The sequence below is a fragment of the Marmota monax genome, unplaced genomic scaffold, assembly GCF_021218885.2.
Source record: "Marmota monax isolate L192 unplaced genomic scaffold, Marmota_monax_Labrador192_F-V1.1 WCK01_AAM20220418_F8-fsc00008, whole genome shotgun sequence".
Classification (NCBI taxonomy): Eukaryota; Metazoa; Chordata; class Mammalia; order Rodentia; family Sciuridae; genus Marmota; species Marmota monax.
Window position 1 is genome coordinate 10,000,007 of NW_026694432.1, and position 103,410 is coordinate 10,103,416.

Below are 103,410 nucleotides of genomic sequence, written 5' to 3' on the forward strand. Positions count from 1 at the left end.
AGATGGGAGGGTCAGGGAAGACCCTCTAAGGAGATGGCATCACCTGAAGCATTGAGGCATCAGCCATACCATGGTAAGGAAAAGAGGGAACAGCAAGTGTGACGGCACTGAGGTGGGAATGACATAGTCAAGGACTAGAGAGGAGGCCCGTGTGGCTCCAGCAGTTTGACTGAGCGGGTACATTTGTAAAAGCCAAAGTCAAAGAAGTAGCTAGTGGACAGATCCTGTAGCGCTTGTTGGATTTTGGATTTTATTCTAATTGCAATGGAAGGAGTTGAAGAATTTTTTGGTTTGTGTGTTTGCCTAGCAGGAGAATATGATTGGATTTGCATGTTAAAAGATGAGTATGGCTTCTATTTGGAAAATGAAAAAAAAAAAAAGAACTGTAATAAGGAGGTCTGGGGGTGTAGCTCAGTGGTAGGACACTTGCAGAGCATGCACAAGGCCTCAGCACTGCAAAACAAATATGCAAATTAAAAAATTTAAAAAGGTGTAATAAGGATGTGGATGGAACTTGGAAGCAAGAAAAAGCTTAACAGGATGTTCTGGCTGGAATCAGAGCCTGGAGCTTAGACGTTTTGGAGGGATGAATGTTGTTTCTCTACCTTAGGGTGCCCTCTCCCCAGTTTTGCTTATTATTTTCATGCATTTACATAGAAATGAAGGATCTTCCTGTGGAAAAAGGGATCAGAATTAGTGTAACCCTCCTTAGAGGAATCAACTGCCCCAGACCCCCAGGTCCTAGCATCTTAAAGTAGCAGAGGACCAACAGACTTCTCCCAGTTGCAAACTGCAACTCAGCCTTAACTGGGCACACTTGAATACAGAAATATAACAACCATGTTTGGGCATACACCAAATGAACATTTGTCGGATGAATGGGTGCCTTGCAGAACAGAGAAGAGTGATCTGCAAGGAAGGAGAAACAAAGCAGATGTAGGAGTGAAGGCCAGACAAAGAAAGAGAACTAGATAAAGAGCTTCCTGTTGACCGTCCAGTTCCTCATTTCTGACACTCCTGAGGCCTAGTGTGCTTCCTTGGCCTTCTGAGATACCTCTGTTTCCTTAAAAAAAAAAAAAAAAATTTGCCTAAGTGGATTTCTTTTATGGGCAACCTCAGGACCCTTATTCTAGGTATACACACATGATGAGAAAGTCAGGGGTGCATGTACAACTCCTGTCCTCCACTGTCATGTTGCTGTCCCCTGGGGCTGGTGTTGCCCTCACGTTCCACAGCCTGGCCTACTTGGGCTGGTTATTTTTTTATTTCTAGTTTTATGGGTCTATAAGGGTATCTTTAAGATAATTAAATTTGCACTTATTTCATTTACTGGTCTGACCATCATTTTCCTGGGACAACCTTACACTCACATTGTTTGCATTTTGAGCCCTGAGTAGAATCCAGTTTCACACATATGCTGAATTATTTGGATAATAAACATGTATCTGTTTTTTTATTTTTGTTTTTGACATGTGCAATTGACACATTTCCCACATTCTCATTCCTTTTTAATATTTTACAGATGACATGTTAATTCACTCATCAAATATCCCATGAGTTTCTACTGTGTGTCAGCCCTTGAAATATAATGATGAGAAAGTCAGGGGTGCCCCTTACCTTACTTTGCCTACCCTGTCAAAATCAGTTTCTCTGGTCACCTCTCCTTGTAGGCCACAGGCCCTTCCTGAATGATCTCATCTCCTCTCAGGCCTTAGCTTCCACCTATTCTGCATGATGAGCAGGCTTCCCCCCACCCCCAACCCTGCCACCCTTCTTTTTTAAAAAAAATGATGTGTAGCTTTTACCCCATGCACTTTGTATTCTGTGTTTGGATGCTCAGTTTGACCCATGAGAGATGCTGCTGAGGCATCTGTTGTGTCAGAAACACCTTGGTGCTGTCCACAGTATGGCTTGAGTTAAATTGGCTTGTACGCTAACAGGTGTTTTACAGGGACCAGTGGGCCAGGGTGGCTCTTCAGGAGCAATTGAGAGAGCTGTATGGGCTGCCCTGTCGGCCCTGGCAGGCGTAAGGCTGCTGGTGAAACACAAGGTTCCTCCTTGGAAGGGTCAGTTTGACTTCTACTATATGGAATTGGTTTTCTACCCACGGCTAAAGAAGGAAATGTGTGAGGAGGGGGCTGGTACTGGGGCTTAAGTGCTCTACTACTGCATTTAGGAGAGACTTTGGGCCCCACAAAGGCCACCTATGTCCCTGGCCATAAAGGCATCTCAACAGTTTTCATACTGGAGCCTGTGTACTCCTGTGGCATCTGGGCTCCATCCTGGGTTCCCAACTCTTCTCTTGGATGTTCCATGGACATTTCAAACTTGGTAAGTCCAAGAATGAACACACCATCCTCCTATTTTCCCCAAACTTCCCCTTCGTCACTATTCCCAGTCCTGATGATAATGGTCTCACTCTGGCCCCATCACCCAAGCCAAAATCCTGGCCATCATCCTCCATTCTTTTTGTGATCCCTTCCTTTCCTTATTTTATAACTACATGGTCATAAAATTTTAACCATCTATATTAGTTTTTTTTTTTAAATTTTGGTTGTAGATGAACACAATGCCTTTTATTTATTTATTTTCATGTGGTGCTGAGGATTGAACCCAGTGCCTCACATGAACCACAGCCCCAGTCCCCTGTATTAGTTTCTCTCTCTTTTAATATTCATTTTTTAGTTGTAGTTGAACACAATATTTATTTATTTTTATGTGGAGCTGAGGATCGAACCCAAGGCCTTGCACGTGCTAGGCGAGTGCTCTACTGCTGAGCCACAACCTCAGCCCTGTATTAGTTTCCTATTGCTGATGTAACAACAATTTTGTGGCTTAGGACAACATGAATTTATTTATTATTTTACAGTTGTGATGGCTAGAAACCTGAAATGAATTTTATGGGGCTCAAATCAAGGTGTCAGGAGGGCTGGTTCCTTCTGGAGGTCCAGAGCAAAATCTACAGCTTGTCCCTTCCAACGGCTGGAGGCTGCCTGCGCTCCCTGCTTGAAGCGACATCTCTTTACTTCTCTACAGCTTCGCTTCTGTTGTCCCCTTCCTTCTCCTACTTGGTCTGATTTCTTGCCTCTCTATTGAGGACCCTTGGGATTACATTGGGCCCACTCAGAAAATCTAAATAATCTCCTCATCTCAGGATTCTTAGTCACATTTGCAAGGTTCCTTTTATCATGTAAAGTGGCATGCACAGGTTCTGGAGATTACAATGTGGACATCTTTGAGGACATCTTTCATAACATCCTACCCACATAACCTTCCTGGAACCCATCTGTTCCAACTGCCATTATGTTTCAGGCCCGGTCACTTCTCATCTAGGCTGTTTCAACAGCCTCCTGATGATTGGTTTCTGCCTCTGACCCTGCCTCTCCCATCCCTAATCTTCTTAATTGCATCTTCTGTCTATTAAGAGTTTTTCCTAATTCTCTTCTGCTATCAGGAGCCTGCCTGTCCTCTCTAGATGTCATACACACCTCTGAGGTGTTTCTCCTGCTCTCTTCTTCAGCAGAATCTCCCACCAGCCATACAAAGCTACTCTCGGGGCCTCAAGACGGGCTGCATGGGATTTATGTCTGTCTGTCTCTCTGTGTGTGTGTGTGTGTGTGTGTGTGTGTGTGTGTGTGTGTGTATATATATATATATATATATATATATATATACATATATTTAAATTTAGTTGTAAATGGACAGCATGTCTTTATTTCATTTGTTTTATTTTTATGTGGTGCTAAGGGTTGAACCCAATACCTCACACATGCGAGGCAAGTGCTCTGCCCCTGAGCTACAGCCCCAATCCTATATGTATGTATTTAGAAGTACTGGGGTTGAACCCAGGGACACTCTGTCACTAAGCTACATCCCCAGCCCTTTATTTTATTTTGAGATAGGATCTCACTAAATTGCCCAGGCTGGCCTCAAACTTGCTGTTCTTCTTCCTCAGTCTCCTGAGTCTCTGGGGTTGTAAGTGTGCACCATCATGCCTGGCCTCTATACCTCATTTTCATTGTGTTAAAAATGTGGCTGTCAAAGTGGTTTTTATGATTAAATTAATATTTTAAAAGTACTTATTAACGCCGTTCTTGGTACATAATTAACCTCCTATTTTGATCCATGTTCTTTCAGCCATGGACGCTGCTTTGAATGCTCTCCCTACATCCATGTTTCTCTGGAAAGTTTTGCCTATCCTTTCCATACCCAGCTTATATGTCACCTCCTCTGCAAGGTCTCCCTGTTGTCCCTGCCTCTAAGTTGATGGTTTTCCTCTCTGTAGCTCTTGAACTCTGAGAATTCTGTGTCCAACCCAACTAGAAGCCCTAGCATTTTGTATTTATAATCATTTGATTATGGGTAGGAAGAAAACAGCTTGAAAAACTAATACTTGTGCCTTTTATTTTAAACACTTCCTTGTATGTCATCTACTCCCTAGTCAGCCAGACTGACTAGTGTGTTCATGAGGTGGGGGACATAGCTCAGTGGCAGAGCACTTGCCTACCCCAGCATGTGTGCGCACATACACAAACACACACACAAAGGATAAAAGAAAAATTTAAAAGTGACGTTTTTATAGCAAGAATACAAAACCAACAACAAAAAGTCATGTTTAGTTTTTCAGCTTGAAAGCCAAGTATAAATACGGCTTTATGGAGAGAAGGGATTTGGAGGACCCAAAGAGGAGTCCCTGAGAAAGCAGAGTGTCAGGTTTGTGACTTAGCGTACTAGAAAGGCCATGGCCAATCGGCTCACAGGGAGACTAGTCCCTGGTGACTCAGGCTGGGAACAGGGACAAGAGTTGGTTTTGGAAGAGATCAGTAGTCTGAGATGGAAGCAAAGATGTGGAGAGGAGCAAAGTCAGCAGCGAGAGGCTGCCCAGAAGCAGGGCATGTTAGGCCCTGCCGTCGCCAGCTGGGTCCTCCGAGCAGCACTGTCGTCACCTCTGCTGAGGAGTCAGTTACTGCCGTGCTTCTCACCTGCTGGTTCTACCCTTTCATCAGCTGCCCGTCCTGGCCCTCAAATCTCCCAGCAGAAGTGAAACCCACCAGTTTCTGCACCATTGAAGCCATTTCTTGTGGGCCCTCACCTTTTCTAATAGTTGAGGAATCTTGGGATCCTCATCACAGGAGGGTGGGATCTTGACATTGTCAATCTGGGAAAGTCCCCAGCACCTGCACTTGGGAGGAACCAGGTGGTGAGATTGATCCATTTCACATGATGATCTGCCAAGCCAGACTGAGCCTCTGGGAGGGCAACAAGCCTGGAGTTGGTCATCTCCACTTCCTATGCAAGCCTGGTGCTCTAGATATAATGACTACATCAAAAGGATGAATGAAAATCACAGTTTGGTGATGAATAGGTACCACATAAATAGTTATAATACCACCGCTTAAGTGCTGCAATAAAGAACTGTAGAAATCAGTGCATGAACAGAAGCAGAAAAGGAATTTCTCATGGCAACACTAGGACTAGTTAGTGTGCAAGTCTCTTGACTCCTGCTTCAGAGCACCATTGGAGCTGGGTGCAGTGGCACATGCCTGTATTTCCAGTGACTTGGGAGGTTGAGGCAAGAGAATGGCAAGTTTGAGGCCAGCCTCTGCAACTTAGAGGGCCCTGTCTCAAAAATAAGAAGAACTAGGATATCCCTCAGTGGTAGAGCACCCCTGGGTTCAATCCCCAGTACCAACCCTTTCCCAAAAAGCCAGAGCACCATTGGGATAGATGCCCTTGGAGAGCTTGCCTGACCCATACTGTTCCTCTGATGTCCCAGTCATAGTTGATGGGCTCTTGGTGCAATGCCCAAATTAGTCAATAGGTTCTTTCTTCTGTGATTTTGCTGCTAAGATTCAGAGATACCAGTCTGTATTAGTCTGTTTTATATTGCTGTAACAAATACTTGAGGCTAGGAAAATTCTAAAGAAAAGAGGTTAATTTAGCTCACAGTTCTGGAGGTCCAAGAGCATGGCACTGGCTTCTGTTTGGCTCTGGTGAAAGCCAGATCACATGGTGAGACAGAAAGCCAGAGAGCCAGGAAAGGCCAGAATCATTCTTTTTTTTTTGGGGGGGGGTGGGGGGAGGGGTACCAGGGATTGAACTCAGGGGCACTCAACCACTGAGCCACATTCCCAGCCCTATTTTGTACTTTATTTAGAGACAGGGTCTCACTGAATTGCTAAGCACCTCACTTTCGCTGAAGCTCGCTTTGAACTCTCCATCCTCCTGCCTCAGCCTCCCTAGCTGGGATTACAGGTGTGCGCCATCACCCCCAGCCAGAGTTATTCTTTTATAACACTCCTCCCAGAAAAACTAACCAGGGTCCCATGAGAGCTACACTAATTACTTACAAGGCCAGTGGTTCCAATGACCTAATTACTTGGCTCGAGGTACCATCATCATCCCGATACTGCCTCTCTGGACCAAGCTCTTAGTGTACAAACCTTGATGGACACAGATCATAGCACAATCCACTCTGCTGGTCACCTGTCCTTAGCACGGAAAGCTGGCCATGTTTCAACAAGTTTTCCCAGAAGTGATGAAAGTCAATCTGCTGAGAGAATAAAGCAGAAGTGCATAGAGAAGGAGAATAGGTGATGGCAAGTCCCAGAGAGGGAGAGAAGCTTCCTGGCTGCTCAATGGCTTTTTAAAATTATTTATTTATTTATTTATGGTACCAGGGATTAAACCCAGGGGTGCTTAACCACTGAGCCACGTCCCCAGCCCCTTTTTATTTTTTATTATTTTGAGATGAGGTCTTGCTAAGTTGCTAAGGCTGGCTTTGAACTTGTGATCCTCCTGCCTCAGCCTCCCAAGCTGCTGGGATTACAGGCGAGTACAGCTCAATGGCTTTTAAGATCCTGGTTCTCGTTCCTCTTTGAGGCCTATTTTTTCACTATTCTTGGGTTCCATGTGACATCTCTGGAGACTTGTTATTCAATTCTCTTTTGCGCTTGGCTGAGTGAGTTTCTTTCTGTGTAACCTCGAGTCTTGGTTAGCATTCTTCTCGCTGATGTCACTATTACTGTCTCAATGAACCACAGCTCTCAACATGTCCTATGACTTTGTTGAGAGCTCCTTAAATCCGAATGATAGTCCTGAGATAGGTACAAATATCATCCCTAGCCAAGTGTGGTGGTGCACGCCTATAATCCTAGCGGCTCAGGAAGCTGAGGTGGGAGGACCTTAAGTTCAAAGTCAGCCTCAGCAATTTAGTGAGGCCCTAAGCAATGCAGTGAGCCACTGTCTTAAAAAATAACAATAAAAAGGACTGGAAATGTGGCTCGGTGGCTAAGTGCCCCTTGGTCCAATCCCCAGTACCAATAAAATAAAAATAAAAATCATCACTTTTTTCCAAACAAAGAAACAACACAGAGGTTAAATGACTTGTGCATGTCCTACTGCTAGTAAGTAGTAGAGCTGGAACTCAAATCTAGACAGAATCCACATCCAATATTGCTGCTTGATTTTTATCACATTTCTTTTTGAGTTAAGAATTTGTAATTTTTAATCTATTGTCCTGGAAGAATGCAGTTTTAGATGCTAAATACCAGGAGGAATCCCTAGTGCGTCCCTTCTGCCTAGGCTCCTGGCCGGCCAGAGTCATGGGCTGGGTAGGCTGGGAGCCTGGCCTACTCTGCCTGCCCCACAGGTCCTGCCTCTCACTTTGCCGGGCCTGGCAGAGGAAGCGCGGGAAGGAGCTGCTGAGCCAGGTACAGGGCTTGGCGGCAAAGCTACTTTTGGGGCGGGAGGACAGAGCCGCACCCTGGCACCTGGCAGGCAGCCCAGCTCCACGGTTGAGAAAATACCTGGTACAAAGAAGTCCTCCCGCCATGCTGGCCGCCTCTTCTTGTCCCTGCATCTCCTCAGCTGAGGACTCTGACCTCCAGGCCAGGCCAGGTCAGGTCCTTACATGGCCTCAGAAGGCTGGGGAGAGGCCTTGAGGCCGTGCCCAGACTGGAACACCTTCCTGGCTGCTCTGGGTGGGCATCTCAGAGGGAGGCCTGCCGTCATCCTACGATGCATGGATTCTAGGCTGGTTGTCACCTGGGAACTCTGTGGAGCTGAGCTTCCGACCACTGCCACTCTCCCCTAGGGTGTCAGGGGCTGTGCTTCACAGCTCTGGGGCTGAGAGTCCCCCTGGCAGGGTGTCTGCCTTGTAACAATGGTGTGTCTGAGGTGCAGACGACAGATGTGGGTCTGTGGTGAATAAGAAAAGGCCCTGCAGAGGAAGTCAGACTTAATTAATGGTGGCATTCGGGACAGTAAAGCTGGACTGGGGACCTGGGAGAATAAAAAGTGGGACGAGCTTCTGGGGTGTTGGGGTGCTCTTGGTGGACGTATCTAGAACCAGAAGCTCCGCAGAGGAATGGTCCAGCCTCCTGAGGGGGAGCCTCTCTCCAACCCCTTCCCTCCATCTGAGCCAGACCCCAGGGTGCAGATCTGGACAAGACACCAACTCACTGCAACTCTTAAATTCAAAGAAGGCTGCCCGGGGGCTCCAGGCCAGCATCCAGGCTTACCCCTACCCTATGCTTTAGGGACTGGTGCCACTGGGGCTACTGCTGGCCTATACGGTACCCACAGTGACTCTGAAGGAGCCTCTGTGTCCCACAGCCCCACAGGGCAGGGTGTGGAGCTGGATGTCAACCCCACTTGCACCTCATCTGTTTATGCAAACCCACCCTGCACTGTTATTCAGGGGCAGTGCCTATTAGGGTAATCCTAAAACATGACTTTGGACCCATGATCCCTAGTTCAAACCCCACCATTGGACCTGGATATTACCAGAGCCAGACAAAAGGTCAGTCCTGACTTGTCCCCTCTTCACTGGCCCAAACTAATCTTAGACAGCAGGGCAAAGACCTGGGAGGGATGCCCTAGAAGCAGCTCCCCGCACTATATTGGTGGGAACCTTCTTCCCAGCAGAGCCCTCAGGACCTGCAGTTGACCCTGGTTGAGACCCATCCCTGGGAAGTGCCTCAAGGCTTTCCTAAGGATTGGATGCCCTCCAGGGGATGCTCTGGCCTCCAGTGTGTCACTCTGTAATGGAAGGCAGGGACTGGTCAGGCAGGGGTGGCGCAAGCCCTATCAGGCTTGGCCTTCGGTACCCTGGGCTCTCTGCTCAGTGCCCAGATCCAGAGATTCTGTAGGCCCTAGGCCTGGCCAGCCTGTTTCTGCTTGTTCCACTTCCCCTCACTCACCTTGTGACCCAGGGGTGGCTTTCCATACCCACCACAAGCCCACCACTATGAGAGTGCATCCTTCTCATAGGCTCGTTTGATAAATGAGTAAGAGAATGGTCTAGAGTAACGGGGAGGCCCTCCTGAGACAAGGGTGGGCCTGCACCATGGCCCTGGAGGTCCCGTGAATCTCCAGCTCCACCACCCTGTGGGGCTCAGCCTCTCCTCCTTCCTGGGAAACAGTATGGAAGGCACCTGCCTCACAGGGTGACTGGGCAGCTGGCTGTTAATAATAACAGCGCATCTACAATAGAGCTCTCCCTCCTCCAGAACTTCTCTTTGGTGTTTGCATAACTCCACACAAGAGTCCAGGAGAGAGGCACTCTCCCCATCCTGCAGGTGACTTAGTCATAATGAGCCTCGCCCAGGAGATGGCAGCTGATGCTGTGTGCAGGACAATGTGGATCACGTGGAGCCTCGGTGTCTGTGGGGTTCACAGGCTGAGCTCAGAATCCACACCCGCTGCACCCTCAGCGCACTTCCCCCAGTGCCGAGGGGGAAGCTGAGTCCAAAGCTGCTGGTAGGTTGGGGGCCTGGGCTCTGGCCCCACCTCTGCCCTTGGTTAACTTTACCATGTGGGGCAGTTATTGTCCTCCCCCCCCCACCCCGGCCTCAGTTTACCCTAGGGGCAAAGTGAGAGCTAGAAGGTGGGCCCTCTTGATCATTAAAATCACCACAAAGAAAGGCTAAGTTCAGGAAAACATGGGGCCTGCTTGAATTCCTGGCCTCTTTCTGCCCCCTGGTGGACACCAGCAGCCTAGCACCCAAGGGGGATTAAAACTGAACACTGAGTGACAGACTCCCAGGACTTGGGGACTCCCTGTGACCTCTGCCAAATGTCCCATCTCCCAGTTAAATGGAGATGATAATAATCTTCAGTGCTTTGAGGATTAAGTACAATAATAAATGTAAAGAACTTGTCCCGTAAGGGTTACTCATTAGCATTGATAAGCCTCCCTCCCAGCAGTCACTCAGCCCTGCTGGTTCTCGCTCAACTCATATCTCCCACGCCCAGGTCAGGCTTCACCATTTCCCTCTTCAAGTTTCAGCACCTTCTCTTCAACCCCTCTGTCCCTCCCATAAGTCACCTACCTTGCCCATTTCGCTAGACCAGTCCAAGCCCTCAGCCTGGTCCTCAAGGGCCTGCCCACCTCTGCAGCCTCAGTCACCTGTGCCTTTCTGTTCCCTGAATTCTGACTACACTCAGATCCCAGCCTCCCTCCACTCTAGCCCTGGGGCCTGGCCCCACAAGCAAGCTCATCAAAAGGCAACTTCACTGTCTTCCCCAGCTCGGCCTGAGCCCAGAGCCCTGCCTAGGCCTCAGTTTCCTTCTCTGCCAAGTTGGAATGCTGTGAGAATGAAGCAGTAATACCCCAAAGGGCTTAGCCCAGAGTAGCTACGAGATAGAAGGTGCCTACAGGTGGGACGCAGGGTCCAGTTCTGTCATCAGAGCCATGTGGAGTCACAACCTTCTGTTCTGAAGGCAGAAGTAAAGAGTCCCTTTCCTTTGTGTGTGAACTGGACTTTGTGACTTTCTTCTAACAAATATAATAAAGTGAAAATGATTGAGCGACTGGGTCATTAGAGATGTGTGGTTTCCTCCTTGCTCCTTCTCTTAGAGTGAAAAGCAGCCTTCGAGGAGAGGAGATCTATAGGAGAAGCTTCCCAGGCGTGAGTGTGACAACCTGGAAGCCATCCCTTCAGCCCCAGTGGAGCCTTCAGATGACTGCAGCCCTGGCTGACATCCTGGTTGATCCTCACAAGAGACCCTGAACATACCCACTCATTTTTTCTCATGCAATACTTGGTTAGGGATGGATTATGAACACCCAGCTCAGCCATTCCTAGACTCTCTCAGACTCCAAGCAAGATCATAAATGTGCATTGTTTAAGCTGATAAATATTATAGTGATTTGTTACCCAGTGATAGGTATCTAACATAAAGGTGGCAGAGTGCCAACGAGTCAGTGAAGAATTACCAAGTGGGTCAAGATCGTTGCTCAGGGAGGACAGGCTCAGGGAGGTGAGCCTTATATTTGGAGCTACTTTCCCCTGAGGGCAATTCGTGAAAGGGCAGCTGAGAAGCTGAGCAATACTTTCACAAATTTGTGGGGTTAGTGGACAGGGTTTGGAATCAGGGGCTAACAAGGAAGGTCCCCTGGCAACTGTCCTAAACTCTAGGATGAATGAGAAGGAGATAGATCCTCACAAAGAATGCACCTCAGCTTCACACCATCACAATCCCTGAAATTGAAAACATATTAGCAATCAGATAAATGCAAAATAAAACTACACTGAGATTTAATCTCACTCCAGTTAGAATGGCAATTATCAAGTACTGGATTCAATTCTCAGTAACACACACACAATTATAATGGCACAATAAAATGGCATAAAATGGGAATAATAGAATTATAAAGGTCTTGTGTCAGAAAGATTGTACCGGTCAAAATTAACCTTACATAATTTCTAGGTTAACCACTAGTAGAAAAATAAGCTGGTCAGGGTGGTGTGTACCTGTAATCCCAGAGAGACAAAGGGATGGAAAGTACAAAATAGAGAGTAAGGACTATCAAGGAAAAATTCTATCCTCATAAAAAAATGGTAAATAATCTGGGTACAGTAGCACACACCTTTAATCCCAGTGACTTGGAAGACTGAGGCAGGAGGATTGCAAGTTCTAGGCCAGTCTCAGCAATTTAGCAAGGCATTAAGCAACTTAGCAAGATGCTATCTTGAAATAAAATAAAAAGTGGAAAAAGGGCTGGGCATGTAACTCAGTGGATAAGAACCCATGGCTTCAAACCCCAGTTCAAAAAAAAAAAGGCAAATAACAACCCTGTCATGATCCATAAATGTTGAAAGTAGACAACAAGCTCAATGGGTCAGGGCAAAACCGGTTATTACTCACCATGCAACAAACAGCAGGAGCATCAGCACGGCCTCCAGCCTCACAGGGGTGTGGCAGTGGGCCTAGAAGAAGCCAGTGCACAGAAGCAGTTGTGCTACAGCTAAAAGTGAGCCAAGGGCCAAGAACTTTTTATAGCACCCAACAAATCAGTCCCCTGTTCTAGAGAGTGACTAGATGCATTCAGTCACCTGTGGTCTCCATGACCTACTCAGTCACTCACTGGTAAGTTGCAGAAACCACCAAGTGTCAGGTGGTGCATATGCAACTCTCAATGCCCCTGAGTGGATGGCCTTTCCCCATGAAGCATACCTCAGCCCTATAGATTTTTAAGTGAATTCAAAAATTCTTGTGAATTTGCCACCCTATCAGACACTCAGAGTAGACACATTGACTGGGTCTGGGAACATACCCCTCATTTTTTTCTCATGCAATACTTGGTTAGGGATGGATTATGAATAGAATCCCAAGCAGCAGTATGATGTCAACCTGCAGTATTGACCTTGTGTATGTACCCAGGATACTTGACTCAGTCCACTGAATTCTGTTCCAGAGGGGAATAGTAGGGTTGTTTCAGATCACTTCGTAGCTTCTTTTCTTTTTTTTTTAAACCTTTATTTTATTTGTATGTGGTGCTGAGAATCTAACCCAGTGCCTTACATATGCTAGGCAAGCACTCTTCCACTGAGCTACAACCCCAGCCCGTAGCTTCTTTTCTTATGGCATATGATGAACTTTTATGCCTGAACTATGTTATCAATCTAAATATAACAGGTGGTGGTAACCATATAAGTTCCTCACTGTTTATTCAGAATGTAAAATAAAGACAGAGTCTTGTCCATCAGAGCCATGCAGGAGTTGGTACCATCTCATTGGCTGAGGTAGCAAGTATAGAATAGGTTTCTGACTATTGTCTCTAGAGCAAGGTCTCTGTTGATAAGAAGAGGGCTTTACTGATACATGAAACCAGGAGTCAGTGTATGTTCCAGGTAGGACTGCTGTCTTTATTCAGGGACCTAACAGGGGAAACATGATCCAAGGGGTGGTGTAATTGTCAATAATTGCAGAGGACTATAGGTGGGCCAGAAAGCAACCCTCATCCCCCATGGAAAGATATTCCATGGTCCACTTTCCCCCATGCTGTTTATACAGGCAAAGGGTTGCACACCAGCTGAGGAGCTAAGAACCAGCATCTTTTTAGTAAGCAATGAACAAGCCAGACCTCTCTCCTGGGGGATGAGCAGCTGCATAGAAGTCATGCTCTTGGTGCCTAGGTCTACTTGGTTGCCTATGTGACTAGCTACAGGACCTTCTCAGTATCAGGGACTTTTATAGCACCCAACAAAACAGCCTTGAAGTTTAGCACACTCGGCAAGGATATGCAGGGTTGCTCAGGGCCCACGGCAGACTGCCTCGCCCAGCAAAGACAGAAAGTTTGTAAGGAGGTCTAATTCACAAGTACAGCTATGCACAATCAGGACAGAATAACTGAAAACCAGAAACAAAATCTTAAAAGCAATCAGAGAAAAGAACAACTTACCTTCAAAGGAAGATTAATAAGACTGACAGTCAACTTCTCAACAGAAACAATGTGAGGAGACAATGAAAGCCCAAAGTCACTGCTTGTCTAAAATGCTATGCTCAGCAAAAATATCCTTCCAAAATGAAGGTGGCATAAGGCTTTTTCAGCAGACAAAAAATAAAAAAGATAGTAATTTCCAACCGCACTATATTGCAGTTAATAGGATGGGGTATTTTTCAGACAGAGGGAAATAATCCCAGATAGAAGTTCAAGATTGCAGAAGGGACTGGAAGAAAAAAAAAAGAAATTGTAAATATGTGGGTAACATGGAATTAATGTTGACTAATATTGACTGTAAAATAATATCTTGATATGCTTAAAAATATATATAAATTATAAGCTGAGTATGGTGGTGCAAGCCTGTAATCCCAGCTACTTGGGAAGCTGAGGCAGGAAGTTTGCAAGTCCAAAGCCAGCCCTGATTTTAAATATAGAAGAACCTAGAGACTGTGCCATACAAACAAACAACAAACTGTTAGAATTGATAAATGAATTTGGTAAGATTGTAGAGTATAAAACCAACAAACAAAAATCAGTAACTTTGGGCTGGGGTTGTGGCTCAGTGGTAGAGTGCTCGCCTCTCACGTGTGAGGCCTGGATTTGATCCTCAGCAATATATATAAATAAATAAAATTAAAAAAAAATAATTGTGTCAAACTACAACTAAAAAAATAAATATTAAAAAAGTTAATTTCTAAAAAAAAAAATCAGTAACTTCTTTTCATACATGGCCCACTCTCCCCGATGCAGTTTATACAGGCAAAGGGTTGCATACCAGCTGAGGAGCTTTTATGCCTAAACTATATTATCAATCTATGACTATGTTATCAATGATGAAATTGCTGAGAAAGGAACCAAAGAAACAATCTAGTTCATGATAATTAGAAAAATAAATAAATAGAATATCCAGGACTAAATTTAACCAGGGAAGTAAATGATCTCACAATTACCAAGCACTGATGAAAGAAATTGAAGAGAATACAAAAAGAAAGAATGAAAGAAAGAAAAAAGAAGAAAAGAAAAAATGTCCATACTACCCAAAGCAATCCACAAATTCAAGGCAATTCCTATCAAAATACTACTGACATTCTTCACAGAAATAGAAGAACATTAAGTGAAGTAAGTCAGGCACAGACAGATATTACAATTTCTCCATTATACGTGGAAGCTAAAATGTTGATTTCATAGAGGCAGAGAATAGAATAGGGGTTACAAAATCCCAGGAAATGTGTTGGGGTGGGAGGGATGGAGTAAGATAGCCAGGGTGCAGTTGGATAAGAAGCATAACTTTAAAAAAAAATATTTATTTTTATGTGGTGCTGAGGATTGAACCCAGAGCCTCACACACACGAGGCAAGTGTTCTACCAGTGAGCTACAAGCCCAGCCCAGGAAGTATAATCTTTGATGTTCTCTGGCACAGTAGGATGATTATGATCGACAACAATAATTAAATATTTCAAAGTGGCTAGTAGTAGAGAGGATTTTTAATGTTCTCAGCACAAAGAAATGATAAATGCCTGAGGTAATAGATTTGCCAGTTATCCTCATCTAATCATTACAACAATTGTGTATATATATTGAAATGTCACAGTATATCCCATACATCTGTACAATTACTATGTGTCAATTAAGAGTAATTTAAAAACGAGAGAAAAATTAAGGCAGAAATAGAAACTGGATGGTTTAGTGGATTGGCAGTCTTGAGGAGGTGCAGGGAGAGGAGTGTCTTCACTGGTGGAGCAAGAAGCTGGGAGGATATGAGTTTGTGGTCTACAGCCGTCTTGGGCTTCGATAAGACACAGGATGATGGTAAGAACCACATGGGGTTCACTGAAGAGGAGAAGGAGGTCACTGGTGAAGAGGAGATGAAGGGAATCAGGGACATCAGAGCTATGGGCAATGTTCATGGGCCTTTAGGTGCAGATTGAAACTTGCCAGAAGATCCTTGGCAGCATTTGTATGAGGAATGTGGGGAAGAACAGGATTTCATATTGTGTTTACATTAGAATCTTCTTGAGAAACCATTTATTTCAAAGAGTTCCCAAGGAACACTAATGGAGTATTTACAAAAATAGAGGATATAGTTTAAGGTCATAAAAGAATTCTAAAGAATTCTGAACAAATTCTAAAGAATTTAGCACTCTGCTCTGTTTCCCAACCATGATTTAGAAAAGTTACAAATTATAATAGCAAAACAGTGGCTTACATGTTTGAAAACTATCATATTGGTAGGTAATGTTTGGTAGAAAAAATAACATTTGGCAGAAAAAAGAAGTCGTAAATTTGAGAATATTCAGCTCTGTAAAATACTGACAAACCACATATCAAAGTTTATGGGATACAGCTAAAGCAGCACTTAGAGGCGAATTTCTATTTTTAAATATATTTATCAGGAAACAATTTTAAAAAAGCCCCCAAGAAAATGAAAACATACATATACACAAAGACTCAATAGCAAGAATTGAAAATAGTCTAAAAGGGGAAACAACACAAATATTCACAAGTCAGTTGGAGAACAGAGAAGCAAAATGTGGTCTATTCAGCACACAGTGGAATACTACTTGGCAATAGAAGTGTTCCTGATCTTGCCAGCTCAGCCTTGGGTTCTTTTGCTTGTTTCAGAGCAGAAATCATGAAGAGGCAAGTAATACCATCTAAACAAGGCTTTATTGGGGATTATGCTTAAATATAAAGGAGATATCACATAGTCTAGAGTCCTAGGACTGCTTTCTGCATATGTAGAGGCTGTGAGAAAGTCCCTTTGCAAGCTTTGAAGAATGCAGGTGATGTAAGGACACATCTTAAGATGCACATCCTGCAAAAATCTGCTTCTCATTAAAGATGAAAAACATACTGGGAAATCAAGACTTTTGTATTCTATGTCAAAAGAGAACAAAATATTGCTGCATGCTACCACATAGATGAATCTCAAAAAATATATGTCAAGTAAAATAAGCTAGACTCAAAACACTTTGTATGCTATGATTTCATTTTTGTGAAATGTCCAGAAAAGGAAAATATATACAGAAAAAATAGACTAGTCATTGCCTAGAGCTGGGAGTGGGAATGGTGATAAACTGCAGATGGTTATGATGTTCTTTTGGGAGTCATTGAGTTATTCTAAAATATTGTGATGATATTAATGTTATCATTGCATTTTATAGTTAAACATGTGGATTGTAGGGCATATAAATTATACCTCAATAAAGTTGTTAAAAATAAATAAGGGAAGGGCTGGGGATGTAGCTGAGTGGTAGAGTGCTTGCTTAGCATAGGTGAGTCTGGGGGCTCCATCCCCAGTACCACAAAAAATAAATAAGATAAGCATTCAATTTAAGATAGTGGGGAAAAAAGCAATAAAAATCCTCCCAAAATGGGAAAGAAGGAAATAGTAAAGTCAGAAACCAAGAAAGGGAACAACTGAAGAAGGAAAAATACTTTAATCTTGGTTATTTGAAAAGAAAATACATAAGCCTAGTGAGTTTATTTATCCACAAGTGGGTTAATTATCCCAGGGACCATGAGCCCATTTACAGCTTAAGTAAACAACTATGGTTTCCAATAACAAACATGTCTTCTAAACTTGTTGTCATTACATTCTTCTCTGATGACAGGATTTGTCATCCCAATTGTAGGCTCTGCCTTCTGTAGACTGGTGAAGTTGTACCCACACTTGTTCAAGCACAGGGTGTGCTTTGCACCCTCACAACAGCCCAAAGAGGTAGATATTTTTAATTGCTATTTAACAGATGGAAATTAGGGCTCAGAAGGTTAGGAACCATGGCAGAGGTCCCACAGAGTCCCCAAGTCCCTTGGAGTCAATGCTTAGTTGTCATCTCCCTCCAGGTGCTAGGCTGCTGGTGTCCACCAGAGGGCAGAGAAAGAGGCGAGGAATTTAGGCAGGGTGGCGGGGTGCAGCGGGTGTGGATTCTGAGCTCAGCCTGTGAACCCCACAGACACCGAGGCTCCACGTGATCCACATTGTCCTGCACATAGCATCAGCTGCCATCTCCTGGGTGAGGCTCATTATGACTAAGTCACCTGCAGGATGGGGAGAGTGCCTCTCTCCTGGACTCTTGTGTGGAGGAGTTATGCAAACACCAAAGAGAAGTTCTGGAGGAGGGAGAGCTCTGTTGTAGATGGGCTGTTATTATTAACAGCCAGCTGCCCAGTCACCATGTGAGGCAGGTGCCTTCCATACTGTTTCCCAGGAAGGAGGAGAGGCTGAGCCCCACAGAGTGGTGGAGCTGGAGATTCATGGGATCCCCAGGGCTATGGTGCTGGCCCACCCCGTCTCTGGAGGGCCTCCCTGTTACTCTAGACCATTCTCTTCCTCATTCATCAAGCGAGCCTTTGTGCAGGATGCACTCTGAGTCTTGCCCTGAGGTGGGCGCAGGATGGCATGCCCTGGGTCTAGAGGTGAAGGAGTGGCAGCTGAAAGCCCATCACTGCAGCTCTCTGGGAACATACAATTATGACCTCCTGTACACATGAGACAGAGGTTAAGAGAGGTGACTTGACATGTGGCTGATGTGGAGCTTTGAAAAGAACTTCTGTCTGTTGGACTACAGCCAGTGCTGTTGACTTAAGGATTACTTGCCCTTTTAACCATGGTCCTCTACTGCACAATCTGTCTAAAGGTTTAACACATAATTTAGGGGTGAGTCCATGTGCATAGCCATTGGAATGATTATAAGATGCCAGAGGCCTCTATACCTGTCCTGCACTTTGCTTGGTCCATTCTAGAGTGTGACTTGAGTACAAATGTCTAAGCATTATTCTTGGTCAATGTTTTTTACTGTACTATAATGTAAAATTACCAATATAGTCATTTTCAGGTTATAGTTCAGTGGCATTAAATATATTCATGTTGTTGTACAATCATCATCATTTCTAGAACTCTCTCATTTCCCCAAACTGAAACTCCATACCCACTAAACAGTAACTCCCCTCTTCTCTCTCCTCAGTCCTTGGCAATCATTATACTAGTTTCTTCCCCTATAGGTATCTCATATGAGTGGATTCATGTAACATTGTGACTGGCTTCTTTTACTTGGTATGGTGTCTTCAAGGCTTATACACATTGTAGCATGTGTCAGATCTCATTCATTTCCAAGGCTGAATAATATTCCATTGTGTGTATAGGCCACATTTTGTTTATCCTTTCATCTGTCAATGGATGTTTGGGTCATTCCCACCTTTTGGCTACACCACCTGACAGTTGTGCCAGCAGTGCACAGGGTTCCAATTTCTCCATATTCTTACCAATACATGTTATTTTCTGTTTTTTTTTTCTTTTTAAAATAATAGCCATTCTAGTGATGGCTAATGATGGCGGTTTTGATTTGCATTTCTATAATGATCAGTGCTATTGATCATCTTGTGCTCATTGTCCATCTAGATATATTCTTTGGGGGAAATGTTTATTCATGTCTTTGGCCCATTTTTTTTTTAAAGTATCAGAGAAAATTAAAATTTATTCTAACTTTAATTGCAAAAATGTATTTCTACAATTTAATAATTTTTTTTATTTTTAATTTTTTATTGTGGGTTGTTCAAAACATTACAAATTTCTTGACATATCATATTCCACACTTTGATTCAAGTGGGTTATGAACTCCCACCTTCACCCCATACACAGATTGCAGAATCACATCAGTTACACATCCATTGATTTACATATTGCCATACTAGTGTCTGTTGTGCTCCGCTGCCTTTCCCATCCTCCACGCTCCCCCCTCCCCACCTCTCCCCTCCCCTCCCCTCCTCTCTCTCTACCCCCTCCACTGTATAACCCTGAGGGTCTCCTTCCATTACCATGCAATTTCCCTTCTCTCTCCCTTTCCCTCCCACCTCTCATCCCTGTTAAATGTTAATCTTCTTCTCCTGCTCTTTGTCCCTACTCTGATCTTAGTTACTCTCCTTATATCAAAGAAGACATTTGGCATTTGTTTTTTAGGGATTGGCTAGCTTCACTTAGCATAATCTGCTCTAATGTCTTTGGCCCATTTTTAAATTGGGATGTTTGCTTTATTGTTGCTGAATTGTAGTTTTTAAACATCTTGGGTGTTAATCATTTATTAGATACATGATTTGTGAATGTTTTCTTCCAATCTGTGGGTCACTTTTACTCTGTTGATGACATGTGTGATACCTAAAAGTTCTTACTTTTGATGATGTCTAAAAGTCCAATTGAGCTACATTTTTTTAATCTTTTTTTTTTTTTGGTGTTTTTGGGGTCTTCTTGGTCACTTTTATCTGTATTTCTAACTATTCCAATATGGAATTCCCTCTCTCTATATATAAACAACAAACAGTATGCCCCTTTCAAGGGGCCATTCATTAAAATGGATCCCTGAAAACAGTGGAGTTTGTGTGGTTTCTTCCAGCAGCACAAGTTGAAGGACGCCCTGCTGTTTTGGGACTAGTTTGCAGATGCTTTGCAGCCCTTGGTCAATTGTATAAGATGGAGCCATGGCTGGCCAAGTACTGGCTACTGGTGCTTGGGATTTGACTTAGCTGAGGTATATAATATCCTCCTGTTTCAGTACCGTGGAATGGATTCTGATGAGATAACACTGTGGTTCCATAAGTAAGAGTGCCTTCTGCTTTGTGTTCACCATCTAGGGGAGAAAACCTGACAGCCTCCATGTCTACTTGACAGAGAGGTGGCTCTTGCTCTGTGTGTTTATGCAAACTATTGCTGGGATCTGCACGAGTCACAGAGGATTCATCAAAATTGGTCTGGTTCAGATTTGGCAACATGTAAACTTCATTCTGAGAGGTTTCCTCTACTCCAGCCCTTCCCCATTCTCTCATTTGGGTCAGAGGATGAATTTAATTTTAGGTGGGAACTTTCAAAGATGCCCATTTCCAACGACTCCCAAAGAAATGAGAACTTTCTAAACACTTTTGAATCAGACAACACCAATATTTAGTGTAGTTGGAACCTGAGCTTGCCCTGCTGAGGTACATAATGTCCTATTATTTCAGTACTATGGAATGGATTTTGATGAGGTGACATTTATTTATTTATCTATTTATTCATTCATTCATTTATTTATTTTTTGTACCAGGAATTGAACTCATGGGTGCTTTACCAATGAACCACATCACCAGTCTTTTTAATTTTTTTTTTATTTTGAGACAGGGTTTCACTAACTTATATGGGACCTTGCTAAGTTGCTGAGGCTTGCCTTGAACTTGCAATTCTCCTGCCTCTGCCTCCCAAGCTGCTGGGATTACAAAGCATGAGCCACTGTGCCCACCAATTCTGATGAGGTGACATTCTTATCATCTCCTCTGCTAATGTTCATTCTGCTGGTGTCTATTTTACCTGATATGAAGAGAGAACTTTGCTAATCTTCATGCTCTTTTACTTACATGATAAATATTTTTACCACACACTTACTTTCAACTTATCTTTATAGATATTAGAGATATCTTTTTTTTGTTTTGCTGTTTTTTCATCAATACATCTGACAATATTTTTAATTGGAATATTTAATTTATTAATAGGAGGTGCCCTGACCCATTGGCTGGAGACTCCACATGAAGATAGGATTATGGTGTTTTTTTTTTTTTTTGGTGCTGGGAATTGAACCCAGGGCCGTATTATGTCATTATGTTTTTGTTTCTTTATGATGTGTAAGCACAGCCTGGGAACATGATGAACTGGATTTTCCCAGCATCCTGCATGCACCCAGCTGGGAAGATGAGTGGAGGCACTCAGTGGTCATCTGTTACTGGCTACCTGCCCCACGGCAGCTTCTGGGTCTGGCAGAGTCATGGCATAGGAATTCAGCTATGATCTGTGCTAAGATCAAGGACATCACAGAATTCAACCTTAACTCTGCTGGTGATAACCCTGGATAATCTCCATTCCTGTAGACCTTTCTTATGGAAAACTGTTCTCTCTGTTCTTTTAAGTTGCCATTTATTTTCATATTCTAACTATACTAGTCTGGAAGGACTGAATTTAACCCCATGGTTTCAGTAATGAAAACTCATGGGTCTGCATTGTGGCCCGAGGGCCAGTCACAGAGCTAGAGAGCGAACCCTCTCTGGGGTAGCTTTGTGCTTCTGTTCTTCATCCCTGAAGAAGGAAGGAACACTTCTTAATGGAAAGCCTTATGAAGGTTGTGAGATCTAACCCTTGAAAAGGTTGGGTCTACCCCGTTTTCAGAGGAATAGAGGCTATTGGGTTTCACAGATACTTGTTAAACCCCTAAACATGAGGTTGGGACCCAGAGGTAAATTAAAATGACAGTCCCTGCCTCAAGAAGCTCACAGCTCAGTGCAAAAGCACAGGTGAATAAAGAAATGCCCTTCAGGGGCTGGAGATGTGGCTCAAGCATTAGCGTGCTCGCCTGGCATGCGCATGGCGCTGGGTTCGATCCTCAGCACCACATAAAAATAAAATAAAGATGTTGCATCCACCGAAAACTAAAAAATAAATACTAAAAAATTCTCTCTCTAAAAAAAAGAAAGAAAGAAAGAAAGAAAAAGAAATGCCCTTCAGTTGATACAGTGAGTGAGTTGGGTGAACGAGGCAGGGGAGATAGGTCTGCTCACACAGATAGAGAGGGCATCAGGACAAGGAGGTGTTGCTTCAGCTGCATCAGAAAGGTGACACTGGACAGACAGAGGGCCCCTGGCCATTCACAGTCCAGGAACCATAGGTTCAGGTGTACAGGAGTGTCAACAGCGGGATAAAAAGGGAACCACAGTTAGTCCCATGTGACAGTGGAAAGGTGTGCAAGGCTGGTGGCCAGATAAGATTGTGGAGAGTGGCTGGCAGCTGGGACCAGGTGGTGGAGGCCAGGTCACCATGTATTTATGGGCACTTGGTCACATAATGCTTGCCTGGTTCCCAGTCCTTAGAAAATAAAAAAAAAAATCATGGTCAGATGCTTTTGAAAGATGCTGAGTTAAAGCTAAACATGCTTCTTTTACTGCAGGACTCTCAAAGCTGGCCAAGTGCTAGCCACATCAGGGCTCTCCCAAGGGGGACATGAAGAGGACAGTGTTTACCAAACCCCTCTCAGAGGAAACTCTCAGAAACTTCAGTGTGGGAAATTCTACTCTAAGCAATCTACACAAACAGATTTTTATCTAGAAATGCATTCTGGGGGATGAGTGAGGGCAGGTGGGTCATGAGCGTGGCAACAAGGAGACTGGTTGGAAGCTGCTGCAGTCACCAGGGTGGAGGGGATGCTTCCTGAACCACACCACTGTCGGGGGGTGGGCATGGTAAGCTCCAGGGACTTAAGAGGTGTTAGAAGGTAGACTCATGACTGAACTGCCATCAGGAGGTCAGTGCCTCCCTGGGTACCCCGGGTTTTGGCTTTGGCTGTGTCTGCTCAGTCTTTGCATATAACTTCTGGCAGCAGGAGACAGGTCTGTTTTGCAAATGTACTTGAAGTTGGGCATGATTGGGTGATGGCACTGAGTTCTCAGAGGGACAAGCTTGTTACCAGGTGGAAAGTCCAAGAGGGACTGTGGACAGACCTGGGGGGTAGGGAGGAAGTAGAAGCAGGAGAACAGGTGTCCTCAAAGCCAAGAGAGGGGAGTGCTTCAAAAGGCAGAGAGCCATTAGTAAGTTCCCATGTGCAAATTACAACAGCAGAGAGATGCTTTTACCTATGAAATTGTCAGAGATTTATTTATTTATATAATTAACAACAATACCTAGTGTTGTCAAGAATGAAGATAATGGACACCCTCATACTATTTGGGCAACAGACAAAATGTATCAAAAACTTTAAAAGTTCATATGCCTGTTGATTCAAATAGTCCATCTCTAGAAATTTGTCCTGAAAAAAATCAGCATTACACACAATATAAAAATATGAATGTATTATCTAATAGCACAAACTTGATTTAAAGAACTGTGATAGCTATATGGTGAAAAAATACCATGAAGTCAGTAAAAAATATGTGTGAAAAAATTAATGCTATGGTGAAATGTTGCAGTATATCATGAATTGAAAAAATTAAGTGTGATTCTATTTTTATGTGTTTGTTTTAGAGCTGAATGCAGTGGTGCACACCTTCAAAGCCACCCTCAGCAACTTAGCGAGACTCGTTCTCAAAATAAAAAATAAAAAAGAGCTGGGGATGTAGCTCATTGGTAAAGCAACCCTGGGTTCAATCTTTAGTACCAAAAAGAAAAAATAAAAAAGCAACAATAGGGATGTAGCTCAGTGATAGAGCATTGCGTAGCATGTACAAGGTCCTGGGTTGAATCCCCAGTACTGTGCATGTGCGCGCACGCGCACACACACACACACACACACACTCACACTCAAATACATACCTAAATATATTTATACATATTAAATATACTAAAAATTTGTAACAATAACACACACATATTCAGAAGTGTGTAAGATAAAAAAATTGGTATTAAGTGGTTATCTCTGGGACAGACACTTTGGTGACTTTTTAAAAACCTTCTGAGATGATCATTTTTTGTTTACATTTTCAAAAGTTGCCACAATAATGCATGTTATGCATAAGTGAGGCCCTGGTTTCAATTCCCAGTACCCACTCCCAACATTTCTACTATAAATTATCTTTGTAATCAGGAAAAGGTTTTTGGTGCTTTGAATGGTGTGATAATATTTTAATAATAACAATAGCTAATGTTTATTAAGTACTTGCTTTAAGACAGTGATTGTGCCGAGCACTATATATATTCTCACTTAATACCCATCACAATCCTCTGTTCTCAAGTCCCTTTTATGGATGGGAAATGGCCTGAGAGAGTTTAAGTAACTTGCCAAGGTCATAGCCACCAGGAGGCTGAGGAAAGCCCTTGTTTTGATACTACTTTCTCCCGGAAACTCTCTTACCTCAGCTCCCTTCCAGGTCTGCTGTTCTGGGGTTCCACTCACATTGAGGAGCCCCTACTTTCCAATTCCTCCTACTCTGCCCTTCCAGGCACTTTGCTCCTCTGGGAGCACATATTTCATTCTGCCTTGGAAAATGACAAAATTCACCAATGGTCGCTTTTGTCAGAGTAGGAATGGATCAAGAGCAGGGTCTTGTCTGCTACCTCTCTGGTTCACAGCCCAGCACAGGGCAGCCTGCCTTAGGTGTTATTGAATTAAACTGTGGGCCAAGTTATTTTGTGTGGCTAAAACCTAACCTGCTGTTTAGGTTTATAGAAACGTGAAGTTGTTGTTGAGAGTGCACAGCTATTTCCACTCATCCTAAACCGAGACACATAGTTTCTGCCCTAAGAATCAGCTCAACATTGGGCTGCTTGCAGTCTACCCAGGAGCCCAGCATTGCACAAAACTTAATCCAGGAATTACCAGTTAGACTGAAGGCTCTGAATGCTGTGGTGTGGATTCAGGGTGTAGGGGGATGCACAAGGTGCAGAGAGGACAGTGAAGGGGCTATGGGCAGGAGACTCAGCCTCACCAAGCTGACCTGGACAATCCCTTTACCCTGCCCTCTCCCTATGTCCCTAAACTCTGTGGATTCAGCCTCCTAAACAACTGTCTCCTCTGCCTCTCCATCCCATCATCATTAAAGGCTCATTGCCAATCCCTTCTCTCCCCCATTTCTCCAAAATTACATGCCTCCAACTTCAGACCCTGACTCCAGTCTCCCTCCCAGCAATCCTCATTCCTCTCTGCATCCTAGCTCTGGTCTCACATCAGGCAGTTTCCACAGCTAATCTGCATTATCCATACGTTAAAGTTCAGTTTCTTTATGGGTCTTGTAGCTGTGGGTTGGGTAAAAGGCTAGGCATGTGTTTAAGGCACCAGCAAATTATTAAATTAAGAATCTCCTTGTGTTTGAGATTTTGAAGTGATCACATCAAAATGTGGTTTGAGAGGGCCTCATACCCTTATTTGGAGATCTAATCTGTGTCTTTTTGTTTATGTGTGTGTGTGTGTGTGTGTGTTTTACTGGGGATTGTACCCAGAGGTGCTCTACCACTGAGCTATAAGGCCAGATCTTTTTTTTTTTTTTATTTTGAGATAGGGTCTTTAGAAGTTGCTGAGGCTGCTCTCAAACTTTCGATCCTCCTGTCTCAGTCTCCCAAGTGGCAGGGATTGCAGGTGAGCACCACCATGCCTGGGTGGACATTTAATCCTGAATCTACGTGGAAGACACTGTAACTGCCAGGTGCCCAAGGCTCTCATGTAGCCCCCTTCGAGGCCCTTTGTGGTTCATTCCTTGGTAGCCCTTCTGGCTCAGCAGTTTGCTCTCAACTCTTGAATTCTCAGGGATCCACTGAACAACTAACTCACAGATGCCTACCTGATCCAACCCAGCTCCACTGTGGTGTGCCCTGGGAGAAGTTCCTTAACCTTCTCTGTCTGCCTATTTCCTTGCCTGTTATAAAGAGGTTGTTCCCCATAACATGTGAACATTGTATAATTGGTTCGGGACACACATGCCTGGCATGTTCCAAGTGCTGTCACCAGCCACTGCCATCATCATCATCATCACCATCATATTCACCATTGTTGTTATTTTGTGTACTGGGGATTGAATCCAGGAGCGCTTATTACTGAATTATATCCCTGGTCCTTTTTAGTTTTTTTTTTTTTTTTTTGAGACAGGGTATCGCTAAATTGTTGAGGCTGGCCCCGAACTTGATCCTCCAGCATCAGCTTCCAGAGTCGCTGGGATTACAGGCATGTACCACCGCTCCAGGCTGTGAGTTGTCATTATGATGCTCACTCCATCTCCAGGTCTCAACACAGCTATTTCTCTGTTGGAGCACTTTCCTCCCCGAACTTTCCTGTTCTTCGGGGACCAGTTCCGTTCAGCCCTCCTATCTCAGTCTGGGTGCCATTTCCTCCCCTCAATCATCCTCGAATCAAAGCGGCGAGGGAGCCTTTAGGGAAGGTCAAGTGTGCAGAAAGCCGCTGGGTCAATTCGGGCGTTTCCGGAAGGAAAGCCCCTGGGGGCCATGACAATTGAAAGATGCACAAAAGTGGCTCGCGGTGGCTTAGGAGTGTCCCAAAGACGGGGCTGGAGACGGAAACTGGTGCTCAACTGCAGTTCGCAGCTAAGTTCGCAGGGCGCACAGCGCGAACTGGTGGGGGCATCACTATTGCTAGCCAGGGGGAAGGACGGGAAAAGTGGCTGAGCAGGTGTAGGAGCAGGAGACGTCCACAGCAGTGCAAGCAAGTGGACCTCCCGGAAGGCGCCCGGAGGCGGCGAAGAACTGCGGTGGCTGGGACCCTGCGCCCGGCTGCTGCTGGCAGAGGAACGTGCCCCATCCCGCGGAATGGTTGGCACCTGACCGGGCTCTCCAGAGGCCCCTGAGGGCACGAGTCGGTCCTAGTGGCGTTTCTCAGCGTACTAAGGTGGGCCTGCAGATCACACTGCTGGCCAGACCAGGACTCAGCCCCGGCTGAACACTGAAGGATACGCCCCGCGGGCGCACAGGTTCCTGCTTTCCAGGCACTGCGCTGAGACCCTGGGTTTTCCAAGCTGCGCGCCAGCGGCTGGATAGGGTGCCCAGGACAACCCCGATGACACTAAAGCTCAATCTAAGGATCTCTCGCACAGCCAATCCACCACCCATACCCAGTCCCAACCCCAATTCAAGGGCTGCACCTCGGGGATGCCATCGTGGTCTACTCCAGCCACAGCCCAGGCCCCAGGTCTGGCGTCGGTTCCACGCCTTGGCCCCGCCCCCGCCCCTTCATTGGTCAGGACCGGTTATGGGGCGGGGCTCAAGGGCGGTGGCTGCCCAACCAGCGGTGCAGACCGCCAAGACTCGCGGAGACTACTCACAGGTCCACGCCTCCGGATTCGCCACCGAGCTTGTCCTCCGCCCCTGCCTGCGGCGCGGACCTCGGCATCAGCGGGACTGGCTGGCCCGGCGGCGACGGACGGATTAGTAGGCAGTCCTCAGCCTCTACTGTAGCCTCTGCCCCTTAGCTTTGGAGGCCGCGTCCCCACATTCCGGAGCCCGGACAGGTGCCGCGCGGAGGGGATTTGGGGAATTTGGCCTCAGGCGACTCTGGCAGCGTCTCGCGGCGGCAGATCTTAGCTCCCTGCTAGCCGTCGGGGCGTTAGCCTATCGGTCTGCTGAGCGGATGCGCTCCGACTGAGCGCCCCTGACCCGCCTGCCATGGCCACGCATCGGGGACCGCTCTGGCTCCTGGGCCTGGCGCTGTGCGCTCTGGGAGGCAGCCCCTGCCCGCGCCCTCCACACAGCTGTCCTCAGCGTCGGCTGGGCGCTCGTGAGCGCCGAGACATGCAGCGTGAGATCCTGGCGGTGCTGGGGCTTCCTGGGCGGCCCCGGCCCCGCGCGCCACCCGCCGCTGCCCGGCTGCCCGCGTCGGCGCCGCTCTTCATGCTGGACCTCTACCACTCCATGGCTGGCGACGACGACGAGGACGGTGGATCCCCGGAGCGGCACCTGGGCCGCGCCGATCTGGTCATGAGCTTCGTCAATATGGGTGAGTGCGGTCAGCGAAGGATGGCGTCGGGAACCGGGGTGACCTTATGCCCTCCAGGAAGGGAGTGGGTATCGGGCTGTCTGGAAGGTGACAGCCCCCCCCAGGCAGGCCCCTGGGAGAGTGAATGGGTTTGCAGGGGTGTATGCGCATCATTGAGCAGTGCCGCCCAGGGCTGGGATGAAAAGTCAGGGAGCAGTAGACAGGTCCTGCAGGGGAGTAGGGACTACAGTGGTCAGGGAATGAAAAATCTAAGGGATGTCTCGGGTTGTCTGGACAGGAGCAGGCAGGATGTGGACTTTCAGGGGGATGCATTCATCCTGTCTCCAACCACACCCAGGTTTAGGAATCTGGTGATGTTGAGACCACCTGGGTGGCACCAGGAAGACAATTGGGTCCTGAGAAGACTGGTGAGTAAACAGAGCCTGTGATGCTATCAGTATGATAAGGGCAGTACTGAGGAGAGGGACAAAGTTCAGTGTGAAAGCCTGTGGTCATCATCAAAGTGACCAGAGCTGACCCACAAGCCTGAGTCCTCACATAGCAGATTCTTCCCTGTGCAGCACTGAGCCTGTGGGTGGAGTGTGCTGTCAGGGAGGGGCTGGGGAAGGAGTGGACAGACAGCTTCCTGCACCTGGGCTGTGGCCTGGCAGGGAGTGAGTGTCCAGGCCTGTGAATGACCCAAGGGACAGCTTAGATCCTCTTCTCTCTCCCAGATAAAGCTTGGCTCTTTCTGTCTGTAGAAATTTCTCTAAACTGAGTCTGAGTTCTCCCAAAGATTTCAAAGACACTTTCACTACTACTCTTGAATGCAGGCAGAGTCATGAATATTTACTGTTGGTCATATCCTCCATCCACTTTGCCTCCCTTCTGTAGATAGTGACAGGCAGGGGCTTGGGCTGGAACAGGCAGCAGGCTGGGTCTGGGGACCATGTGATGGGGTGACATCAAGGGACAGGACCCTTGCCATGGCTGCCAGCCCCCTCCACACAGAGGGTCACTCCTCCCAGCAGTCCTGTGAACAGCCATGGTCTCCATCCCCACCACCCAGGTGAGGACAGAGGGGCCCAAAGAGGCAAGGGTACCCCTAGGATAGATGGCTTCTGTGTGGCCCAGCCAAGACAGGCCTAGATTGTCAGGTTCTCTATCCAGTGCTCAGGGAGGTGACTTCTGTAGTTACATTAGGTTTTTAGAGTGGAGAGAACTTTCTAAGGGGCTTGGGGAGAGGAACACAGGGAACCTGGCAGCAGCAGGATTTGTGGAGTCCTCAGCCATTTGTTTCCTACATAAAGGCAGAAAGAAGGAATAGCCCAGCCTCTGCTCCCCCCATTCAGAGCTGGTGGTAGGCTGAGGTGGGGAGCAAACAGCAGGAGATAGCTGTAAACCAGCACTGGGAGCCCAGGGCCAGGCATAGGATTCTGGCCTATGGAACAGATGCCACCTTCCTGCTTAGAGGGCGGGGAGGTGGGACAGAGGAGGCCATATGTGGAACTGGGACTGGAGTTCCATCTTCAGGACAGGCTGACTTGGTGCTCAGAACCAAGAAGAGCTGTGGATGGAATTGCCTAAGAACATCCCTAGGGGAGCCGCCCATCAGAATGAGTCTCTGTCCAGCGCATGTCCTGCTTTCCCCAGCATCCCCTGGGTCAAGACTCTCACAGCTCTGATGGGAGCAGTTGCTGTAAATGAAGTGGGGCCCACCCCTCTGTGACTGACCTTGGGAAAGTCTCTTGCCCGCTTTGAGTCTCAGATCCTAGCAGTCTGTCCTCGGGGTAGTTATGTGATTGGTTGACATAGGGGCAGAATCAGCATTGGCCCAGCTCCCCTTGGAGGGTAAACCTGGGCCTAACCATTGCTGACCTTGGTCCCTTCCAGCCATGACCTAGCCTTTGTGTGGATGTGACAGGATCATTTCCATGTGTCTTGAACACAAGGAACCCAGAAATGGATTCTGAAAGGCAACCAAAAGATGTTTATATCTGTGATTAGAAGAAAAATGACCATTTGAACTTTCACAGCCTTCAATTCCTCATTTAGTCCAGACAACAACGTGTGAGACTATTCTGCCAGCCCCATTTTCTGGACTCAGAGAGGTTAAATAGCCAGCCCAGGGCCACACAGAGAGTTCAGGATGCTGTCCATGGCTGTGGATTCCAAATCCCATCTTCTTCCTCCATCTTCTCTGCATGTCTCATTGGGATCTGGGCCTCTGAGGCTGTGGGATTAACAAGCAGGTCTTTGTGCAGCCCTGGCTGTGGGCGGCACCCTCAGAAGGGCCTTCTTTATTCTGATGCACTCACTGCACTCTAGAACTCTCTCAGCCAGAGTAGTTTTAACTGGTAATTACCAAGGGTGTATGTGGGGATTAGACACGAACCAGGATTTCTTCCGTGTTAGAGGCCCAGGCCCAACCCCAAAGATTGGGCCCCAGAACCACTGTGGGGTCTAATAGCAGAGTTGCTGTGGTGCTGACCTAGCTCCCACCTTGTTCCACCTCTCCTGTCAGCTTCATCAGTCCCCAGGAAGTGAGGCCTGTCCCTCCAGGTCCCTGACTGTTGATGGTAGTCTGTGGGACACAGAGCTGAGGTCTTATGAGGGCCTCCTGCCAAAGCTCAGGCCCCTTGGGGAGCAAGTGCCTTGGGAAGCCCTACATGATTTGTAGGACCTGCATTGGGTGTCAGGGCTGTGGTCAGAGCTGGCAGCCCTGGCCCTACTTGTCTGTCCAGCTCAGCCTGTAGACCCTTAGCTCCTCTGGATCAGGATGAAGAAATGGGACTATTACTGTGTGGAGCAGAGGGATCCTGTCCCTGGTCTCCCTATGCTCAGGCAAGGCACAGCCCTGAGGTTCTTGTACCACCACCTGGCCTCCCCTTACTTCCTGCATATCTGCATCCATTATCTGTACCTTTGCATCTCATCCAGTCTGCAGGGGTGATGTTGGATTAATGAGATGCCTCCCATCCCTGATCCTGGGCTCTGTGTCAGAGGAACCTTCTCACAGCTCTGTCCTACTCCTGTGCCCCTCAGGTCTGCCTGGCCTCTCCTGAAGGAGGAGGGAGGGAAGGAGAGAGGAAGGACCAACTCTGCACATTCTTCTTAAATCCTTCCCCACCCTGTGTCAGTGGAGAGGCAGGTGCCTGTGAAACTGAGGAACAAACAGCACTAACAGGCAGCAGTCTAGGCAGGTTCGATGGTGCCATCTGTGCTTTTGCCCTGACCCTTTCCTGAACCAGATTAACTTATTCCTGTGGTCCCAGCAGCCAGGGACGGGGGGGAGGGTGATGAACTGAGGCTGTTGGATTTGGCAGAACCAGGACTAAGTGAAAATTAGGGACCTGGGTGTGTACTGCTCTACTCTTGCGGTCCTGCGACCTTGAAGGATGATGCTTCTCCTCATGGGTTTCAGGTCTCTTCCTTTCATTCTTTATTAGGGAATTCTTTCATTTTCCCATTCATTTGACATAGAGTTATTAGTACCTATGAAATGTCAGGCCTCGTTCTAATTGCTAGGGGTATAACAGTGAACAGAATCCAAACAATGATGCTGACCTTCTAGTAGGAGAGACAATAATTGCATGCACCATGTAGATAATTCTCAAGTGTGCTAGACTGATCCTTCCCACTTCCCAGAGGGGCTGAGCAATGATAGGGTAGACAGCACTGGATGGAGATATTCTGACCTGGGAGTCACACAGAATTTCATCCTGTCTCCGAAACCTACTGTCAATGTGATCTGGGCTTTCCTGTCCACCTGTCCAAGCCTCTGTTTCTTCCTCTGTAAAATGGAGCTACAGATTTCATGGGGCTGTCAGGGCTTGTGTGAGATGCTACCCAGTGATGTGCACATGTCCAGAAACTCCATATCTGTTCCATCATTTGAATTTTACAATTGCTGTCACATCTTGGTTTTAAAAAGAGGAGATTAGGTGATTTTCTGAAGGCCACATACAGGTCATCTCTCTGCTTCCACATCCTGTGTTCGGCCCCTACACAGCAGCTGTCTCTGCACAGCCTTAGGCCTGGCCCATCATTAGATGCAGTGAGTACTGCTCAAACGGACTGTGTTGAATGTGAACATGTGATGTGAACTGAGACTCTTGTTTAAAAATCTCTTTGTTATTTTTTCCCTTTTCTTTCTTTTTTTTTTTTTTTGTTTGTTTGTTTTGGTACTGGGGATTAAACCAGGGTCACTTTGTCACTGAGTTAAGTTCCCCAGCCCTTATTTATTTATTTATTTGTTTTTAGATTTTTTAAATTTTAAGACATGGTCTCCTTCAGTTGCTGAGTCTTGCCTAAGTTTCTGGGGCTGACCTAGAACTTGTGATCCTCCTGCTTCAACCTCCCAAGTTGCTGGGATTGCAGCTATATGCCACCATGTCTGGCTGTTTTTGGATTTATGAATGCATATTTCTTATAGATAACTCAGATCATGAAATTAAGTACAGAATTTCCTCATAGTTCAGGCCACATATTCAGAAGCATATAATGTGGAAGCCCTCATTAATCTCCCCTGTACCTCAGAAATCCAGTGTTTTAATCCTTTGTTGTAACTCCTGCTCCCAGACAGCCCTGATAGTTTTCCAACACAGATACTAATATTTTCATTCATACTTTTTATTATGTGGGACACAAATACCAACTATTTTGCTACTTTATCTTTCACTTACTAATAAATCTCTTATCCTCATAAAAGGTGACTGTTAGAGGGATTGTATGCCCCAAAGTATTTATTTCCATGAGTTGAAGGTGGGTCCCTGTTCCCCTTAACCCTGTTTGGCCTTCAGGATGGTATAGCCTTGTGGATTTTAGTGACCTCTCATGCCATCTCTTCAGCATTTCTCATCTCTGAAAATAAATGACTGATATTGTCCCCAGTAGACAGAGGAGGATGCTGTCTTAAAGACCCTGGCCTCTGGCCTGGTGCCCAGTTCTTCAGGAGCAAAACAACAGAGTAGCAAATTACTCCAGAGTGCCACACACCAGGTTTTCATTCTGGGTCTTCCACTTGAGAGCTGCAAGATGCTGAGCAGGTTAAAGTCTTGGTATCTCAGTTTCCTCACCTTTAAAGTCAGGATAATAATACCTCTATTGTAGTGCAGTGACTAGGCTAGGGTACATGAAAACTTAGCAGGTGCCTGGCACTGCTCAATAACTGGCAGCCAGTACTAAGAGGGAGGAGCCCACTGTGTTTCTTTAGCTTCCCATCTCCAATCAGTTCCTTAGAAGCCCATAGTACAGTGGTAAAAAGCGTTGCTCCAGGATCAGGTGGCCTGGGTCAGATCCCCATTGCATTACTTCTATTTGTAGTGGACATTGTGGTGAGCTGATCTGCTCTTCAGCATTGTGTCATTCATTGCCCCAGCTGCCTGTAGCATGGACTGCTGACAGCTCACAGCTGAGTACTCTAGACATTGATTGGCTCCAAATTAGGCACCCCACATCCAATGACTGATCTGTGGGACTATATATACTCCCTCTCTCTCTCTCTCTCTCTCTCTCTCTCTCTCTCTCCATATATATATGGAGATATATACACTGGAGGGACTGCAGTTACAAGAGCATGCCAAAACCTTCTTCACCTCTATGCCTCCCCTCTTCCTGAACACCTTATCCTCTCACCTCCTTTTGACTAAATTCTGCCTTTCAAGATCCACCAATATATATATATCCACTCAATATATATATAGTGCTTGCATCAAGAAGGGACAACTTTGAAGGGTCTCTGGCCCCAGAACTCCCTGTGCAGTCGAAACTGGCTGAGGCCTTTGTTGTGATTGCATCATTATTTGACTCTGTCCAAACTTGCTCCTCTGTTCCCTACAGAGAGCACTTCCCAGTAACTTCCCAACTCAATCTGTATCCCAGGAAACCCAACCTAATATCCTGTCAAAAAGATTTTTGTCTAGCCAGGAGTGGTGACATATGCCTGTAATCCCAACAACTTGGGAGGCTGAGGCAGGAGGATTACAAGTTTGAGGCCAGTCAGGAACGTAGGCCCTACCTCAAAATAAAAAATTTAAAAATGGGCTGGGGATGTACTTCAGTGATTAAGCAACCCTGGGTTCAATTCCTTTTGCCAAAAAAAATAAAAAATTAAAAAAATTTTTGGTTGTTATTTCATGCTTTGAACCTCAGGTTTCCTATTTGTGAAATAGGAGATCAATCTCACAGAATGCTTAGGAGTATTAAATGAGTTCATCTGTAAAGTGCTGAAAAGAGTGCCTGGTAAATAAATGCTCAATAAATGTCAACTTTGGTAGTACATGTCTAGACCAAGGCTATTTGGTTAGTGATGAGACCAAGTGTAAAATGCAGTCATTTCCTTTAACTTCTGGCTCTGTCCCCTGAGCAGACCAGGTCTTTGTATGCAGGAAGGGTGCTAGAGAAGCTTCAGACTACAAGACCTGGGTATAGAGAAGATTGAATCGTCCAGGGTTTTAAGAACAATCTGGTCATTCCTTTGTAAGTACTGCTAGGAGCATACTGTGTGCCACTCCCCTTCTTGGTTATCTTGGGAGCTAATACAAAGCGCAGCCCAGGTCCCTGGTCTGCTCATTTTACTGGGAAAGACAGGCCCAGATACAACTCAATATAAATTATTACAGAATGGAAGAAATAGCCAATCTATCCATTGGACAAATATGGGTTCAACAATGCAAAAGAGGCCAAAGAAGGAGGAGGAAGCATGGATTCCTGGCTGTGGTACAGAGAAAGCTTGGGAGCAGGTAATATTTGTGGTGGATCTTGAAAGGCAGAATTTAGTCAAAAGGAGGTGAGAGGATAAGGTGTTCAGGAAGAGGGGAGGCATAGAGGTGAAGAAGGTTTTGGCATGCTCTTGTAACTGCAGTCCCTCCAGTGAGAATCCAATCATGGCTTTTTCTACTCAGGATCCTTCTTGAAACTGTGTGCCTTTCTTGAATAGAATTCAAGTTCCCCCATTCTGGCATTCCAAGTTCAGTATTTTAGTCTAACAGAATCACAGTTTCCCTTGACCAATGTGGCAAAGCCCTAATGAAAAGAAAAATACATAGAATACATAGAAGTCCAGATACACCTAGGTTTAAATTATATCTTGGATGCTTCTAGCTGTGGCTTTGTATAAAATATTTAACTTTCCTGATCTTCAGTGTTCTTACCTATAAAATGGGGTGAACAATTCCTCTCATGGCATTGTTGTGGTATCTAGTCTCCATCATGGTTTTTCATGAGTCCTCCCTCCTGGTATGCACACGGTTGTTTAGTCTCCTCCAACATTGTGCCACTGTTGCTCTGTGTGACCAACAGAGATGATATGTTACTGCCAAGATTAGGTTATGAAAAGACTGTGGTTTCCATCTCTCTCAGGTTCTACGGGAGGTCATCTGGTGAGCAGCTCTGTGGAGATACCCACATGATAAGGAACTCAAACTTACTACCAAGAGCCACATGAGTGAATTCAGAAGTGGATTTGTCAGTGCAGTCAAGTCTTCAGAGACTGCAACCCCATGAGAGACCCTAACCTAGACCTACCTAGATAAATGCCTAGATTCTTTTTTTAAAAAATATTTTGAGAGAGAGAGAGAGAGAGAGAGAGAGAGAGAGAGAGAGAGAGAGCTTTTTAATATTTATTTTTCAGTTTTCGGTGGACATAACATCTTTATTTTATTTGTATGTGGTGCTGAGGATTGAACCCAGTGCCCCGGGCATGCCAGGCGAGCGCGCTACCACTTGAGCCACATCCCCAGCCCTAGATTCTTGACCCTAGGAAATGATGTAAAGTTGTTATTTGAACTGCTACATTTTGAATAATTTTTTGAACAACCACAGATAAAACACTTGGGTAAGCATGAACAGAAATGGCATCTCTAACATACCTAGCATGGTGCCTGACACATAATTCAATGCTTAAAAAAGGAAAATCCACACTTATTTCCCACTTCTATGCCCTTTGTATAGATGATACTTCTCCAATTATGCCTGTCAAAATTCTTCTACCACTCTTAAATATGTTTCTAGAAAAGTATTCTCTGACCCCTTCTCCCCAAGGTACCTTAGGTGAATGGAGAGCTCATCCTTCATTACGTACGCATCACTTAGGGTCCTAGTCTCTCTCTGCCCATCTGCACATCTAGCATTTTCTCCTCATCCTTGGGAAACTTGGAACAACCTGAAGACAGTGGCCAAATCTAACTCTCCATGGCACCCCCACCCCACCACGTGCCCCAGCTCCTGTGTGGCAGGTGCTCAGGCAGACTGGCAAAGCTGAAGGAAACAGGGGCACAGCAGGAAGTGGGGAGCACCCAGAGCCAGGGAAGGAGTCTGGGCCAGGATGGGGCACAAGTGGGGCCAGCCCTCCCTGCCTTTGTGGTGCCAACAATGGGTGCAGCGTCTCCCTGAGCCTTCCCCGGGACCCCAAGGTCCACTGGGCCCTGCCTTCAGGAAGGTGCCTTCAGTAGGCATTCTAGGGACCTAGTTGACATGTAAAACCTCCCCCATCCCAGTATTGCCACCTGTCAACTCCAGAGCCATTCACTTCACATTGGCTCCAAGTCTGAAAGTTCACATTATGGAACCCTAACCTCTCCTGTGACCTCCACAAAATCTCGGCCCCTTCTGGGCCTCAGTTTCCCCATCTCTCCAGGGTTGCCCTGCAGGCCTTCCCAGCTCTGACCAAAGAATATGCCTGCCTCCTACCCACTGGTGAGGGTTCCCCCAGGGGTGAGTCACAGGGTGGGGAGGAACACCCAGCCCACCTCCTCATGGAAGCCTCTCCTCCACAGGCAAGAGGGGATGTGTCACTGTGACCATGTCTTTCTGGAAAATTCCCACAGTCCAGGTCTTTCCTGGGTTTCAACTGGAGGAACCGTGCATCCTTCTTGCTCCCATCTCTTGGGAACTATTTTTGACCTTGGCAGGCTTGATGTGGTGGCCTGTGCGGGTGTTCCCTTTTAATTTGGGGTCTGAAGCCATCTGAGGACTGGATCAGTAATTATATGTACAGAGTCATTTATGGAAACAGCTCTTGAAGAAAGTCAGTAATGAGACCTGGCTGAAAATACCTCAGAAAGAACCTGGGCCTCCTCTCCCCAGAGCTGAGGCTTCTGGTGGGAGAAACCCCTTCAGGAGGCAAGATCAATAGGTCATCAATCCCACAGCTCTTCCATGGGCCTCACGGGGCTGTGGAAACCAGGGTCTTTTCTTAGATCTGAAGTGGGGCTCCCGCAGCCTTTGTTACCAGCAGGACTAGCCAGACAGGCCTAGCCTGTCCGCCTCTGGGGCCCTCTGACAGGGACATGCTGAAACCTGGTAGCCACCCCCAGACTGGCATCTGTGCCCCAGCCTAAGGGGCTGTGAGTGCTGGACACTGAGCCACTGTCCTGGGGACAAGAAGTCCTAGGGAAGAACAGACAGATACCCCCTTTCTGGGTCCTTGGAACTCAGGGGCCTCAATGAGCAGGCTGCTGGGAGGCTCCCATGTCCATGTTCAGCCCTTGCCCTCAAAGAGCCCATCCTTCTGCCAGGCAGCTGAGCCAGGGGAAAGAGGGCAGATCAATTATGGGGTCTGTGGGCGGTCAGAGCAGGCTCCTCAGTGAGGGGAAAGTAGCCTTTAGACATGGTAGAAGGGAGAAACTCAGGGGAGGGAGGCCTCCAAGGAACCTCTGGGGGGAAGGTGCCTGCAGGTAGGGGGCATGAGAGGCCATGACAGACAGACCGGCAGACAGTCAGTGGGGCCAGCTCAGGGAGGGCCTGGGGTACACAGCTGAGCCTAGACTCCCCCTGTGGGCCTCCAAGGCTGGGAAGGATTGGAGGGGAGGCTGACAGGCTGGTCAGAAAACTGTCCTCCTGACAGCCTCACTGAGCTGGAGGAGGAGGGTGTCTATTGATCTGACTCTTGGTGAGAAACAAGACAGGTCACCTGGGTGAGTCTAATTTTGTCCAAGAAACAAAAATAACCAATGTTTTGTTGGTGTCAGGCTGATGGACACCAGGTTTGGCATCTGGCGGTCCATCCTGTGAGTGGTGGGCACAGGGCCCTGGAGTGGACAGGCAGAATGTGGACAGTGCTGTGGCCAGGGAGGCCGCCTGCTGTCTTCAGTGGGCCTTTCCCAGAAGCGTGGGATCCGGAGGTGGTTTGATCAGAGGCTGGAGGAGGAGGCTGAGGGTTCCGTTGGCACATGTTGGTGATTCATGATTGTTTATTATTCTGGTAGCCACATTATGGTGGTTCAGAAACTAAATCCATTTGCTGCTTCTCCAAACAGAAGCTGGTTCACTGTTCAAAAAATTTAGGCCACTTTTGTAATTCTCTCAATAAACACTGAGAGGTGACTGTGGAACCAGACATAGCTTTGACATTTCCTGTACCCAGTGAATTGGCTTTTGCATATGAGTTTTCATCGTTTTGCTAATCTGTCTTTGGGATTCTTTCATCAAAGGGTAAATTCATATGAATGAATGCTTTCAGCATCATATGAGAATGCTCGTGCCTGATCTTACTTCTTTCTCAAAGTCCATCTTGAAAACCCTATGAAAAGCACCCAGTCCCCTTGCCTTTTTTTTTGGAAATTGAACCCAGGGGTGCTTAAATCACTAAGCCACATCCCCATCCCCTTTTTCTTTTGAGACAGGGTCTCACTAAGTTGCTTAGGACCTTACTAAATTGCTGTAGCTGTGATCCTTAGGAGCTTGCTAAATTGAACTTGTGATCCTCCTGTCTCAGTCTCCTGAGTTGCTGGGATTACAGGCGTGAGCCACCATACCCAATTCACCCTTTGCTTCCTTCATACCACATACCAAAGAAACAGTATCCCTTATTTTACCTGTTTTTGATTATATTCCATCTCTCCCATTAGATTGTAACTACATGAGATATCTGTCTTGTTCACTGAAGTAGTTCCAGTACCCAGAGCAGTGTCATATGTGAATCAATGAGCAAACAACTACATCTATTTAGAAAAAAAAAATTTTTTTGAAGTCCTATTCTGAGGGAGAAGTAAAACTTCAAAAGACACCCTGATGTGCTATGGGACACAGCATGGTCCATTTCTTCTCCTCCCTGGGGGTGAAACTTCCCAACTGCTCCTACACAAACATGCCTGTCACCTGGCCCCGCCCAGGACAGCTGTGGGCCTGTCTATCTCTGGACCAGGGGCGATATGTGGGGACCACAAGGAGAGGAAGTGCTCTCCACATCCGCCTGGCAGCATAGCCTGGTGCTTTTTAAAACCTGACCTGTGGTCACTGAGCCCAGTAGCCAGAGAGAGTTTTTAAAAAGACTCAGATACATATAATTAAAAATCTCAGTGCTGGGTTTTAGGGAAGGCACTGGGCAACTCCCACCCTGCTTTCCGGAAACACAGATTTTTGGTGTTTGAAAGTGACAGGGAGCTAAAGTGAGACTGCCCTAAATATACCATCCTGGGCAGTTCTGAGTCTCTGGGCAAATGTGGATTTATTCCACAGCCGTGGCCTTTGCCCAGACAGCTGGGCCAGTCCCACCACTGGCCCCACCTCAGCTCCTGCCTGTCACCTCCTGCCTGTCTTCCACCCTTCACCCTTGCCTGCACAGGGCCCTCCAGTCTGCCTCTCAGACCACGCTGCCACCTACTGACATGAGTAGCCCAAGGCTCCATCCCTCCCACAGGTGGGCCCAGCTAGACCCACTGCTGCTTCCAGAGTGTGAGTCTGTGGGAGGTCCCCAGCCCCCCTCACCAGTACACACCACTCCTCTCTGCCTAGAGCACACCCTGCCATCTCACCACCCACTGAGATGTCTTCCCATTCATCACCTCCTTATGGAGGCTGCTTAGATCCCACTTCCCAGAACTTGAATAGGACTCCCTAGGAGTCATCCTACCTTGGTGCTCCTTGTTCCTTTCTCTGTCCCTTTTCTTCCTTCTTAGCCCCACAAAAGGCACTTGTTAGTTTCATCCTTGGTAGTTTCTGGCAGTGGTGTCCCTTCCTGCTCTCAGGTCATTTTACCCTGGGCCTTGCTCTACTGGCTTGTCCTCTACAGTGCCCTCTCCCTGGACACTGAGGCAAATTTGCACTCAAGCCTCACGGTCCAGCTCAGCCGTCATATATATCTGAGCTCTCCCCCTCCTCTGTGACCTTTTCCTGCTTTGGGTTTCATGTCCATCTCCCTTTTAACCTAGGAGCTTCCAGAAGAGAGCCTTCTGCTCTCTCATCTGTGGGTTCCAGGGTCAGGAAAGGGCCTTGTAGGAGACAGGTACAAGTGGGGTTTCTGGCTTGTGGCTTGTAGAGCACATGTGGAAGTCCTTTTTACATGACCTCATGAAGCCCTGTCTACATCTCCCCCAGAAAAGCCTGGAACAAGCCTGTCTGTGGAGGAGAAAACTGGCCTTACCCTACTTCAGAGTCTACACCAACCTAGCTATTAGTGACCACCTGGCTCCCACTTTGTTTTCCAGTGGAACGTGACCGCGCCCTGGGCCACCAGGAGCCCCACTGGAAGGAGTTCCGCTTTGATCTGACCCAGATCCCAGCAGGGGAGGCTGTCACAGCTGCAGAGTTCCGGATTTATAAGCTGCCCAGCACCCACCCCCTCAACACGACGCTCCACATCAGCATGTTCGAGGTGGTCCAGGAGCACTCCAACAGGTGCCTCCCTCGGCCCAGGCACCTCCCATCTCATGGGCTCCTGGTCAAGGCTCTGGCAGTGTGTCCTGCCCCACCTGGGGGGAAGGGGATTTCCCAGAGAAAGAAAGGGGAGCTTCCTGGGAGAAGAGCCTCAGAGATGGGAAAGATGCTGGGCCAGACAGTTCCTGCCCTGCCATCCTGACTGTGGGCCCCTGGACGGGTCACTGAGCCACTGAGTCTCAGTTTCCCCACCTGCACAGTACCATGTTTTGAGTTGATTATCAGTGAAATAAGGCACAGACAGAGCTCAGAGCCAGGGCAGGATAGATGTTCCAGTAGTGGTCCCCAGGTGGCACGAGACCCACAGAGGCAGCTGGACCGGCCCTCAGCCATCAGTTAATTGTTCTTTCGTGTCCACAGGGAGTCTGACTTGTTCTTTTTGGATCTTCAGACGCTTCAAGCTGGGGACGAGGGCTGGCTGGTGCTGGATGTCACAGCAGCCAGTGACCGCTGGTTGCTGAACCGTAACAAGGACCTGGGACTCCGTCTCTATGTGGAAACTGAGGATGGTGAGGCTCAGGGTCTGGGCTGGGTGAGCTCCCCTGGGGCTCCAGGAGGCTGTGCCAGCTGAGGCCTCTAGAATTGTCCAAAGTGGCCTCACTGGTTCCTGGGCGCCTGGTCTTTCTCTGCTGTGCCCATTCTGAAGACTCCAGTGGGTTGAGAGAGTGAGGTCCTGGACACAAGGATGCCCTCAGCCAGAGCTGCTTTTCCTCCCCTTCTTCTGAGGAACATCTGAGGTGCTGAGAGTCCAAGTGTCCTTCCCCAGGAGGGGGGAGTTCCCCCTGCAAGAGGCCCTCCACACTGGCAGTTCCTGTGCTCCAAGGACAGTAGTGGGAAGTGGCTTCATCCTCAGGTTGAGTGAGGGGCTGTGGTTGGAATCCCAGCTGCGTGAGTCAGTGACATCAGCAAGTTACTTACCTTCCCAAGACTCAGTTTCCTCATCCACAAAAGGAGGTTCCCTCTCTCTTTCACATACAGGAATTTGGGGGAGCATGCCTTTATACCAGGCAGTGGATGGAAAGGCCAAGGCCAGCACAAGATTGGTCTGTCTGAGGTCCAGTGAGAGGGCCACATGGAGGAGCAGAGGGCAGGAGGGAGACCTAGGAAGGAGGCTGAGGGTGGGCAAGGGTCACTGTGAGCCCGGGTAAACAGCCGGGCCAGGCGTTTGGGGTTTCTAGGGGTAGTTTAGCAGCAATGGGTGATAACAGGTTCTGACAAAGGTTTTTTGAAAAGGACTCTCTGAGATTCCCCGCTCAAGAAGGGGGAGCTTAACTCGCCACAGGTGTGGGTGCACTCACTGCAGGGTGTCAGCGGAAATAAACCAGTGTGAGCGCCTGGCACCACTGAATGCTGTGACGGGCGCCTATCACCTTCAAACACCATCCCAGTCAGGTCACCCTGAAGTGCTCTAGCTCCTGAGTTTCAGGAAGCTCGGCAGGGTTTGGGTTTCGGTGGGGAGCAGGGATAGTGGTGGCGCCCCCACGCAGAGCGCGCCCCAGGCGGCGTCCGGGATGCGGCGCCCTCCCTGCGGCCAGAGGAACACTCTCCTGGTGCAGCCGACCTGTTCTGACCTCAGAGCCCCACTGACCGTGGCGGGGCTGCGGCTCCATGTCCCTGCCAATCGCTTGGGCCAGCGCTGTCCCAGGGTTGCGCCCGCCGCTCCGCCACCAGCCCTTGGTCCGGCGCCTAGTTCTACACCGACGCGGAGGAGACGGTGAAGGACATCCGCAACCGGGCGACCTTCATGCTGGGAGCGGGGGTGTTCGGGCTCTGCGGGAATCCCGAGAACCTGATGGCCGCGCTGCTGAGGACCGCCGAGAGGGACCTGAAGTGGTGAGCAGCAACGTGGGCGTGGACGACTTCGGCCTGGGCCTCTTCCTAGCCACCAAGCAGGTCCGCAGCGTGGTCTGCTCCCACCTGGGCGAAAACACGCTGTGCGAGCAGCGGTAGCTGGAGGGCGAGCTGGACCTGGGGCTGACGCCGCAGGGCACCCTGGCCGAGCGCTTCCACGCCCACGGACTACCGCAAGCTAGTGCAGGAAGGTGGCAGCCTGGCCATCCCCAGCCAGCTGCGAGAGGTGAGAGAGTTCCGGGGCCAGCACTACCTCCTGGAGCACGCCTCAGGGAGGACTTCGCCTTGGTGAAGGGGTGGACAGTGCCGGCAACGTGATCTTCAAGGGAAGCGCCAGGACCTTCAACGTGCCCAAGTGCAAGGCTGCGATGTCACGGTTGTGGAAGTGGAAGAAATAGTGGACGTGGGGACTTTTCTCCCATTCACGTTCCCACCATATATGTGATCGCGTGATAAAGGGGCCGAAATAAGAGGGAAAAAAAAGAGAGAGAGAGATTTTAGTCCTGTGGAGCAAAGAAGATGGGAAAGCCCCGCTGAGAGAAGACTTAAGGATGCTCATGATCAAATGCTCGGCTCTTGAATCTGAGGACCGCTTATATGCCAATCTGAGCATCTGAATCACTCTCTTGGCCAGCAACTTTGTCAGCCCTGACATGACAGTTTATCTGCACAGTGACAAAGGAATCCTGGGCTTGGGCCCATTCTTATCGAAAGATGATGTGGATCCAGATGTCATCAACGCAGGCAAGCAGACTGTCACTTTGTTCCCAGCAATGACTCCTCTGCCATGATTCGCAGGGGACACATCAAACTGATCATACTGGGCACCATGCAGGTTTCTAAATACGTCGACCTGGCCAACTGGATGATACCGGGAAAGAAGGTGAAAGGAGTGGGCAGGGCCATGGATTTGGTATCTGGTGACAAGACCAAAGTATTGGTCACCATGGAGCACTGCACCAAGGCAAAGACCCTCAAATTGTGAGAAAGTGCACATTGCCGCTATCGAGGAAGTGCTCCGTGGACCGCATCATCACTGAGAGGGCTGTGTTTGACTGCTTGGAAACAGGAGGCTGACGCTGGTGGAGCTCTGGGAATGGCTCCACAGAGGACAAGGTCAAGATCAGCACAGGCTGCACCTTCGCTGTATCTTTGAACCTCAAGCCCATGGAGCAGGTGGCTATGTGAGGCCCCCAGCCAAATGTGTGCGGGCTGGAGCTCACCTCCAGGAATTTACTAGGGAGGGAGACGGTAGCCGCCTGAGGGCGCTGCACAGCGCTTGGCTCCCTGCAGAGGCTCCTCAGGCCTTCTGCTGCCAGATAGACTGTTCTCTCAAGAGCGATTTGATTTTCATTAAAAACAAAAGGAAACAGCTAAGCTCACTCGTGTGTCCTGCGAGTGCTGCAGAGCTCTCTGCCACATGGTACTCTCTCACACAGAATTTCATTCCAGTGGCCCCCTTTTCATTTTTTGAGACAAAACCTTGGAACATGCAGCCCTCCTCCCTCAGCATCCCAGTAGTGTGGATAACAGGCGTGTGCACCACACCCAGTTGTAAGGTGTCATTTTATTTCCTTGAAAAACGCACAAACCTAAGTGCGACTTTGTGAGCAGAAGTGATGTTGCCCTCATGAGAGCCTTTCCTTTAGGCCCTCTGACTTTTCCTCCAAGGTCCTGCATTCTGTTCCTAGTTTTGTTTCTTGCGTCCGCCCTCATCCATGCACATTCTTCCTGGTAGGAAATGGATGTCTTTATAGGAGGAAGGCAGGGCTGTCTCCAGGGTAGGGGACCTGTGAGTGGGAGAGACTGAGGTGGGGGCAGTGGGTGCTGGCAGTCTACCTGGAAGGAGCCTGTATAAATAAACAGTCCCCCTGTTGCCAAAGGCTGCGGTTTATCACAGGGCAAGTTCTAGAAACCCCACCCATGGCCTGGGCAGGTTCTTTCCAGTTAAATTGCAGTGTCCCATGCAATCCACACAGATTCTGTTCTGGAGGCCCAAACTGACCTTGGGTGAAATAGTCCCTGGGAGGCCAAAAGGGGCTCTGGATATGTCATCCTGAATGCATAGTCTCACAATCTAAAGTGAAAAAAAAATGTATAGAATTTTCTTTTGTGTGTGTGTGTGTGTGTGTGTGTGTGTGTGTGAAAGAGAGAGAGAGAGAGAGAGAGAGAGACAGAGAGAGCACACACACGTGCGTGCTGTGAAGGCCTAGTCTGGAAGGCAGTGTGCACTTATCGAGTGCAGCTCCAGAGGCCTCATAGTCCAGAGACCTTGCTTTTAGCTGCAGTTCCATCTGCAGCTGGTGGCATTTCTGAGGACCCCATTTGAGCTTCACTCCAAGGAAGTGACAGGTCCTGCCTGTGATTTGGGTGGGAATAGCCTGGGGTGTGAGGGAAGTGGCAGGGACCACATCCAGGTGGGGGTGGATGGCATATCCCTGAGTGCACTATGTGGTCCCTCCTGGTGCTTCTGGGGGACCTGATCTGCCCTGGGGGTCAGGAGAAGTCTCCAGCTGCAGTGCTGGGAAGGCAGGCTCATGGGAGAGCTGCCAGGAGAGTGAGGAGAGAGCTGACCTAAGGGATGGAAGCAGGCCTGGGACACTCCTGGGATTCCCTTGGGGTTTCAATAGGCCCCTGAATTCTCTTTCATGTGGCTCCAGGGTTACTTCCACTCAGGCTGAGGTGGGGCAGGGGCTGCAGGAAGAGCAAGCTGGCATCAGAACAGAAAGAAGCCTTAGGGAGGAGATATGGGGCAAAATTTGGCCTAAGACAGTGTTGGTATGCCCAAGGGCTTAAGTGCTGCCAGGGGTCAGGATAGGCCAGGTGAGGTGCCAGCCCATCTGGCCTTAATGGGAAGGCTTAGACATGAGGTGAGGATGGGGCCTCATGATGTTCCATACAGGTCCATGGGGGAAGACCACAGTGTATCCCACAGCAAGAATAAAGGGGTGGCATACCCACCAGCACCTTCACATGCTCAGGTCAGCAGCACAGCCCTGGGCCCCAGAGTCTCCTGAAGCCCCCACCTCTGCCTTTCTGGGATGGGGTTTGCCCAGTGCTGGGCATCCTGGGGCCACTGCCAGGCCTGCCTGGGCCTTGTCTGCAGCCAGTGGGAGCCAGGGCCCTGTCCAAGGATGGGGCAGATGAAGAGCAGAGCTGGTGGGTAAGGGAGACTTTGTCCTGGGGAAGAGGTGACCTCCCCAGACCTGCCAGATGCAGAGCACTGAGAGATGACCAGTGTCTGTCCTCTTGCCCTGCTGTCCCTACTCCAGCCAGGCCTCTGCTGAGGAGGGAGCAGCTGCCTGCTTTGGCCCCTCTGGGCCTTAGTTTTTGTTCCTGTAAAGTACAAACCTTGGGTTGGCTGCATCCAAGGGCCCTCAATTCAGCTCACCTGGCTATGGGAGCTCCCAGAAGTCCCCAAACCCTACCAAGGCCACCCTTAAGGAGCCTGTACAGGTCTGCTGTGTAACTGTTTTCATGTGGCTTGTGATCTGTGCCTACAGACCACTTGAGACCCTTGAACACAGCCTGGAGCATGGACAGCCCTCCTGGTCATGGGGTAGCCAGGGCCCAGGGTTCCTGAGGAGGGCACCAGTGGTACACACAGGCTGGATCTTGCCCTGGGTCTGAGGCCACTGTAAGCCAGTCTGTGGGGACTACTCTAGTGCCCACGCTGTGACTGTCACCACCCTCCCTGCTCATTGTCACTCCACCTGTCCCTGTGGTGACCTCCCTTGCCTTTTCTTCTGCACCTGTGGCTCTGCCTCCACATAGCTGCTTCCCCACCATAACCCACATGCCCCTTAGGGCTTCTCTCTGGGCCAAGTGCCAGCCAGCACTTGCAGGTCACAGCCCCTGTCTCAACATATCTCATCCACATTCCTGAGAAGGAGCCTCACAGGCCCAGTTCATTTGTTTGTGGCAGGTGATGTCATAGGTCAAAGGTTGGTCTCTGAGTTTCATCGAGTGGCCAGTGGACACCTGGTCTGAGGCCTAGCAGCTGAAGGACTGACTTTGGGTGGGGCAGCCAGTGTCCTTGACCTGTGGTGTGGAATGGAGAACCCAGTGGCTCCAGGTGGAATAAATAAGCCTGTATATACAATGTGCATATAAATGTATCGTGTGTGTGTGTGTGTGTGTTTCTATGCACATGTAATGAGTGTGTGTGGATGGATATGTGTGTGTTGGTGCTTAGACCCGGAGGTGAAATGGACTCATGTGAACTGAGCGATGGGTGCTGTTGAGAAAGACGAAAATGAGCAGCTATCGTATTTCTGTGGCTCAGTGTGAGAAGCTTCATGAGGGTGCAGAGGGAAGAGGTCCCCATCGTGCTCTTCATACCAAAAGCCAGACAAGAACCTCAGGATGAGCTAATACCTAAGGAGATTAGGGTGGATCTGCTCAAAGAGGCTTTATCATTTGACAGGTTTGTAGTGGAGACGTTTGTCAACAACTGGGAGAAGGTTTACCTTAGAAAGCTGGAAAATAGACCTCTTTGCTGTGTTGACAACTGTGTGGAGTGTGCATCATGAAAAAAGCCAGGGAAAAGGACAGTGAGCGGTGGGAGTTGGGGAGGGGTTTTCTCTCAAGAGTTTCTCTACTGTGGTTATTACCCCTGCTCACAGTAAAAAAAGAAGAAAAATAAAAGGAAGAAAGAAAGAAAGGAAAAAGAGCAGAGGCCACGTGCAGGGCGTCCAGCACAGGGTGGTTCTGCTGGCACCTCCAGGGTGAACGGGCTTTTCATGGCATCCTCAGCTGGTAGCAGTGAGGGGGTGAAATCCTGTCTTTGAGGCTCCACTCATCCTAGGGCTGAGGCACAGGTCTTGTAACCACCAGCCTGGCCTGGTGAACGTGAACCTGGGCCCTGCAATGAGGCTGAGCCTGGCTCTGGGTTTTGTTCTCTGGGACTTGGTCTCTGCCCTCCTGAGCCCAGTGCCTGGCACATGCACAGCAGGGAGCAGTGACTGCCCTGCTCTTGGGCTGCGCTGGGCAGAGTGAGCCCTGCTGTGTCCAGGTGGAGGCCGTCAAGAGCAGGTGGTGTCACGAATCACACTTCACATGGCAGAGCGTGCGCGTGCAAGACAGCACACGGCCTCTGGTCCTGCCACCAAGGAGGGTGCTCTGGTTCTGAGTGTCACCAACAGTGGACTCTGGTCATCCCGAGTGACCCTGATGTCTCTTCTGTCAAGTGTGAAACACAGGGACACTATAAAGTCGAGTGAGGCAACGAGTGGGGAAGACTTTCAAGCCTGGCAAATGCTTCACTGTCCATGTCACTGTCAGCTGGAGGCTGGGGTCTCTGAGGCCTCCCCAACCTGCCTCCTCAGGTATGCCCTCCAGGGACCTGGAGTGGACTTAGGACTCTGGTTTCAGGTGAGGAAACTGAGGCTTAGTGGGTCCCCTTGGGCCCTCAGCCTGCAGCTCCTGCTGAGGAGCAGAGTCCCTACTGGGTCCATGGTGGACCCCCTCCCATGAGTGACCCTCTCTCCTCTCTCTCAGGGCACAGTGTGGATCCTGGCCTGGCTGGCCTGCTGGGGCAACGGGCACCACGCTCCAGACAGCCTTTCATGGTCACCTTCTTCAGGGCCAGCCCGAGTCCCATCCGTGCCCCTCGGGCAGTCAGGCCACTGAAGAGGAGGCAGCCGAAGAAGACCAACGAGCTGCCGTACCCCAACAAACTCCCAGGGATCTTTGGTGAGGGCCAGGCGGGGCCCGGGTCTGAGGCCTCCTTCGTGGGCAGGACCTTGGCTGGTGGAGACCGAGCCCTGGGCTTGACTGTGGAACGAGTGTGGTGGGGAGGGTGGGCTGGGGCGAGAGGTGCCTGCCGAGGAAAGCAGAAGCGGCAGTGGGAGGGTGCTGCTGGGAAGCTCCGTGGAGGAGGTCCCAGGCTGAAAGACAAGGAGGTGCAGCTGGTCACGGGTCACTCTGTTGTGATCGGGAGCCCTTGAAGGCTGATGAGCTGGGTCATGGCACCAGCGGGGATCCAGGGATGAGCTCCGTGAGGCCCAGTGGTTTAGTTTCTTGTGGCTCCTTTATTTGCTAAATGTGCCCACCAGTGTGTCCCCCACCTTGGGAGCACCCCAGGGGACCTGCACAGAGCAGGAACCCCGGAAAAGGCCTTGCACCGTCTGTCCCTGCAGATGACGCTCACGGCTCCCACGGGCGGCAGGTGTGCCGTCGGCACGAGCTCTATGTCAGCTTCCAGGACCTCGGCTGGCTGGTAATTTCGGACTCTGCTCTCCTCGATGGCAGCCCCACCTGCAGACCCCAAGTGTCCCTTCAGGCAGGAGGGGACATCACGTGTGGCTTTGGTTCCTCTTCACATAATTCTTTCCTCTGGATTTGCTAAGTTTCCTAAATGAAAAAGTTTTCACTTTTATAGTGAGAATTCTTTTCTTTTCTTTTTCTTTCTTTTTTTTTTTTTTTTGAGGCTGGGGTGGGCAGAGGAGCATGTACTGCAGCTGGGGGGGGGCAGGCCAGGGAGGACAAAGCAGAGGGAGGGTGGCATGTGACAAGGACACAGCCTGAGGCCCAATCCTGTGTACTGAGGGTCTCCAGGTGGATTCAAGCCTCAGGTGGAGACTGCCAGGGGTCCTGAGGGTGGGGCTGGGTCCTGAGGCTTAGGGACTGTAAGGGGCAGCCCTGGGTGGTCCTGTGGTAGGTGCTGGGCTGAGGGGCTGGTCAGGGGGCACGGAGATGGGCTCACCTTCTCCCATTCCCCCCAGGACTGGGTCATCGCCCCCCGAGGCTACTCGGCCTATTACTGTGAGGGAGAGTGCTCCTTCCCGCTGGACTCCTGCATGAACGCCACCAACCATGCCATCCTGCAGTCCCTGGTCAGTGCCGTGGTCCTGGTCAGGGGTGGGGGACAGGGGGCTCGTCAGCCAGGAGGGTGGTGCAAGCAGCTGCTGAGAGGCGCTTCACCTGCAGGGACTCCGTCACAGGCCCAGGCTCTCACATGGCCACAGCCTGCAGGGAGACTCACGGGCACCCACCCGAGCACGTGCACGCTAGTCAGCGTGCACCCAGACACACTCTATGCCCTGCGTGTGCACGTGTGGCACCCAGACAGACCTGTGTGTGGCTGCCCAGCCTGGTGCAGGCTCCACTCCTCTGAGTCCTGTGAACCCTGGAGGGTCTAGCTTCCCTGACACAAGTGTACACATGTGCGTGACGTGGGCGTGGACACCCCCTGCCTGGTCGGGCCCCTGGCCAGGTGTGTCTCTGCACTTGTGGGCGTGGCTCCCCTGGGGCCCCTCCCAGCTCTTTCCTGGCTGTTTGTTTTCTCAGGTCTTGGGCTTGCGGTGCCTCAGGGACTGGGCACCTTCTGGTCATGGAAGAAGGTTCTCGCATGAGCGTAGTTGCTGTTGCTTATTGCCAGTGTGATGTGTGTGTTGACTCTGGTGACTGCAACCTAGATGCTGGTCCCAGAATCCCCTGGACTGTTTTCCTAGTAGGAGGTTGTTCAGAGGTGACACCTTAGAGAGTAATGAACTTGATGGTGCCTCCTTGAGCTTCCTATTGCATGGGGCAGTGGTTCTGCAGGACTTGTCCCCTGCCCACATGTCCTCAGCCTCTGCCTCTGCAGGCCCACAGTGGCTCAGCAAATGTGAACACCCTCGGAGGCTGTGGTGAGCACAAACGCAAACCAGCGACAAAAGAGATGTGTTCTAGGGAGACGGGGATCGCTGGGCTTTGGGTGGAGGGAGCCTGGACTGGGCCACTCTGCACTGGGGGAGCAGCCCTGTCAGGAGCTGGAGGAAGAGGGCCCTGAGATGGAGCTGGGTGGGTTCAGGGCCAGCAGGAAGCAGGGGCTGGAGGGCAGGGAGGGCGAGGGTGGTGGAGTTGGGCTGGCAGGGCCACTGAGGCAGGCTCGGGCTCCCTGTGAGGAGAGCAGGTTTTATTCCAAGTAAATAACAATTCAGGGGTTTAGCAAAGCAGAGCTGGAGTCCTGGGTAGAAGTCTTTCTGTAGTGGCAGTGTCGGGGTGGCCCAGGGGAGTGGGAGGTGGAAGGGGCGGGGAGAGGAATGAGGGGCTATCTTGTCCTCTGATGGGAGGGGAGGGCAGTTTGGTCATGGGAGGTGGTTCCCAAGCAGCATGACTGGTGGGGGCTGAGTGCCCTCCCCACTTAGGAGCAGGGGGAGGGAGGCGGGAGGCAGGTGGGGCTGAGCAACTGGGTGGATGAGGCTCCATTCAGAGTTCCCAGGACCAGGATGGGAGGCTGGACATGGGCAGAGTTGTTGTCAGGGTCGGAGGAAGTGAGTGGTCCTGCTGAGGCCCCGTCCACCCCACGAGGCCGAATGTGCAGGTGAATCACACATCTGCAGTTGTACATAGAGGTCCAAGGGGACGTTCAGAATAGAGATGCCACATGTGGAGGGTCTGCAAGTGGTGAGAACAGATGAGACCCCTGCAGCAGTGCAGGAGAGATGGCCAGGACAAGGTGGGGCTCCCAGGGGCTGGGCAGGATAAGGAGCCACGGGGGTCTGTGGGAGGCTGGGATATAGCCAGGTGAGCAAGCCTCACTGAGGGCCAAGAGAAGGGGGTACCCCCAGGCCCACCCATGGGGCCACTGTCCACACAGCAGCCAGCAGGATCTTCCTACAACAAACCTGCCTACATCATTCTCAGCCAAGAGATTTCAGGTGCTTTCCATTCTTCCTAGAGGAAGTCTCAGCCCTTGGCCTTGGACACAGGCCCCTCACTAGCCCCCTGTACCCCTGTGCAACATCCCCCAGCCACTGTCCTTCCCATTCTCAGCTGGCCACCAGGATTCTGAGGGTCCACTTTTGTTACCAGGCCACCATCATATGTCCACTGAAATGCTCCCCTATCCCCATCCATTTCCCATGAGGCTATGCGAGCAGGGCCTCTGTCTGGGAGAGGCCTGGTTCTTATTCCTGGCTTGTATTTTGACACATGCATTGGTAATGAGAAAAGTGTGTTTCTACATGGTCCAGCAACTTGTAATTTATCCTCAAGGATGCATAGACCAAGAGCTCTGGACTTCTGGATTTGTCTTATACATAGTATATAGCTCAAAAATGAATTGAATGGATGACACCTTACACTCCATAAATATCTGTGGGTGCTGATGGATTAAAGGGCATCACCCTTTGTGTTACTCCTGGTGAAGCTCAGGGCTCAGGGCAGGAGCAAGGAGCACCAGCATCCTGTGGTGCTGACTTCCCTCCCATGTCCCAGATCAGGGAAGGTCCTTTGGGGTTCTAGCCACTTAGGGACCCTTGGACTGCACAGGAGGCTGGTATCTCCTGGGTCCTCCCATGTGGCCTGTAGATGGAAAGTTGGGATCAGCAGCCTCCAGGGTCCAGACCAGCTGCATATCCCTCCAGAGGCTTCTGGCCCTTATGCTACAGTGTCTGGTGACAGTCCTCCCTAGCAGATTGGCTCAGAATTAGGGCCAGGAGAAGGGAGCCAGGGCAGCATCACACAGCTTCATCCAGGTCCTGGTCAGCAGCAGTGAGGCCTTGGAGCAGCCAAACACACATGAGGGAAGCTGGTTCCTTGGCGCTCTGGCTCCCCTCGTAGGTGGCGGTGCTGTCTCCCAGGACCCGTGTGTGTGAGTCCTGTGAGGGATCCAGGATAAATGGCAGCTCATCCTGGAAACCGCTGGCTCCTTCAGCTCTTTGGGGAGGGTAAAGGCTGCTTTAGTGGGGGTGAGGGATCTGGCACCTGGTTCCAGTCCTGCTTCACTCAGGCTTGTCACGTAGCCCACTGTGTGGCCTCAGTTCATCCTTGGCAGAGACCATTCCTTGCCTTGGCCGCTGTTGTTGAGTGGGGAGCACACCCAGGCTCTAGGTCTCATCCACTGGTTCCATGAACGCTCCCCACACTCCAGCTGTGTAGGGACAGACCTGTGCACAGCTAATGACGGACCCCACGGGGATAGAGTAGAAGTGTAAAGCGTGGGGAAGCAGAGGCTGCAGGTGCGCCCCAGCATATGTTGCCCACGTGTGGAGGTAGCAGATGTGGCAGGGGTGGGCAGGGGACCCAGAGAGCTGAGGAGCAGGTGTGCATGGCCTGGACAGCAGTGCCTAGTGGAAACTGCCTGCCTGCAGGTGGAGAGTGGTCTCGGATGGGGCTGGGGGCTGAGACCTGTAGGACAGGCCAGTGCAAGCAGCAGAGGGTGGCTTGGGTTGGTTCTAGGAAGAAGCTGCTAAGCTCATAATCCCACCCCGTGTCTCCTCCCTGGCCAGGTGCATTTGATGAAGCCAGACGCAGTCCCCAAGGCATGCTGTGCACCCACCAAGCTGAGCGCCACCTCTGTGCTCTACTATGACAGCAGCAACAATGTCATCCTGCGCAAGCACCGCAACATGGTGGTCAAGGCCTGCGGCTGCCACTGAGGCCCTTCACTTGCTCTGCTGCTGCTGTCCCTCCTCATCTGGATCTGGCCCCTCTCCAAATGCAGAAAACCCCCAAACCCAGCCAAACCTAAGGCAAGATTGGCAGGGAGGCCTTCAAACCTCACATCCCTCCTTCATGCCAGGTTTTCATCCTCTCCAGGCCCCTCTGCTCCCCTTCCCCTGCCTGAGGTTGGTGTGATGGTCCTACCTCCAGCCCTGGTGGTCTGGGTTTTTAAGCATCAGTTTCCTGTAGTCCCCTCTTTCAGAGGCATGAACTGATTAGCTCTTTGGGGTCTTATCTGCAGACCTACCCATGCCCATTACTGGCCCATATTTGGACAAATTGGGATGACCTGAGAGGCACGTGGTGCCCTAGATCAGCCACCTTGTGCTCTTTACTATCAATTATAGGGTTTGGGAATGTGTAGACAGAGTCTGGTCCTGCCTCTTGCCTGCTCCTCCCAGATACAAAACTGGCATCTCTGGGAAACAGTTAAAAGCAGGGAGCTGCCCTCAGCATTGTACATTTACGGATCTGAATTACCCAAACCACTGGTCACAAATGGACATGTGGGGTCAACTCAAGATAAAGATTTGCCCTATGATACTGGCCTGATGGCCACATCTGGTAATTAGGCTGTGTTGGGTAGGGAGGTTTGTCTCAGCCTCCACTGTTCCCGGAAGTCACTGTTCTCCTTGGAGCAGCCACTGGGATTGGAGTGTTTATTTGATTTTGAACTTGCCAAGCCTGTAATTTACCTGCTGGAACAGACAGAGTCCAGCTGTCTGAACTGTCATTAAAAGCATATCCTGGTCCTGCCCCCATCCACAGACACACCCAGCCGAGGTGGACCCAGGGATGCACATTTCTGGAGTTTCATGCTCTACACCCCTGAGGACTGGCCTTGGAAAGGGCAGGTCTGGCAGAGTGGTGAGGCTGGTAAGCCTGGGGTATGCTACAGAACAGCTGCCTCTTCAGCTGGACTGAGGAGGGCACTCTTGTGTGAGTGTAGAGAAGACACCCTCCCTTGTAAAGGCAGGTCAGACCATCTGGAAGGTAATGAGTTCCCCATCAGTGTTGAAGTCTCAGTTCCAGCCTGGATATAAGGAGATTGGACTTGTGAATACTGCTTTATCTGGGCCTGTTTCTCTCTGTAGTGTAAAGGAATTGGACTTTTTGATCTCCAAAGGGCCTTCATCCAGGTAATCTATCTATCAAGCCTGTCTCACACTAAGCCCAGGTGCAGCTTCTTGATCCTGATGGGAGTTCAGATGGCTGTCATGAATCAAGAGCTGGCATATAACATAGGACCTATTTGCCATTCTAGTACTTCTCCAACAGTTTTTTCTTCTCAACATCAAGTATTGTCTTTTAGGCAGTTAAAAACTTTAAATCCATCAGTTGTTTTGATGATCAGTTTTTTTAAAAATTTTATCCTGGTATCTTTAGTGCCCAATCAATGGTTTGCCATAGCTAGATACCAGGAAGATCTGTCAATTTACCCACAGGTTTGTAGGCATGGAGCATACTTTACCTATCAATCAAGCTGTGTAGAATAGGAATAGGCAGCAGTTGCCATCCTCCTTTTTTATACCAAACAACTGAATCGCCTACCCTACCTGGCCATCAGATTTCCAGCAAATTTTGCCACTGAATGGTTATCAAGTGAAATCAAATGGAAATGCAGCAAAACAACTGTGAATGGACACAGCCTATACATTTTGTTCCAGGAGACATCCATTTGCTGAGCAAGTATGGCAGCTGAAATGGGTGGCCTGGCTGACAGTATGGATACCATCATTTCCCCTCTTTGCTCAGGGCAGGGCCTGTTTATCTAGTTTCAGCAGACTAGGAGGTTCAATAGGATAGTCAGTTCAGAGCCACTGACAGCAATGAGATTCAATGACAGTTGACATGAAAAGAAGGCACAAAAATAATAATGCCTAGCAGTCTTCAGATTTGCCCCACGATACTGGCCTGATGGCCACATCATCAGTGGATTAAGTGTTCACTGTCTTCTGAGGTAAGAAAGTAACATGTTTTTTAAAATTTCCCAAGAAATAGGAAATGAGGCAAAGAAGCGAGAGTACAGAATATTTGGAGCCAAATGGGTTTGAATCTGGTTTCTGCTTCCTCCTCTGTAGAACAGGATGTTGGTTCTTTCCTCCCAAGGCTAAGATAAAGATTAGATATGTACAAACATTTGGAACATGTGGCATATAAATGCTTAACAATCAGTGCCTGATATTATTACAAATAAATTTGCTCATTGGGAGCTACTTCTGTGCCTGTCCATTAAACCAAAATATGTTCTTCAAATGATGATCTATTTATTTTAGACCTGTGCTTTTTCCTAACGAATCCATACATGACACATTCCTTGGAGGGCAACATCTGTACTCTCCACCTTTAAAGGGCTGGTAAGTATTTGGTGAGGCTGGCCATGGCCTGGTTTTGAAACTTTGCTCTTTTGTTCCCAGAGACACAAGGAACCCACAAAGGGCTGAGGGACATCTGCATCCACCTAGTGCTGTGTATGGCAATTTGAATGGGTGAATTATCCTTTTGGGGGTTCAACCAGTAACATGAGTCTTTATGTGAGCAATTTACCCACTTACAAAATTTTAATTATTAAAAAACCCCATAATGTAGTTTTGGAAGAATGTGACAAAACAAAAACTAAAATATGAATTGAATGACCCTAGTTCTATGACTCAGATAAATACACCATTAGTATTTTGGTCACTGTATTTCTAGGCCTTTTTCTTAAAACATAATTATCTAGGCTTACATATAATTGATAATTTTGCCAAACTGGGATCATACTGTGGTATACATAAATTGCTTTGTGATGTGCTTTTCCCACTTTATTAGGAAGGGAAAATTTCTAGTTTTCTAGAAATTTTGGCTTTCTAGTTTCCTGTCACCTGAATTGAGGCTCCATTTCTACCACTAAAATATCTGTTCCCAGTTCCTTCCACGGAGGTTACTGTGAGGCTCCCATGACTATGACAGATGAGCAAAGTCTGGAGGTGGCTCTTACTATCTGACAGGAAACTCCAGTAGCCACATCCCTGATCCTGGGATCACAGTGCTGATCTCTGTCCTCCTTTGTGCAGGCTCTGCTAAGCTCTTCACACACCAAAGCCTCTCTTGGTTCTTGTGCAAGCCCTGAAATCAGGCTATGGTCCCCAGCTTCAAATGCCTGCCCTAATGCTGGTGCCTTCTGTGTAGAAAGAACTTAGCAGGGTCAACTTGGCTAGGCCACAGCACCCAATTTCTGGTCAACAGCAGCCTAGATGGTGCTGTGAAGGTATCTGGGGGTGGATTAATATTTAAGTCAGTGGAGTGAGCAACACTAATTACCATTTATAAGAAGGTATGCCTCATCCAGTCAGCTGAAAGCCTTAAGAAAAAGACTGAGGTCACCAGAAGAATTCTGTCTCCAGACTGCCTTTGCACTTGAACTGAAACATAAGTTTCTTTCTGGTTTTCCAGCCTGCTGGCCTGCCCTACAGATTTCAGTTTTCCCAATACCCACAATTCCCTAAGCCAGTTCCTTAAGATAAATCTTTCTCTCGCGTTCTCCACATACAGATACACACACTTGGTTCTGTTTCTCTGGAAAGTTCTGACAAATACAGGGACCATATACTGTCACTGACTTCTCAACTCTGTTGCTGCTATACTGAGAAAGCAGCTACAGACAATGTACAAACAAATGGTTGTGGCCGTGTTTCAACAAAACTTTATTCACAAAAATAGGCAGTAGGCTGGTTTAGGCCCATGTAGTTTGCTGATTTCCTATCTTCTAACAAAGAAGCATAGTACCCAGTACAGAGAAGGCACTGTGAGTTTAAAAATACCATTTAAAAAATGTATAAAATGAAAATGACAAGTGATAAATAAGACACTGAGGCTATGTGGCACACTTGCTGGCTATCAGACTGCCAGCATGAGTTTAGAAGCACAAACAGCAGAAGACAGGAACTTTTGCTTACCTTTGACTTCCATTGTCCTGACATGGTCTGACAGGGACATCTGGCATGAAGATACTTCAACCTGGCATCTAAGGGAATTGGCTCAAGGGAAAATACAGAAGCTGTAGGGAAGGCACTATGCCCTATCCACTTGCCTGCCCCAGGAAGACAGCTTAGTTACTGACACAATCTCTGACAACTCCCAGGAACTCACTGGAGGCAGCAGTATAAGAATCAGTTTATTTCAGCAAAGAAACCATCCAGCAGCCACAGGTGGGCCCAGGACAGCACCTGGCAGCACAAGCCTGAGAAGCCAGAGGCCACGCAGCTGTGGATGGTGGGGAGGGTCACACCTGCACCTGCTTGCTCCAAGAACCACAGCCATGCTGGGAACCAGTCGAGAGGCCACCCAACCAGGCCGTGAGGGAGCTGCTCCAAGCTGATCTGAGGAATGGCTGGGGTCACAAACACCATCTGCTTCATGCAGGACACCCTCAGTGCTGGCACCCCTGAGGCCAGCAGCTCCTTCCTGGACACACAGGTAAGAGCACAGCAGGGAGGGGAGAGCACTGCCTCACATGTACTCCCCACAGTCAGCGATGATCACCTTCTGCTTTGGCTTCCCATCCTTGCTGCCCTGGGCCTTTGTGGACAGAACAGGAAAGGAGAACTAGTCAGTGGGTGAGGGAGGAGACTGAAGAGGAACTTAGGGTGCCACCCCTAGCTGGAACCTGAGCTCACTCCTTCCTGGCCCTCCACAGGTTATACCCCAAGGGCCAGGGGGTTTGGGGGCCCTTCCTGGCCACCTACCTCAATTTGCCGTAAGACATCCAGACCTTCAGTAATCTCCCCGAACACTACATGCTTGCCATCCAGCCAATCTGTCTTGTCACAGGTCAGAAAGAACTGGGAGCCATTGGTGTTTGGGCCAGAGTTGGCCATGGAGAGTAGGCCTGGAGGAGAAAAGGACATCAACTCCCTCTACCTTGCCCCAGCCCCTAAAGCTGTCCATGCACACTGTGGACAGCCTTCTGCAGGCGGCCCAGGCTCTGGGACACACAGATCCCATGCATGTGGTCCTCTTATCTTTCACTCACTAGTGAAATAGGACAAGAAGGGCTGTTTCAAACATTTCATACTGGTCTGTCATTCTTGTTTTGTTTTTAACAATTATTTATTAAATGTCTACTTATAAGCAATCTCTGTTAAGTCCTGGGAACACTGATGAGCAAAACACTTCTAGCCCTGGTAGAAGCTCATAGTCAGTGGAAAAGGGTCATTTAAAAGACACAGTGCTACGACAACTATGATACAGTGAAGCCCAGTAACGGGCATTTGTGTGGAAAATGGCAACTTAAAGCAGCCATGTAGGAGAACATGTGTATCCACACACAGATGACTTAAAGACAGATGGTTGGGGTGTATGAGTGACACAGGAGAGGAGCCAGATGAGTCCTAAGTTTCTGATCAGGCAGCCAAATGGACAGTGGAATCATTTACTGAAACAAGGACAATGAAGACAAGGAAAAGTGTCGGGGAGAAGAGCAGAAGCTGTTTTGGGCCTGTGAGGTTGAGGGCCTGTGGGATATCCAGGCAGGCAGCTGGACAGGAGCCTGGATGTCAGGGAGCAATCAGTCCCAAGATGCAAATTTGGACAAACTCAACTCACAAGAATTCTGTGCAAGCTCTGGCACTGGATGAAATTGCCCAGGGCGGTAGCTCTCATTGAGGTTGGCCCTATCCCCAGGGGCTATTTGAACATTTAAGTATATTTTTGATTATCAGAAATATCATGGGCATTTAGTAGGTGGGGGCCTGGAATTCTGCAACTATCCCAAACAATGAAGAATTGTCCCATATCCTCTTGGTCTTTCAAATGTCCTGACAAATATCAGATGAAAAATGCTTATAAGCACCTGTATAATTCAATTATACATATAAGCCCAAAGTTTTGGAGGCATTTTGGTTTTTTCATGGAATCTTTCAGAAATGCAACTACTATATAAATCAACAAAATATTACTCTTCAATTTGGAATCTAACCAACTTTCCTATCAGTTCACAAAATCACGTCGCCAACAATAATACTGTTTGTGATATCCAAGTTGCCAGTAGACACACCTGTCTGCATTTCTCACTTTGCACTTGGGTACAGGTGCACACATCTGGCATAGTTGTATTTGCACATTTCCACCAAGAAACATATATTCTTTTATTACAACTCACTTTCTTTTCACATTCTTTCCTGTTAAGAAATAGTATTGATTTTTAAAATAACTCTGTAGACAGGTAGCATACATCATCTATACATTTCATTCCAGCAGTGAAGAGGTGTACTATAAATTATCAGTTAGAAAAAAGAGGCCTGGGGAGACAAGTTTCAATGGAAAAGCAAAGAGTGAGCTCTGAGCCACTTTAATATTTAGGGGTCAGGAGAAAAAGGAGATGGCAAAGACAGAAAAAAATCAATTAGGTAAAAGGAAACCAAGAGAGGAATTCTGTCAGCAAAGTGAAGGAAGGAAGGAAGATTCAAGGAGCAGAGGGTTAACGGTATGATATGCTGCTAGGAGGTGAAATCAATTGAGAGCTGAGAACTGGCTACTGGCAAGATACAACTGGTTAGCATCTTTAGTAAGAGTGGTTTCAATGGCAAGATGGGGCTAGAATTCTGGCTAGAAAAGCTAGAAAAGAATGAAGCCTGTGAGTCTCCATTTTCAAGAGTCTATTTTTTCCAGAAGTTTTGCTATCATAGACCAGAGACATGAGTTAATGGCTGGCAGGGAAAGAGTCCAAGGATTTTTTTTTTAAAAGATTGATACCACATGCTTAAGCTGATGGACTAAGCTGGCAGAGCAGAGGAAATGTATTATACAAGGTAGAGGTGGACACTGGAAGAAGCCAACCTCCTAAGTAGGGAAGAGGGATGGGCTCCAGCCCACAAGTGGCAGGGCTGGCCCCTGTAATAGAAGGGTAGTCAGAACATTCACTGCAGCAGATGAGGTGGGAGGGTGATATGGAAGCCTTAGGAGTGAAGACAGGCATGGAATCGTCATCTCTGATGGGGACCAAGAAACCAACTAGGGAGATCTGGTTAGAACTGTAGTCATAAATTTCAAGTGGGATCATTCAGTATAATTCTGTGTTTCCTCTAGTTGTAGGGGGACCAACCACTGAGATTTTACTAGATAAGTCTGAAAGGGGTTGGGAAGGTAGGTAGAGGTTGGGGCCATAAAGAGCTTACAATGGTTTGGATTAAGTAGAGGGGAGTGAAGGCAGGGGAGGGGGCATAAGGGTAGGAAGGATAGTAGAATGAATCAGACATTATTACCCTATGTACATATATGACTACACAACTGGTGTGATTCTACATCATGTACAACCAAAAGAATGAGAAATTATACTCCATTTATGTATGATGTGTCAAAGTGCATTCTACTGTCACGTAAAACTAATTAGAACAACAATTAAAAAAAAAAAAAGAGCTTACAATGGCAGATTATAGAATCTAAGGTAGGCTAATTTGAGTGTGGGCATGGTAGCGGGATGAACATCTCAAAGACACCCCAGTGGGTCTGAACGTTTTCTTTCTGCCCAGAAGCTGAGTATCTCAGAATCCCTGCCCCATGGCCAGAACCACAGCCTATTCTTCCAGCCCACACAACCATTCTGTGCTGGCCCAGCCTCTTATGTCACCATACCCCAATCAGCTCCTACCTGGTCCTGTGTGTTTGAGGATAAAGTTCTCATCATCAAACTTCTTCCCATAGATGGACTTTCCCCCAGTGCCGTTGTGGTTTGTGAAATCACCACCCTGGCACATGAACTGGGGGATGATGCGGTGGAAGCTGCTTCCCTTGAAGCCAAAGCCCTTTTCATGGGTACACAGGCAACGGAAATTCTCTGAAGTTGAGAAAAGAGTAAGTGCTGAGGTGGAAACACAAAAAAATAAAGCAAAAAAACAAAGCCTCTGAAAAATAGGGTTTTATTTGTTTAATGTTTACACAGTTGTAAACTTGGTATCCACATGGGATTGCTTCCAGGAACCTTTGCAGATATCAAAATCTGGGGATGTTTAAACCCCTTATAACCTATGCATAATCTCCTTTATACTTTAAATCATTTTTATATTCCTTATAATGTTTAATACAATGTAAACGCTATGTAAACAGTTGTTATATTCTATTGTCTAGAGAATAATGATAAGATCAAGTACGAACATGTTCAGCAAAGATGCAATTTTTCCCACCCCCCCAATAATTCTGATCTGTAGTTGGTTGAATCCACAGATATGGTGCCTGTGGATAAGGAGGAGTGACTGTATTTTCATTTTAAAGTAAAAGAAGCTGTCTCAGCTAGGTGGTTCAGCCCTGTAATCTCAGCTACTCAGGAAACTGACACAGGAGGATCAAAAGTCTGAAGTCACCTTGGGTACCTTAGCAAGACCTTGACTGCTGGCAGCTCAGTGGCAGAGTGCTTCTGCTTCGCTTACCTAAGCACACACATGGCCCTGGTTTCAACCCCCAGTACAACAAAAACAAAAACAAAGTAAGAGACACTCATTATAAACCTTTGTGATACTGACTCTTAGAGGACTACAGGGCATGCTCTTAGAGGAGGAGAATTGAATACATGCACTTAGCTCTGCTACCTCCCAGACTAGGAGCAAAGTGATCTTTGAACAGGAAACCCAAAAGATCTTAGAAAACTCATGACTTTGGATGTGGTAATAGTTTCTTACATGACACCAACTATGTAGGTAACAAAAGAAAAATAGATAAATTTGATTTCATCAAAATAAAAAATTTATGTGTATCAAAAAAATACCACCAACAGAGTAAAAGGCAACCCATAGAATGAGAGAAAATATTTGTAATCATTTAGTAAGAGTTTAATATCCAGATGTATAACTTCTATAATTCAACAACAAAAAGACAAACAATCCAATTAATAAATGGACCAAAGGGTTGAACAAAGAAGATACACAAATGGCCAATAAGATTACGAAAAGATACTCAATATCATTAGTCATTAGGGAAATAGAAATCAAAACTACAATGAGATACCACTTCACAACTGCTGGAGAAGATGTGGAGAAATTGGAAGCCATCCACATTGCTGGTGGGAATAAGGCTAATGGCACATTTAAAAATAGTTAAAATGGCCAAAAAGTCAATTTTAAAAGGGAAAGACAAAAGAACAAAAAATTCTGAAATCTGGGAAACAAACAGATGAGTCATAACTGATATAGCAGTCTGTGGATGAAGCTGACTCTCAAGCTGATAAAAGCCAAAAAACAACTCAATTAACACTCCAAAAGCCCAGACACAAGTGTGATGGTAATTCTAAAAACAGCAAGTCTGGTTGAATCCTGTTTTAGAAAGTAGTTATCCCCAGGACCCTCTCCTTAACTCTGTACCTGGGGGCTGTTCTTCCTCTGCCCTGGCAGTCAGCTTAAATTCTACTCTCTAGTGAGATAAAGCAAAGGGTCTCTGGACTAGGAAGCCCTAGGAGGGTTGCTGAGGTCATGACAAATGAAGTTTCAGTGAAAACTTATATAGTGAAGGCTGAAGCATTCAGCCCTGTCTCTTTCTCCCTCACCAAGATGGCAAACAACTGGTTACAGAGCCTCCAGTTTGGGAGAGTCAAGAATAAATACACAGGCAATTACCAATTCCAGGCAAAACAAGTCCTATATGTATGAAATGTATGATGTTTATATTGTTAAATAATCTATGATCTAACTCAAATTGTGGGAATGCTATAGGGAAAATGAAAAGGGATTTTATAGGAACACGTAAAGGGATTTATATATATATATATATATATATATATATATACACAAAATATTTATATATAATATATATATAAATAACATATTAATATAAATAATATTAATTGATTGTACTGGGGATGGAATCCAGGGCTTTCTGCATGCTAGGAAAGAGCTCTACCACTGAATTACATTTCCAGCCCTTTTATAAATTTTAATTTAAGAAAGGGATTTAAGTGGCCAAGGCTAGCCTTAAATTTGTAATCTTCCTGCCACAGCCTCCCAAGTAGCTGGGATTACAGGCATGTACCACCATGCATGGCCAGAAGAAAATTTTAAAAGCTAATTCCTTAACTTCTGAAGCAGAAATATCAAAAGATAATGTCTAAAATTTAAAAAATCAGAAAGTAGAAATAGAAAACTGTTATCTACCAAGATGGAAGTAAAAACCAAAAGAGATTCACAAGAGTTGAAATTGGCTACTTCTGAGTAGCAACAAATATTGTTGGTGTCAGGGCAGGGCACAGAGACAGCACTAGAGAACTGCTGTATTTTGAAACAAGCTTTCTGAAACTGATTTTTTAAAGTACCTAATAAAATTTACACTTAAAAGAATAAAGAAAAGTATTTAACAAATAAGAAAGGTTACTCAAAAACAGCACTAGTTGTTACTAAAGCACAGGACTGGATATATTATTATTGGAATATATGTGTGTTGGTGTATTCAATTTATATATTTATTTTTTTTAACCATGAACACATTACTTATTTATTTTTTTTAAACTATTATTTAGAAAATAGTAAACTAGCACTTATAAGCTCCCAGGGTCTGACATGCCTCAAATCAATTCAGGTCAGAAAAAACATCAAGGCATAAGAACTAAGGCAATGAGAACCCTGGGAAAGCTCAGTGCTCAGGCACCAATTTCCTGTCATCCTGACCACAGCAGGATCCTGCTCACCTGCCGTCATGGGCACAACATCAGAACGCAAGAGCATCTGGATGCGGCCAGCTGGTTTGTTTCCAATCTTGATGTCCATGTACACTTGAGGATTTGACCGGGCCTTTTTTGCAGTGGGCTCCCCCTAGGTGCAGAAGAAATTGTTAGTTAGAACTCACTGGTTGTGGCTCAATGGTAGCGCTTGCCTTGCATGCACGAGGCACTAGGTTCAATTCTCAGCACCACATACATACAAATAAATAAAATAAAGATCCATCAACAACTAAAAAATATTTAAAAAAAAAAAAAAGAACTCAGTAATCTCCAAATAGAAGAACAAGTATTTTTCTGCACATGTACTTGGCACAAACTCCTTGAGCAGGCCAGCGGAAGGTGATGACAGGGAATGCCATTAAGGGACAGGGCTGTGGAAGGCAGTAGCCATGACTATAGCACTCAGCTGGACATCCAGCAATAGCAGAGCTTGCCCTCCTCTAGTCTTTCGTAAGGACAGCTAGAATGATCTTTCTGAAACACTGGTCCAATCATTAACTCTGTTGCTCAGAACTTTTCCTCACCATCTAATTGGAGATCCATCCACACTTCTGCTTTCCCTCAGACACACCAGCTTACTCCCCCTGCCCTGCAGCTCGTCTTACAATACACAGGTCTCATCATTTCGACCTCCAGCTCAAGCACATACAGTTAGTAGACCCACTCATGTATCTCCAGATCTCCTCCATGCCTGACCCACATTGTCACAGGTTGGCCACACGGAAGCAAGCAGGGGGCCCTCTCACTCAGGCCTCAGCCTAAGTGCTCAGAGGCTTGTTTTGTACTCCAAGTAGGTAAGAGTAAGCAGAAGATCAGCAGACATTTAATACAACCACCACACTTGTTCCAAGGGGAAAGATAAAATGTTATTACCTTGCTTTGATTCAATTGAACAAACATATACTATGGCATCATGTGGGCGCTGAGGATATTGCCACTGCTATTTGCCATTGTAATAGCAAGGGTCCAGCAGCAGCAGCAGCACCTGCAGCATTTACTGGATAACTTGCCCCAGTTCACAAAAGTGGTTAATGGGGAGCTAAAAGGCAAAACTAAATCAGCTTTCCTGTCAAATTCACACTACTAATCATATTACTCTACCTCATATTTTTTTTTAATTTTTTTAGTTGTAGTTGGACGCAATACCTTTATTATATTTATTTATTTTCATGTGGTGATGAGGCTTAAACCCAGCACCTCGCATGTGCTAGGCAAGCACTATACCACTGAGGCACAACCCCAGCCCTCCACCTCATATTTTTATTAATAAGATGCATACTACAAGGCCCCTAGTCTCACAGAAATTAATGCCTAGAAAAGTAAGGGCAATTGGCACTGAAGTAGCCTGTGCAAAAGTAAAGGTATACATGGACATATAAAGAATGGCTTTATTAAGACCATGGTGAGAGTAGGAAGGAGACTACACTGGGAGAGGTGGGAAATGAGATTGGAGAGACAGGCAGGATCAAGAACCTGGAAGGCCCCTTTTGCACTTTGTCCCATGAAACAGGTGATGGGGAAAAGTGAAAAATTCTGAGCAACAGAGTTAATGATTGGATCAGTGTTTCAGAAAGATCATTCCAGCTCTCCTTATAAAAGACTGGAGCAGGGCAAGTCTGCAGCCAGTTACTGTAATTATCCAAATGAGACAAGAGGCTAGACTAAGATGAGTGCTTCAAGGAAGATTTCACAGAATTGGCCAATTATGATGATGTATTGGCTCTATATTAAAAGAGGGTCTAGATAACCTAGTGGGATTTCACTAACTGTCAGGACACCACTTTTGGCATTCTGCTTTGCATCCAAATTTCTGGTTTGGGCAATGTGCAGATGGATGAGGCAAATTAACCAAGACTGAACACAGGAAGACAGGGTTGAAAAGGGGAAGTTCATTTTAGGCAACTTTAAGGCTTCCTACACAGAAGCAGACTTGCATGAAGAAACAGCTGCAGCTCAGCACTAGAAACAGATGACAAGATTCAACTGAAAAATAAACGCTGCCTTTGACAAAGTACTAAGTTCAATATATCTACTCTCTGCTTTTGTACATATATATCTGAAAATTGCCATAAAAACTTAAAAATACAAGAGTCTCCTGTAGAAAGCACCAGCCCTATCTCCAGAACCATAGTCTTTGTTCTCACCTCCTGGGCTTCTGCTTTGGGAGGCTCTGACCCTTCTTCCTCTTTATTCTCTTCAAGAGTCTTCCCAGAAAATTTCTTCAACCAGTCATCATCTGACCAAACTGAAAGGAAAGAAGCAAACCAATATTAAGAAATTCAAACTATCAGTCAATTGTTAAGTAGCTACTTTGGTCAGAAGGTAGAATATTCTAAGTGGCCCTCTTAATCAGAGGAGTCTCCTTGAGAACTCCTAAGGGCAAGGAAATTTACCACTAGGAATACCCTGAGGTCCAGCACTTAGTGGGACTAAGTAAAAAAAAAAAAAAGCTATGCTGGGGCTGGGTTTGTGGCTCAGTGGTAGAGTGCTTACCTAGCACATGTGAGGCACTGGGTTCAATTCTGAGCACCACATATAAATAAATGAATAGAATAAGGGTCCATCAACATCTGAAAGTATATATTAAAAAAAAAAAAAAAACGCTATGATACGGGCAAAGATATGCCTTTGCTGGTTCTAGTCCTTGATGGAGCATCCTAGGAATGGAGTACAGAGAAAACTGAGAAGGTTGAGAGGCCGGAAGCAATTACTTTGGCTTTGCTGTGAAGCTTGAACTGTTTCCCCAGAAAGGTGGTACCTGTCTCTCGCCAACATGAACCATCCTTTACTCCTTATCTGTCAAGAAGCAGTATTTAGCACGTATTTCCAAGTAAATAGGATAAAAATGGAACTAAGGCCAAACTGAAGATTATAACAAGGAACCTGTGAGTTGTTCCCACTCACCTGGTCTGGAAGAACCCTCCTTAATTCTCATTGGTTTTGCCAAATTGACACGAATTGTCCGTCCAAAGAGCTCAGATTCATTCTGAAAAAATTGAAAATCCAACTATTTAAATTCTGTCACATTAAAGGAGAGCCAAACAGCTTCTCATTTTATTTCTGACACATGCTCAAGATTCTGGTCCCTTTCTAGTAGTAAGCTGTGTCCTCAAACAAAGCAGTCATCATGGGAGGAAATGGCAGGGAGTTTCATCCTGAGCTATCACACACCTCCTTTCTTTGAATACCAGCAAAGAAAGGTCTGTATTGCCAAAAGTAACTCTGAGTTCAAGGGACTCTGAAATTACAAGAATAAATGCAGTTTCCTGGAACCTGAATTCACCTTCAAAAGCCAACATCAGCTTTGAAATGGTGAGGATCATCTCTCTCTGACAGTTAAGAAATATGTTTAGTGAATGGGTAAGAGAGAACAGGAAATAAAGAACTTCATTATCCCAAAATATCTGGCCCTGGGACAGATCACTTAATGTAAATTTACTTAAGGTAGTGGTGAAAATTTTATGGTAAAAAGTTAAAAAAAAAAAAAAATCTTTTGACTGGTCTTTGTGATGAAAGTAGAAATAATGAAAATATCTTTCTAACAGTTAATATGCAGGCTTAAGTATGCACTGACTTGTGGTACAAACATGTAACAGGAGCTGACTAGTATGAAGTATTTTTTTCCAACAAAATTCTATCAACAGTATATAATACCTTTGCACTTACTAGTTGACATGAAAATTATGTATAAAGATTTCAAGGAGGGCAGGAATACCGAAAAGCATCGTCTCGTCATTTCCAAGAACTTTTCCAGGATACTCAAATCATTTAAATCAATAGCATACCCTGTCATTATTCTGATTGAATTTCTCTTCTCAGTCGTTAACTGATCTGACACTTCAAGAAATCTTCTTTTACAAAATATGCAGTTTCACTATGCAATCGATTTGCATTGTATTTGCAATTTATTATCCCAGGCATGAGGGAGTTGGTGAGAGACAGATCAACTTATATTATTGTAAATGGTGAAAGATATCTGAGTAAGGACTAATTTTTGCAAGTGATCAATTCACAGTGAATATTTTCACATGATGACCATTTTTACCTCCCCACACAACCTTGAGGTTTAAAAAACCAATATGTGAACAAGGACTCTTTATACCACCAAAAAGCAACGTAAGTTAGAATGAGAATTCTCAGTCTTACCATGTTGTCAATAGCTGCTGCAGCATCCTGCCAAGGAGAGACAAAGTATAAGTTTAGGCTTGTACCTAAACGCTTGTTGAGTCTAAACATTTTCTCAGTATCAAAAAAAAAAAAACCCCAAACACAGGAAAAAGTCACGTCTACCCTTCTTATCTAAACTGTGTCTAATAAAAAGCACTTCTTGGCTGACTTTTGAGCTAGTGAAGCCACAATATGAAAAACAGTTGAAAGCATAAGAAATAATCACCAGCACTGCTAGGCAAGAATGCTCAATGAACAGAGCTGTAAGAGAGATCTGCAGAGCAAGAGGGACTTGGCCTGGCAGAAACTCTGAGATGTTATTCACAGTCTACAGTCTGATTAACCCACCAAGTCCCACATTTTTAATTATGTGACTAATTCAACAGGTGCATTAAAATATTCTGGAAATTTTAACCTAGGGCTTATAAATTATTAAGCCCATTAATATTATAATACAATTACATTGCTATTATATAATTATATTATATACTATATTTAAGCTTTTACAGGTGTTCCACATCTGGGACAATGTGACAAAATGGGTTAAGTGAGAGAAGCTTTCTTTCAATCAGTACTTCTGGTCCCCTGGAAGTATCAGTGTAAAGCCCAGAAACCTAATCCTACGGGGAACAGCTTCCTTTGTTATTAGTTACAATAACACAAACCAAAGACAAAACAAAGGTAACACAAAATGTTCTTACCTCTGCCAATTCAAATTCAACAAAAGCAAATCCTCGATGCTTTTCTGCAAAAAGGGGGAAAAAACAAGTACCATGCAAAAAGGGAAGAAACAGAATGGTCATAATGAAAATTAAGTCAGTTATATGCATCTCCAGACACTGGAAATTCTACCCAATCATTATTTAGAAAGAAGAAATCTCATTCTTTAATTCCTCTTAAATAACATTTTAAGCAATAATAAACTTTTTAGAGGAAAAGCTAAAAATTAACTATGTCTTTATTCTTTAAAATGAGCATTCAATTCTTCTACCAAAGCTAAACTTAAACACTTCAACCTTTGTATGCAAGGCAACTAGAAAAATGGTCAGTTAAACTATTAACTGTGCACAAATATATAATTTGAGAATAAACTATTCCTTCCGAAAGCATGAATCCTAAAATCTGATAAGGATGTTGAGTCTTTATCCTCAGGCAAATGCTGATCTGTTTAGAAAGGCCAACCAAAACAGTATTAATTATAGAACTCAGAGACCAGAGGGCCTTTAGAAAATCAATATAACCTTACTGTATTTGCAAAGGAAGGCTCAGAGAGTGTAAGGTCCCTGCTAACAATCAGATGCAAGATTAATATTAGAGCTAGGCCTAAAACCCTGGCCTAAAAATTACAACAAGGCTGAGAGATGAACACAGCAGGAGAGCCTTTGCCTAACATGTATAAGACCCTACATTTGATCCGCACATGGTAGGGGAAAAAAAGGAGGAGGGGTGGGGATGTAGCTCTGTGGTAGGGTGCTTTCCTAGCTTGAATAAGGGCCAGGGCTTGATTCTCAACAACACAAGAGGGGAAAAAATAATTACAACCAAGATAAAGTAGAAAACTGAATGGTAACTGTATACCAATTAAAGGAAAACCCATCCAGGTATGTAGAAGCTAGAGTCCCATTTGAGGGCCAGGTTTTCCTGCTGTCTCATTTAATAGCACAGCTGCCAAGAAGGGAGCAGGTGTGATGAGGTATCTGGCAGGTAATTTGAAACAACACTCAGATATCAATGTAGTTCATTCCTATTGGTCTACTGAAAATTTTGTATTATCTCAAACCCAACAGATGGAGACTGCAACATATTGACAACCCACAAGTACTCTACCGGAGAGCCACACTTCTGGCCTGAAAACACATATTTAGACTTGTGATGTGACTTCACATTTTTTTAAAGTTCTTTTTCCAATAGGATTCTGAACATAAAAGAAACCAAAAGGACTCACCTGTTTCATAATCCAGAGGAATCTGAATATCTGTGATGTCTCCAAAAGGAATAAAAGCAGCATGAAGAACTTTGTCGTCCACCTCCTCTGCCAGTCCACCTGCAAATAAACCAAGGGCTTTTTGAGCTGCTGTCCTCAATACTCTTGCAGAAGACTGTGGGGCAAATTAGCATGTTAGGCAAGGGCAGGAGTCTTTCCATCCAGTTGTTTGGTTAGACAAACACCCCTCTCTCATCTACTGCCCACCCACACTAATAAAGTACATTCTTATCTTCATCCTTCTTTTAGACCCTCATCTAACTCCAGGATTCCTGCAAAAGCCTCATAACTGATTTCCCTGCCTGTGTACCTTCTATCAACTCCACCATGCCAACTTGAAAGATCTTGGGAAAGTGAAAATTTGAGCCCATCACTTCTCTGCTTAAAGTCCTTCAAAGGTTTTCCACCATCCTCAGATTAAAGTGCAAACTTCTTAGCAGTTTATACAAGGTTCTTCATAACCTGTCCACCTCTCCAGCTTGTTTCTGGAGAGGTGAGTGCAAACTTTCCGGATGCAGTAAGTCCGGAGTTGATGAGCAGGAGTTAGCTGGGTAACTCTGCTTTCCAATTCCCTGGGTCCCGAAAAACAACCCACTTGCCACCAAGGGTCGGGTTATTTAACATCTTTGAGCTTCAATTTTTGCACCTCCCTTGTAATAAGTAACTTTGCCTCTACTTTGGCTACTCAGCTAACTCCTCATCAGCTCTGGAGTTATCGCACGCGGAAAGTCTGCCCTCCTCTCCCCCAGATGAATGGATCATTTCTTCACGCAGCCGAGGCCCTGTCATCACTGCCCATCCCCACCACAGCGCTTATCTATGGTACTAAGGTTATTCCCACTTTTATTTTTTTTCTGGCTAGTCTGGGAACTCCTTTGTGATTGAGGTTGAGCCATCTCTGCAGTGAATGCAAAATTGATAGGCGCGAGGATTTGAAAGACCGTATTTCTCCACTGCTATTCCGGACCCTGGAGGAGTTTAGCACACCAGGAAGGAAGCCGGAGTGATTGTTACATCTTGGGCTCACGGCCTGAGACAAAGCAATAACGCCACAGATCCGGCCTGACAGCTACTCCCGCTTTCCCCATCTGGAGACGTGTCCCTCCCCACTCTGGGACCCACTCGAGGCTGGTTTGCCCAAGCTCCGCCTAGCGCCCGCGCCTGCTCACCCACGTACAGCACGCGTTTGGTAGTGGCCATCTTGCTCCAGCTCTTTTCCGCCGGAAATAGGCGCTCGGCCCGCCCCCTCTGGCCCCGCCCCGTCTCGGCCCGCCCTACCTCGCTGCAAGGCTCTTGCAGACCCCGCCCACTGGAGCGCTGGTCTGGCTGCGTTGGCCTCCTAGTTCCCTCCCGCGATGCGTTGGGCGTACGGTGGTGGATGAGCTGACCGGTTACTGGTGCTCCAAGTGCGACGCTGTTGTGGGAAAAAAATCAGGCGGGATATTATCCGCAAAGGACTACAAATAAGTATGGTCCGTGGGCCATCCCGCCACCCCGTTTTGGAAAACCCAGGAGCTAATAATGTTTTGTACATTTTGAAATAGTTGAGGGGAAAATCAAAACAAGAATATTTTGTGACACGTGAAAATTTCGTGTATTTTATTCACATATTGTATAGTTTAAATTCTATTAAAATTTAAGTGTCCACACATAAAGTTTTATTGGGACACAGCCCCACTCATTCCTTTAAATATTATTGTCTGTGACTGCTTTCAAGCTACAAGGGCAGGAGAGCTATAGCTAGAAAAGCAGACAATGTTTACTATCTGGCTCTTTAGGAAAAAAGTTTGTTGATTCTTGAACTAAATCTACTAATACATAAACCACAGATTTACATAAATGGTAAAAAAAAAAAGTGGGGACATTTATTTTAGATGGTTTATATGGGGCAGGGCTTAAGTCCTTCATGAAATGATATTTAAGCTGAAACCTGAAGGAAAAGGAGTCCGAGTGAAGGAATCAGGTGAAAAATATCTAGGAGAGGAAACAACTTTTGTATTCTCAAAGAACTGAAAGGCCAGAGCATGGGGGGGGTGGGGGGGTGGGGGGTAGTGTATGTTAAATCAGGCAAGGAAAGGTGGGGAGTGGGCCACACTGTGCAAGATTCTGCAAGCCTTGTGGAAGATTTGGGGCTCTGAGAAGCTACTGAAGTTATAACAGGAAATTACATGGTCACATTTATGTATTAGAATAGTGCTCTGACCACGATGTCTGGAATGGATAGAGTGAAATCCTGAAGACCAGAAGTAGACTAGGAAGGAGTTGGTTGTGGCTCTCTTTCTCCAACAGTCCCTCCAGCTTATTTACAAGATGATCTTGCTTAAAAATAAAGCTGACCTCTCTAGATCTCCCTGATTAAATCATTGCTGCTTATAACTAGGCTCTTGACAAGGGGACTGTGCCCACCCCAAATCAACCCCAACCTCCACACTACATCTTCACCTTCTTACCATGTGCTCACCTTCCTTTGTTCATTCAGTTCTCTCTCTTTTTTTCCATCTGGATGCACCCACCTGTTTTTGTCAGAGGTTCTCTTTAGCTCTTCACTCACCCAAGTCCCTATAGACAGGGTTCATGGCCCCCAAGTTCAGAAGTCAATTGGAACACACCCTGTGACTATAGTCAAGCATGTGTCTCTCTCCCACTAGATGGAGGACTTTGACACCAAGGTCTGTATCTGTTGTATTTCCAGAGTTAAGTAGTAACTGTGCACAGTCTTCTAAACCAACCTCAGATCAGGAAGATGATGCTCACAGGAATGAGGCTTGGGAATCTGATCAGGATAACTCTGTGGGTGCCTAATACAATTCCATACCAACAAGGAGAATCTGATCGAGTATTCTTTATGTGGGGGTGTTATAATAAAAAATATATATATTTGTCTTTGTCCCCAGTTTCGGGACAGAGTTCCTAAAACCCTTGGAATTTCCTGAGTGATATGGGAGGGATTTTTGTTCATAGTGAGCCCATTTTGACCACACCTGAGTTTATGCTAAGATGACTCATGGTAGGGTCCCTAGATAGCTTCAAATGGGGGGGGGGGGCTTGTCACCAGAGGAATCAATATCATGATTAGAGAGTTAGAAGTTTCAGCTTCATCCTCTGACCCCTGGGAAGGAGAGATGGGTTGAAAATTGAGTTCTATCACCAGTGGCCAATGACTTAATTAACTATGCCTAGGTAATGAAACCCCATATAAAAACCCAATGGGGCTTGGGGAGTTTCCAGGTTGGTGAATACATCAATGTACTTGGAGGATGGCATGCTGGCCATGCTTGGAGAGCATGGGAACTCTGGGCAGACAACTACACATGTGGACCCCATTTGTGGCTGGTATCTGAAGTGAGAGCAGTCTTGTGAGACTGAGCCCTAAATCTGTGGGTTCTGCTTTAGCTCAAAATTGAGTTGAATTGAATTGTGGGACACCCAGTCAGTGTCAGAGAATTGTAGAAATGATTGGCATTAGAAAAAAAAACATACAATGGGAAATTTGTTTTTATCCATTGTAATTCATAATATGTTCTTCTTTCTCCTTACTAACTCCACATGACAGGTAAGACACAAAGATAACCTTTCTCTCTGCTGCACCTGAATATCCGGGGTCTCCTTCCCCACATTCTGAACTAAGACCTGAAGCCACAGTGTCTGAGAAGCAGCTCACTTTGGAGTCTCTCCATCCCAGGGGACTCCAGTATTGCAACAGCTTGAAGTTAACAATCTCCAGCAGCATTCCTTTGATCTTTTCAGCCAGGTTTGAATGCTTTATTTGGATGAGTGGGAACACATATTCCTCTATGAGTAGTACAGTTAAGAAAAAACCAAATCAAATCCCAGTGAAGAGGGGACACTGGTGTCCACAGATCCTGGTTCCTCTTCTGCAAGCATATGGGAAACTCACCCCACCAGGGTCTGTCTTGAAGTCTACATTGGAAGTGGTCAGGGGCTCATGCCTCTGCATGTAGACCCCAGGCTGGGGTGCCAGGGAACCAGGAGGGAGATGCTGAACAGTGGTCGACTTTAGGGTAGTCCAGCCATTTGACATGTGAATGGTACCATTCAGAATGCCAGCAGGAGGGGACAAAAGGCAACAGTTATTGACTAAATTCAGTCCATGGTGAGAGAGCAGCAGTGATGTTAAAAAGTATATGTATATTGGGTTGGGGTTGTAGCTCAGTGGTAGAGCGCTTGTCTAGCATGAGTGAGGCACTGGGTTTGATTCTCAGCACCACATATAAATAAATAAAATAAAGGTTCATCAACAGCTAAAAAAATCATTTTTTAAAAATGTATATATGTATACGTGTGTGTGTGTGTGTGTATATATATATATATATTTTTTTTTTTTTCAGGCTGGCCCCAGACTCCTGGGCTCAAGCAATCCTTCTGCCTTAGCCTCCAGAGTAGCTGAAACTACAGGCACACACCACCATGCCCAGCACCTTAGAAGCTTTTTGAGGTAGAGATTATCACCTCTTTTAACCCATTACACCCAGCAAGGTCAAGCAATTTACTTACATGAGCAAAATAATAATTCATTTTGTTTATGGAATGAGCAAAACTACAATAACTTTCTTTACCAGAACACTTTTTTTTTGTTTTTCCTAAAGACACATTTAGAAGGATTCCCAGAAGTGACTGGGCCAGAGCATATAAATATCAGAACAGAAGAAATTATTATATACCATACCCCACCCCTTTCAGTAAGTACTCTGGAGACATTAATACATGACGTCAACCACGAGCTTAAGCGTAGGAGCAGGTCCCAGAAGACTATGGAAAGGATTCATCTTTTCACATGGCATTGAATTTTGCAAGTTTCCATCTTCAGAGAGCTTTAGATAGGTGAAACATCATTTTCTCTCCTGTATTTATAAAGGGAACAGTTACATATCACAATCAGACTTGGCACAATTTGCATGGGTGTTTATTTTCTACATCCCTTTCTCTCCTACCAGAGAAAGAACATTTTGAGAGCAGAGACCATGTCAGTTTGTTTATAGTTTGTTTATCATTGTCATCTCAGTCCACTGCATAATTCCTTGGCATTTAGTAGAGCTTTAATATCTGATGAATGAAGCAGAGAAAAGCTTCTTTCAAATAAAGTTGAAATGGAAAATTCTATTCTTAGCACTTTGGGTGTCTGGGCCTCCCCTGCAGAAGCTGAATCACAGGCTGTGGGCTGAAAGATTGGAGGTGTATTTACATGGAGCAACAGCCCAAGGAGGAGCAGCAAGTGTGAGTGTGGTGGCCCAGGTGCCAAGAGCCACATCAGAAGGATCCACAAATGAAAGAACAAACCAAATTAAAGTCCATTAATCTTGGCAACCAGAGTCTCCAGGAATCTTCTTTGATTCTTAACTAAGTCAGTGTTTGTACCACCGAGATTGTTCGAGATTGTTCGAGGGACTAGAAATTAAAACATTGTATCTGCCAGATAAAGACAATATTCTCCCCTAGCAGCAGGAGGGAGCGATGTCCAAGTCTGCCAGAAGCTAGAGCTGGTTTTTTCCTGCTGTCCTCTCAAAACACTGGATTCAGCCATGTCATAGGCTCTACTCCCTTAGGTGTGTCAGGTTTCATATCTTAAGACAGCAGTCCTAAAACCTGAGCCTGCATCAGAATCATCCAGAGGCTTGTTCAAAGATTGCTAGCTATATTGTCAAAATGGCTGATTTAGTACTTCTTAGGCAGAGCCAAGAATGTTCATATCTAGGGCTGGAGTTGTGGCTCAGCGGTAGAGCATTTGCCTAGCACGAGCAAGGCCCTGGGTTCAATCCTCAGCACCACATAAAAACAAATAAATAAAAGTATTTTTTTTAAAAAAGAATGTTCCCATCTAACAAGTTCCCAGGTGATATGGAAGCTGCTGGTTTGGAGACTACCTCTTGAGAACCACTTTTCCAAGGAAAGTTGTAACATATGAAAAGCAGGACATTCTGCTGGATGCAGAATGTATGCAGAGCAGGACATTCCACTCTGGATGCTAACACTAAGGGGGTGTCTGTAAAGAATTTTGAAACAATGATAAAAGAACTAAAAAGTCAGTCATTTTTTATTTAATTATGCTTAGGCAACTCCAAATAACATTAGCCACATAGTATTCCTCCCGAAAAGAAAAAAAAAGTCCAGTGTTTTAAGGTGAAAGTTAAACAATTATAGTTTTCTCCTGGGTTCAATTCTCAGCACCACACACACACACACACACACACACACACACACACACACAAAATTGTCTATTGGGCAGGACTTCTGGTGGTGATGGAATAAAGAATTCACTACTTCTTTCACAAAATAAACTATAAAACTGGGAAGAATTGTCAAGAAACAGGTTCAGGGTCTGGAAATTGATTAAATGCACATGACAAATTGAGACCTGTTTGTTCATGAAAAACTGCTGAACTCAGGTTAATAGAATGGAGATCCATGGCATTCTTGCCTGGGGCTGCTCTCATCTCTCTTCTCCTGTCTATCCCCAGCATCAATGGCACAGCAGGGCAGTGTTGCTGCTGCTGCTGAAAAAGGCTGACTTGAATTAGAGAGGAGAGAAAAACAAACAACAATAACAAATATATATATATATATATATATATATATATATATATATATATATATATATATATATATATATCAGTGAATTGAACTGGGAAAGCCCATAGCCCTGTTAACATGAGGTTGCAGTCCAACTTGGCAGTCAAACCAGAAATGTAACAGAGAGATCCTGGAAATAAGAAAGCCGTGGAAGGACTGAATGAGCTCTCCATAGGTCCCTGGCTGACTGGAAGTCTGCATCACACACATGCAGGCAAAACCAAGAGGGCTCAAGCTCTGAACACATTCCTGGCAGACATGGACTGCACACATGCAAGAAGTACGAGGAAGGACTATTAGAAAAGGAGAAGCTGGGGAAGACTTGAAAAGTGCCTGAACTTTGAATGCACTCCCCAACCCACACATAGATTCACAGGCAAAGAGTGGAAACTTTACTGGCACTAAGTATGTGGACAAAACTTCTAACTAATCATTGGTTTACCATCAAAATATTCAGACACAAGGATGTCCCCTAGGAAGCCAAGATAAATAATAAAAATAAGAATTTTTAAAAAATAACAACTGAACTTGGCACTGTGGCACTGTCTGTAATCCCAGAGACTTGGGAGGCAGAGTGGGATGATAGTAAGTTCAAGGCCAACCTGGTCAATTTATTGAGGCTGTCTCAAATTGAATTAAATTGGGCTGGAGATTAAACTCAATGTTACCCGGCCCCTGGGTCAATCCCCAATACTCAATAGGAACAACAACAAATTGAGAAAAGTGAGAAGCATGATATTGGAATAACTGCTAGAGTGACAGAGTCTATAGATTTAATCCAGTCAATTACTGAAAAAAAAACTGAAAACAAACCCAAACAAACAAAAAGGAACAAAAACCCAGAAGCAGGGGCTGAAGTTGTAGCTCATGGTAGAGCGCTCACCTAGCATGTGTGAGGCACTGGGTTTGATCCTCAGCACCGCATATAAACAAACAAAATAAAGTTCAACTGACAACTAAAAAATAAATAAATAAAAAATAAACCACCAAGAAGCAATAGAAGTAATCCTGGTGAGTAGAACCAAAATCCAGAGTTGCTACAATGTATTCTTTTAAATGTCCAATCTGCAACAAAAAATATATGACACATGTAAAGAAACAAATGTGACTCATACTCAGGAAAACAAAAAAAAAAATTAAAAAGGAAACTGTCGATAGAACTGTCATTGCATAAGTCCAGATGTATTTAGCAAAGACATCAAATCAGCTATTCTAAAACAACTGTTTAGAGAATTAAAAGAAAATGTCAATACTCAACAAATAGAAATTTCAAGAAAGTACAAGAAACTATAAAAATAATAAAATTCAAATTCTAGAGTAAAAAAGTGCAATAACAAATGAAAAACTCACTAGATACACTCAACAACAGATCTGAGATAGCAAAAGAAAAATGTCAGTGAACCTGAGGATATTGAATAGAAATATATAATTTGAAGAACAGTAGAAAAAAAGATGAAAGGTGTTAAGACTCAGAGATCTGTGGCATTACATCAAGCATGCCAACATACATGTACCAGGAGCCTCAGAAAGATAAGAAAGGTAAAGAAAAAATATTTGAAAAAACAATGGCCCAAAACTTCCCAAATTTGCAAAAACAAACAAACAAACCCTCAAACCATTTATCTACAAATCCAACAAACTTGAAGAAGTCCAAATAAGATCAATGTAAAGAAACCCACATTATCTGCTGGGTGCAGTGGCACATGCCTGTAATCCCAGTGGCTCAGTAGACTGAGGCAGGAGGATCGTGAGCTCAAAGTCAGCCTCAGCAACAGCTAAGCAACTCAGTGAGATCCTGTCCCTAAATAAAGTACAAAATAGGGCTGGGGATTTGGCTCAGTGGTCGAGTGCCCCTGAGTTCAATTCCTGGTACCAACAAAAAAAAAAAGAAAGAAAGAAAGAAAGAAAAAAGAAACCCACATTATCATCGTATTATCATTAAACTGCTGAAAGCCAAAGACACACAAAAAATCTTGAAAGTGGCAAAAGAAGAATAACTTATCGCAAATCACAAAGTACAGTTCTGATGAGCCATTTTTCTCATCAAAAACAATGGATGCCAACAGGCACTGTGGCACATGCCTGTAATCTCAGAGACTTGGGAAGCTGAGGTGAGAAGATGACCAGTTAAAGTCCAGCATCAGCAACTCAGAGAGGCCCTGTCTCAAAATAAAAAATAAAAAGCACTGGGGATGTAGCTCAGTGGTAAAGCACCTCTGCATTCAATCCCCAGTGCCCCCCAAAAATCAATTAAATAAATAAATAAGAAAAAGAAGCAATGAAGGCCACAAGGTAACATTAAGTAACATTTAAGATGCAGTATAAAGATTCCTTAGAAAACTTGGAATGGAACTACCTTTGACCCAGCTATCCTACTCCTGGGTCTATACCCAAAGGACTTAAAATCAACATAATAGTAACACAGCCACATCAATGTTTATAGCAGCTCAATTCACAATTGCTAAACTGTGGAAGCAACCTAGATGCCCTTCAAAAGATAAATGGATAAATAGACTGTGGTACATATATACAATGGAATATTGTGTAGCATTAAAAGAGAATAAAATTATGGTACTTGCAGGTAAATGGATGGAGTTGGAGAATATCATGCTAAGTGAAGTAAGCCAATCCCAAAAAACCAAAAGCTGTATGTTCTCTCTGATAAGTGAATGCTGATCTATAATGGGGAGGGGGGGAAGCATGGGAAAAAACTTTGATTGGGCAAAGAGTAGGGAGGGTAGGGAGGATGCATGGGGGCAGGAAAGATGGTGGAATGAGATGGACATTATTACCCTAGGCACATGTATGACTGCACATATGGTGTGACGCTACATCATGTACAACCATAGAAATGTATGTGCTGCAATTGTGTACAATGAATCAAAATGCATTCTTCTGTCATATATAAATAAAAATTAAGAGAAATTTAAATAAATTAAATAAATAAATTAATTAAAAGAAAATAAAAGATGATAAAGGAAAACAATTGATGCTGCCTATAGCTTCCAGAAAAAGTTTTCCTCATAAATAAAAGTGAAACAAAAACATTTCTAGGGCTGGGGGTGTGGCTCAAGCGGTAGCAAGCTCGCCTGGCATGCGTGTGGCCCGGGTTCGATCCTCTGCACCACATACAAACAAAGATGTTGTGTCCGCCGAAAACTAAAAAAAAAATAAATATTAAAATTCTCTCTCTCTCTCTCTCAAAAATTTTTTTTTTCTAGATAAATGAAGCCTGAGACTTCATTACTAACAGACCTGCTCTGTATGAAATGTAAATGGAAGTCCTTCAGGCTGAAAGGAAATAACATCTGGTAACCCAAATCACAGGGGAAAATAAAGAAAAATGAAAGTTATATGTGGGGGGCAAAATTTTTAAAAAACCATACAAATATGTATTTTCTCTTTGCATCTGTTAATTTCTTTAAAGGATATAAGATTGTGCCAGATGTGGTGGTGCATGCCTATAATCCCAGTAGCTGGGGAGGTCGAGGAAGGAGGATCACAAGTTCAAAGACAACCTCAGCAATTTAGTGAGGCACTAAGCAACTTAGTGAGACCCTTTATTTTATTTTTATATAAAAATAAAATAAAGATGTTGCGTCCACCGAAAACTAAAAAATAAATATTAAAAAAAATTCTCTCTGTCTCTCTCTCACACACTCTCTCTCTCTTAAAAAAAAAAAAGATTGCAAAAATCATTAACTATAATACTGTATTGTTGGTTTTATAATATATAGATATAATAGATGTAGTAATAAGAAAGGGAGCTATATTGAAGCAATCTTGCTATATTTAAACATCTAAAAGTTACTATTGAAATTAAGAAGATTGTGATAAGATGGATATTATCATCCCTAGAAAGACCACACTATATATAAATATAGTTTGAGTGAATTTATTTTTAGTGAAGGGCACAAATAACTGAATATAGTTTAGAAAAGCCAACAGATAAATTAAAATGGTTACTATAAATATTTTTAACACAGAATAAGTCAGCCAAAGAGGGGCAGAGAAACAAAAAGAAGACATGAGAAATATAGAAAACAAACAGCAAAATAGCAGACATAAATCCAGCTATAAGAATAATTTCATTAAAAAAGCAGGGATTGTCAGACTGGATTTTTAAAAAGCAAGATTTAGGGGTTGGGGTTATGGCTCAGTGGTAGGGTGCTTGCCTAACATGTATGAGGCCCTGAGTTTGATCCTCAGCACCACATATAAAGTAAATAAAATATATACATTCATATATACATACTGACAACACTTGAAATTCATCCTGGCAGTAAAAAAGTTTAAAAATTAGCAAGATTTAATTAATATGCTGTCAATCAGAGACACACATCAGATTCAAAGACACAAGTAGGTTGTAAATGATAGAAAAATAATAAACTATGGAAACAAGTAACTCTAAGAGAATTGAACTAGCTATATTATCAGACAAATAGATTTTAAATTAAGAAATATTATTAGAGACAAGAGAAACATTTCAGAATGATAAAATGTCAAGACATCAGAAAGATGTAACAACTATAAACACAAATGCACCTAACAACAATATTCCAAAATATACAAAACAAAAACTGATAAATGTGAAATGAGAAATAACTGAAGAATTACAGTTGGGCATTTTAATAGCTTATTCTCAATAACTGATAAAGGATGTATAACCAGAATATATAAAATACTCCTTCAACTCAAAGAAAAAAAGATTCAATCTAGCAAAGGGCAAAAAATTTGAATACATGTCACCAAAGAAGATATAAAAGGATATGCAAATTAAAATCAAAATAAGATATCACCATACATTCACTAGAATGTCAATTAAAAAAAAAACATATCAAGGGGCAGGGGTTGTGGCTCAGTGGTAGAGCGCTTGCCTAGAACGTGTGAGGCTCTGGGTTCGGTCCTCAGCACCACATAAAAATAAATAAATAAATAACGGTATATATAAAAAAAACAACACATCAAATGTTGGTAAGTTGCAGAGGAACTATAGGCCTCATAGATTACTGATGGGAATGTAAAATGGCATAAACACTTTGAAGAATATGGCAGTCACTTAAATTTAAACTTTACCTGTGATCTACTTATTCTTTCATACTCTTTTTTTTTCCTTTTTATGTGGTGCTGAAGATCGAACCCAGGGCTTCACATGTACAAGGCAAGCACTCAATCACTGAGCCACAATCCCAGCCCCCGCTTTCATACTCTTTATATCTTTAGAAATATTTCATATCATCCTCTACAATGGTCTAGCACAATTTTACAAAACTTATTCCTAGAAGCTTTATAATTTTTCTTGACACTGCAAATGTTATCTTTTTTTGCCTATCATACCTTCTAGTTTCTTATTTCTGTACATACCAATATATTGATTTTTTTATATGCTGATCTTGGATCTAGCATCTTTTTCAAATTCTCTTATAAGTTCATATAGTTTTACTCCAAATTTTCTTGAATTTTCTAAATTGACAGTAATACCTGCAATTAGGGATGGTATTCTCTCCTTCAAATTCTTATACTTTTTATTTATTCCTCTTATTACACTGGCTAGGAACTTCAGGATAATAGTAGGTTGTAGTGCTGATACAGAATAATCTTATCTTTTTTCTGAAATTTCATCTTAAGCATAAAGTTTAGGTCTGGTGTAGATACCCTTTAACAGACTGAAAAAGTTCCCTTCCATTCCTAATTTGCTAAGAGTTTTTATTATGAATCCATATTTAGTTTTGTTGGATGATTTTTCTACATCTTTGAAGAGACTGTATGATTTTCTTAACTGGCAACCACAGTGCAAATTTCCTAATGTTAAATGATCCTTTTGCAAATAAAGGAAAATTAATATCAGGGTAGGGCTAATGGCAAGCTTTCCTGCCACTGACCTTGATCTTCCACAATACTGTTTCCTTGGAAACTGAGAGTTAAGATAAATGAGGGCTACTGTGTATACAGCCTTTGTAGAGTAGATTTGGAGGCGTTGTCAGTGGGCATGCAGGCTGTGTGTTTACACAGAAAATATTGGTGGAAACAGAGGCTTCTGAGTCAAGATGACCACTGCATTCCTTAGCTCTCCCATGGCAGCTGTATGTGCCTGGTGAGTGAGTGACAACCAGATTTATGTATTTAGACTTGGGTAGCTGCTAGGCCTTCCAGTGAGATGAATATGCAGCTGCAGAATCTTCCATATCTTGCCTAGAATTCTAGGTTGCAATCGATTTGTGTCTCAGGAGTCTTGTTGTCAACTTTAGCATAACCACACTGTGGTGCTCCATTTCCATCCCAATGGGCAGGCTGTATTAATTTTTTATACACTGTTAGATTCTATTTACCAGCATTTTATTTTAGAATTCTTGGCCATATATTCAGAATTGAGTTTGGGCTATAATTTCTTCAACTGCTGTCTTAGATTGGTTCAGCTCAGTTATATTGGTCCATAATGCTTATCTACAATTCCAAAACTCAAGAAATTCTGAACTAGCAGCAGGTGTTTTTTGGGGGTGGGTGGGCAGGTAGGAGTACAGTTTCAGCAAATTCATTTGGCAGCAAAACCTAGTCTGAACTAATGTGATGCTGTTCAATTTTTATTTTATTCCCCTTAGTATGTTTTGCCATAAATATTTGATTATGGGGAAATGATCCAGACTGTGCTGAGGTGTAATGTAGTATAACATGCATGCTACGTATCTTTCTAAACTCCCCAATCCCCAAAGTTTAAAATAAAGCTATTTGGACATGTTTTAGCCTAATTAAGTAAGTTGAGCCCTTGTTTTTTTTCCTGTTTACTTGGTTATTTGAGGTAGTTTGCATAAGATGGTTATAACTTGTTTCTTTATGAAGTGTAGAAAACGTATTTGTAAAACTGTGTGGGCTTTAAGTTTTGTTTGTTTGTGGTGTGTGTGTGTGTGTGTGTGTGTGTGTGTATACATTACTTTTTCTGGTGGAAATTGAATTGATTCTCTGGTGCCCTTGTGCTTGCAGTTCCTGATTACCTAGAGGAAGCTTGATGTTACATTTCAAAGAGATTGGAGACATTTATCCCAGCTGTTAACAGGCCATTTGACTTGCAGAAATGCGGGGCTTTTAGATTGGATAGCATGCGATGAAAAAGGCTTTCAGGGGTTCTACTTAGCCTAGTTATGGAATCAGTGTTTAAATTTTACCTCTAGGGGGCAATCATAGATCATAAATGGGCATTTTTATTTTTATTTTTTTATTTTTATTTTTGCCATACAGAGTATTGAGCCTCCAGCATGCTAGGGAAGCATTCTGCCACTGAGCCACATCTCCAGCCCTTCAAACATTTTTATTTTGAGATAGTCACCCTGGCTGTCCTCAAACTCATGATCCTCTTGCTTCAGCCCCTGAATGGCTGGAATTATAAGTGTATATCACTGTACTACCTGGTATAGTTTTTTGTTTTTTTTTGTACTGGGAATTGAACCCATGGGCACTTAATCATTGAGACACATTCGCAGCCACTCCCCCCGCCCCTTAATTTATTTTTTATTTTGAGACAGGGTCTTATTAAGTTGCTGAGGCTGGCTTTAAACTTGTGATCCTCCTGCCTCAGCCTTCCAAGCCACTGGGATTACAGGCAGGTACCACCATGCCCAGCTGGTATAGTCTTGTGTTTTTTGGTTTTTTTTTTTTAATATCTAGAATGGCTTCAACTGAGTCCTTTTGTAGATATGTATTATTTTTTCACATTTAAAGATGAGGAAATGAATTTTTAGTGTTTTAGTAAACTTTTTTGCTGCTGTGACTAAAGGATCTGACCAGAACAACTGTAGAGGAGGAAAAGTTTATTTGAGGGCTCACGGTTTCAGAGCTCTTAGTGCACAGAAGGCCAGCTCCATTTCTCAGGGCTCAATATGAGGCTGAACATCATGATGGAGTGTGTGGCAAAGGGAAGCAGCTCACATCATGGTGATCAAGAAGCAGAGAGTTCTCCACTTGCCAGATACAAATATATATCCCAAAGCCATGCCCTAATTCCCACCTCCTCCAGCCACACCCCACCACTTCAGTCACTACTCAGTTAATCCCTATTAGGGGATTAATTCATTGATTGGGTTAAGACTCTCATAATCCAATCATTTCTTCTCTGAACCTTCTTGTATTATCATTTGTGAGCTTTTGGGGGACCCCTCACATCCAAACCGTAACACTTAGAAAAGTGAAAAAACTTGCTTAGTTCGTGTAAGTTGTAAGTAGCAAATGGTAGATCTGATTTTTTTTTAAATTTGTTGTTGTTGATGGACCTTTATTTTATTTATTTAAATGTGGTGCTGAGAATTGAACACAGTGCCTCATACATGCCAGGCAAGCAGTCTACCACTGAGCTATAAAACCCCAGCCCCAGATCTGTGATTTTAACCTAATCTATTTGCCACCAAAGTCCATGCTCTTAACAATATCTGTCTTTACCACCCACCACCCATAGAAGCAGTGTACCAAAGTGGATAAATGCACCAACTCTGAAGTCAATGTGCTTGACCAGGAAGGCTTGGTTCATATGGGTATCTGAAGACTGGGATGGCATCAAGAAATTGATTCATATGAAAAATAAATTATTGTCCCAGCATTGTGGCATATGTCTGTAAGTCCAAAGGCTCCAGAGACTGAGGCAGGAGGATCACAAGTTTGAGGTCAGTCTCAGTAACTTAGGGAGACCCTGTCTCAAAATAAAAAGGGCTGGGGACATAGCTCAATGATAGAGTTCCCCTGTATTCAACCTCTCAGTAACACATATATGCAACAAAGTAAACAACAATAACAACAACAAAAAAAAAAATAGGAGGAAGAGGAAAGAAAAAAAAATGAATCTACCAGATCCACTAAAGTCTAGCTCTATCGCTTACCAGCTATAAGACCATGGGAAGATTACTTAACTGCTCTGTGACCTAGGTTCTACATCCATATAAATGAGAGGATAAAAGAAATTTCTGCTCAGCCTTGAGCATATGCAGAAGGACTTACCCACTGCAAGGCTCTGAGCCTGGGTAGGTGATAAAATGCAGGCAAGAAAAGGACATTAAAGTATCTTACAGACAGAAATTACAGGAAGCAACTGCCACTCCTTGGGCTAGGAGAACAAAGGGAAGGTACTTAAATTATTAAAACTCAAGCTTAGCTCAGGGGCCCTGCAGAGTCAAAACGCAGACCTCTGAGAAGCCGTGCTACACAGCGGCTGCTAGAGTTCCTGGAGGAAGCACCCTGAGGCTGGCCTGCAGGTGCTGGGAAGACTGCACACTGGATTCAGCAACCTCCATGGGAAGGAGCTTTCCAGGTTGCTGGGTGATGCTCACAAGGGAATCCTCCTCCTGTGTTAAATCTTCCTCTGCTACCATCCATTGACAAAGCCTTGTAGGGAGCTTACTTTGGCAAAGAAGATATGTGGTTCACAGAGTTCCCAACCCAGCAGAGTATAGGACAGTGGATTGGAGCTAACCGACAACAGCGTAATAACAGGAACAATCCATCACTTTGGTTTCTCAAGATGCATTTACACCTTTGTTCACGTATTTAAACTTCCATAAGACAATGAAAACAATCTTTTTGCCTAACAAGATACCATTCTCCTTAATGAGAGGATAAACAATGCCTAATCCTCTCCCTAACTAAGAGGATGCTGTTTTAGTAATCATTGTATCAGTCTTTGGGGGATATTCATAGCATCCATTTCTAAGTTATATTAATTACTCTTCCAATTTGGTCAACTATTCTGCTGAACTTATCATTTTCTTTCTATAAGCAGTCTAGTGCATTCAAAACAATCCATCTCACATCCTGGTCCATATGACCAAGTGGAATAGCTACTTTGTCCCCCAAGGAACCTGCAATAGACACTTCATCTCAATTAACCATAGGTAATAATTGTATTAATTGTGATGTCGATGTATGCCATGGATTGCTAGTACCCCATTTTACATGGGCAAGGAACTCAGCACTGAATTCAAATTCAAGAAAAGCAAAACAATAAAGAAAAGGAAAAAAGAAAGAAAAGAAAGTCCTATATTTGAAGATCTGTTTCCTGGAACTACTCGTGGCGCTGATTTCTCAGTCAGCCATGGCCCTATCAGGAGAAAGAACCTCATTAATAATTTAAAGAAAAAAAAAGAAAAAAAATTTAAAGAAAGAGAGTTGAATATAAGTAATTGCTAGCTATGTATGAAGTTGTTAACATGGTAGCTAAAAGGGCAGTAAAAAATACCAGCATGACATATGGGTGGGAATTTTAGGAAGAAGCTGCCACCCCTAGGCTGAGGGAATAAGAGAGTTTGAATTATTAAAATTTGTAAGTTTAGAAGGAAACTCTGCTGAGCTAAAATTCAGACCTCGGAGATTGGGTCACTGCTTGGATGAAGTTGTTATCTCTGAATCTGGAAGAGGGTCCCACGGGTCTGAGACTCAGACTCTTGGGGATGTGATACTGGAGGGCTGGTGCTGGTGTCTCTGAGAAGAACACAGTTGGGTTGGCTCTGCATGTGGTGGGAAATTGTAAACTAGTCTTAGTCTCTGCTACAGGAAGACCCTGCTGTTGCTAGGGAGTGGAATAGAGCCCTTTGAGAGTGATGCTCATAAAATGTAAACCATCAGAGAGCCCACAGGAAGTTCACAGGGAACCAACAGAGGAAGTGAGTCTCTTCTCCCACCTCCATCCTTTCATGTTTTTTCCCTGTGCATTAATCATGTCTTAATTTTATTTTATTTGCTGCTTTGACATCTTGGGGCCTTACAGACGGTAGAGGGCCTGTCCCTTCCAGGATTAGCAAATTCCTAAAGATAGCAAACAGCTCCCCCTAGAGCTTGCCTTTCATTTGCAAACCAAGCAAACTGGAGTCTAGAACCCCAACCGCCAACTCTATCAGGCTCTGGAGCTGGGCCCCTATCCATCTGACTTAATTGCCAGGGCCACGTAATAGACAACTCCTATCCCCCAGGTCTGCTGAAATTGTCCCCAATTACCTGATCCCATGGCTGCTTACCCTGCCTTTCCTGTTCCTTCCAGTGAAAACTACAGTAAAAACACTCTGGCCCACACATGCCCCTTGCTCCCTCTGCCTTCTAATTGACCCTGGTGCTTTTCCGTGTGCCCCCTCCCATGCCACGAGGCAGCATGACTCCTGCTCTAGGGGACTGTGAGATGCTTCTTCCTTCGTGATATAATTTCTTCATGTCTTACCATATGTGATGAAAACAATTCCCTGGGTTCCCTTAGAACACCCTGTAGAGTCCCCTATGGACAGAGCCCAACAGGGAGCTAGCTAGTAGAGCAGAAATGTAGTTTTCAGAGCCCCGGCCCTAGTCTCACAAAGCAGATTATAGAAGGGAGGGTTTGGAGCAGAGGATAACAGTTTAATCAGTGGCCCAGCATGCAAGTTAAATAAGGTCCAAACTATTAAGGAGTTTATAATCCAGGACAAAATTGTTTGTGTCTAGAAAGTAACAGATTAGAAAATGAACCTTTGAGGCTCACCACACTTGAGACCACTTACACAGAAGGCCAGCAGAAGGGGCTGGGAGTGCTGGGCTGGAGGAGGCTTGCAACAGGGCTACCAGAGAGGGCTGCATCCAGTAAAATTGAAAGGAGGTGAGGGAGCCAGCTGGGCAGCTAGCTACCTTGGAACCACAAGAATATGTGGAACAGGACCTTTGGGCAGAGAGAAAAGTAAGCATAAAGGCCCTGAGATAGCCCTTAGTCCCACCAAAGGTGGCAAAGAGGCTGTGTGACATTAATTTTATGGGTCAACATGGCTAGAATATGGTGCTTGGTTGTTCATTCAAACACTAGCTGTTACTATAAAGGTACTTTTTTGGATTTAATCAACATTTAAATCAGTAGATATTGAGTAAAGCAGATTACCCTCCATAATGTGGGTAGGTCTCATTCCATCAGTTGAAGGTCCTGATAGCATAGACAAGTCCCCCAGGCAACGAAGGTAAATCTGTCTCCAGCCTGCAACATAGAAATTCTACTCAAGTTTCCAGACTTCCCACTCAAGACTGCAAAATCAGCTTTTTCCAGCCTGCCAGCCTGCCCTGCAAATTTCAGACTTGCCTGCCTCCAAATCACATGAGCCAATTCCCTAGAATAGAGCTTTCTCTCTGTGTGTAAATACACACCCGATTGGTTCCGTTTCTCTTGAGTACTCCTGTAGCAGAGGAAAGTGAATGATGGGACGGGATCTATGAAATGGGGCCAGAGGGGAGGTAGGAAGGTGGCCTGAAAGAATAGTTTTTGCTTTTGAAAGATCATTCTGGTTTCTGTGTGAAGTCCATAGACTATAGTATAGGAACAAGCGTGGAGGAAGGCAAACCAAAACTGAGGCCATTTCAGTTAAACAGAGGTAGTGGCAGTTGCAACAAGAGATGCATCTTCATCCTGGGTGTCCATCTTTTAAATGTTTTTGGACGTGCTGGATCATTCAAGAAAACCAAACCCTGCACACCTACTGCAAGTATTACAATGCGCAAACAATAAAACCTAAGTAAAGGCTACATTCTTTGGAAGCACTAACAAATGAGTAATTTAGGATAAAGATAAACTGATGATTCCACTGAAGCCCAGAGTTCCTCATAAAGAATGAGCAATGCTGTCGAGCTGTCTGCCGATTTGTGGGCAAAGAGGCAGAGAGTGTGGCTGTTTCTCAAGAGTTGCTATTTTGGGAAGCTCATTCATCAGTGGTCGTGATGGTATCCTAATGGACTTATAACTTCTACTGATAATTAATTTGATTATTTATTGCAGTTACTATTTTCCATTTTCCAAGTAGCATGTTAGTATTTCAATATTTTATCAATGGCCACAAACTTCCTGAGTGCCTACCTGTTGATGGCCCTGCTCAGCAGGGTTCCTGCCACTGTAGAGGTAGGAGGTGGGCAGAATTGGGTGATTTAATTAGAAGTATTCCATCTGTAAATTCTCCATTCAAAATTCAATTTTGTTTGTTCTTTTTAAATAGGGAAAACATGTCCACTATGCAGTCAAAAATGGTGTCTTCATTCTTTTCAGATTTATTTTATTCTGGGCCCTCTCTTTCCTACCCAGTGTTTGACAATTTAAACCCCCAGAAGTTCCCCCAAACCCATCTATTACCTTCCTTGATTTCTCTTCCTTTGGCCTACATTTTCCCTGAAACCAGATCAGAAATTTTAGAAAATGTCTTCATAGGTATCAACCAGCTGACACCCATAGTTTTGTGTATGGCCAAAAATCATTTGAATGTGGAACATTGTCAAAGAGAAATTTGAATGTCACAGAGAGATTACCAGTAGGCCCCCATAAGATTCCCAATAATCCTTTCCTAAGGAATTTTCATCTTGCTATTTTCACCTAGATGATACAAAAATTATTTCAACCCACTTAGAAATGGATTTAAAAAGTAAAAGAAGGATAAAAATAAAGTTGAGTACTTACCTCACAACATGTCAGAATAAATTCCAAATTGAGCAAAGACTTGAACATAACTATAAAAAGACCAGAAGGAATTGTAGAAATGGATGAGATTTTACTATGTAAAATGAGAAATTTATGTGGGCCAAAAAATATCTGAAACAAAGCTAAAAGGCTCCGACTGAGAAAAATATTTACTATTTATAAGATAGGCAAGAGGTTTGATTTATAGCACATAAGGAAATACTACAAATTAATAAGAAAAAGATAACCCAATAAAAACTGGCCCAAGAGTATAAAAAAGACAAGTCATAAGTAAATAGAAGTCATAAGTAAATAGAAAATCATATGAAAGATACTCAACTTTAGGGCTGGGGCTGGGGCTCAGTGGTAGAGTGCTCGCCTGGTTTGTGTGAGGCACTGGGTTCGATCATCAGCACCACATAAAAATCAAATAAAGGCGATGGGCGTGGTGGTGGTGCATGCCTGTAATCCCAGTGGCTAGGGAGGCTGAGACAGAGGATCCTGAGTTCAAAGCCAGCATCAGCAACAGCAAGGCCCTAAGCAACTAATTCAGTGAAACCCTGTATCTAAATAAAATGCAAAATAGGGCTGGGGATGTGGCTCAGTGGTTGAGTGCCTCTGAGTTCAATTCCTGGTACCAAAAAATAAATATATAAATAAATAAAATAAAGGTATTGTGTCCACCTACAACTAAAAAAATATATATATTTAAAGAAAAAAAGATACTCAACTTCAGTAATAATCAGGAGACATAAGTTAAATCAATAGCAAGATATAATCTTTAATTAAATTGTCAAACGTCAAAGACAGATGATGCCCAATTTGGGTAAAGGTATGGGGAAATAACCAATTCAATACACTGTGATGGAGTGTTAATTGGTAGAGAGCATTATTAGTCACCCTACAGAAGAGACTTGGTTTATGTATAGGTTTACTATAGCAAAGTTTCTATAAGTGAAATGTAGAACATAATTATAAACATCTATATTAGTCTGGTTTATGTTACTGTAACCAAATTTAACGCTGGCTGACTTATAAAGAAAAGAAGCTTATTTTGGCCAATGGTTCTGGTCTAAAGGGCCCACACCTGATGATTGTCTTGCTGACAGAGTCCCAAGGCTGTGCAGGGAATCACATGGTGAGAGACAGAGATGTGCATGTCCACGTGTGTCTTCTGGTCCCTTTCCCTCTTCTTATAAAGCCACCAGGATTCAATCATGGGGCTCCATCCTGATGACCTATGTAATTCTAACAATCTCTCAAAAACCGACCTCTAAATAGCACAGTCAGATTAAGTTTTCACCTTCCTAACAGCTCACAAAAGGGGATCAAATTTTAACACCCGAATCCTTGGTGGCATACTCAAACCATCTTCAAATCAAGAAAATACCCATTAATAGGGGAATGATCAAATGAATTAGGAGCAAGCATGTGATGTGTGTGTGTGTGTGTGTGTGTGTTTGCAAGTGAAAAAAATGGCCTGGAAGGAAGTAAAGACTCAAAGTTTAATGAAGGACACCCTTGGGGAAGCAGCAGGATTGGGGTTGAGTGGTAGGGAAAGGACTTTTACTTTTTATTCTATATTCTCCTTTGATATTTGGATGTATTACAATGAATATGAAATACTTTTTTTTTTGGTATCCAGTATTGAATGCAGAGGCCTTAACCCCTGAGCAACATCCCCATAAAGTTTTATATTTTATTTTGAGACAGAACTGTGCTAAATTCCTGAGGCTGGCTTTGAATTCCTGCCTCAACCTCCTGAGCTGCTGGGATTACAGGTGTGCACCACCGTGCCCAACCTATGTCAATAACTTTAAAGATGTTCCTAATGACTGGTAATATTAGTTACACTGGGGAGGGGAAATGGATGACTGGAGAATTGTGAGGAGGGGTGGGAAGGCAGAGAGAAACCTCTCTGTGTATCCCTTTTGTATGTTTTGAATTTATAGCATGAGGATATATTTCATGGTCAAAAATTTGATGAAAAATTCTTAAACAGTTTACACTCTTTGATCCAGCAATTTCCCATTCCTGAATTTATCCTAAGAGTAAATCACAGATGTGAACTAATGCCATTTCAGTTACCTATACCATGATTTATAATAATGAACAATTGTAAGCAATACTTCAAAATCCCCAAAGAGCAGACTGGTTGAATAAACTATGATGTTTATGAAATGGAAGACGTAGACACTAAGAAGTGATTTTTGTAGAAAAATGTACGTTGTTTTAGAAAGATGAATTAACTATATTAGAAAAACAGGTTAATAGAGAGACATATATGTAGTTTTATATAGAGAGGCAGATTAATAGACAGATGTTATATAACCTGAAAGGGTCTCCACCAAATGTTAAAAGCATTTTCTGACTTAGTAGTGGTATTATTAGGCTGCTGTATTTTGATCAGTGGGTGAAATACATTAGACAAAGGCTGAGAAACAGCCCTCTCAAGGCAGTGTCTGTCAGATGGAAGTAGATATTATAAAGGTAATGCAATTAAACTTTATGAGAAATGCAATTTAAAGGGCTAAGAAGGTTGTAAGAACAAAATGTAAGATCATTAAGCCAGAATTTTTTTAAAGAAGCCATAACATTAAAGAAGAAACATAATGAACACACAGAACCAAAAGCTAAACAATTTGAAAGATAAAAAGTTAATAAAATAATATAAAAACCCAAGCATTTTGAAGATAAAATATTAACATATAAATTTTTATATATTTATATGTATGAGGAACTGGTCAACTAGAAAGCAATCACAAATTGCCAGAGAATAAGAAAAATCCCCTAACTGCAGGGGCCCAGTGCAAATGTAAATATGGGGCCATTATTTAAAAGTTACTAAGAATTTCAAAATGGCAACAGCTGAGCATTGAATCAAGAGTGGGGCCCTGTGTGGCTCCATAGGTTGGGTGACCATGAAGCTGGCCCATCAGGGGTCTGCCTGGGCTGGGAAGAGCAGTGGAAGTGTGGAAGTCAGCAAAGCTCAGCTCTGGTCCAGTGGGAAGGAAGGAGGCTGAGATCTAAAATGCAGCTCCATCCGGGTGCCCCTGCAAAACAGTTCTTCATCTTGAAAAAATTACAAGTGTCTTACAGTAATGACAAGCGTGGCAACTAACATTTGTTGAATGTTGACTATGTGCCAGATTTTAGCTGCATTACGTGGATAATGCTTTAAAATCCTTACAACAACCCTATGGGAAGGTGCTGTAATAACCTTTTTTTTTTTTTGGTACCAGGGATTGAACCCAGAGGTGCTTAACCATTGAGCCACATCCTCAGCCCTTTTTATTTTGAGACAGGTTCTGGCTAAGTTGCTTAGGGCCTTGCTAAGTTGCTGAAGCTGGCCTCAAACTTGCAGTCCTCCCGCCTCAGCCTCCCAGGTCAGTGGAATTACAGGCTTGCCCCATCTCCAGCTAAATGAATGAGTTTTTTTGTTTTGTTTTGTTTTTTAGTTGTGGTTGGACACAATATCTTTATTTTATTTTTATGTGGTGCTGAGGATTGAACCCAGTGCCCAACACGTTCTAGGCGAGCACTCTACCACTGAGTCACAACCCCAGTCTCTTGAATGAGTTTTTAAGTGAAGAAATAACTTGTGCCTGCTCGTGCACCCCACCTCAAAAGGGCTCTCCTGGACTCAAGAGCAGATTCTGATTTTAGTGAAACCCGATGGGGTGCAGTGGAAGCTAATTGGAGCTATGATCCAGGGTTTGGAGAGGCTGGGCTTCAAGCTGGTTGGCATGAAGATGCTGCAGAAACCAGAGAGCATCTACTTACTGAGCATTACCAGGACCTTTGGAGGAAGATATTCTACCCACGCTCATCAGCTACATGAACTCTGGGCTGTGGCGGCCATGGTCTGGGAAGGTTATAATGTGGTCTCTTCCTTGAGGGCCATGATAGGACACACTGATTCCACTGAGGCTGCCCCTGGGACAATCTGAGGAGACTTCAGTCTCCACATCAGCAGGAACATCACCCATGGAGGAGACCCAGAGAGATCCAGTTCTGGTTCCAGAGCAGCGAACTGGTGAACTGGACAGATGGGGGCCTTATGTCAATCCCTACTATATATAAGGCCATAGTACCTAGAGAACCAGGTACAAAGACCAGTTCTGCTGGGTGCAGTGGCACACACCGGAAATCCCAGCATCTTGGGAGGCTGAGGTAGGAGAATTTCAAGTTTAAAGCCAGCCTCTGCAGTTTAGCAAAGCCCTAAGCAACTTAGCGAGACACTGTCTCAAAATTTTAAAAAGAGGGGGGGATGGGGCTAGGGATGGGGCTCAGTGGTTAAGCACCCCAGGTTCAATCCCTGATACCAAAAACAAATAAGCAAAAAAAAAAGTTATCCTGGTTGGCTAAAAACACTTTAATGTCCCACAACCTCTAACCCTTGTGCACCTAAGGGCTATGTCCAGGGAGAACCTGTGAGTCAATCAGACCATCACTGTGTCCTCCTAGCAAACTGGTTATCCCTGGAGGCCAAAGATGTTCAGTGGTGGATACCCTCACCAAGATGCCTCACAGCCCCCATCATGGCCCAGCCCCATTCTCATCATCCTAAACATCAGGAATGAATTCGATTTCCTAGGCTATCCTCATGTTCTGGTCTCTAGGATTTTCTGTTCTCAGAAGTACCACAAATTCTCCCAGGAAGATATCCAGCTGTCTCACCTACCCAGCTTTAGAACCATAAATCTCAAAGTACCTGAAAGAGTCCCCATGGCCTGAAGTACATCTATGTGCTATCCTGGTGCTCTATCTGTAGCAAAACTGAAAGATTAGGTGACTTGCCCAAGGTCACCAGTAAGTGAAGAGAATGATGTAGCTGTGATTGGATCAAAGGCCCCGACTTTCCATTTCACAATCTTTTTGTACAGACTTCTTGCTCTTGATGGGATAAAATGCTGCAAGAAAGGACTTTTTGGCCACTCTCTGGCTCTCCCACCCACCTTTCTTTCAAAGGCCTTTGGGGCCACTCAGAGGTCCCTTCAAAGTGAGTCCACAGCCCCCTCTGCTGGCAGCTGCCTCTCACTGCATCTTCTATCTCTGACCTTGAATGGCCTTTATTAGTTGAGATGCCTCTGGCTGCGATCCATAGAAACCAGCTCTGGCTAACTTAAGGGAAAAAAGGGCGGAGGCTGCGAGATGGAGGCAGGGGTGGGGAGGTGAGGAGAGGCAGGATGACATGTTAGAAGGGTTATGGGAAACCTCAGGGACTCCAAGAAAAGATTGAAAAACCAAGAAATCATCACAAAAAGAGAAGATGAGAACCTGAGCCCCCATAGCAAGACATCACAGGATTATTTTTTTCCCTAGAGCACCACCAGCCATACAATTCTGCTCTGATGACAAGATTTCTGTGCCTCTCCATTCAAAGTTCCAGACTCGAAGAATACAATATCTAATTATTCAAGCTTGAGCTAGGCTGGCCCCTAGATACTTGATTTGCCCATTTTAGATTTCCAGAGGCCTCTGGAAGTTTTAAGAAGGTTTTGAGGAATGTCAGGCATGTAGGGATGTGTGTGTGTGTGTGTGTGTGTGTGTGTGTGTAGTGTCCAAAGGATAGGACAATAAGGCTCAATGATGAGAGATGAAGAGGGGGTCTGTGCCAGGGACTAGCCATGGCAGACAAAAGAAGGAGGTCAATATGGAAGTTAGTACCAGGAACAAAGGTGCTCTTTCCTGTCACCCTCCTACCCAACACATCCCAACCCATAATTTCAGTCACTTTCAGTCAGTGAAATTCCATCCAAATTAGTTTTCAATCTCACATTTAATCTTTCCTAGGACCCATTCCATGAAGGGCGGGACTTGAGGTTCCAGTGGCTGGGAGCAGGAGGCAGCTCTTACACACTTGTCCCACTCCTTGTGATTGCTTTCCTGTGAGAAACTGATGTGACTCCATTTTTGAGAAACCAGCTTCTACCTCAAGACCTGTCCTAAAGAAGGGGGCGTGACCCTTGTCCTTGGAAAAACCCACAGAGCACTCCTAGGCACATACCCACCCTGCTGAGTTGTTTGTCTGTAAATAACAGGACAGGTCTGCAGTGCCAGGTGTCCCTGACTCAGTTAGGCTAGGTGAGGACCCATAGCAACCCCTAGCAACTTCCAATCAGCATGAGACAGGGAAAATACCTGGGATGCCAGATGACCCCCCAGTAGTTTATGGTGGTTGATAACATGTTGGGAAACCATGTAGTTTAGCACATACACCCACTCGTGGCCTAAACCAATCAGTTCAAACGAATCCCCCTCTTGTACTAACCAATCACCCCTACCCAACTTGTTCCCTCCATTGAATGTGCTAATCAGTGTTAAGAGTGTTGTTTGATTTTCCCAAGGTATGGAATGATTTGCTGTGTGATGTTGTGACGCATAGAGTATCCCCAAAACCTATAAAATCTCACTGAACAAAGGACCAGGACTCACTCCCTGGGACCACTGCGTCGGGAATGGTTGTGAGTCCAGGCTTGAGCTTGCAGTAAAGACTCTTGTGTGCTTGTATCGGATTCGGCTCCTGGAGGTCTATTGGGGTCCCACGAACCTGGCATTACACCTAGTGTCAATTTTAGGAGGAAGGAGAGAAGAAAAAGGTTTTTCTCTTGTGACTGCCTACAATGAGTTGGGGCCAGCAGCTCCCTAGGGTCATCGCAGTGTTCTCCTACATGAGTAACCTCACATCAGTGACTGTGCTTTCAATGCCCAAGACCAGGGGTGATGTTGCAAATATGTAGCAACCAGGATGATGCCAGCACTGGCTAATCCCCTGAGCAGGGCCTTGAAAGCCCCTGGCCATGCCAGGCCAGAAGGAGGGGCAATAGAGACCCGACTAGGTAGTTCAAGAGTCCAGGGAGTCCTGGGGGTGGGAACAGAGTGGCTGGGGTGGAAGGAGGCACTTGGGGAGGTGGGTGTTTACCAGTTAGTATGGAAGGGTTTTGATATTTTAATAATCAGGGTGGCTATTCTGTTGTGCCCAGGAGAATTTTCAGTCTCACCACCATGAATCCAATTTCGTTGTATACTTAGAGTCAGGAATAGAATACCAGATAGAATACTAAATACTTGGATTTTCTGCAGGCCTGCTATGCTCAACCCAAACTATTCTCTTAGGTATCAATGGTCCCTTGGAATATAACTACATTTTTTTTCTACATGTCCAATTGGCAGCACATCATGTTCCTTAGCAAAGGTTCCAGTAAGCCTTCAGCTCGCCATCTTATCTAGCCTCTTTCCCCCTAGCTTTAAGATCTATAGCTGCACTGTCCAATCTAGTAACCATAATCTACGTGTAGTTACTTAAGTTTAAATTAAATAAAAATTTAAAATTCAGTTTTTCATTTGCATTAGCCACATTTCAATAGCCACACATGACTAGTATTAGACATGACAGTGTAGATATAGAATATTTCCATCATTGCAAAAAGTTTCATCTGTCAGTGCTTGGGCTACAGGTTCCATTCTTTATAACTGTAGGGATGTAGGGATTGACCATTCAAGGACACATCCTTCATCCTCTCTTTAGTTGACATTGCCACCACATCTTCTGTCTCCAATACATCTTCCCACCTCCTCTCATCCCTGCTATTGCAACACTGAGGCAGATCAACAAACCTTATATGCGTCAGCTGAGATAAAACTGGAAAATAAGTCACATTCCTCTTCTTGGTGATACTCCAAAACTTTTTGAGCTAATTGTTTGGTGTCCCCCTTCCCAGAGTTTTAGGAAAAGGAACCATTTAAATATACCCATAAGGCAGGCTCAGGAGGCTGAGGCAGGAGGATCGCAAGTTCAAACCCAGCCTCAGCAACTTAGTGAGGCCCTAAGCAACTTAGCAAGACTCTGTCTCAAAATAAAAAATATAGAGAGCTGGGGATATGGCTCAGTTGGTAGAGTAATTTTTTTGCATGTACAAGTCCATGGGTTCAATCCCCAGCACTACTAAATAAATAAATAAAAATAAAATATATATAAAAAGGGCTTGGGATGTGGCTCAGTGGTTGAGCATTCCAGCACCAATCAGTCAATCAATAAAAACCTACAAAGAATGAAGTGAGAGGATAGCCTATCTCCCTCTGCAACTGGGGTGAGTACCTCCCGTTCCTTTATAGAAATCCAGCATTGGGGATAGGGAGATTGTCAAGCTACTTTGGAAGTTCGGCAAATACTTCAAGAAGGTGGCTGAAATGACAATCTTTAATACACTGAAGTTATAGTACCAGTCACTGTTTGCCCGCACTGCTATTCATCCTATGTTCCCCTCTGTATAGCAAGCGGCTGGAAGCCTGTACACTTCATTTCTCAGATTCCTTTATCAACTGACTCCCTAGTATGTTGTGCCAATGAGTTTCACTGGTAGAAGTTTGGAAGGTAAAAGCTTTTCCCCTTTCTCTAGATATGGTAGGAGCAGCAACTGCCATAGCAGCAAAACAGCAGGGTAGATGAAAACTCTCACCCAGCATTTTTTGGTGGTGGTGGTGGTGGTGGGGTAGGTGGTGGCCTGCACTCCAGTAGCCTTAGCAGCATGAAATTCACTAATTCTAGCTCTAGCAGTGACAGTAACAGAAGGGGGTGACTTCAGACTTCCAGACCACAGCATCTGCAAGAGTGTGAGCTCCTGGTTTCCTGTAGGGCAGTAACCCTACAGAGTCCATGGCATCAGGAGCTCCAACCCTGATCCAACACACTTGGGCTCTGAATAGCATATCACCTTCCAGCCTCAGGGTGGTAATGGCTTCCTACAGTTTGTAATCTCTGGGTAACCTCTCCATCAGCCTTTTGCTCCTTTAATCCTTCAAATACTTTTGTATTCTGTCTCTTGTATTACATCCTTCTCTGAAATTCTAGAATGGTGTTTGGTTTTCTTGGAATGTGAGAGCAAATGCTGTGTGCCCCTTCCAGAGCAAAGCTTTTATAATTGTTTATTTATTTATTTGCAGTACTGGGGTGGGACTTAAGGACACTTTACCAATGAGCTACATCCCCAGCCCTTTCTAGTTTTTATTTTGAGGCAGGATCTTGCTAAGCTCCCCAAGCTGGCCTCACTCTTGCAATCCTCTTCTCTCAGCCTCCATAGTTGCTGGAATTATAGGCATGGGCCACTGCACCCAGCCCAGAGCTAATATTTAGAAACAGGCATGCCTCCTCTACTCTCCTTCCCTTTTAACTCACTGGAGACCCGAGGGGATGGCAGAACCATAAGGGATAAAGGGCCTAGGTCCTTAAGTCCCCACAAGGAAAACTACCCATCAACTTGCAATGACCCTAGACTGTAAACAAGTATGCAAACTGTATATAAACAAAAAATAAACTTCTATTGCATTTAAATCATTGTACATTTGGGCCTATTTGTTATAGCAGCTTAGACTTTATCCCAGTGCATATAGTATCTTAAATATATGATTTACATATTTATGGGAATGTATTGCTTACTCATGTCAGGCTAAACCTTTATCCTCACACAGCAAGTAGTTCTGTTAATACTCCCCTTTACAGACTAGGAAACTGAATTGCAGAGAGGTTAAGTCACCTGTCCAAGTTCGTCTGACTTGAGAGCTTATGCACTTGGAGATTATACTTTCTGCTTGTCCTCACTCTCTTATTCACTCTGCTCTGCTCCCAGGAGTCTTAAGGTGAACTGCACCCACTAGGCTTGTGACCCTCTTTCTTCCCCTTGGATGTGGGAGACACAAATAGGAAAGTGTGTGGAGAGAAGGAGGGTGGTCAAGGTAATTTTTCTATACCCCCCCAATCTCTACCAGGTCACCTGTGGGGTAGTGGCTGTGCTTCTTTACCAAAGGCCACAGCTCCACTGGAAACCTATTTGGAAAGGAGCAGCTTTGCTCCTTTCCCTGTCCCCTGAGGCCTGGGAATAGTAATGGCTCTCCACTGTCCTAGCTCCAGGGAGTTTGGCAATAACCCTACCCATACCTGTGCAAATAGTGTCCTCCTTAACTTATCTTCAGTTATCTCTTTGAGTGCCATCTATTTGCACTCTGCACTCTCATAGTACAGCGTGTATGTGTTTTTATAAACTTTAGGCACCTCTGTTGTTTTTGGAAGCTTTAGGGACAGGCAGGTGACTCAACCCCAGCCAATCAGAGCAATGTATGTCCCTGTCTTCAGGGATTGATTTTGAGGTTACCATGGGTCTCAAATCAGGCCAATGAGAACCAGCTCACAACTTTGAGAGGCTGCCCTGGGAAAGAGAAGTACTCATTTATAGGACTCCAAGTAGAGACTGTGCTCGCCTAGAGATGCTGGAAGATATCTTGCCTTTATGTGGATCTCAAGAAAGAAGACAACATTCAGGAGAGCAAAACCAAGTCCCAGAAATTAAATATTAATCACTCTGGTTAAGCCCCTGAATCCAGCCTGCTCTCATGTCCAATCTATTCCTGGATTTTCCCCTTGCTTGACCCATTACATTCACTTTTTGCCTAACCCATTGTGGGCTGGATTCTCTGTCACTTGTCACCAAGAGCAACAGGTGATAAATATGTCAATTATATATATATATATATATATATATATATATATATATATATATATATATTCCTTTGCAAGCTCACAGAAATCACAGCTAGATAATCCATGGAGGAAATGAAAAAGAAATAAAATTTGAGGGGTAGCTTACAAAACCAAAAGAAAAGCAGAAAATACTGATATTGGAAAGGACAAGCCAAACCCAAGGGGACTTCAGATAGCAGGAACAAATGGAAGGAGTCATCAGGGCATGTCTGAGAATAAACAGGTATTATCCATCTCCTACCCTTGGGTCACTGTATCCAAGATTCAGATTAGCTTGGAGAAGAGAGGGAGGGAGAATAATTTAGTTGAACCCTATGTCCAATCCTTGGCTAAGGAAAGTCAAGACACCTGGATTGACAGTTCCCACCAAGACAGTACACAACTAAGACCAGGTAATTTCCTAAAGGAAAATCTGTTCTTAGGACAGCCCTGTAAAATAAGTACTGTCTTTATTATCCCTATTTTATAGATAAGGAAACAGACATAGAAAAATAAAATTTTTTGGGGGGGGGTACTGGGGATTGAACTTGGGGTACGCCTGTGGTCACATAGCTGGTAAGTGGCAGGGCTGAGATACAAACGAAGGCAGGCTGGCTTGAGTTTATGCACTCACGCCACCACACACAGGCTTCTCCAGGAGAAGAGGGGATACATACAGGGTAGGTAGAAGCACATGGTTCCTTGAAATTATCACTCAGGGATTACAGAAAACTTTATTCTTGTACAACCATTTTAGTCATCATGTATTAACAAGCAAAGGGGTGGGGAGACAGGCAGACAAATGCGCCCCCCCACCCCCGCATGCTCATACAGTGATTGATTTCTGTTTTCGAAATTAAAAAAAAAAAGTCTGTTTAGCCAATAAGAAAAAGGGAAGGACATCAACTATGGTGATCTCACTCTCTCCCAACCACAGAGAAGATTGTGAACTATCTAGGACCCAGGGGAATTCCAGCTGTCACCAGGCTACACTAGCCTTGGTGGAGAAAACCCAGGGAATCAGAGAAACATTATCCGTCACAAATGCGCTGTACTAGACCGGGATGAGAGGAATGCTAGCAGTTTGGTGAGTGAATTGAAGTGACCACTCTCTACCCTCACAGGAACTCTACCAGGCCTCATTTCCCTCCATGACCTCTTTTGGGGTCTCCTGCACAACCATGCTCTCTTTCTTGGCAGTTTGCTCTGCCTTCCTCATTCTACATAGAACTGGTGTTCACCAAGACTCCACCCCTGAGAACAGCAAGGCCATGACATAGTCTCAGAACTTAAGCCACAACTCTCTGGTTTAACCTCCAGCTACACAACATAGTCGTGTCACTATTCCTTCCCAGGCACACAGAATGGTCCGTGATTAGGAGTATGGGCCTTGGAGTCAGACCTAGGATGGAATCCCAGTTCTGCTGCTAATGAACCGTGTTAAAATGAGCAAGTTATCTAACCCCTCTGAACCTCCATCCACTGTCATGAAATAAAGGGGCTGAAATTCTGTTCTTATGCACCAGCACAGCTAAACTGGTTGTGAAAACATCAAAATACTTCCACATTGATTGGTAAATAGACAATCATATCCTTTGGCTTCAGAGGACCCTGACATCTCCCCTGTTTGCCTTATTTGATCCAATAATTCTTGTTAACTCTTCCCCAGAACAGAGAGCTACCAAGACCTTGATCTAGCACTAAGACCAGCATGCATTCTGATTGGTAATGCTGAAGATGGAATGGCTTGTTAGATATTTTAAATACTAACCCCGAGAATGGTCATCTTTAGGATACAATGAGAAGATTCAGATAAAGGACATGGCAGAGAGTTTGGTGCACAGTGAATAACTCAGTCAATGTCAGCTATTATTGCTTTAAACATCAAACCTAAGGGACCCAGGGTCTCAGAGTTGAGCATTGTAAGCAGGTACAGATGGGCTCATGAATAGTCTCTGGGCCTCAAGATGATTCAGGGGTGAGGCTGCATGGGTGGTCCTGCCCAGTAGATGGGGACAGGCCAGGTGCAGTGGTGATGCCTGTAATCCCAGTGACTCAAGAAGCTGAAGCAGGAGGATGGTGAGTTCAAGGGCAGTCTCAGCAAACTATCAAGTCTCTAAGGAACTTTGTGAGTTTGTGGTAAAGTGCTCCTTGGTTCAATTCCTTGTACCTCCAAAATATAAAAAATGGGGATGATCAGGAGAACCACATATTGGCTCTCTTGCCATTTAGGAGGACCTATCCTCACTAATACCAGCTCTTTTATGTTATTGGAATCCTATGTCTTACTTGCCTGAGAATGAGAAGCTCTTTTCAGGAGTTTTCTAATGCCTTGGGGAATCACATATGAATATTCCAATCCAAGGAATTGAAGGACCTTAAGGAAGCAGTATTGTGTACGGCTAGGACTGACTGCATAGGTTCAAATCCCAGCTCTGTAGACTTCCTTGCTATGTGAACTTGGGGCAATTACCTAACTATTCTTGGCTTCCATTTCCTTATTTGTTAAGTGGGGTAATAATAGGGCCTGTCTGATAGAGTTATTATTGGGAGTAAATTAAGTAATATGCATATATATTGTAGTTCCTCTTTATCCATGAGGAATATATTTCAAGACTCTAAGAAGATGTCTGAACTGCAGATGTATAGAACCCTATAATTTAATGCCTGTTTCATTTTAACTAAGCCACGACTTTTGTAGTTTGAGGTACAAAAGCAAAATTAACACTCATTTCTTTTCCTTTCTTCACATTTCATGGATAGAAGAATCATTCTTGTTATAGCTCTTTTTTTTTTAAAGAGAGAGGGAGAGAGAGAATTTTTTTTTATATTTATTTCTTTTTTTTTTTTAGTTCTCAGCAGACACAACATCTTTGTTTGTATGTGGTGCTGAGGATCGAACCCGGGCCGCACGCATGGCAGGCGAGCGCGCTACCGCTTGAGCCCCCTTGTTACAGCTCTT

At 45.1% G+C, this 103,410-nt stretch overlaps 2 protein-coding genes and 2 pseudogenes across 4 annotated transcripts; 3 read left to right on the forward strand and 1 right to left on the reverse strand.

Annotated features, from left to right (window-relative positions):
* Positions 1-27,485: 27,485 nt before the first annotated feature.
* Positions 27,486-55,357, forward strand: Bmp8b (bone morphogenetic protein 8b). The gene is made up of 7 exons (XM_046469153.2): positions 27,486-28,174; positions 40,582-40,771; positions 41,171-41,319; positions 48,161-48,355; positions 48,802-48,881; positions 49,387-49,497; positions 52,879-55,357. Exons 1-7 carry the CDS (start codon positions 27,844-27,846, stop codon positions 53,026-53,028), a joined length of 1,206 nt encoding a protein of 401 aa, XP_046325109.1. The 5' UTR covers positions 27,486-27,843; the 3' UTR covers positions 53,029-55,357.
* Positions 41,346-44,660, forward strand: LOC124110072 (succinyl-CoA:3-ketoacid coenzyme A transferase 2, mitochondrial-like; annotated as a pseudogene).
* Positions 55,358-57,235: 1,878 nt separating the features above from the next.
* On the reverse strand, positions 57,236-71,156 carry Ppie (peptidylprolyl isomerase E). 3 transcript variants are annotated; one of them, XM_046469154.2, is made up of 10 exons: positions 71,094-71,156; positions 69,886-69,984; positions 68,642-68,685; positions 67,920-67,946; positions 66,678-66,759; positions 65,918-66,018; positions 63,741-63,864; positions 60,723-60,908; positions 57,820-57,962; positions 57,236-57,652 (listed from the first exon to the last, which is right to left on the reverse strand). In XM_046469154.2, exons 1-10 carry the CDS (start codon positions 71,122-71,124, stop codon positions 57,584-57,586), a joined length of 906 nt encoding a protein of 301 aa, XP_046325110.1. In that variant the 5' UTR covers positions 71,125-71,156; the 3' UTR covers positions 57,236-57,583. The 3 variants fall into 3 exon arrangements, with proteins under 3 accessions (XP_046325110.1, XP_046325111.1, XP_058426846.1); XM_046469155.2 differs by having other exon boundaries at positions 71,102-71,137; XM_058570863.1 differs by lacking the exon at positions 71,094-71,156 and adding an exon at positions 70,235-70,268.
* Positions 71,157-72,572: 1,416 nt separating this feature from the next.
* Positions 72,573-98,155, forward strand: LOC124075404 (nucleoside diphosphate kinase, mitochondrial-like; annotated as a pseudogene).
* Positions 98,156-103,410: the final 5,255 nt, after the last annotated feature.

Bases quoted from the DNA above. Each gene is read 5' to 3' on its own strand.
- Ppie (XM_046469154.2), bottom strand. From the start codon at position 71,124: ATGGCCACTACCAAACGCGTGCTGTACGTGG. The intron at 68,686-69,885 runs GTGAGTCCTTTT...CCCTTTTTGCAG, and splicing joins TCCTCTGGATTATGAAACAG to AAAAGCATCGAGGATTTGCT. The intron at 67,947-68,641 runs GTAAGAACATTT...TCTCCTTGGCAG, and splicing joins TTGAATTTGAATTGGCAGAG to GATGCTGCAGCAGCTATTGA.
- Bmp8b (XM_046469153.2), top strand. From the start codon at position 27,844: ATGGCCACGCATCGGGGACCGCTCTGGCTCCTGGGCCTGGCGCTGTGC. The intron at 28,175-40,581 runs GTGAGTGCGGTC...TTTGTTTTCCAG, and splicing joins CATGAGCTTCGTCAATATGG to TGGAACGTGACCGCGCCCTG. The intron at 48,356-48,801 runs GTGAGGGCCAGG...CTGTCCCTGCAG, and splicing joins CAAACTCCCAGGGATCTTTG to ATGACGCTCACGGCTCCCAC.